We start from the raw sequence: 142,486 nt of genomic DNA, 5'->3' as shown, positions 1-142,486 counted from the left end.
GTAGAATAAATGTTATACATTTATAGCCAACTCCCTGGTACATAGACTGTCAGTTTGACTTTTTTTTTTTAAGATTATTTATTTCTTTATTTCACAGACAGAGATCACAAGTAAGCAGAGAGGCAGACAGAGAGAGAGAGGGAAGCAGGCTCCCCGCTGAGCAGAGAGCCCTATGCAGGGCTCCATCCCAGGACTCTGGGATCATGAACTGAGCCGAAGGCAGAGGCTTTAACCCACTGAGCCACCCAGGCACCCCTCAGTTTGACTTCTTTAGTGATCTTTTGGATTTTATTAAGGCTATCAGCCCTCGGCCACAGCTGCCCTAAATATTTTTCTGTTTGCTTCAGAAAAACAGAAGCAAACCTGCTTTTCTTCTACCTTCTGGAAGGTCCTACCTTCTACCTGTTTTAATTATTTTTTTCAGACTTACTTATTCTAGAGATAAGGCATGGAGTAAGAGGGGCAGAGAGAGCGGGAAAAGGACTCTCAAGCAGACGCTGATGAGCAGAGCTGACTCGGGTCTCACTCTCATGATCCTGAGATCATGACCTGAGCTGAAACCATGAGTCGGACAATTAATCAACTTCACCACCCAGGAGCCCCTGTTTTAATATTTAGAAACAAGGACGTTTTTAATTTTGATGAAGTCAAAGCCATGGATACTTTCTTTTACCTCTTTTATTTTACTTTCTTTTATCTTTTTTCTTTAAATATGACAGCGATGTAATTTTTTTAAAAAAATTTTATTTATTATTCATTTGTGGGGACATAGAAAGAGGGAGAGAGAGAATCCCAAGCAGACTCTGCACTGAGCTAGGAGCCCAGCACAGGCCTCAATCCCACAACCCTGAGATCATGACCTGAGCTGAAATCAAGAGTTAGACACATAACCTGCTGAGCCCCCCAGGTGCACTGACATTTAGGTAATCTTTATTGACCTTAACAAGGAACAAACAACAAAATGTGTCAAAGTTCGTGATGAAAGCCCTGACTGTCTCTCCTTTGCCCCCCCAACCAAGTACTCTCTTTCATCTTTAAGCTTAGAAAGCCATTTCCTATGCAGAGATAAAGGATGTATTTATTCATCACCTATCTCTTTCATCAATTTTAAAATAACATTTCTTCACAGTTTATCCTCTCTGAAATAGGGATGGGTCTTAAAAACCAGTGGCATGTTTTAATTGGCAGCATTTATTTTCTTAGTGTTACCTAAAATAATGCCTTAAAATTGGTGACATTTTAGTTTTGATGGAAACTGGTATATTCCACTTTTTAATTTTTGTGATGACACATTGTGGGCCATTAAAATTATGTTTTAGGGGTGTCTGGGTGGCTCAGCCGGTTAAGCCCTACCTTCTGCTCAGGTCATGATCCCTGGGTGGTGATCCCAGGGTCCTGGGATTGAGCCTCAAGTTGGGGTTCCTGCTCAGCAAGGAGCCTGCTTTTCCCTCTCCTCCTTCTGCTCCCCTTGCTTATGTACTCCCTCTCTCTCTCTCTCTCAAATAATACAACCTTTTAAAAAATAATAAAATTATGTTTTTATAGATTTTTTTGCTATTGTAATGTTTGTGATATAACTGTATGTGGGGAAAGCAGAAAACAGTATTAACAAGTAGTATATAGACCATGTACAACTATCCTAATGTTACAATAAAACACTATGACCACAGAAATACAAATAAAATAACAATCCAACACCTTTTGCCACTGACTTTCAAAGTAATCACTGTTAAAAAGAGTAATAAAGAGCTGGAAAGAATGCAGGCAGGTGACATACACATACTTCGCAACCCAGGGGCCCACATGCATTGCATTGCGGTTGGAATGTAAATTGGTACAGTCTTTCTGGAGGGCTATCAGCAATATATTATATATTCAAAATCTTAAAAATATACATCCCTTTTGGGACACTTGGGTGGCTCGGTGGGTTAAACCTCTGCCTTCAGTTGAGGCCATGATCTCAGGGTCCTGGGATCAAGCCCACATCAGGCTCCCTGCTCAGCAGAGGACCTGCTTCCCTCTCCCCCTCTGCTTGCCTCTTTGCCTACTTGTGTTCTCTCTCTCTCTCTCTGTCAAATAAATAAAATCTTTTTTAAAAATATATATACGTCCCTTTTGAGGGACACATGGCTGGCTCAGTCAGTAGAGCATGGGACCCTTGATCTTGGCGTGGTGAGTTTGAGCCCAGTGTTGGGCCTAGAGCTTGCTTTTTTTTTTTTTTTAAGATTTTATTTATCTGTCAGCATGATCACACAAGCAGGGTGAGCAGGGGGCAGAGGGAGAAAGACACTCCCCATGCTGCAAGGAGCCTGGAATCATGACCTGAGAGAAAGGCAGACGCTCAACGAAATGAGCCACCCAGGCGTCCCCAAAGAGCTTCCTTAAAAAAAAATTACAAAAATGTTCATTGCAGCATGAAATAGGGAAATCTTGGGAAACAATTTAAATGGCTATTGTAGCAAATAAATTGTGGTACAGCTTTACTATGCATTCTTGCCTGGGGTGATGTTTCCTCTGCATGGGGCAAAAACTGGTTCTGGAGTTTGTGGAGGGGAGGCTAATAACATTTTCGCTATTACAATGGTTTATGGCCACCTAAAAAGAGATCTATGCTATTAATATTTTATATGGGGAAGCATTAGGGGAAAAACTGTCCAAAAAGTCTCCCTTGGGTGGCAACCATGAAAAAATTTTTTTTCAGAAAAACTGATCTATATAATGGAATACTCCATAGTTATTAAAAAATGGTGGGGGCGCTGGGTGACTCAGTTGGTTAAGCCTCCAACTGTGACTGTTGATTTCTGCTCAGGTCATGCTCTCAGGTCATGATCTTTTGGTTGTGGGATCTAGCACCAGCCCACCCCGCCAAATCCGGCTGGGTGCTCAGCGGGAAGTCGGCTTGAGGTTCTCTCCCTCCCTCTGCCTCTGCCTCTGCCTCTGGCTGCTGCTCGCAAACTCTCTCTTTCTCAAAATAAGTAAAATGTTTAAAAATTTAACAGTAATAATAATATGATGGTGATGTAGGGGTATATTTTTGAAAAGCCGTTTACAGTATTCGTTGAGTGAAACACAATTCATGGAACAATAATCGTATGGCTCAGTTTTTCTGGAATATGCACAATCACACACGTGTAAATCCGAAACACTCACAGGGTCTTTAGATGGCGCGGGCCTGGGTGAAGGGCCCCGTTTTGTTTTGTTTCTCGGTATTTCCCACCGTTTTAATGCTCAACACCTGTTCCTTGTGACTAGAGCACGTCACAGGTCCTCTGCGTGGGAAGACAGAACGTCGGGGCAGGAGCTTCTCCCGGTCCTCGCAGCAGCTCAGCACCAGCAGCTTCCCGAACGGGCCCGGGGGCGGGCACCCCGTTTCGGAGATGGAGACTGAACGCCGCGGCGGCCCAGTGGTTGGAGCCCGGGACTGGGCACCCAAGCGCATCCCGCTCCCACGCCTCGTGGGGCTGCCCTTGCAGCCGCAGGGTCACGGTTGTGTTAAGCGAGTCCGCTCCCCCCACGCCTCGTGCGGACTCGGAAACCACTCCACCAGCTCTGAATCCGGGGTATCTGGTGCGGCCGAAACAAAGGCGGAGGCGGAGCGTCCCCGGGGAGGGGGCTGGCTCTCCGGGAGGAGCTGGGTGCCCCGAAGGCCGCCCCTAGGAAAAGGGGATCCTAACACGCCCCCTCCGGTGCGCTTAGCGCATCTCCTGTTGCGCTGAAGGCGACCACGTGCGTTTGGAACTTTCTCCCTCTTGACGGTGGTCTCCAGGGCTTTCACCCAGGCCCCCACTGCGGTTGCATCCAGAAGCCAGATGTTCAGAACCCCTGAGGGCTAACGCCACTCCTTACATTGAAGGATGGTTTACAGTGGGGGCGCCTGGGTGGCTCTGTGGGTTGAGCTTCCCAGCTCGGTTCGGGCCCAGGTCACGATCTCAGGGTATAAGATCCAGCCCTGCGAAGGCTCCGGGAGGAGCCTGCCTGTCCCTCTCCCTCCAAAAATGTAAAAAAAAAAAAAAAAAAAAAAAAAAAAAATTTAGAAAAAAATTTTTTTCTAGGGGCGCCTGGGTGGCTCAGTGGGTTAAAGCCTTTGCCTTCGGCTCAGGTCATGATCTCAGGGTCTTGGGATCGAGCCCCACATGGGGGGGGGGGTCTCTGCTCCGCGGGGAGCCTGCTTCTTTCTCTCTCTCTGCCTGCCTCTCTCCCTATTTGTGATCTCTCTCTGTCAAATAAACAAAATAAAAATCTTTTAAAAACTTTTTAAAAATGTGGTAAAATATACATCACAAAAAAAGTGACCATGTTAACCACTTGTAAGCATAGGATTGGGTGGAATTAAACGCATTCACGGTGTGGTGCAGCTGTCACCACCGTCCATCTCCAGACGGTCTTCATCTTCTCAAGCCGAAAGGCTACCCTTTAAGCACTAACTTCCCATTCTCCCTCTCCAGTCCCCGGTGACCTTTATGCTACCTGGTACCCAGTGTAAGTGGGATGGCAGGACATTTGCCCTTGGTGTGTGGTTCATTTCACCCCATGCAATGTTTTCAAGGTCGACCCTCCTGGTAGCATATGTAAGTTTCCTTTCTTTTTCAAACTGAATAATATCATTATGTGTATATACTACATTTTATTTATTCATTCATCCACGAGTGGACATTGGAGTTGGGTTCCAGCTTTTTAGCTATTGTGAATAATGCTGCTTTGAACCTTGGGGTACAAATATCTGTGAGATTCTCAGCTTTCCCTTCTTTCAGGCATCTACCTATGAGCGGGAATTGCTAGATCATATGTAATTCTATGTTTTCCTTTTCGAAGAACCACTGTTCTTTTCTTTCCCTAGAGGCTGAGCCACTTCAACATTCCCACCAGCAACGCACAAGGCTCCCAGTTTGCCTACAGCCTCAGCAACACTAGTTCTTTTCTGGCTTTTGTGTTTGTTTCTGTATTTTTAGAGTAGCTGTCCAAAGGAGTATCTCACAGTGGTTTCCATTTGCATTTCCCTAAGGAATAGTGGTGATGAGCATCTTTTCATGTGCTTAGTGGCCATGCCTCTGTCTCCTTTGGAGAAATGTCTATTTGAGTTCCTTGCCCACTTTTAATTTGGTTGTTTGTTGTTGCTGTTTGTCAATAAGTTTTAGGGGTTCTTTATGTATTGTGGATATTAATTCCTTATCAGATATATGATTTGCAAATATTTTCTCTTTCTGTGGATGATCTCTTACATTTTTTTCGAGAGATTTTATTTATTTGAGAGAAAGAGAGAGAGAGAACTTGAGGACGGGTAAGGGCAGAGGGAGAAGCAGACTCCCTGCTGAGCAGGGAGCTGGACAGGGAACTCAATCGCAGGACCCCATGATCATGACCTAAACTGAAGGCAGCCACTTAACCGACTGAGCCACCCCAGGTGCCCCTGTCGCTGACACTTTTGAATCTTTGTAAGTTCATTCTCTTTTCAGAAGGTTCTTTGACCCGTTGCCCACTGGCTTCTCACATATACATTCATTTCACACACTCATTCACCCAAAAAATGTTCCAGTGCATTCCATACACCATGCTCTGGGCTGAGCACTGGAGGCATAATCCCAGGAGAAAAGTTCCCTGCCCCCAGAGGAGCTCACAGTTGAGTGGGGGAGGTGAACAAAAAAAGAAACAATTCTGCATTTCACTCCATGACAATAACATAATTTGGAGTTGGGGAAAGTGGCTGAGAAAGTGGCACCTAAACTGGGGTTTGACAGGTGAGAGGGCCTGCTTCAGGGCAGAGTGATCTGGCAGAGGCAACCCAGCTTTGAGGCTGGGAGGCCTGAGGCCAGATGTGGTTCAAGGCTCACACTGCACAGCGATCCAAAGAAAAGTCCAAAGATTTTTCTTGCTGCGGGGCTGCCAATAGATAAAGGACTCCTTCTTCCTCCCCCACCCAATGTTCACCACATCCTGCCTTCCACCCACAGACAGGCACCCTCTGGCCCAGTCTCTGTCATCCCTCTGTCATCTGATGAGGACAGTTGATCTCCTGGGCTATCCTCTTGTCCTTTGCCTGGTCACTCTCAACACAGAGTGATTTTCTTTTTCCCTAACAGCTTTACTGAGATATAATTCAATACTATACAATTTTTTGGTGTAGTCACAGACTTCTGCCCCCGTCACCACCTTCTTAGTTTAGAACATTGTCCTCGCCCACAAAAAGAAACCCCTTACCCATTATCAGTCCAGAGTGATCTTTCAAAACTGCAAATCAGATCACAAAACTCCCCTGCTTTGAATTCTTTGGGGGCTCTCACTGCAGTTTGAGCTAAGTCATTTCTTTGCCATCATGGGACTCCTGTGTACTTCCCATCTTCTCAGGATCTCTTCACCCATTTCCCTACGCTCCAGCCGCTCCAGCAGCACTGACCTCCTTTCTGCTCTTTTCCATCACAGGCCTTTGCAAATGGGGATTCCTCTGCCCAGAGCATTCTTTCCCAGATGCCATCAGCAGCAGCTCCTTCTTTGGGTGTCTCTCCGTCAAATTCCTCTCCTTGAATCAGTCATACCTTTTCTACACCCTGTGATCATCTTGTTTATTTACGTGATGACTTTTTCTTGGCTGCTCCCCACACTAGAATGTTGGTTCCCTTGCTAGCACTGGGACAGAGTGCCTGGCACGTAATAGGCATCAACAAATGAGTGTTGGACAAGAGAAGGATTAAGGAGAAGAGGGAGAAGGACATGTGAAGATCAGTGCCCGGGAGTGGATGAAGGCGCCATTCACTGAGATGGCGAGGGCTGGAGGCAGACAGAAAGGAGGGGGCATGTCAGTAACTCCATTTTGAACACGCTCAATTCGAGATCCTCCAAGATAGCCAAGTGGAGATGTCGTACGAGCAGCTGGAGTTTTATGAGTTTGAAGCCAACAAGAGTCGTCGAGGCTGGATATAAAAATCTGGATGTCACTGGATACAGATGGCATTTAAAACCTTAGGGATGAATAAAGGCACTTACCCTTGAGAATGGTATTCCATTCCAACATCAGGCATCGCACGAGCTAAAGATTGGGACATTGCGTCAATGAAAGAAAAGGAAGAAAGAAAAAGGAGGGAAGGGAGGGAGGGAGGAAAGTAGGAAGGAGGGAAAGGAAAGGAAGACAGCAAAGGAGACTGAAAATGAATGGCTGGAGAGATGGGGAAAGCCTGGGAAGTACAGGGTTCTGCGTGGAAAAGTGCAGCCCACAGCATCGAATTCTAGCGAGAAGACTCAGGTGATAGAGAAACAGAGACCCTGGAATTTGGCAACACAGAAGTCACTGATGCCTTTAGCAAGAGCAGGTTAGGTTGAGCAGAAGGGGCAGAAAACAGAGCAGGGTGCAGAGGAGAGTAAGGGAGGGCACACGCAACACCCACATACTCTTCTTCGAACACAAGAGCCACTAGTTTGTGGTAATTTTACTGCTTGTGGTTATAGCAGTAACAGGAAAACAATACAGGAAGGTATTCCAGGAAATGAAAAGGGTAATTCATTTTCTTGCAAATCAAGGAGAAAAATCTTGTGATTCTATCTATGGATGTGCAGAAAGGCACTTGATAAAGAAAAGGAAAGGAAAGGAAAGGAAGGAAGGCACATGATAGAACCCTTTATCTTTTCTTTTTTTAAGATTTTATATATCTATTTAACAGAGAGAGACAGCGAACACAAGCAGGAGGAGTGGGAGAGGGAGAAGCAGACTTTCTGCTATGCAGGGAGCCCGACACAGGGCTCCATCCCAGGATCATGACCCGAGCCAAAGGCAGAGTCTTTAACCCACTGAGCCACCCAGGCGCCCCAGAACCCAAAATTATAAAACAAATTAAAGGGATATATCCAATTTGTTTCTGCTGAAATTTGGGATCAAGACAGGGGTTCCCCCTCCTCTTTAAGATTGCTTTGGGGAGGGACACCTAGATGGCTCAGTGGGTTAAAGCCTCTGCCTTCAGCTGAGGTCATGATCCCAGGGTCCTAGGATCGAGCCCCACATCAGGCTCTCTGCTCAGTGGGGAGCCTGCTTTCTCCTCTCTCTCTCTGCCTCCCTCTCTGCCTACTTGTGATCTCTGTCTGTCAAATAAATAAAGAAAATATTTTTAAAAAATGTTTGTATTGGGGGGCGCCTGGGTGGCTCAGTCGTTAAGCGTCTGCCCTCAGCTCAGGTCATGATCCCAGGGTCCTGGGATTGAGCCCTGCATCAAGCTACTACTCAGTGGGGAGTCTCCCTCTCCCCCTCCTCCTCCCCCTGCTTGTGTGCATGTGTGCTCTCTCTCTCTCTGTGTGTCAAATAAATAAATAATCTAAATCTAAAATCTAAAAATCTGAAATCTAAAATAAATAAAAAATGCATAAATAAAAATCTTCAAAATAACACAAAACACCAAAATACTTCTCTGATGCCTTGAAAATTTCATAACAAATATTTAAATAAAAAACAATATATTAGAAGGAAAAAAAAGAATAATATTTATATAACTTTGGAGTGGAAAAAACCTGCTAAGTAAGTCTGGAAACCAGAAAGTCAAAAGGGAAAGATATGTTTGACTGCACACAAATTTTATTTTATTTTATTTTATTATTTTTCTTAAAGATTTTATTTATTTATCTGACAGAGACACAGCAAGAAAGGGAAACGCTGAGCAGGGAGCCCAATGCAGGACTTGATCCCAGGACCCCAGGATCATGACCTGAGCCAAAGGCAGACGCTTAAGGACTGAGCCACCCAGGTGCCCCTCTGCACAAATTTTAAAGTTTCCTAGAAAAAGTCTGAAAAATATATAAAGCAAATGATAACCTGAGAAAATAGTTACAAAATATGTGAAAGACAAAGAGTCAACAACCTTAATATGCAACTGAGGCCTGAAACCATACAATTCCTACAAGAAAACATAGGCGATCATATCTTTGACATCGGCCAGAGAAACATTTTTCGAGATATATCTCCTCAGGCAAGGGAAACAAAAGTAAAACGAAATGATTGGAACTACACCCAAACAAAAAGCTTTTGCAGGGGGTTGTCTGGCTGGCTCAATTGGCAATACATTCGACTCTTCATCTTGGGGCTATGAGATCAAGCACCATGTTGGGTGTAGAGTTTTCTTTTAAAAAAAATAAAAAAATAGGGGCGCCTGGGTGGCTCAGTGGGTTAAAGCCTCTGCCTTCGGCTCAGGTCACAATCCCAGGGTCCTGGGATCGAGCCCCGCATCGGGCTCTCTGCTCAGCAGGGAGCCTGCTTCCTCCCTTCTCTCTCTGCCTGCCTTTCTGCCTACTTGTGATCTGTCAAATAAATAAATAAAATCTTTAAAAAAAAATACAGTAAAAAAAAAATAAATAAAAAAATAAAATCTGGGGGCCCAGGTGGCTCAGTCGTTAAGCCTCTGCCTTAGGCTCAGGTCATGATCTCAGGGTCCTGGGATCGAGCCCCACACCGGGCTCTCTGCTCAGCACAAAACCTGCTTCTCCCTCTCCCATTCCGCCTGCTTGTGTTCCCTCTCTCGCTGTGTCTCTCTCTGTCAGATAAATAAATAAAACTTTAAAAAAAAAAAAAGTAAAATCTTAAAATAAATAAATAAAGGAAAATCTTTTAAAAAAAGAAAAAAAGCTTCTGCACAGGAAGAGAAACCATCAACAAAATACCAGTATGTAATCTACTCAATGAAAGAATATATTTGCAAATGATATAACCACTAAAGGGATAATAGCCAAAATTTATAAAGAACTTATACAACTCAACACCAGCAATAATAATCATCATCATCATCCCATTAAAAGATGGGCAGTGGACCTGAATAGACATTTTTCCAAAGAGGACATATAAATGGGCAACAGACACATGAAAAGAACTCAGTATCACTTATCATCTGGGAAATGCAAATCTTAACCACAGTGAGCTATCGTCTCACACCCGTCAGAATAAAAAGACAAGAAATAAGTGCTGGTGAGGATGTAGAGAAAAAGAAACCCTCATGCACTGTTGGGGAGAATGCAAACTGGTGTAGCCACTGTGGAAAACAATATGGAGTTTCCTCAAAAAGTTAAAAATAGAAGTGCCATATGAACCAGTAATTCCACTACTTGGTATTATCCCAAAGAAAACAAAAATACCAGTTCAACAAGATATGTGCGCCTCTATGTTTTTTGCAGCTTTGCTTGTCATAGCTAAGATATGGAAGCCACCCAATTATCAGTAGATAAATGGATAGAGAAGAGTGATTGATCTATCTATCTATCTAATGGAATATCACTCAGCCACACGAAATGATGAAATCTTGCCATTTGTGAAATATGGCTGGACCTAAAGGGTACAACGCTGAGTGAAATAAACCAGAGAGAGGAAGACAAACACCATATGATTTCACTCATATGCGGAATTGAAGAAACAAGTGAACAAAGAAAAAAAAAGAGATGAACAATAAAGATTCTTTTTTTTTTTTTTTAATTTATTTGAGAGAGAGAGAGAGCACAAGCAGGGAGCCTGATGTGGGGCTCCATCCCAGGACTCTGGGATCATGACCTGAGCTGAAGGCAGATGCTTAACAAATCAGCCACCCAGGCACCCAGATTCTTTTTTCTTTTAAGATTTTATTTATTTATTTGAGAGAGAGAGAGAAAGAGAGAGCATGAGAGTGTAGAAGGTCAGAGGGAGAAGCAGACTCCCCATGGAGTTGGGAGCCCGATGCAGGACTCGATCGCGGGACTCTGGGATCATGACCTGAGCAGAAGGCAGTCACTCACTCAACCTAGCCACCCAGGCGCCCCAGCACCCAGATTCTTAAATACAGAGAACAAAATGGTGGTTTCCAGAGGGCAGGTAGATGGAGGATAGGAGAAATTAGATAAAGATTAAGAGCATACTTATCACAATGAGCTCTAATGTATAGAATTATTGAATCATAAAAAAAAGAAAGAAATGTGGGGTGACTGGGTGGCTCAGTCAGTTACACGTCTGACTCTTGGTCTCAGCTCAAGTCTTAATCTCAGGGTTGTGAGCTCAAGCCCCACATTGGGCTGCGTGCTGGGCATGGAGCTTACTTAAAAAAAATTAAAAAATTGTGAAAGACAAAGAGTTAAAAGCCCTAATATGCAATTTTTAACAGACAAGTAAGAAAAACAAGACACATAAATGGCCCAAAGTTCTCACAAGTAGTCAGAGAAATTCAAATTAAAGTAGCAAAAGGGTTGGCCAAAATTAAAGAGCAGTTCATATCCAAAATCCCTGATCTTCAACCCCAACTTCACAAAGTCTTGAAAACTAGAAAGATATTTTGGCTTTGCTAAGTCTGAGGCCAATTCATTCAGCAGCAGGACTTTAACTTGAGCTAATACGAGGATATTTGCAGTCTTTTTTTCTTTTTAAGATCTTATTTATTTATTTGATAGAGCTAGAGAGCACAAGTAGGGGGAACAGTAGAGGGAGAAGGAGAAGCAGGCTCTCCACCGAGCTGGGAGCCCGATGCGGGACTCGATCCCAGGACCCTGAGATCATGACCCAAGCCACAGGCAGATGCTTAACTGACTGAGCCACCCAGGCGCCCTGAGACTATTTGCAGTCTTGACTCATCTTGTTTGATGAGAATATTTTTTATATTCTGCTGCAGAAGCATTAACAAAAGCATCTGATTAGGATGGGCTGCCTCACAGCCTGCTTGGCAGGGAGGGGAGGGGGTGTCATATAATTTCCTAAAGTCAGAAAGGTACTGTGTTGTGAAACCCATGTAAGGATTTTGATTAAGTGCTTACACCTTTGTAATCTGCAGGGAAACAGAGTGACAGAAGCGTGCACTGGCCAATTTTCAAATATTAAAACAACCTTGCATTCCTGAAATAAATCCTGCTTTGTCATGACATGTTACCCTTTCATATAACATTGGGTTCAATTTGCTAATACCTGACAGGGATGTTTAAGTCCATATTCACCTGGCCTAGTGGTCTCCGACTTTCTTTTGTAAGTTCTTTGCCAGCTTTCTGTCCCGGGCTATGCTGGCCTCAGAAAAAGAACTGAACGGTCAGTGTTCCTCCCTCTCCTCTACTCTCTGTGTTCATGAGACACCATCTGGGCCTAGATTTTTCTTCCCAGAAAGGTTTGGATAACAAATTCCATTTCTTTGCCTGTGTTTCTTTTTTACAGCATACCACAAGGCGACGTAGATATCCTCCCATCTGACCCTGGGTCAGAATTTGTGTCCCATGCTCTGCCCCAGCCAACCAAGGGCGGGGAGATGGCTCTGCTGGGATTGAGTTAGACAAGTCAGGATTGATCCCTGAACTTGGGCAGGGGCTCCCTCTGCAAGGGTGGGAGAAGCCAGGGACAGGGATGACGCGGGATGACGCAGGGGAAAGGAAGGACATTTGAAAGATGGAAGACCCAGAAGAGACTAAAATAAATTCAGAGAGATTGTCACCATTACAGAATAAGTTTGCTATTCACCATTAGTAGAAATAGGGCTCACGGCGCCTGGGTGGCTCAGGTCATGATCTCAGGGTCCTGAGATCGAGTCCTGCATTGGGCTCCCCACTCAGCGGGAAGCCTGTTTCTCCCTCTCCCTCTCCCGCTCTCTCTCTGTCAAATAAATTAATTGAATGTTTAAAAAAAAATAGAAATAGGGCTCAGAGCAGGGGGTGCTCACAAGTCGAAAACCAAGTCACTTTTTTCCCATTGGAGTTGTACTAACCCCACTTGAGCTCACTCTCTCCCCTTACACACATGCTGGGGCGGATGGCAGTGTTTGTGAAGGCTGCGACCACTATTGACCATCAACTTGGGAATATGAGACAGAAGACCATACAGGATAGGGATGAGGCTTGACTAATGGAGCTGGAGGTAGGGAGGAGCAGGCTCTCCCTGGGGTGGTGTGGAAAGGCCTGAAGGCTCAGAGAGTCCCAGGCATGTGGTGCAGATGAGTACAATGAACCCACCAGTCCTAACTGAAGGACTGTGACCTTGGCCTCCAGGCCAGAGCAGATAAGCTCACACCGTAGTACGGAGTGCCAGCCTTGATTTGAAGACACCTTGACCTGCCATTCATTGTTCAAGAATAAATTCTAGATTCTCAGGGCTTATGGTCTCAAAGGAAACAATAATCTGCCTGCCTGCTTGCTAGTTTGCCTATATTCTGTTTTGTGCCAGAAAGGAGTTAGGATGCATTAGTCAGGATGGGCTAGGAAATGCTGCAGTAACGTCCCTACATCTCAGGAGTTTTACACGACAAACTTGATTTCTCACAGCTCAGACCACACAGCTCATTCATTAAGTAAGTCACATGGCCAAACCTTTCTTCAAGAGGCCAGGAAATGAAACTTCCCCATGGTCCTAGAAAAAGAACCGGAAATCTCCATGAAGGATAGGAATGACCATCCTAGGTGGGGGGGTCTGTGTTTATACACACACCTGGAAGAGGCAATGCCTCTTGCTGTAAAAACAGAGCACCTGCTTGGTAGAATCGACAAGTTTCATTTAGCCTTTGCAGGCTTCACCTCTGCCAGGATCTGCCCAGTCAATGAATCAATCAATCAGTCAACCAGGGGAGGGGCAGCAGCATCCCCAGAAAGACTGGCCCCTCCGTAACACTGCACCAAAGCCCTTCCCTTCCCCCCTTCCACATCCTTCCTCTGGGTTTTCCCCAGTCAGGGCTGACTCTGCCAACTGATAAGATGGAGTTGTTGGGGGGGGGGGGGTCCGCCTGGGTGGCTCATTCTGTTAAGCGATTGAGAGACTGCCTCTGGCTCAGGTCATGATCTCAGGGTCGTGGGATTGAGCCCTGGGTCAGGCATCCTGCTCATCGGGAAGTCTGCTTCTCCCTCCGCCTGCTGCTGCCCCAGCTTGCATTCTCTCTCTCTCTCTCTCTCTCTCTCTCTCTCTCTCTCTCTCACACACACACACACACACACACACACACACACACAAACACGTAGTTGTTGGGTCCTGGCATTTGGCAGATAATTGTGCGATTACAGAGTCAAATGCGTCTGAGTTAGGTAAGACATCGCTTGACGCTGGGCTAGAAGGAAAGACACAGGCAGTCGGTGGTCAAGTCCAAGGGCAGGACAGAGTCACTCTCAGTGCGAGGGAGGGCGGTGGGGAACTTCCCAGCTGAGCAGAAAGCAGCACTGCGGGGAGTGACAGTCAGGAGCTGGGGGCCTGGGTTCCGGGAGGAGAATGGGGAGCGCACAAAGTTCAGGCAGCTGGATTCAAGGGCTCTTTCCGAGTCAGCACCCCCCTTCCTGGGTGCTTCGCATCTCTGTCCCTTGGGGCCTCTCAGCAGTCCCAAATCTCCAAGGAACAGGCTCAGAGAGATGCGCAGAGATCCAGCAAGTGGGCAGAGCGGACCTGGACTCCAGGCCGGATCCAAATCCTGCGTCAAGCGCTTCCACCACTCCAGCCTGTCGGAGAGCTGGGGGCCCCCGGCCCCTGAAAGCTCCAGGGAAAGCAGTGGGAGGCGCACTTCGGGGGCATCGCGGGGAGAGGACTTGGGCTCCTGCCTGGTGAGAGTGAGCCACCCTGGGGAGGCGGCTGCCGGGCATCTCGAGGCAGCCTTGCGAGCGGGAGCGTGCAGAGCATGCCCAGCCCCAGCGGCGCCGAGGAAGGTGTCGCCCTCCGGGAGGGACCAACGGCTCCGGCCTCGCGTGACCAGCAGGGGGCGCGCGGTCCCCTCCCGAAACCCGGGAAGGCGGACGGGAGGGCGGCGCCTGGGGAGGTGAGTTCAGCCCGAGGGCCTCCGCTGGCTGGCTTGCTGACTCCTGCATTGCAAAAAGGGCTTGGAAACTGTTCTCACCTGTTCCTTCTCCGGCATTGCACCGGGGCGCGGGGAGGACTCGGGATTTTCGTTTTTGTTTTTTTAAAGATTTTATTTATTTGACAGAGAGAGAGATCACAAGTGGGCAGAGAAGCAGGCAGAGAGAGAGAGAAAGGGGAGGGGGGGAAGCAGGCTCCCCGCTGAGCAGAGAGCCAGATGCGGGGCTCGATCCCAGGACCCCGAGATCATGACCCGGGCGGAAGGCAGAGGCTTAACCCACTGAGCCACCCAGGGGGCCCCACGGGATTTTCATTTTAAACCCTGCTCTTTAAACACTAAACACACTGTTTGACACATGGGCAAGCTCGTACTCATTTGACGGGGAGTGCCTGTTCTGTAGAGGATTTGGCCTGGGTCCCCCAGAAAGCAGAGCCTGGGAGGAGTTGCTTTGGGAGATAACACGGTAAGGAGCGCGACCGGGAGAGGAGAGAGAGCTAACGCAACTCCGCATTGCCGAGGTGGTCCTTCCCCGCTCCGCCTCCCAGGACATTCCGGGCCACTTTACAGAATGTCTCAGAACTACCCTCCTGAGGAGGAGAGAAGGATTTATCCATTGCCTACCAAGACCCCCTCCTCTAGCACAGGCCTGCGGGAGAGTCTGTCCAGTTCATGGGTGCAAAGCCTGGTCAGGACACTCTCCCAGCAGGGCCTGGATTCAGGATAAGAGGGCTGAAGAGGGGCACGTGACCTCAGAACCCCACCCGAGAAAGGGACACAAAGGGGACAAGGGGACCCTAAGGAAGTTATCCACAGGAACTACCCAGACTCTTCATCTCAGGGCTGTTTATACTAAGGTGTGTGTCTAAGATTCTGGGAAGCGGGATTGCTTGGAGAAAGGGGAAAGGCACCTGCAATTTTGCTACATGTTGTCAGATCTTGATATGATGGGGTTGTACCATTTGGCATTTCCCAACAACCTAGTGAGCTCCTGCTTCCCCACAGCCTTGCCAACAGAGTATGTGGCAGACCTTTGTGTGTTTGCTGATCTGACAGGTGAGACATCACATCTTAGTGCATTTTTATTTAGTATTTCTATTATCATGAGCAACACTGAGCATCCCACCTTATACACAAGTCTTTTCATTGCAGTATTAGTTGTAATAGAAGACAGGGAACACAAAAGCACAATGAGATATCACGGCCTCATGACCATCAGAACGACTATTAAAAAACAAAACAGGGCACCTGGGTGGCTCTATCGGTTAAGGGTCTGCCTTTAGCCCGGGTCATGATTCAGGGTCCTGGGATCGAGCCCCACATCGGGCTCCCTGCTCAGCAGGAAGCCTGCTTCTCCCTCTGCCTGGTGCCATCCCCTGCTTGTTCTCCATCAGATAAATAAATAAAATATCTTTTAAAAAATGGTAATTTGCATGAAAGCTGGATTTTTTTTAATGTGGTGTAGCATATGGGAAATATAATGCAGACATAAAAAGCATTCTGACATTCTGACACATGCTACAGTATGTAGGAACCTTCAAAAGGACAAATACTGTATGATTCCTCTTCTGTGAGACACCTGGAGTAGTCAAAATCATAGACAGAAAGTAGAGCGGTGGTTGCCAGGGGCTGGGGAGAGGGTGGTGGACTGGGAAGTTGATGCTGAATGGGGACAGAATTTCAGTTTTGCAAGATGAAAAGTGTTCTGGGATGGGCAGTGGGGATGGTTGCCAAAGAATGTGAAAGGACCCCATGCCACTGAGTAGTACACTGAAAAATGGTTAAGATGGTAAATTCTGTTATGTGAACTTCACAATGTTTTAAAAAGAAACCAAAAACAGACAAGAAACTTTGAATTCATAGAGGAATAGATCAAGCTACATTCACCCAGGGTACAATACTGCTATAAAAATAAAAGATAAAAAAAAGGAAAAGAAAGAATGAGGAGTGGGCACCTGGTGGCTCAGTCCATTAAGCGTCTGCCTTTTGCTCAGGTTATGATCCCAGGGTCCTGGGATGGAGCCCTGCATCAGGCTCCCTGCTCAGCAGAAAGCCTGCTCTCCCTCTCCTTCTGCTGCTCTCCCTGTCTGTGCTCTGTCAAATGAATAAATAAAATCTTTTAAAAAAATACGTTTACCTAGTGGGTATCCTATACAGCCTAGATGGCACAGAGGTGCAGCTGGACTTCTCCATACTTGGTTTTTTGTTTTTTTTTTTAAACGTTTTATTTATTTGAGAGAGAGTACATAAGCTGGGGGGAGGGGGGAGGGGGGAGGTGGAGAGGCAGACAGGGAGGGAGAAGCAGACTCCCTGCTGACCAGGAAGCCCAATGTGGGGCTCAATCCCAGGACCCTGAGATCATGACCTGAGCCAAAGGCAGATGCTTAACCGCCTGAGCCCCATCCTCATACCTATCCTGTTTTATACATCTGCATTCAGAAACACGTAAATGTGCACACAATTTTTTTAAAACCTTAATTAGTATAGTTTGTTGGATTTTCTCTGCAATCTCCATAAGCATAGCCTTAGAGGGTCTAGTGATTTTTTTTTTAAATATTTATTTGAGAGAGAGGTTGCAGGGGGGAGGGGCAGAGGGGCAGAGGGAGTAAGAATCTCAAGCAGACTCCACGCTGACCGCAGAGCCTGACACAGGACTTGACCTCACCACCCTGATCATGACCTAAGCTGAAACCAAGAGTCAGACGCTTAACCAACTGCACCACCCAGGTACCCCTCTAAGATTTTATGATTTTATTTTTAAGTAATCTTTACACCCAACATGGGGCCCAAACTCACAACCCCTGAGATCAGGAGTTGCAGCTCTACTGACTGAGCCAGCCAGGTGCCCCCAAAGAGAGTTGGTGATCTTTGAGATTTCTTGTACATTAGAAAAACAAAACAAGCACCCCCCCCCCATAAAGTAACGAGTATGAACTTAGCTTTGAAAAAAACGGAACACTCACACATTGCTAGTGAGAATGTAAATGGTGTGGTCGCCTCTGAAAACAATTTGAAGCATTGCCTCTCAAAAATGGAAACAGAGTTAACATACCCAAGAGAAATGAAAACACATGTCCACACAAGGGCTTTAACACAAATGTTCATAGCAGCTTTATTTAGATTAACCCCAAACTGGGAACAACCCAAATTTCCACAAGCAGAGGAATGGATACATTGTGCTATTTCCACAGGACGGAATACTACTCCCTGGTAGAAAGGCTAGCCAATGTGTCTAACGACATAGATAAATCTCCAAATACTTTGGAAGAGTAAAAGAAATTAGACTTTCAAAAGTACATCCTGTATGATTCCATTTGCAGAAAATTCTAGAAACTGAAAAGTCATCTATAATGATAAAAAGGAGATCAGTGGTGCCTTGGGGCAGGGGGAGGAGGGCAGGGGTGCCCCTTAAGGGGCATGAGGAAACTTTGGGGGTGTGATGAATACGTTCATTGTCTTGATTGTGGATGGTCTCATGGGTATAGAGATACATAAGAACTTGTTAAATTATACACTTTGGGTTTTTTTAAAATATTTATTTATATTTTTAGAGCACAGGTGCAGGAGGAAGGGCAGAGGGAGAGAGGGAGGGATAGATTCTTAGGCAGACTTCCCACTGAGCGTGGAGCCCGGCGTTGGGCTCGATCTCACAATCCTGACACAGTAAGCTGAGCAGAAATCAAGACTCAGACATTCAACTGACTGAGCCAGCCAGGCGTCCCTAAATTATACGCTTTGAGTATTTGCAGTTAATTGTTCACAAAATAGGATGAGATAATAAACAGTACTTAAAAATTTTAAAACAATGTAAGTTCTTGGACGATCTCTCTTTTTTCAAGATTTTATTAAGTAATCTCTACACCCAGCGTGGGGCTCGAACCCCAAGGTCCAGAGTCACATGCCTCACCAGCTATGCCAGCCAGGCGTCCCAATATCTTCTATATAGTCAGAAATTCCTTTCTATTTCTCGGTTTTTGTTAAGAATTTTTTTCAGGTGGAATATCAAATACTTTTTGGGCATCTATTATATGGTTTTTCCTCATTTAATCTGTTTACATGGCTTATTTATAGATTCTCTAGCACTAATTCATCTCTGTATTCCTGGGATAGATGCAACTTGATCATGATACACCGTCCTTATAATATGCTGCTGAAACTGATTTGCTAATAATTTGCAGGGTTTTTTTTTTTTTTTTTTTTTGCAGTTACTTTTTTATTACTAGCTAATTTAATTGCTTCCGTTGTCCTGGTGAGAATGGCCTGTGGCTTTCTTTGGGACACAGTCTGCTCTCAGCTATACTGGCATGTGCTGAGGAATGTTCTCTCCTCCCGTTCTCTGGAAAAGTTTGTTCTTTTACAGTTGAGATGATGGGTTCCTTACCAGTTTGGTGGAGCCCGCCTAGGAAGCCAGCTGGGCTTGGTATTTTCTTTTCGGGGAGATTTGTAAGACTAATCAGATCTCTTTAACGGTTCCAGGGAAAATTCAGGCTTCTCTTTTTTTCCTTTTGAAAATATTTTATTACAGAAAATATCCCCCATACACAAGTAGAAAGAATGGTATGGTGAGCCCTCAACCAGCTTCGAAAATCAAGCTTATAACCCTATCTTTTCATCTGTACCCCCACCCACTTCCCCTGCCCACATCCTAGATCACCTGGAAACAAATTCCAGACATCTTATCATTTCATCTGAGGGTATTCCACTAATTTTCTCCAAGAGATAAGGATTTTATTATTTTACTGTTTTTAAAAAAGATTTTTAACACAAGCAAGGGGGAGGGGAAATGGGAGAGGCAAGCTCCCCAATGAGCAGGGAGCCTGATGTGGGGCTCGATCCCAGCACCCTGAGATCATGAACTGAGCCGAAGGCAGACAGAGCCACCCAGGTGCCCCAAAAGATAAGGATTTCAAAAACACAAAATGTAACCCTTATATATCATGCCTACACAAATTGAACAATTCTGTGATATCATCAGTCTGTTTTCATCTATTCCCAGTTGTCTCATGTGTTGGGGGTTGGGGTTGGTGTTTTTGTTCGTTTCAGTTAGTTTATTTGAAAACCTGGAGCCAATTAATGCCCATACATTGTGACCAGTTAATGTGTGTCTTCAGAGGCCTGCCCAGCATGTGAGGGTTCATGCTCCCCAGGCCCATGTTTTCACTTCTCCGGCCATGCACAGGCCCCCCTCCACGGTCATCCACACCACCAAGGCACTGACTGGCCTTGCACTTTCCCCAGGAGAGTTGTGCACCCGCTGACATAGCCCCAGGACATGGGTGTCAAAGGTCCACCCCGAGCCCACCCCCAGTGATCCCACAGAATCCCCGAGACATTGCTTTGTCCCTGGACTTCAATTCAGCCCTGGCTGATCAGAACTAGGACACGGACCAGTTGAAAACGGACTGAGTAGGTGATATTACGGTATCGCTAAATATATTAGGAGGGGACAGAAAGCAACAGACAGGCCATTGGTGGTGGCTCCCAAGGGGGAAGGGGCCAAGGCTCCTGCTCTGTGGCTCCAGGGACAGCAGTGCCAGGGGCAGCCCTAGCCCACTCTGGTCCACAAGGTCCCCTGCGAGGCCTCCTCTCTCCCTCACAGCGCTGTTCCTGGTGACCATGCGAGTTCTGTGGGCCTTTGCTCCCTCCCTAGTCCCCTCTGGTTGCCACAGGCTTCTGTGGTATCCTGTCCCACGGTGTGCAGATGCACAAGGGACATCCTGGGCACAGGCTTCTGAGAGTGTTCCTTCTTATTCTGGACATGCCTGAGGGCGGACAGCAGGCCAGGTGCTGCTGGCGGGTGGCCTCCCAGACTGCTTGGGGGAGGGGGAGTGGCCCCCAGAGCAGCAGAGGCCACTGCTAGGAGTGGTCCCCGGAGCAGCAGAGGAGACACGCCTGTGTCAGAACTGACGGGTGAGGCAAGAGCTAGGGTAAAATGACCAGGGACAGCTGTGGGGCACAGAGCCAGATGGAAGCAGGACAAGTAGAAATTTCGCTGGTGTGAGGCTGTGGCCACTTCACTCCCAGACACCAGGCAAGCAGCTGGTTGTGTGGGAAACACCCAGCCCAGGCTGGGTCCCCTTTGGAAGGTGGGGTGGGGTGGGGTGGTGTACAGTCCTGTCCTAGCCAGCATGAGGCCAGTGCACCGGCCCCCCTGGACACAGGACTGCTATCTGTGCTCGTGCAGTGGTCATGTCTGCTCCTCTCCCCTGTGATCCTACACGTGTTCTCGAAAGCACATCTGTCTGGGAATTGCAGGCTGTCTTTTGGACAGACACTATTTTTCAGATAGGCTGTTTCTCCTCTTCGAGGTTGTGCTGCTGTTCATGATCCTCTGGCTAATATTCCATTCTGGACCCCAATCTCTACACACCACGTGTTCTTCCTTTTTCTGGCCGTAAGATACACGGGACAAAAAACTGACCGTCTCCAGAACTTTTCCACGTACCGTCCAGTGGTGTTAACTACATTTACACTGTTGTGCAACCATTGTCACGATCCATGCCCAGATCTCTCCTCTTCTGGTTCAGATGGAACGGCCGGGCGTTCTTACCGACTGCTGTTACAGCCCGGCTGCCCTCTGTCGCCTGGACTGGTGGCGTGGGTTGAGGGGCAGGGCCCGGGGCTCCTCACTGCCGCCTGCTGATTCTGCTTCTGATTCTGGCATTTGCCTCCTGTTATGGACTGTGTACCCCCAACTCCCCCAAATTCATATGGCGAAACCCCACCCCCCAACGTGGTGGCATTGAGAGGTGGGGCCTCGGGAGTTCAGGGTTTGAGCAGGTCCTGACATGGAGCCCTTGTGATGGGATTAGGAGTCGTGAGAGAGCTTGCTTCCCTCCTCCGCCAGGTAAGGACACAAGGGGAAGAGGTTCGTCTGCAAGAGAGCCCTCACCCGGTCACACTGGCACCCTGATCGTGAACTTCTCGCCTATTTTGGTCTCATAAAAGCCACCCAGTCTGTGGAATTTTGACAGTGGCCTGAACAGAGACACACCCAAAGGGGCTGAATTTGTTCCCTCACAGTCACACTTCTCAGCGTCTCATACTGGCCGGTCTCCTTGTTAGCCTGTGTAGGCAGGACGTGTCTCACTCCACATATTCAGGGGTGCACGGACTGCAGATTTAAATGTTTCTCTGTAACTTACTCTGCTGTCAAACCTGCCGCTCTACTGCAGTGGTGGAAACTTCACTTCAGTGTGGGGCTCTCCCTGCCTTACCCTAGAATGCGTCTAAATCCTGACCTGTAACGAAGGCACAGCAAGCCAGTCAGATCTCTGCAGGTGCGTCTCTCTCGTCCTTATTCCCCAACCCCTTCTACTGCTCACTCTCTGCCTCCTTCGGCTGCCCGTTTATTTTGCCCCTATGGACACCAAGGCATTGCCAGAGAGCTCTGAGAAGCAAGACCCCCCCAGCGGCAGCCCCAATCTTGCTGCGAAGTATGGTTAAGAATGCCCTTCTAGGGGCGCCTGGGTGGCTCAGTGGGTTAAGCCTCTGCCTTTGGCTCAGGTCATGATCTCAGGGTCCTGGGATCGAGCCCCATATCAGGCTCTCTGCTCAGCGGGGAGCCTGCTTCCCCTTCTCTCTCTCTGCCTGTCTCTCTGCCTATTCGTGATCTCTGTCAAATAAATAAATAAAATATTAAAAAAAAAAAAAAAGAATGCCCTTCTAGGGCGCCTTGGTGGCTCAGTGGGTTCAACCTCTGCCTTTGGCTCGGGTCATGATCTCAGGGTCCTGGGATTGAGTCCCACATCGGGCTCTCTGCTCGGCGGGGAGCCTGCTTCCCCACTTTCTGCCTGCCTCTCTGCCTACTTGTGATCTCTGTCTGTCAAATAAATAAATAAAATCTGTTAATAAAAAAAAAATTAAAAAAAAAAAAAAGAATGCCCTTCTAGGGTGCCTGGGTGGCTCAGTGGGTTAAGCCTCTGCCTTTGGCTCAGGTCATGATCACAGGGTCCTGGGCTTGAGTCCCGCATTGGGCTCTCTGTTCGGCAGGAAGCCTGCTTCCTCCTCTCTCTCTGCCTGCCTCTCTACCTACTTGTGATTTCTGTCAAACAAATAAATAAACTCTTTAAAAAAAAAAAAATGAAAATCTGCTTAAAAAAAAAAAAAATGCCCTTCTATCTTCTGTTAAGCATCACGTCACCATCATCCAAACAGTTAAATGCCATTTGAGGGGCACCTGGGTGCCTCAGTCAATTGGGCATCGCCTTCGGCTCGGGTCATGATCCTGGAGTCCTGAGATCAAATCCCACATGGGGCTCCCTGCTCAAGTCCCAGTCTGCTTCTCCCTCTGCCTGCCGCTCCCCATGCTTGTGCACTTTCTCTCCATAAATAAATAAATAAATAAAAAGAAAGGAAGGAAGGAAGCCATTCGAGAATCTCACCATTTCTGGGGGAGGAGTCAAGATGGCAGAGAAGTAGCAGGCTGAGACGACATCGGGTAGCAGGAGATCAGCTAGATAGCTTATCTAACCATTGTGAACACCTACAAATCCAATGGGAAATTGAAGAGAAGAAGAGGAACAGTTCTAGAAACAGAAAATCGATCACTTTCTGAAAGGTAGGACTGAGGAGAAGAGAATCTCACCATTTCCAATGACATTAGGAAACCTCATTCCATGGCTGCATCTCCTTCTGTCAACTCTGGCCCACAGGGGTCTGCCACCAACAGCTTCTAGATGACTCAATGGCCCCCTCTCTGTCTCATCCCCTACTGCCTTAGCAGAGAGAGCATCCTCTGGGCAGCTTCCGAAGAACAAAAGGTATGACTTCAGCTCAGGTCATGATCTCAGGGTCCTGGGATCAAGCCCTGCATCGGGCTCCCTGCTCAGCAGACAGCCTGCTTCTCCCTCTCCCTCTGCCCCTCCCCACTGCTAGTGCTCATGCTCTCAAATAAATTTTCAAAATCTTTTTTTTTAAAGAATTTTTTAAAAAAGATTTTCTTTATTTATTTGTCAGAAAGAGCATGCACAAGAAGGGGGAGAGGCAGGCAGAGGGAGGAGCGGGCTGGGACTTGATCCCAGGACTCTGGGATCATGACCTGAGCTGAGGGCAGACACTTAACCGACTGAGCCACTCGGGCGTCCCAAATTTTAAAAATCTTAAAAAAAAAAAAAAGGAACAAATGGTGAATCTTTCGGTTTTATGTAACAAACCCATTCTCAGATCCCCACTCCCTTGAGGCTTCAGGCTCCTTCTTCAAAACTCGCCCAAGACAATCCTGGCATCTCCAGCTCATTGACTGTGGCCACCATCGTGTCCAAACTTCCGGAGTCATTAGAATAAGCTCCGGTGTTCTTGGCAGGACTTTAGGTCTCGAGTCATGGGAAATGCTTCCATATCAATCAACTCGCTGCCCAGTATTAGATATCCCACCCCCATCAGTAGCCTTAAGATCCACTCCTGTGCTCCCCTAGGTCCTGTGGTTAGACCTGTCCTGCAACTTTTTGGGGGACTGAACTATTTCCTCGTAGATCACGGACTGTGCTTCACTGCTGAGGCTAGGCTGAGACCCAATTCTAGTTGCTGGTCCGGAGGCAATTAGCGGAGGTGATCTCGAGAGTGATTAGCATCATTTCATAAGACACTGAGTCCAGGTGAGATCTCTGCATGGCCTCCAGGCAAAACGAGGCTACTCTTCTTTATCAAGGGGGAAGGGAGCAGCAGCTGCTGGCCAGGAGGATTCAGGGGCTCTGGAGGCCCAGATTCTTAGGTATGTCCACCCAAACATCCCCATGCCAGCCCTCAGGATCCTATCCTCCCTCACTACCCCTCCAACCCCTGGTTCGATGCCCTGACTTTACAGCACAGGAGAATTGTTGAGGAAGATGGGTCTTGTCTGCAACTCTGCTGCCCTTATGATTCCATCGTGGGCCTCACTGTCAGCACGCTCTGCTTCCTCGCTGCAAAAGTGAGCATTTCCTTATGTTGCTTCAGGAGACTTTCTGGCTTTCATGGGCTCCGTCGACGGGGCTCACCTGAGCCTGACGTTCTTTCTGGGAAGTTTCTAAAGCAGGTATAGAAAAATAGCCACCTCCATAATCCTTGTAGCTGCAGCTGCCTTCCTTTCGAGTGCCAAAGCCACTTCATAAGCCCAACTCTCCCCTCAACTTCTATCTCGTTCCAATCTACCAAAGGTAAGAGTCTTACACTCCAGGACCAGAGGGGATAACACCAGTCCACTGGCCAATGGTGGTGAGAGGTCACGGTTGCCTTCTGAATGGTGGACGAGCCACAGTTCTAGACTCCTATCCCCACAGTCTCCCTTCTGGGGCTACTCCCTACTGTTTAAGCTTGCATTCCCATAAAAGCAGAGCCTGAGCCTAGAACGTGGGTGCAGCTCATTTTGGTAGATGAACCCAGGAAATGGGAGACAGGGAGTGAGGAGAATGACACAGGGCAGAAGGAAAATTTGACACTGTGTATTTTGGCTCCTGTCCTTTATGGGCTGAAGGCACTCACTCACCTGCACTCCAGCCTAGGCCTGCTGGGTTGAGAGAGCTCCTGAGGCTGAGGAGAAAGCCATGGTAGATGCTGGAAATGAGGCAATGCCAGTGCCCACGGAGCCATCTACCCTAGCTGTGGCTGGTGTCAGAGGTGGGCTGATCGGGGAGAACAAAAAGTTCCAAAACATCTAGTATACCTTTCTTGCCTTAGAGGGGATCAGAAATCTGGGACAATGCCAAAGGCCAAACATCACTGGCTCCCTGGGACTCAGGTGCCTGCCTCTGTAGACGTTTGTGCATTCTAGAAATATGTGGAGCGGGCCTACTCAGTGTTCTACACTGATACAGGAAAAAACAGAATGAAAAGCCCTACAGAGCATACGTCCTAGTGGTGCGAGATGGGGGTGTGGAGGAGACTGACAATAAAACAGACAGCATGCCAAGTGGTTACAGATCTTAGAAAACAAAACAGGAAAGGAGGATCCATTGTCCTGCTTTGGTTGGGATGGGGGAGAAGACGCACTCCTTTAAACAGAGTCATTAAGGAAACCCTCATTGAAAAGGTGACACTGAAGCAGACACCTGAAGGAAGTGAAGAGTGAGTAAAATCAGCCAGACACTGAGGAATGGGGAGGGAGGAGGGAAATGGTGCCCAGGAGCTCGCAGTGCCTTGGAAGCCAGGTGAAGACAGTGTTTCCAGGAGGAGGAGCAAGAAATGCGGCTGATGGACCAAGACGGAGGATGGAGAATTGGCCAAAGTCACTAACACTGGAGGATGATGGCATCTGTGAAGAGAGCAGGCTGGGGGGAGTGGAGGGTGAGACACCCAAGCTAGAGAGGGATTAAGAGTGAAGAGGGAGGGGAGGAATTGAGGACAGTGAATACAAGTAACTTTTTGGAGGTTAGTTACAAAGGGAAGCAGAGAAATGGGGCAGTAGCTGCAAAGTCCTGTCGGGTCAAGAAAGGACAGGTTTTCCAAGATGGAAGATCTACCAGGTTCTCTACTCCCATTTCCCTTCATCTTCCCTCTGGCTGTCGACAAATCTGTGGCCTTTTTGACCTCCCTCTTCAAGCCCCAAAATATTTTTGCAAAGCTCTGATCCCCAGAGAGTTCTGAGCTGTAGGAGGGGAAAGCCACAAAGAGTCCTTTGTTCCTGCTTTCTGCTCTGTCACATCCCTCCCTGGGGCAATGAGCTTGGCTGCCTTCCTCAGGGGGTGAAATTCCACAGCAGAAAGAACAAAGTCAGATATCTCAAAATATCATCCTGCTCCATTTATTTCGGGCCCTTTAGCCACTTGGATGCCTTTCGCTAAACATGGGGCTGCCTGCCTGCCTGCTGCTGGTCTAGCATGCCTGATACTCTAAACTACTTATTTTCAAGGAGTCTGGCCAAAGCAATATTCCGTAAACTTTAGGCATTCTTGGATCGCTGTTATGATTTTGGCTATTTTCCCATACCTCATACAGTTTTTACTCCATGTTTTTATATAAAGCACTTTCCTTGAAATTTCTTTGTTGTGGTGGTAAAATTCGCCTAACATAAAACTCACTAAAGCATACAATTCGGGGGCACCTGGGTGGCTCAGTGGGTTAAAGCCTCTGCCTTCAGCTCAGGTCACAATCTCAGGGTCCTGGGATTGAGCCCCGCATTGGGCTCCCTCCTCAGTGGGGAGTCTGCTTCTCCCTCTCCCTCTGCCCCTCCCCATGCCCTGCTCATGTAATCTTTAAGAAAGATAAAAATAAACAGAAACATGAAATTCATGATCCTTTGTGTCTAGCTTCTTTCACTTGTCTGGTTTCTCCATTAGTCCCTTCTCTTGGGTTTGATTTTTTTTTTTTTTTCTGGTCTATCATTTTGATTCCCTTCTCATTTCCTTTTCTGTGTATATTTTTTCTTATTTTATTTTAAAGATTTTATTTATTTTTTATGATTTAGGTGAAATAGAGAGAAAGCAGAAGGGGGGAGGGGCAGAGGAGAGGGAGAAGCAGACTCCCTGCTTGAGGGTGGTGGGAGGCTCGATCCCAGGACCCTGAGATCATGATCTGAGCTAAAGGCAGCTGCTTAGCTGACTGAACCACTCAGATGCCCCAAGATTTTATTTTTAAGTAGTCTCTACTCCCAATGCAGGGCTCAAACTCCCCACCCTGAGATCAAGAGTCACTCGCTCTTCCAACTAAGCCTGCCAGGCACCCCTGCTTTCCTAGTTGTTTTAAAAGGGAAATTTATTTCATCCTTATAACTATTTTAAGTACTTTAATCTATGTTAATGTAAATATATAATTATTAAAATACAAAAAAGCACTGCGCAGAAGAAATGTTTCTCAACTTTGTGTCTAATGACATGTTTTGTGTTGTTTCGCTGCTTGAATAAGGCCACAATTTCATACAGAGTAGTTGTTTAGTAATCCCTAGTTTACTCCTGGAACAAAATTGGGCTGAGGCAGGACACCCACTTCTCTCACAACTGCCGTATGGCTGTCGTATGGCCCTCGGGAGATGGGTCCCCCCAACCCCGGCTCCCGCCTCAAGTTTCAGTGGATGCAGAAATGCACTGTCTCTATTCCAGGGAAGAGGTTAGATATTGCAAGGACAAGTGTCATCACAAGTACAATACACTCCCCAAAGCACCTTATGTAATACCTCGTGTGTATGGAGGTTGGGGAAATGGGCTCCCCACCTCCTGGGAAAGAACACTGATCCAGAAGGGATCTAGGAGGATAATCAAAATCAGACACCTGCAACAAGGAAGGAGTGAAGCAACCAGCAGGTGACAGCCAAACTTCAGCTCAGGAAACTGCTGGCTGGACAGAATGGAGGTCCAGGTGGTGGCCAAGTCTGTTTTTCAGAACACAGAATATCTGGATATTTAATGTGAAATCTCCGAATTCTTAAGTGTTGGCAACGAATGCAAAATTTTTAAGCAACGTGGGTGGAGCAAACCCTATCTGTGTACAGGCTTTGCCCTGGAGAGTGCTTGTTTGTACTCTGGGGGAGACTACGGAGGAGAAAAAGACAGGCCTGTAATAGAGAAGCGACTCCCCAAATACCAGACAGCCAGGTGGGAGCGGCTGCGCTCACGTTCGAGAAAGTCGAGTCAAACACACTGACTCTGGACTGAGGCTGAAACCCCTCCGGCCCGCGCCGCGCCTCTAAGCCAGGGGGGAGCCAGGAGCAAGGTCCCCGACCCCGTCCGCCTGCCCGCCTCACCGAACCCTCCATCACCGAGCGCCCAAGCTTTCGTGGCCTCCCGACTTGGTCCTCGGTCGCTTGGGACAAGAATGCCACCGCCTGCCCCTGCTAGCCTTCCTCGCGCCCCTTCCCCTCTCCGCGGCAAGTCCGGCTCCCACCCCGCGTTCCCAGCGAACGGGCCGCGCACACACCTTCCGCCAAGGCCCTATCGCGCCCTGCCGGACCTGGCTGCTGGCTGAGTCACCCGTCCACACTGGTCACTAAGTGACGGTCCCTACCCGCAAGTCGGGAGCCCTGGACAGGCCCACTCCACCGCCCACGAACGCGCCCCGACAAGGAGCGAAGTGCGCGTGCGCCGCCCGGGCTTTATTGCGTCACCGCGACTCCAGAGCGCGCGGCCGGATCATGAGCACGCCGCTCGCGCCTTCGCGTTTGCGCATCTTCCTCTGCCAGGCGCGCGCCGCCGCCGTCGGGCTGGCCTCGGTGTCCAGCTTCTTCTCCAGCAGGTGCATGCGCGCCGTGGTCTCAGTCAGCATGTCCATAAGCAGTTCCTGCTGCAGCTTCAAGTAGTTGTTCTCCTCCAGCAGCACCTGGCTCTTGACCCGCTGCACCGGCGGCTCCCAGCCCGAGATGGTCGGCGGGCACAGCGGCGGCCCCGACCGCAGGGGGAGCCCCTCGGCGGTCCAGCGGCCGCCGCGGAACACGAAGTCCTCGTCGCTCAGGCGCGTGCGCGGCGCGCCGTAGCTGAGGCCCAGCTCGGCCTGGCGCGTCCGGTGGTCCAGCAGGTAGAAGGTGGACATGGAGGAGATGCGGCGCAGCGGCGGGCGCCGCGGCGAAAAGCGCCGCGAGAAGTGGTCGACCCAGAACTGCCGCAACTGCTCCCATAGGCGGCCGGCGTGGCCCGATGCCGGGCACCTGAAGGCCTCCAGGGCGAGGGCCGAGTGGGCCTTGTCGGGCGTGCGGGTGCCCGGTGCCGGACCTCGAGGACGTGGGCGACCGGGGCTGCGCCCTTGCCTCCGGAGCCCCGGTGTCCAGAATGATGAAGGCGAGCCAGGGGCACTGCTGGGGAGCAAGAGTCCGGGTGAGCAGCCTGCTTGGACAGGCTGTCCCGTCAAACCGCGAGGACCGGTGGACAGAGCTTAGCTTTGAGGCTGGCACCAGGGCTAACCAGCTGCTGGTCGCCGAGGAGCCCATCCCTGCACGCTGCCGCTGACAGTAGTCTCTGAAACGACCTTCCCCAAAGACCGCTCTGGGTCAGGCGCAGGGGATGGATGCATTTGCGGATGAATGACCGCATCCCTGCCTTTCTGAGCCTTGGGCGGGCTGCTGGAAAGGATCATGGGCCCGGGAGACGGGAACGGTGGAGCCGCTACTTAAAAGTTGAGCAGGGCTTTGCTGGTTGAATTGGGGGTAGATAAGAGAGAGAGCCTCTAGGCAGAGTTAAGAGCCAGGCACAGCCTGAATGTCCCAGATGTGTGGAAGAGCTAGGAGTAGGGCTGGTGTGTGGGACTCGGCTGGGAATACAGGAGGAAGCCAGAAGGGAGACCAGGGCCTAAACTTCATCCTGGCACTGCTGCATTACAAAGCCAGGGCTAGCTCTGGATTCAGAAAAGTATTCAGTAGGATGTGTAAAATAGCTGGTGGCATAACGGGCTGTGGGCCAGGCCTGGTCTGGGCAGGGGTTCTTAGTCTGTGCCCACCCTCAAGATGCTACTGGTCCGGCTTGGAACGCAGATGTGTGTGTAGATGACAGTAGTTCAGTATATTCAGTGACATCCTAGGGGCACGTGCCACGGACTAGGACCTATGCTTAGGATTCAAGGTCATAGCGGTTAGGTAGACTACTTGTGACTTTTCTCCCAAGCAGACTACATCCTCAAGGAAGCTGAAGGACAGATAACAAGTCTCATTCTCTGTCTCCCCCAAAACCTGAAAGTGCTGACTCTATTCTATGGGAAGACTATATGTTCTCTCTTAAATTCCTCTTCTCCCCCATGGAAGGTGAAAAGGGAAAGAACACTCTGTCATGCCTATATCAATCCAGTACATGCGTATTCCTCTTGCGCATAGCTAGGCTGAGCGGATGGTACTATCCCCTAGATCTGACTCAGGGCGACATCTCTGAAAGCCCAAAGAGGGCCCAAGAGGGGGTGCAGCCAGGCCCACCCTTAATGCTGCATCTTCCTAGAGGGCCTTTTCCCAGGAAACCTCACTGCAAGTTGTGCCTCACCTGGAGGGTGTGCTGGAGGTGCTGAGCTGCTGTCCCAGGCCTGGCCTCATCTCTGAACCCCTCAGCTGCTGTCCACCAGCTATGACTCACAATGCCTCCAGGCTGGACTAGCCCAGGACAGAAGGGGTGCCCAGAGTCTAGCTATATAACAGACTCTGGGCTCTCGGCTCTCCCCATATTCATTCAACACATGTATTGAGTGTTTGCTGTGTTCCAGGTACACCTCTGCAGAGCCGGAGATAGGAATTTGATGTAAGGGAACGAACAAGGTAGTCCCTCCTAAAGCTTACCTAGGGTGTCATGGGTCAGTTCCCAGAAGCAGAGCCAGAGATGAGAATTCTTGTTTGAGTGATTTACTGAGGAAGTGCTCTCAGGAGAAGGGTGTGAGGGAAACAGGACAGGGCAGGGCAGGGAAGCAAACGAAAACAAGCAGGAGAGTGGCCTCAAGTGGAAACTAGCTTCAGACCCGTCCCACAGGTAACTGCATAAATTACACCACAGAGTTAGGCCCCCTTGCCACAGGAATGCCAGTCTTTCTCACCCTCTCCCTTCTCTCCCACCCCTCATTTCCCATCAGTTATTGGCAGGGCAGCTGTGAGCTGTCAGCCAACACTTAAGGCACATATGGGGTGGGTGCATCACCAGGAAAAGGGATCTGGGGCCCCAACTGCATAGAGGAGGGAGGAAGAGAATAAATAATAAAAATAAATAGAAAGGGCCCCCGGGTGGCTCAGTAGGTTACGTTTCTGCCTTCGGCTCAGGTCGTGATCTCTGGGTTCTGGTATCAAGCCCTGTATCTTGGGCTCTCTGCTCAGCAGGAAGTCTGCTTCTCTCTGCCTCTGCCCCCCCCACCATGCTCGCTCTCTCTCAAATGAATAAATGAAGTCTTTAAGAAATGAAAATAAATAAATGAATAAGAGTTTCACTTTGATATGCACAATAAAAAAAATAGAGAAATACAGAAAGTGGCGTTAGCACGAGGTATTCAGTGAAGGTGCCCGACATTCATACTAAGACCTAAGTGATGAGGGGACTACAGGAAGATTGGGGGCTGGAGGCAGAAATGAAATGGGCCTGTTGGAGGGACAAGCATCTTATGTTGAGAAAATGGGAGGTAACGAAGTCAACCGTACCTGCCAAGCACATCAGGTTGACTGCCGTCACCTCAACTTGGCATTCCAGACCCCAAAGTCCTTCCCAGTTAATTCAGCATGGCCCTCCAAGGAGTCAGAGCCACCTCCAGAGGAGCTCATATCCCAGAGTAGAGCGAGGTGTATATGTAGCACTGCCTCCTGGGAAATTTTTTTCTTGAACAGTCTTTGAAGGTATCACTGACGGGGCCACCTGGCTGGCTCAGTCAGAAGAGCATGCAGCTCAGTTTTGGAGTTGTGAGTTCAAGCCCCATGTTGGGTGTAAAGATTACTTGAAAAAATAAAATCTTCTTTTTAAGAGTTTATTTATTTGAGAGAAAGGGAGAGCTCAAGTGATCTAGCAATGGGGAGGGGCTAGGACAAGCAGACTCTGCTCTGAACACGGAGTCCAACACAGGGCTCGATCCCATGACCTTGAGATGACAACCTGAGCTGAAACCAAGAGTCGGAAGCCCAACCAACTGAGCCACACAGGCACCCCCCAAAAGTAAAATCTTTAAAAAAAAAAAACACTTTTTTTTTGGAAATTTAATTGACAATAAATAACCTTTATTTCAAAGAAATTTTAAGTAACGGGTGTCTGGGTGGCTCAGTTGGTTGGGTGGCTGTCTTTGACTCAGATCATGATCTCAGGGTCCTGGGATCAAGCACTATGTCAGGCTCCTTGCTCAGTGGGGAGCCTGTTTCTTCCTCTCACTCTTCCTGCCACTCTGCCTACTTGTGCTCTCTCTGTCTCTCAAATAAATTAAAAAAAAATTTTTTAAGATTTTTTATTATTTATTTATTTGACATACAGAGATCACAAGTAGGCAGAGAGGCAGGCAGAGAGAGAAGGGGGGAAGCAGGCTCCCTGCTGAGCAGAAAGCCCGATGCGGGGCTCAATGCCAGGACCCTGAGATCGTGACCTGAGCCGAAGGCAGAGGCTTAACCCACTGAGCCAATCAGGTGCCCCTAAAAAATTTTTTTTTAAGTAAGCTGTATGCCCAGTGTGGGGCTTGAACTCATGACCTTGAGATCAAGAGTCACAAGCTGTACCATGCTTTACCAATTGAGCCAGCCAGGCACCCCATAAACGACGTATTTATAATGTACAATTTGGTATGTCTTTAAACTTTATGTATGAAATCATCACCCAAATCAAGATAATGAAGACATCCATTACCTTCAGAGGTTTTCTCAGCTCTCATCACTACATAATTGTTTGCATTTTCTAGAATTTTATATAAATAGAATAGTATGTCCTTTTGGGGGCACCAACATCTTGCAGCATAATTGAGATTTATCCATGGGGTCGCATTCATCAACAATTTCTTATTGATGAGTATTTCCCATTGTATGGAAATACCACAGTTTGTTTTCACATCTATTTGATGGAAAATTGGGTTGTTTCCAGTTTAGGGGCTTTTACGAATAAAGCTATTATGAATATATGTGTAGAAGTCTTGGTGCAGCCATATGCTTTCATTTCTCTTGAATAAACACCTAGGATTGGAATGGCTGGGTCATATGGTAGGTGTGTGTTTACCTCTTTACGAAGCTACTGGACTTTTTCTAGAATGGTTGCACCCCATTCCCAACAGCCATGAAAGAGTTTCTGTTCTTCCCCATACCTGTCAACACTTTGTATGGTAAACCTTTTTAATTCTTGTCATTCTGGTGGGTATGTCTAAATTGTGGTTTTAATATCATTTCCGTAATGTCTAATGATGTTGACCGTGTTGTCATATGCTTCTTTGTTACCCTCTTTGGTAAATTAAGGTCTTTTGCCATTCTTTCTTCTTTTTTTAACTGCATTGTTTGTCTTTTTGAGTATAAGAAGTTCTGTAATGCTAGATAAGAGTGGATATGTGGATATGGTGGATATGTTTTGCAAATACTTTCTCCCACTCTGTGGGTTTGCCTTTCAAAGTGAAAGTTCTTAATTTTGATAAAGTCCAGCTTATCAATTTTCTTTCCTGTAGTTCCTGCTTTTTGTTTCATATCTAGGAAGTCTTTGCCAAACCTAAGGTCACTAAGATTTTCTCCTCTGTTTTCTTCTAGAAGTTACATGCTTTTAGCTTTACATTTAGGTGTGTGCTACATTTTGAGTTGATTTTTTAAAAATATTTTATTTATGAGAGAGAGAGAGAGAGGGCATGAGTGGGTGGGTGGGGGGGCGGGTCAGAGGCAGAGGGAGAAGCAGACTCCCCAGTGAGCAAGGAGACTGACATGGGGATGGATCCTAGGACCCTGAGATCATGACCGGAGCTGAAGGCAGACACTTAACCAACTGAGCCACCCCAGCGCCCCTTGAGTTAATTTTTTGAAGATTAATTTCTTAATCTTCAAGTGGGAGGGGCAGAGGGAAAGGGAGAGAGAATCTCAAGCATACTCCTCATTGAACTCGGAGCCTGACATGGGACTTGATCTCATGGCCCTGAGATCATGACCTGAGCTGAAACCAAGAGTTGGATGCTTAACTGACTACACTAACCAGGTGCCCCTTTTTGAGTTAATTTTTGTTTATAGTGTGAGGAGAGAGTTGATTTTTTTTTTCATACAGATATCCATTTGACCTCACACCAATTATAATAAAGACTAGACTTTCTCCCGATTTGCAGTCATTCTCCCTCTGACTGTCTGAATGTTTCCGGGCTCTCTGTTCCTTTCCATTGATCTCTTTATCTATTCTTGCACCACATCACATTTTCTTAATTATTGTAGCTTACAGAAAGTCTTAATATCTGGTAGTAAGTATCTTCCAGCAATATTCTTTTTTTTTAAGATTTTTAAAAATTTATTTGACAGACAGAGATCACAAGTAGGCAGAGAGGCAGGCAGAGAGAGAGAGAAAGAGAGAGAGAGAGAGAGGAGGAAGCAGGATCTCCGTTCAGAGAGCCTGATGTGGGGCTCGATCCCAGAACCCTGGGACCATGACCTGAGCAGAAGGCAGAGGCTTTAATCCACTGAGCCACCCAGGTGCCCCCCAGCAATATTCTTTAAAGATTGCTTTGGTTTTCTAGGTCCTTTGCAATTCCATATAATTGAATTTCCATCCTAATTTTAGAATTTGAATGTCAGTTTCCACAAATAAACTCTCATGTTCACTGTTCAAAGCTCTCTCTTCCTATCACGAGGACACTTGAAAGCTCTGATCAGCCTTCAGAAGGTTGTCTGATGGACGTGGAATCAGAGCCCAGGAATATTTTAATCGAGCCAGTGATTCATTCTCTCTGTCTCTCTCTCCAAATTGTGTCCTGTTATTAAGGCTCATTTTCATTAACAATCTCAGTATTTCAGATGGGTAATGCGTGGCCATAGTCTACAGTAACTTTCAATTTCCCTTACTTCCTTATGAAAAAGGAAAAGCTATAAAACCCAAGGAGGTCTTTGTTTGATTATTTTAATAGGAGAAATTTAGAGAGATGAAGAACAATTAACACCTTAACCCCTTTTACAAGAAGACCTTGGTTCTGAGGAATTAAGAAACTTTGTGTCGATGTCAACACTGAAAAGGCCAGACCTCTAGCCCTTTAGGAAAGGAGTGCCAGGTACTGACAGGTCTGAGTTTAAGGACATAAAGTTCATTCTAAGGGGACAGAGGAAAGAAGAGGATGTAAAAATGAATTTTCACTTCCTCACACCACAGGCAAATTCCATGGGAACTGTGAATGTCAGTGATCCCTTCTCCTGGCAACCAAGATGAATACTGCCAAAACCAAGGAAGCAAACTTGTTTTGCCCCATGGCTATTTCACTTGGTTTCTGAGTCACTGTTGGTGACATTTACCCTTCCCTGAAACAAAGAGATGTTCTCTGTGCTAAGAGAGTGAATTAAAAAAAAAAAAGAATTCTGCATATATATAAAACATGGCAGAAGCTATTTATATAGTACAGGTGTGCCTGGAGTGGCTAGGTAGGTTAAGAGTTGAACTCTTGGTTTCAGCTCAAGTTGTGATCTCAGGGTTGTGGAATTGAGCCCCACATTGGGCTCCGCACTGGATGGGGAGTCTACTTGAGATTCTCTCTCTCTCCCTCTGCCTCTGTCCCTCCCCTCCTCACAGGTGCTCTCTCTCTCTTAAATTTTTTTAAATTAACATATGACGTTTTATTTGTTTCAGGGGTACAGGTCTGTGATTCATCAGTCTTACACAATTCACAGCACTCACCATACCACATATGCTCCCCAGTGTCCATCACCCAACCATCCCATCCCTCCCACCCCCTCCCCTCCAGCAACCCTCAGTCTGTTTCCTGAGATTAAGAGTCTCTTATGGTTTGCCTCCCTCCCTGGTCCCATCTTGTTTCATTTTTCCCTCCCTTCCCCCCATAACCCCCTGCCCTGCCTCTCAAATTCCTCATATCAGAGAGATCGTATGATAATTGTCCTTCTCTGATTGACTTATTTTGCTCAGCATAATACCCTCTAGTTCCATCCGCATCGTTGCAAATGGCAAGATTTCATTTCTTTTGATGGCTGCATAGTATTCCATTGTAAATATATATCACCTCTTCTTTATCCATTCATCTGTGGATGGACATCTAGGTTCTTTCCACAGTTTGGCTATTGTGGACATTGCTGCTATAAACATTCGGGTGCACATGCCCCTTTGGATCCCTACATTTGTATGTTTAGGGTAAATACCCAGTAGTGCGATTGCTGGGTCATAGGGTAGCTCTATTTTCAACTTTTTGAGGAACCTCCATACTGTTTTCCAGAGTGGCTACACCAGCTTGCATTCCCACCAACAGTGTAGGAGGGTTCCCCTCTCTCCGCATCCTCGCCAGCATCTGTCATTTCCTGACTTGTTAATTTTAGCCATTCTGACTGGTGTGAGGTGGTATCTCACTGTGGTTTTGATTTGTATTTCCCTGATACCGAGTGATGTGGAGCACTTTTTCATGTGTCTGTTGGCCATCTGGATGTCTTCTTTGCAGAAATGTCTGTTCATGTCTTCTGCCCATTTTTAAAAAGATTTTATTTTATTTATTTGTTTGAGAGAGAGACAGTGAGAGAGTATGAGAGGGGAGAAGGTCAGAGGGAGAAGCAGATTCCGCATACAGCTGGGAGCGCAATGCAGGACTTGATCGCGGGACTCCAGGATCGTGACTGAGCCACCAAGGCACCCTTCTGCCCATTTCTTGACTGGCAAATATTTTTTTTAAAGTCATTCAGATAGTACAGAGCACGGAGAACACAGTTATAAAGAAGGCACATGCTTCACTCCGCCTTTTTAGGAAGAGCAAATTAAACAGGAAAGGATGTCCACCTGTCACCCTTCCCTTGGCCTTTTTCTTCCTTAGCTTCTCCTTCAGCCATCCTCTGGCGCTTGGTGGAGACAGCCTTGGGGAGTGGGGGGCGGGGCAGTACGCATATGGACCCCCGGTAGTGGTCCAGAGGTGGCTACTCCCTTTGCCCCTCTTCCCCATGCCGCTCCAAAGCCATCGTACCTTAAAATTAGTTCCATGCATGTTCTTTGGAACCTGTGAGTACTTTATGAAATAAATGTTTAAATTTTCTGTTTTAATAAAAAAGAATCTGGAAAAAAATGTCCATGCATATTCTCTCCGCTCTAGATAACCACCTTGTAACCAGGAAGTACCACTGAACGGGAGAGTCTGCATCTGGGTTGGAGTGGTGGAGGTTAAGGAGAGGGGAAGGCGAGCAGGCAGGCGTGGGAACGCCAAGCTCCAATGGTGAGTGGAGTTCAAAGTCTTTCCTAAGAGTCAAAAGTAGACTGAGCATGCGCGTCATGTCACAGTGCACAGAGCACGTGCCTGCTGCGCCCCAAACCGCTTGCCTTGGGGCACTGGAGCCAGATGGGGCACACGGCTCTTATTTCCAGCAGAAAAAAAAAAGAATTTTTTTTTGGTTATCCTACTTAAATGTGAATTTGAGTATTTTTGGTTACTAAGCAATTTATACATTTATTATACTTTTATACTCAAAAGTTGGAAATGAATGTATGGTAAGTTTATGGGTTTTTTGTTGTTGTTGTTGAGTGATTTTATTTATCTGTCAGAGAGTGAGAGCAAGCAGAGGGAGAAGCAGGCTTCCTGCTGAGTGGGGAGCTAGAAGGGGGACTGGATCCCAAACCCTAAGATTATGACCTGAGCCACCCAGGTGTCCTGGGAAGTTTATGTTTATAGGCATTTGAACAAGATTGTGGGGTGAGTTAATATTTTGGAATTTTAGCCCTTGAATAGTTTGTCCTAAAAAGTTCCATTTTACACAGGTTCCTGTTACCACTTAAATGAAAGTGAGGCTTTCTGTGGAAAACAAAGCAACTTTCTGGGCTTTGAATTTCCAAAACAGCCTCTGAACAATTTTGTTGGATTGTGAAAGCCTGACTTTTTTTTAAGTTGTAAAGCTGAAAATTATACAAGGAGGGACACCTGGGTGGCTCAGTCGGTTAAGCGACTGACTCTTGATTTCAGCTTGGGTCCTGATCTTAGGGTTGTGAGATCAAGCCCTGCATTGGGCTCTACACCAGGCGTGGAGCCTCCTTAAGATTCTCTCTCCCTCTCCCTCTCCCCTTCCCTCCATCCACCCTCCCTCCCACGTATGCTCTTTCTTCCCCCAAAATAAAATTAAGTTAAAAGTAAAATAAATAAAAGTCGTACATGGAACACCTGTATACCCTTTATCCGGATTCCCCTACAGTCAACACTTCACACTATTTCCTTGATCATTTCTGGACTGTTTACATATGTCATGACACTTTGTCCCTAAATACTTCAATCTTGTATGACTTTGTATGGTCTTATGTGGTCTCGTATGACCACAGTACAGATATCAACCCAATGCATTCATTTCACTACAAATTACTTTAATCGACCATCCATGTTTCAATATCATCTGCCTCCTTATAATGCCCGTTAGTAGTGTTTTTCAGTACAGGAGACCAGCTAGAGACAGGTATTGCATTTAAGTATTGCGAGGGAGCCCTCTGTACTGTGGACAGACACTATAAGACCATGTAAATATCCTGTTCCTCATCAAAATTTCCTTCCACATTTAGCCTCTGGTGGCGATTCTTACCCCAGCCAATCTTTACCATTATACTTGCAAAGTGATGCTTTTCCAACGCTAGCACTAACTTCATATTTGTGACTTAGCTCTCAGCATTCTACTATAAGCAAGAGGTCTCCCTTCTCTACCAGTATCATGAGATCATAGAAAATCTATATACTCTCTCTACCACCGCCCCCCTCCCCCAATTCCTGACACAGGGCTTCTAAAACCCTTCCAATTTCCTGTGTGGTAACAGGACTAGGTGCATCTTTTGCTGTCCTATTGATCTTTGACCCTTCTTTCGGATACAGACCTTCCAAATCCCTTGGAATTTTCCTGGGTAATAGCTGTGTCTTTTGTTCTAATGAGGTAGATGTTGGTGGGCTCCTGCATGGAGGCTGGTCACCAGAAAGACCAAGCCATGATTAGAAGCTTGGAACTTTCAGCTCCATCCCCCATTCTCCAGAGGGGGCAGAGAGGCTGGAAATAGAGTTAACTCCCATACTTTAGGGGTTCAAAGAGCTTCCAGGTTGATGAGCATATCTGTGTGCAGGAAGGATGGCATATCCCCAAAACTACAGCATGGAAGTGCCTTTGCTTGGGACCCTCCCGGACCTCGTCTGATGTATCCTTTTAACTGGTTGTTCCTCTGTATCCTTGATCACATCCTTTCATAAGCTGGTAAACATAAATAAGTATCTCCCCAAGTTCTGCGAGCTGTTCTAGCAAATAAATCAAATCCAAGAGGAGGTTGTGAGAGCCTCTGATCTGGAGCCAAGTTGGACAGACGTTGTGAGTAACCTGGGGACCCACTACTTGTGATTGGCATCTGAAGTGTGGTCAGTCTCATGGACTGAGCCTTGCGCCGGGGGGATCTGACACTAGCTATCTCCAGGCAAATGGTGTCGGGACTGAGTTAAATTACAGGGCACCCAGCTGGTGTCACAGAATTGCTTAGTGTGGGAAAAATTCCCACATATCTGGTGTCAGAAGGGTTGTAAGTATGGTACTGGTGTGAGTAAAGGGGAAACACAGGAGTGTAGGGTGCTTTTTTTTTTTACGTTTATCTATTTTTAGGTTATCTCTATACCCAATGTGGGACTTGAACTCATGACCCTGAGATCAAGAGTTGCATGCTTGTCCCAACGGAGCCAGCCAAGTGCCCCCTAGGTATTTTTCTTTACATTTTATTAATGTCTGTTTTTTTCTTTTTAAAATTTTATTGACATTTTAATTTTTCACTGGCTTATAATTATTTTGAGTTCCAAATGGCTGTGCTCTCCCCCTTGAGATTCTGATGTAATGTTCTAAGGGTACAGCTTGGGCACTAGGATTTTTTTTTACAAGATTTAATTTGTTTATTTGACAGAGAGAGAGAGCACAAGCAGGGGGAGAGGCCAAGGGAGAGGGAGAAGCAGATTCCCTATAGAGCAGGAGAAGCCCGATGTGAGACTTGATCCTAGGACTGTGGGATCATGACCTAAGCTGAAGGCAGTGACTTAACCAACTGAGCCACCCAGGTGCCCAGGCACTAGGATTTTTATAAGCTTTCCCAAGTGATTCTAATGGCAGACAAGGCAAATAAATATCCCTTGCAATGTGAAACATAGAAACCAATGCAAGAAGACAGGAAAAAAGCAATGTCAAGGGAAGACATACAGAGGGAAAAAATCTTCAACTAAAAGTATATGGCAAAGTGTGGAGATCAACAATTATCTCTCCAGGAAACAATGATAAAGTTAGAGGAAAAAAATAAATCCAAAAAAACATTTAGGGGCACCTGGGTAACTCAGTTAAGCTTCTGTCTTCAGCTCATGTCATGATCCCAGGGTCCTGGGATCAAGCCCCACATCGGGCTGCCTGCTTCTCCCTCTCCCGCTCCCCCTGCTTGTGTTCCCTCTCTCAATGTGTCTCTCTCTGTCAAATAAATAAATAAAAGATTTATTTATTTTTTTAAAAGATTTTATTTATTTATTTGACAGAGAGAGAGATCACAAGTAGACAGAGAGGCAGGCAGAGAGAGAGGAGGAAGCAGGATCCACACTGAGCAGAGAACCCAATGTGGGGCTCGATCCCAAAACCCTGGGATCATGACCTGAGCCAAAGGCAGAGGCTTAACCCACTGAGCCACCCAGGCACCCAAATAAAATTTTTTAAAAAAGAAAAAAAAACTATTCAGGGTTCTGGATATAGACAAAAAGCAAAGGAGAAACTGAGGGGCATTTATTCATGAAAAACCACTGAACTCTGGGTGAGAACAGAGTCTGTGGTATTCTTGCCCCGGGCTGCTTGAATTCCCCCAGACTGGGCGGCAGCAAGGCAGCCGACCATGACTGGGCGGACTGCACCATCCAACAGCTTTGCTGCCAGAAGGGGCTCACTGCATTTGGAACAAACCACAGCGAGATGCTCCTACATACCCACTAGAAGGGCTACAACAACAAACACAGACAATAGCAAGTGTTGGCGATGCTGCAGAGAACTGAAATCTTCCGGCATGGGACTGTGAAATAGCACAACCACTTTGGAAAACAATTGGGGAATTTCTTCTAAACCTAAACACCAATCTACCACAGAGATAGGCAGTTCTACTCCTACAGAGTACCCAAGAGAAATAGAGATGTTTGTATAAAAACTCATATACAGGGGCGCCTGGGTGGTTCAGTGTTTAAGCGTCTGCCTTCAACTCCGGTCGTGATCCCAGGGTCCAGGGTCGTGATCCCAGGGTCCAGGGATTGAACCCCATGTCGGGCTCCCTGCTCAGCGGGAAGCCTGCTTCTCCCTCTCCCACTCCTCCTCCTGGTGTTCCCTCTCTTGCTGGCTCTCTCTCTGTGTCAAATAGATAAATAAAATCTTAAAAAAAAAAAAAGCTCATATACAGATGTTCATGATAACATTACCTACGATAGCCCCAAACTGAAAAGAATCTAAAGGTCAATCAGCTGTTCAATGGATAGACAAATTGTGGCATAGCCTTGCAATGGAATATTTTATTTTATTTTATTTTTTTAACATATAATGTATTATTAGCCCCAGGGGTACAGGTCTGTGAATCGTCAGGCTTACACATTTCACGGCACTCACCATAGCACATACCTTCCCCAATGTCCATAACCCAACCACCCTCTCCCTCCCCCCTCCCCCCCCCCCCCCCCCCCCCCGCAACCCTCAGTTTGTTTTGAGATTAAGAGTCTCTTATGGTTTGTTTCCCTCCTGATCCTATCTTGTTTCGTTTTTTCCCTCCTTACCCCCCACGGCACCCCGCCCTGCCTCCCAAATTCCTTATATCAGAGAGATCATATGATAATTGTCTTTCTCTGATTGACTTATTTCACTTAGCAGAACACCCTCTAGTTCCATCCGTGTTGTCTTGCAATGGAATATTATGCAGCAACAAACAGGAATGCATTCCTATACATGCTGCTAACATGTATAGAAAGAAGACTTCATATTATATGATCCCATTTATTTTTAAAATTTCTATTATTTTAATTTTTTAAATTTAAATTCAATTAGCAACACCTAGTACATCGTTAGTCTCAGATGTGGTATTCAATAATTTATCAGTTGTGTATAACACCCAGTGCTCATCACATCACATCACACACCCTCCTTAATGCCCATCACCCAATTACCCCATTCCCCTCAGTATGATTCCATTTATGTGACCTCTCTAGAAAATGGAGATCAATAGAGGGAGAAAGCCGTTCAGTAGTTGCCTGGGGTTGACTGGGAGTTGACTGCAAATATGGACAAAGGCTCACATATCCTGAACTTGGATTGTGGTAATGGCTGTAGAATTCTCTACATTTACTAAAAATTATTGAATCATTTACTGACAATAGGCAAACTTTATGGTATGTAAATTATATATCAATAAAGTTAAAAAAACCCATGTGAGGGTAGAATAAATAGATTTCTTAAAAATATTTTATTTATTTACTTGAGAGAAAGCTAGCAAGCATGAGTGGGGGGAGCAGCAGAGGGAAAGGGAGAAGCAGGGTTCCCGCTGAGCAGGGAGCCTGATGCGGGGCTTAATCCCAGGACTCTGAGATCGTGACCCAAGCAGAAGGCAGATGCCCAACAGAACAGACTGAGCCACCCAGGTGTCCCAGAAGATTTTTCTGGTGTGTAAGATTTCAACAAAACCTTACTCCATAGTCTTGGGAAGCACCAGGAAGATGAAACTACCAATCATGGTAATAAACCACAGAGAAAAATGGAAGATGTCAGGTTATTCAGAGAACATTAAAAGAGATGTTTGTATAAAGAGTCCATAGCTATTTTGTACCAGAGAGCCCCAAATTCGAAACAGCCCAGATAACTGTTACTTGGTGAATGGGTAAACAGACAGGCATCCTCATACGATAGAATACTACTCAGCAAGCAAAAGGAACAAATTTGTGATAAATGTTACCGTATAAATGAGGATCCTGGAGGACTTTGTTGAGTGAAAGAAGCCAGACACAAAACACTATATACTCTATGGTTCTATTTATATGAAGCTCTAGAAAAGAGAACTCTGTAGTAACAAATGAAATCAGCTTTTACCTGAGGCCAGCAGTAGGGATGGGCTGGGAATTGCTATGAGGGAATGGTAGTGTAATAAAAATCTGTCTTTGTTCTGGGTTCCTGGTGCACAGCAACTAAAATCCTTGCAATTTCCTGAGCGACAGGAGCATCTTTTTTATTTTTATTTTTTAAGATTTTATTTATTTATTTATTTATTTATTTGACATGGAGACAGACATCACAAGTAGGCAGAGAAGAAGGCAGAGAGGGGTTGGGGAAGCAGGCTCCCTGGTGAGCAGAGCGCCCGATGAGGGACTTGATCCCAGGACCCGGACACTATGACCTGAGCCAAAGACAGAGGCTTAACCCACTGAGCCACCCAGGCGCCCCTTATTTTTATTTTTTTAAAAGATTTTATTTATTTTGAGAGAGTGAGAGAGCAAGAGCAGGGGAGGTACAGAGGCGGAGGTAGAGAGAGACATTTTCAAGCACACGCCACACTGAATGTGGAGCCTGATGCTGGGCATGATCTCAGGACCCTGAGATCACAACCTGAACCAAAATCAAGAATCGGACATTTAACCTACTGTGCCACCCAAGTGCCCCAGGAGTGTCTTTTGTTACCCATAAGGACCCCATTTTGGCCACACCTGAGTTTATGCTAATCAGGTGATTATTGGTGAACCCCTAGAGAGCTTCCTGTTGGAGGCTGGTTACTAGCCTCACCAGTAGGAAAGAACTAAAGAGGAATGTACAGTGCTCCCTCTGGCTGTGTGTCCCCTTTCTCTTTCAAGCAAGGGAAGGAGGGGATAAGCAAGAGTGAGGGCTGCTCTGCAAATAGGTAGAGGGCAAGTTAAGTTATAAGAAGCAATTGGATAGGAAGGAGGGATTGGTCAACAGTTTTGTTTACAATGAGTTTTAAACATTTTATGAAATTTTTTTAGAATTTATTTGCCACACACACAAGAGAGAGAGAGAGAGAGAGAGAGAGCACATAGCATAGGGAGCAGCAGGCTGAGGAAAAGTGAGAAGCAGTCTCCCCACCTAGCAGGAATCCCACTGTGGGGCTCCCTCCCGGGCCCCTGGGATCCTGACCTGAGCCAAAGGCAGATGCTTAACGACTGAGCCACCTAGACATCCCTAAACATTTTATTTTTAAAAACTAAACACAAAAGCAGACATTTACGTGATTTTTAAGTAAGCTCTACACCCAGTGTTGGGGCTTGAACTCATAAGCCCGAGATCAAGAGTCACAGACTCTACCAACTGAGCCAGGCAGGCGCCCCCATTTATGTGATTCTTCATTGAAAAAATAACATACGCACATTATGAAAAAGCCTCCTTTTCACTTTTCACTTGCGGAACCCATATATTGCACAGGAGGTACCTGAACCTAAAGTCAGAAAATGAACAAATCCACAAGTGTGGTTATGGCAAAATCAGCAAGGACCAATTGCCCTGACAGATAACCCTTGGATTTCTCCATCTCTTGATAAGTATGGCATTATCTGTGTGGGGGATCTGATTGATGAGATCTTCACTGTTGGAAAACATTTCAGAGAAGCAAACAACTTCCTAGGGCCCGTCAGATGATCATTTCCACGGGCGGAATGAAGAAAAAGACCACCCATTTTGTAGAAGGTGGAGATGCTGGCAACATGGAAGACCAGACTTGCAGGCTTAGTAGAGGGATGAACTGAGCGATTATTTTTGTAATCTGGTCAGTTAATCAACAGTGACTGCTTTTAAATTGGGGGGGGGGATATATTCCATGAGGTTTGTCCTTGGCCTCCTCTTCCTCCTTCTTTTTAAGATTTTACTTATTACAGGGGCGCCTGGGTGGCTCAGTGGGTTAACGCCTCTGCCTTCGGCTCAGGTCATGATCTCAGGGTCCTGGGATCAAACCCCGCATCGGGCTCTCTGCTCAGCAGGGAGCCTGCTTCCCTTGCTCTCTCTCTGCCTGCCTCTCTGCCTACTTGTGATCTCTGTCAAATAAATAAAATCTTAAAAAAAAAAAGATTTTACTTATTACTTTGAGAAAGAGAGAGCACAAGTTGGGGGGGAGGGTGCAGACAGCGGCAGAGGGAGAGGCGGAAGCAGGTACCCTGCCGAGCAGGGAGCTCTACTTGGGTCTCTATCCCACGGTCCTGGGATCATGATCTTAACTGACTGAGCCACCCACGTGCCCCTTACTTCTTCCTCTGAAGAACATTATGCTTTAGCCAAAAAAATCCCAAGCAGGATTCTTAGCAAGATCTCCAATCTTGCTCTGTCTTTGGCCCAGAAAGGATCCCCAGGATCAGCCAAGCTTGAATTCCCTCTTTTGGGGGAGCTATACAGTTCACCTCCAGTCACCTAGGCTCACACTCCCAGTGTTGGCTTTGATTCCTCTCTTTCCCTTTCCCTATCCTCCTGAGTCCAACGGACCATTCTTCAAGCATCAACATTTAATGCTTTTGTTTCTATACATGCCGTCTTTCCCTAACCCTGCCCTTAAGTCAGCTCCAAGAAGAGGCTTCCTAACTGTCCTCATAGTCTCTCTGTCTTTTAGAACTTCCTGGAATAATACTGAAATAATCTAAAATCCAAACCATCTCCCTGCAGACTCCTTGGCTAGGCCTTCAAGGGCTAGCCCTTAACCCAATCCTAGAGCTGACATCCCATTGCTTTCTTAAACACCTTTCTCCAGCCAAGGAAATAAAATCTTTTAAAACACTCCAGCCTAGGGGCGCCTGGGTGGCTCAGTCAGTTAAAGCCTCTGCTTTTGGCTCAGGTCATGATCTCAGGGTCCTGGGATCGAGCCCCACATCAGGCTCTCTGCTCAGCAGGGAGCCTGCTTCCCCCCTCTCTCTGCTTGCCTCTCTGCCAACTTGTGATCTCTGTCAAATAAGTAAATATAAAATAAATAAATAATCTAAAAAACAAAACAAACAAACAAAAAAACCCACTCCAGCCTAAACACACACTACCCATTTTCCTGTGTTCGCATATGCTGTTGCCTCATCTAAGGAAGACTTCAACTCTCTTCCAACTCTCCATCTACAGAAATCCTGCATACCTTACCAGGTCCAGCTCAAGTCTTCTTTCCCTGTCCATTCTAGATGAAAGCAGTTCCAACTTAAAAGCTACATTACCTTCTCTTTCTTCAAAAAAAAAAATTTTTTTTTAAAGATTTTTATTTATTTGAGAGAGCAAGAGAGATCAGAGAGAGAGAGGGAGAAGCAGACTCACTGCTGAGCAGCGAGTGAGATCATGACCTGAGCGGAAGGCAAACTCTTAACAACTGAGCCACCCTTCCCTTCTCTTTACTTTTTAGCTCCTTTACTGGAGTAGCTCTTTTGCTCACATACAGTTCCTATAACTACATTTTAAGCTCATTGTTTGGAACACGTGTCATAAGGAATATCGTAAGTAAAATTCTCTTACATAGATCTGGGGGTTGAACTGGAGAATACTAAACTCAGGCAAACATCAAACTCTGCCTCCTCTTTTGTCCTCACAAGAGCCAGGAGGGAATAATACTGGTTCCTAGGATAGGATATTCCGTTTCCTAAATCAGAGGTAAAGAGACTTAACCGTGGCTGATTCTTAACCTGCTGATTCTAGTTTTTCCATCTTAAGATTCAGCCTTTGGGTCTCCAAACAAACGGAAGACCAAGACCAGGACCTATAAAGGCGGAGAGAAACCATTTTCTGAGGTTCTCAGCATATTAAAACTGAAGATGTGTCTGACATCTTCCCATCCTTTTCCCCGAACGCCGTCAGTCTGTCTCCAGGCCCTTACGTGTAATCCTATTCAAGGAGACAAACCAAACTGAAAAAGGAAATAACCTTGGGTTATAGCATTCTGGACTCTGTGCTGGGTAAGGCGGCGGCAGGCTGCTGCGCCCAGAGAGATGACTCTGCAGGAACGGTGGCGCCCGGTTACATACACAGCGCTGCGCAGTCAACTCCAGGCCAGGCCAGGGGAGCCCGCGCCGGGTTCCGTCCCGGGCCCGCACATGCCGCCTCGGGGAACCGGCCCCTCCCGATGGCCCAGAGGAGCTCCCACCCCGTCTGCCGGCTGCCATTTGCCCCTAAGACAAGGGAGCGGGATGCCCATCCCGGGGGCCAGGTCCAGGCCCCGGCGGCGTAAGAACCGAACAGCTGGGGATGAAAGGCCGGGCAGCGGGCCCACTAAGGCACCAGGGCAACCGGGCGCCGGAACGCCGGCCGGGCCAGCCCCGCCCCAGGGCGCGCGCGCCCGAGGTTCCCGATTCCGGGGCGGCCCACCTCCTTCCCTCCCGCCCAATCAACAGCCACTTCCTGCCTCATTCCCAGCCAATCCTCACACTCCACGAAGAATAGCCCTAGGGGGCGTATGGGAAGGTGCATAGAGCGATGACCACACCGGCCAACCAAAGACCGGAGCTTGTGCGGGGGGGCGGGACTTGGCGCCGGCCCTAGCTACTGAGGAGCGAGGGGCGGACGCAGGGCTGGGCTTCGTGCGGTGGGGCTCGCTCGCGCGGCAGCGGCGGTAGCCGAGGCCTCTTGGTTCTGCGGCACGTGACGATCGGGCCGCCTCTGCCGCTGTCTCCACTGCAGCGCGGGGCCAGGTGTGCGGGCGGGTGGAGGCGCTGGCACCGCCGGCGGTCCCCGTAAAACTCGAGGTGAGGCAGGAGGCCCACGCGTGTCCTCGGGCCTGTGAGGACCTCGGGGGGCCTGGGTGCGGGGCGCGGCGGCCGAAGGGCCGGGCGTGGCCGGGGCCGAGGGGGTCGGGCTGGGTTTGAGGGCCCAGGCCCCAGCAGACGCGCCGGCGGTGAGGGACGAGGCCCGAACCTGGGCTGCTCGGTGTGGGGAGCCAGGCCCTGGCCGCGCCGCCGGGGGCGGGAGGCGTGGCAGGTGCCCTAGAGGCTCCCTTGACCTCTGGGTGGCTAACTTCTTCCTATGGCTTTGCTTCTAGGGCTTTCTGAGGCCTTTTACTGGCTACCTGGGAAGCCGCGAGGTGGGTCGGAGTCAGCGGGGAAAGGTCTGGAGTGGGATCGGGCCTAGTCGGTACTCCTAGCAGTGGGAGAAGGGGATCTCAGACCGGGAGGGAACGTCTGGGATTAGCCTTACAGGTTCGGTAGGGGAAGATAAACCCGCGAAGCGAAGACTGAACCCTAGCACCCCCGAAGAGCGGAGAATGTGCTAGAACACGCCTTGGTTGAAAAACTTCAGTCTTAACATTTACACCTGTTTGGGGGTGGGGAGGGATCCAGTCGAAAATTCAGGGGACGTTATTAAAAAGCAGGAAAGCACCCAAAAGCTCACCGAGGGCATGGCGCTTTATGGTGGAGGAAACGGGAGACCCAGAGCTATGAAATGACTGGCCCAAGGTCATGCCATTAATTTTATGATCACGTTTGGCATTATAGCTGAGGGCAGGGCAGTTTTGGTGGAGGGGTTGAGGGTATAACGGCCCTGGTTCGAGCCCTTTGGACCATTTGTTGTGTGAACTTAGGCAGTTCACTTACCGTTTGCGTCCTAGTTCTCCACAAGTAAGGGACGTGATAATACCTGATGAAGTTGTTGTTAGAATTAAATTGGGTGTACAGTAAGGTCGGGAAGTCTGACAGATAGTGTTAGACGAATAATGATTGCAGTGTTGCTATAATCCCAATTCATTTGGTCCACTGCACTCCCATGCTGCGTTTCAAATTAGGTCCTGTTTCCCAGTATCTGAAGTCACATTCACGTCTTTATTTTCAGTTCAAACTTTAATTAACGTACAGTGCAGTGTTGGTTTCTGGCTGAAGCTACGTTTATAGTAACGGGAGGGAGAACTGGATCTAGTGGGTCGGCTGCTGGGAATGGCACATGTGAATGCTGGTTGAGGGAAGTTAAACTGAGCTGAATATTAAAAGCTTGCGAGGACAAAGGTGAGCCACGCTTAAGTCTCTTTACCTCTGATTGAGGAAACGGAATATTTTGTTTAATTTTGTAATGAGTAGACTTCTGTCTTTAAGAGAGGAGTTGAGTTTTGAGGTCCTATTGTATCTTAGCTTTCCCCACATCGTTCGCGGGTCATGAATAGAGTCACTGCCATGTTGTACACTTGCTGTAATTATACTCAGAGCAGACTTGGAACAGAGGTAAAGCACTGTGTGGGAGTTCTTCGCACCAGCCAGAGTGCACAAGCCAGCAGGCCTGGTAAATGGATCACGAGAAGGCTGGAGTGAACGGTGTATTGGAGTGAATGAGTCCCACAACTGGCAGATTTTCTGACCTATCTGAAAATGGGTGTTAGCATCCCGCTCCACCTAACTATCTTAATTGGTCAGGCAGTTCAGCTGACATTATCTTCCAAGAACCATGAGAGGTAAACGGTTGGGCAGAAGCTTTTGCTGCCGTTTTAGCAATCATGCTGTTGCATCCTTTCACGAGAGTACACTTTGCCCTGCAAGATAGCTTCAGGCATGAAGTGACGGTTGGTAAGCAGAAGGCAGAGTCTTGAATTCCAGACTCAGCATGGTAAGTAACTAACTTAGGAACCACCTTGGTTTCCCCATCTTCAAGGTAGAAATGGGAAGTCTCCTGGCTGCCTCACCATTTGGGGGGGGGGGTGGTTTACTGGGTGGGACAAATAAGATGGTGAACAGGGAACTGCTTTGAATAGTGTGCTACACTCCTGGCAGAAGAACTGGCAGACCATAACAACTCCTAGGAAAAATAAAAGGGTCTGCACATAGTTGTAACCTATATAGCTTACTGTAGAACTTCATTGGGAAAGTGCTGCTGGTTGGTCGATTTTTTAACTGCAACAGATGTACTTGTAAATTAAGCTTAACTTTGAGCTGTGAAACCGATTTGGAGAATTTTGGGGGTTTTGTTATGTTTTGTTTTGTTTTTTAAGAATTTAGAGGCTCGGGCGCCTGGGTGGCTCAGTTGTTAGGCAGTGGTCTATGGTTTGGGTCCTGATACCAGGGTCCTGGGATCGAGGCCCCCATTGGGCTCCCTGCTTAGTGGGAAGCCTGCTTCTCCCTCTGCCTGCCGCTCCCCCTGCTTGTGCTCCCTCTCTGTGTCTCTCTCTGTCAAATAAATAAATAAAATCTTGAAAAAAAAAAAAGAATTTAGAGGATCTTCAGCAATGTGTTTTGAGTATTCACATGTTAAACCTACTTAGGTTATTAGGAAAAAAGAAAGTGGTGGTATGGAGAAACCAATTATGTTCCCATCAATGAAAAACAAAATTCAAAACTCTAAACAAGGTACATATATATGTGTGTGTGTGTGTGTGTATTTTTTTAAGATTTTATGTGAGAGTGATCACGAGCAGGGTTGAAGGGTAGAGGGAGAAGCGGACTCCCCAGGGAGCTAGATGTGGGACTCCATTCCAGGACCCTGGGATTATGACCTGAGCCAAAGGCTGACATTTAACTGACTGAACCACCCAGGCACCCCATATAGATATATTTTTAAATGGATAAGCATTCACAATAAAGATCATGTTTTATGTAGGTCCTCCCCCCATGCTTTTACTTTTTGACTAGATGCATGTGTAATACAGTCAGAAGGTATAGAGTAGTAAATTGGTTCATCAGTGACTGGAATCAAATCCCTTTTAACTGGATCCTTTCCAATCGAAGACTTAAAATTTCTTGGCTTGCCTTAAAACTTCGAGTTTTAGAACCATTAAAACTTACGTGGTATCACTAGGCCATACGTAGTAATAGTAGAAATCCCTGCTAGGGTTGTGCATATATACTGCAAGCCAGGCATGTGTGTTTTGTTTATACAACGACCCTAAGAAGTATATAGTGTTCTTATTCTCATTTAAGAGATGAAGAAACTGAGGCCCCAAAGTTAGCAGTTCACTCGCTGTACCAAGTTATTGGATAGTCCAGAAGGGATTGTGACTTCTGAGTACCTGCTCACAAACACTGCTGTGTGTCTGACTGTGACCTTGGACAGTTTCTGTAATTTTTCTTAGCTTTAGTTTTCTCCTGTGTCAGCTGAGGGTGATCAAACCTCCTGGGGTTCTTGTAGGGATTAAATTAGACAACCTGAGATATTTAAACCCCATAAGACCAGCATTTTGAAAGGGTGTATTAATAGATGAGTTGATAACCTGCATGAAAGAAAGTCTGCCTCATTTCTTATATGCTGCCTTAAAAAATCAATTTTTTTTGTTTTTTTGTTTTGTTTTTTTGAACAACCAAGAACATTAGGTAGGTCATTTCTTCTGTTCCTCTTTCTAATTTCTCATGGATTAAAGGAATTATTTCAAATAGCTTAACTTCTTTTAAGAGACAAGTCCCACAAAGAAAAGCCCAGAACCAAATGGCTTTACTGGTTAAATCTACCAAATACTTAAACAAGAATTAACATCAGTCATTCACAGACTCTTCCAAAAATAGAAGAGAGCACACTTCCCACTCATTCTATGAGGCCAGTATTATACTGATACCAAAACCAGAGACTTCACAAGAAAACTGTAGATCTGTATCTTTTTTATGAAAATAGATGCAAAAACCCTCAAAATGATAGCAAGTAGAATCCAGCAACATATAAAAAGGACTATACGCCATGACCAACTGGGATTTATCTCAGGAATGCAAGGTTGGTTCAGCATACAATAATGAATGTAACACTCTACATTAATAAAGGACAAAAACCACATCTCATAGACACAGAAAAAAGCTTTTGACAAAATGCTCCCATTCATGATAAAAATAAACTGGGGAACGTGGGTGGCTCAGTTGGTTAAGCAACTGCCTTCAGCTCAGGTCATGATCCTGGAGTCCCCGGATCGAGTCCCGCATTGGGCTCCCTGCTTAGTGGGAGTCAGCTTCTCCCTCTGGCCCTCCCCTGTCTCATGCTCTCTCTCTCTCTCTCTCATTCTCTCTCAAGTAAATAAAATCTTTATTTAAAAAAATAATAAACTGGGAATAGAAAGAACTTCTTCCGCTTGATGAAGTGACAAATAATCCCTTCCTGGGTATTTCTTCTGTTCCTCTTTCTAATTTCAGATGGATTACAGGAATTAGGGTTGAAATTTCCTAACTTCTTTTAAGAAACAAAGTCCCACAAATAAAAGCCCACAACCAAATGCCTTTATTGGTAAATTCATTCAGAAACCTAGGGAGGAATTAATACCAATCCTTCCACAAACTCCTCTGAAAAATAGGAGAGAGAGAATACTTCTCAACCCATTTAGTAAGGTCAATATTCCCTAAATACCAAAACGAGACAAAGACTTCACGAGAAAAGAAAATCATACACCTATATATATATAATTTTTTAATAATAAATTTTTTTATTAACATATAATGTATTATGAGCCCCAGGGGTACAGGTCTGTGAATCATCAGGCTTACACACTTCACAGCACTCAACCATAGCACATACCCTCCCCAATGTCCATAACCCAGCCACCCTATCCCTACTTCTTTCCCCCATACACCAAAAAAAAAAATATGTATACACACACACACACACACATATATGTATTTTTTTAAACGTAAGCTCTATGCCCAGCATGGAGCTTGAACTCATGACCCGTGATCAAGAGTCGCATGCTCTACTGACTTAGCAGCCAGGTGCCCCAGACCAATATTTCCTATGAAAAAATAGACTTTAAAAGGTAAAATACAGAAATTTTAAATTTAATAAACTCAAAAAATGAGGCTCCATTTGTTTTAAATACCTTTTTTTCTACACAGACTGTTATTGAGAATAAAGTTTTGTGCCTTACAGGGTACAAATTTACTATTTCTTTAGTTTGCCCATTCCTAAAGTTGATCTAAGTGGTTATCTGAGTTTGCTGAAATTCAATGCAGAATTGTCTGTTTCTTTTAAATCAGATATTACATGTTCAGGTGAAGTCTCCTGTGTTATTAAATGTATATAGTAAAATAGTTGGGATTGTCTTTTTTCAGAATGCTGAGAACAGAATTACAGTTAACCAAGAAATAAATTGAATTTTGGAGAATTCATGAACAGAAATAATCAGTGACAAAGCAGGAAAAAAGTCACGGATAAACATGGACATTTCTGTCTACAAATGCTGAAATTGTAGAGACACCATTGCAAGGAAGAGTTAAGAAATCATACAGTGTGGTTGGAGGAAAGCAAGTTTTTCTGGCCATGCAAAATTATTCAGCTTTGCTGAAAAACGTTGGAGGAAGAGGCAGGTGTATTAGACCTGTGGGTCTTGTATGAGAATTGAACTAATTCAATTGGTCGTACTAATTGTGCATCAAAGAACGAACTATTTGCTTATACCTACCTATAAAGTCCTGGACTCCGATAGACTTTGTATTATCTTTTTCTATTTTCACAGCAGGCCTTCCCGCCAGTAGTACTATTACCCGCAGCTGTAAAACAGGGAAAGAAGACTCCTGGGAGTTCAGTAAGCTGAGCAGGGCCATAGGGAGGAGCAGGGGAGTCTCAGGCTTCTCTGGGTTATACCAACCACATGTGCCGTACTGCCTTGGGTTATCAGGAATTACTTTTCTGAATCGTCCATTTTAAGATAGGAAATTTCCAACTCTAGAAGTCAAAATTCAGTCTTGTATAAGTTAAAAAGTGTGGACTGCAGTATTAAAAGTGAGTAGATTAGGTGCTCTTGAAGACTCCTGTCCCTGAGATTTTGAGAGCTGGACTTACCACTCTGTCCTTGGGAAATTGGGAAGCAAGCCAGAAGTCATGTATATTATAAGTGTATAGTATGAAAGTGTATGTTTGTCCATGTGAACCCAGAGGGTGGAGATACTCTGGCATGGATATAGGTAGATAATTACATTTAATTACCAAAAACAAAACCGTTAACTGGAAGGAAAAGAGAAAGACTTGACCTTTTCAAGTTCAGATTTCTAATCCAGCTCATTTTTCTGAGTCTTCCTTTATAATTTTATGCTTTACAGAAGGAGGTCAGTTTAAAGCTGGTTTCTGGACAACTTTGCTCAAGTCTGAAGTGCCATCTTTGTTGATCCAGTATACGTCATTTAAAACATTTAATTTCAGGGGCACCTGGGTGGCTCAGTCAGTTAAGTGTCTGCCTTCAGCTCGGGTCATGATCCCAGGGCCGTGGGATCAAACCCCACATCGGCCTCCCTGCTCAGTGGGGAGCCTGCTTCTCCCTCTCCCTCTCCCTCTGCCTGCTGCTCTACCTACTTCTGCTCTCTATCACTCTGTCAAATAAAGAAATAAAAATATTTTTAAAAAGACCATTTAATTTTGAGCTAATTATAGACCTGTAAGAAGTTGCAAAAATAGTACAGAGCAGTCTCTGGCAACCATCATGCAACTTCCCCCAGTGATAGCATCTTTTTTTTTTTTTTTTTGGAAGTAGGTTCCATGCCCAGGGTGGAGCCCAGTGCTGGGCTTGAACTCACAACCCTGAGATCAAGACCTGAACCAAAATCCAGGGTCAGACACCTAACTGACTGAGCCACCCAGGCATCCCCTGAGTGGTAGCTTCTTACATAACTATAGTTCAATCTCAAATCCAGGAAATTGACATTGGTACAATCTACAGACCTTACTTAGAGTTTACCAGGATTTACTTGCGCTTGTGTGTGTATGCAGTTCTATGCAGTTTTATCATGTTGGGAATTCATTTTTGAAATTGTTGCTTTTTTGGCATTGTTTTTGTAGAAAGAGAATACTAGCATGAGTCTTAAGTGGTACTAACCTGTGCATTTTTTGCAAGTTAGGTAAAGAAAAGATAAGGTTATAGTATTAGGAGTTTATTTTGATACTGACCCCAAAAACCCCCAAAATTGATTTGTAGAACTACTACTACAGTATATTCATGAAGTCTGAAAACACAGGCAAGTATACATAATGTCATCAAGGTCACTTTTAATCAGTAAAACATTTTTATGTTTCCAGATGTTTTTTTAAAAAGATTTTATTTATTAATTTGTCAGAGAGAGTGAGCACAGGCAGACAGAGAGGCAGGCAGAGGCAGAGGGAGAAGCAGGCTCCCTGCTGAGCAAGGAGCCCGATGTGGGACTCGATCCCAGGACCCTGGGATCATGACCCAAGCCGAAGGCAGCTGCCTAACCAACTGAGCCACCCAGGCGTCCCTGTTTCCAGATTTTTTAAAATCTCCTTTCCCCTTATGTTTTCAGACTTTATGGACACCATATTACAGATTGAGTTCCTGATTGACTTTTTTTTTTTTTTTTTTCATATTTGATACCTACTTGGCACTCGTGGAATTGGATACCATCAACAAACATTGGTTTAGTGTTTTACTCTAGCCAAGTTTTCTGATGGGCATCAGATGCATTTTTTCCTTTAACCCATTTTTAATATATAATTCCCAGTCTGAGCCTGTGATTGCCAGAAAACACTCTTGAACTCTGCCACCCAGCTTTTTTTTTTTTTTTTAAGGTTTTATTTATTTATTTGACAGACAGAGATCACAAGTAGGCAGAGAGGCAGGCAGAGAGAGAGAGGAAGGGAAGCAGGCTCCCTGCAGAGCAGAGAGCCCGATGTGGGGCTCGATCCCAGGACCCTGGGATCACGACCCGAGCTGAAGGCAGAGGCTTTAACCCACTGAGCCACCCAGGCGCCCCTGCCACCCAGCTTTTATCAGAAGTCCAGTTGATTGACTGGATGAGGATTTGAAGGATATGCAGTCTGTCGATTTCTCTAGAACCTAGGTATTGTAGGTTTTATTTTTATTATTTTATTTTTAAAAGATTTATTTATTTGAAAGAAAGTGTGTTCGCTTGTGAGCATGGGGAGGGGCAGAAGGAGAGGGAGAGAGTCTCAAGCAGAGTCCTGCTGAATGGGGAGCCTGGTCCCGCCCTCGATCTCACCACCCTGAGATCAGAACCCCAGCTGAAATCAAGAATCAGATGCTTAACCCTGAGCCACCCAACTGTCCTGTAGGTTTTGTTTTAGATCAAGTTCTGGATCAGTAGAAATCAGAACTCGGACCATATGGAGTTGGCCCCCACAGTTTCTGGTTTTACTGACTAAGCCTTTGCTTAAAGGATATCATAAGACAGAACCACACAAAACTCCCATTTGTATATAACTGAAGGGTATTTTTGAGACAAGTTGTCCACTTCAGTAGATTCATAGATATTGAAAGATTTTCATATTTGTGCTTTTGTTTTCTGATTGCAGGCTCTCCTGGGGGTCCATGCCTGTAGTGATTTTAATTTGGCTAAGATAGGAATTTAAACGGCCCACTGTGAGACTCTCATAGCACCGACTAGCCTAGCTACAGGTGGTTCATCCACCCAGCATTTGCGTCCTGGCTCAGAGGGGCTTTGCTGTAGAGTTTAAGGTAAGAGTCTTGTAGTGATAAAAATTATGAGAGACAGGGAGAGAAGATGGCCCCTGAAAGAAGACCAAAAAAATGAAGTGTTCTAAGAATATAATGACTTAAAGTCAGAGGTGGGGGGCTGTCATGGCGTGCAGGAATGTGGGAAGCCTTGCCGTCAAAGAGCTGATAGATCTTGGCATGAACTGTGAAATAGAAGAGAATTTTAGCAAATGTGGTCAGTGTTTCTTTATTACAGGAGAATGTTTCTCGGTTTAAAGGTAATTGCTTTATGCACTTTTACTCCTCAACCTTCCAAATCTACGAACCACTTGCTCTGTGGCTCTGGGGAAGTTGAGGGGCGTGTGTGTGCTGTTTGTTTTCTAAATTAAGCATTCTTGCTTTGTTGTTGAACTCCTTGTTATAGATTTCCTATCGATAATCTTAGAAACAAGAAAGCAAAGTGACAGTGTGCTCTCTGCTTAGGATTCTGTCAGCGTAAAGACAAATGAAGACTTTAAAAGGGAGAAAAAAAACCCTCTGAAATCTTCCTAGCTGTTAAAATATGTGAAAAATCACTTTGTGTCTTTCAGACAAAAGCATCTGTGGAATTACCAAGTAGGTTGCACTGCACCGGGCTGCAGGAGCCTTGGCTTCTGATCCTGATTCTGCCAATAACTGATTTTTGGCAAGTCGGTCTCTGGACCTCATTCCTGTGCAAAAAGGAGAGAGAGACTAGATTGCTGTGGTATATTTCAGCTCCAGGATTTTTTTGAAGGGGTGGGAGATCAACCATTTGAGGCATAATTGTGGAACATCCTTTTTTTTTTTTTTTTCCTTAATTAATTTTTAGGAAAGGTTTAGGTTTACAGAGAAATTATGAAGATGGCACAGAGGATTCCTATATGATGCACATCCAGTTTCCCCTACTGTTAACAACTTAAAATTAGTATGGAACATTTGATTATAATTAATGAACCAATCTTAATACATACATATTAACTAAACTTTTCTTTAATTCAGGTTTCCCTTGTTTTTACTCACTGTCCCTTTTCTGTTCCAGGATACATTGCATTTAGTCAGATTTCCTCAGGCTCTCCTTGGCTGCAACCGTTCTTTAGACTTTTCTTAGTTTTGATGGCTGTGACATTTTTGAGGACTATTGGTTAGGATGTGTTATAGAATGTCCTCCTGTTGTTGGGATTTTGTTGGTGCTTTTCTCATGATTAGGCTGGGGATATGGATTTTTGGGAGGAAGACTGTAGAGGTTAAAGTCCTTTTTTCATCACATTGTGTCAAAGGTACATACTATCAACATGACCTCTCACTGTTGATGTTGACCTTGGTCACCTGGGTGAGATAGCTTTTGCAAGGTTTCTCCAGTGAAACGTTTCTCTCTCTTTCTCTCTCTCTCTCTTGGTTTTCCCATACTGTGCTCTTGGGAGGACATCACTGTGTAGCCGCCTACACGTGAGGAGTGGGGGATTAGACTCTCCTTCCTTGAAGGAGGAGTAGCTGCATAGATCATTTGGAATATTTCTGCATGGGAAATTTGTCTCTCCTCCCCCATTTCTTTCTTTACCCGTATATTTGTATCAGATGTATTTATACTTGGGGTATTATCTAGTACCACTTATTTTGTTGACTCATACTGTTGCACTTTGGCCACTGGGCACTCTTGTGTTCCTTTAACATACCACCCCCCCCACCCCGATCATGATGGGTATTTTATTTTTGTTTTCTTTTTTGAACACTTCTCTGGCTCTGTGAGATGTTCCAGGCTCATCTTATTTATTTCCTACCCCAATCCTAGAGTTGGCCACTTCTCTAAAGGGCCCTGTTTCCTTTAATTGGAAGTGGTATTAAAAATCAAGATCTTGGGGTGCCTGGGTGGCTCAGTGGGTTAAGCCTCTGCCTTTGGCTCAGGTCATGATCCCAGGGTCCTGGGATCGAGCCCCACATTGGGCTCTCTGCTCAGCAGGGAGCCTGCTTCCCTCTCTCTCTCTGCCTGCCTCTCTTCCTACTTGTGATCTCTCTCTGTCATATAAATAAATAAACTCTTAAAAAAAAAAATCAAGATCTTGGTACTAGGTATATTTATTGCCACTGAGGTGTAATTTCTCCTAGGCCCTCACAGGTGACACAGCAGGGAAATGTGTGCGTACTAATGGGCATGTGTGCGCATATCTAGAAAGACTACTACATGTAACCCTCTGTGAATTAGCTGCAGCATGAGTTTACACCGATGTCTCCAGCCCTCTCCCATTACTATAGGGCTGTTCCAGCCTCTTGCCCTTGCTTATTGGTCAGTGTGCACACCCAACAGTGAAAAGGTGGCTCCCACCTTCCACCACCCATATACTCACTTGCTCAGTTCCCGTGTCTGTATACAGCAGTATCAGGATTGTCAACCTGTACACCCCTGGAAACAAACTTACCAGCTGGTAAAGTGCTTTTGCACAGTCTAGTTTACGTAGTTAACTCCGAAGTTACGTAGGTCAGCATCCTCCCTCTACCCCTTCCAGTGAGGTGGTTTAATGTATGTGTAACACAGATTGTCACATCCTACGTGCTGTCCTTGGGTCACTCGACCTCCTAAATGATTTTCTAAGATTTTCATCCAATGAGATTCACTCTCTGCGCTGTGATGTTTCATGGGTTTTGACAAATGCACAGAGTTAAGTATCCATAATTCTAGCAACCTACAGAGTAGTCCCACTGCCTGAATTATCCCCCTGTGCTGATGCGTTCATCCTGACCACCTCCCCCGAACCTCTGGTGACCACTGATTTTTTTTTACTGTATTGTAGTTTTGCTTTTTCCAGAATGTCATATAATTGCAATTATACAACATTTCTCCCTTTCGGACTGGCTTCTTTCACTTAGCAATATGCATTTAAAATTCATCCAAGTCTTTTTGTGGCTTGATAACTCATTTCTTTGAGTTGCTGAATAATATTGCATTGCAGTTTGTTTATTCATACCGCTATTGAAGGATATTTTCGGTCCTTCTAAGTTTGGGGTGGTTATGGATAAAGCTGCTAGAAACACTGGTGTGGAGGGTTTTGTGCATATGTAATCCTTCAGATCAGTTGGGCAAGTACTTAGGAACATGATTGCCGAATAAATGGTAAGACTCCGTTTAGTTTTGTAAGAAATTGCCACACTGTCTTCCAGAGGGGGTATGCTGTTTTGCATTTTCACCAGCAATAAATGAGAGCTCCTGTTGCTTCACATCTTTGCCAGTGTTTGGATCTTGGCCATTCTAATATGTGCATGGTGGTATCTTGTTTTAATTTGCAAGTAGCCAGTGGCAGATGATACTGAGCATCTTTTCATGTTTATTTTTCATCTCCGTATCTTTGGTGAGCTATCTTCAGAATTTTTTGTCCATTCTGTAACTGGATGGTTGGTTTTCTCGTCGGTGAGTGTGAGTTCTTTGTACAGTTTGGAAACCAGTCTGTTATCAGATGCGTGTTTTCCAAGTATTTTCTCCTTGTCTGATTTGTCTAATTCTCTTAAGTCTTTCACAGAGTTGAAGTTTTTAATTTAATAAAATCTGGCTTACTGATTTTTCTTTCCATATATCTTGCTTTCGATGTTGTGTGTAAAACCTTATTGTGAGACCCAAGATCACCTAAATTTTCTCCTATGTTTTCTTCTAGAAAGCATAGTATTGCACATAGTAGTGCAACATCCTGTGTAAATACCCACCCAGTCAGTGCTACCTTTTGGACTCCATTCGATGTAGGGGGGCTGAAAGAAGATGGTGGGATTCTGTGTCTTAGTAATGTTGGATTTTCATTAACAAAGCAGAGAATTAAGGTCACCTTAAAATTTATTGTTGAATTCTTTATAAATATGGACAAATCTCTAACAAAACTTGGAACATTTAAGTTGACTTACTAGTGGTTCTTGGAACTAGAATGGACCTATTGGTTGTAGCATTTGGGGGGTGGTATTGGCAAATACTGTAACAATACAGCATATGTGGAGCTGGCAGAGGGTAAGGCTTATTAAGGTAAGAGCTCTGAGAGGTGTGGTTTGGCAGGACTGATGCCTCACAGGTTCCACGGCCTTCTGGATAACGTGAAGGGAACAGGTGAATGCCTGCACACTTCTCTCACCTAAAAAACCAGGTTCTGCACCCCAGAGTGTAGAGGAAATGGCAGTGGGTGAGAAGTGTATTTTCTGAAGCTTCCTAGGGACTTCCTGGGTTGTTCCTGACAGGACAGGTAGCCAGCCTTCTGCTCTGTGAAAAGGGTTTTCCTTGTAGTGGGACCACTCTGCCTCCCCGACACAGATGCCTCCCACCCCCCCCCATCCTAGGCCCACAACCTGGGCTAGCTATTCCGCAGTCGCTCTGCCCTCACTAACCCTATCTGAACCTCCCCATTCCAGATCACTCCTAAAGGCTCCTCCTGCCTGGTCTTCTTCCTGTCTTCTGTTTCGTTATGCCTTCTCAGTATGCAACTACATAGTAGCATTCTGTCTAGTGTAATAGAAATACAGGATTTGAATTCTTTGAGTCTCACTTATTAGTTGTGATAATAAGTAGGTTATTTTGATTTCACTAAGTCTTGCTTCCTAACTCATAAAATAAAATGAGAGTAATACCTCACGGGAGATTTATGTGAACAGTGTGTATGAAAGTGCTTTATAAACTGGAAAACCAAGCCCAGATGGATTATTCATAAACCCTAAGCAGTGGTTCTCAAAGTGTGATTCCTGGAACTTGTTGGAAAAGTAAAAATCCAGGCCTGGACTGCATCAGAAACTCGGACCGATTCCCAGCAGTCTTCTTCAGCAAACCCCTGTGTGATGCTGAGAGCTGTTTAAGTTTGAGAAACACAGCTCTGCATTATACTTAAAAACTGAAGGGGAGCTGTTTTGGTCAGCCTGGGCTGCTGAATAAAATACCACGACAGGGGCTTAAATCATAGGAAATGATTTTTCTCTCAATTCTGGAGGCTGGAAGTCCCAGATCAAGGTGTTATAGGGATTGGTTTCTGGTGAGGACGTTTCTCCTGCTTGCAGAGAACTGCCCTCTGATTGTGTCCTCACACGGACTCTCCTCGGTGCATGAACGCTCCTAGTGTCCTACGTGGGTACCAGTTTCACTGGATTAGGACCCTACGGACCCTCTGACCTCTTAAGCTTAAGTCCTCTCTTAAAGGTCTTGTGTCTAGATACAGTCACATTGGGAATTAGGGCTTCAACATGTAAATTTGGGCGGGAGAATCTAATTCAGTCTATAGCAGCAACATATCAACACATTAAAACCTATTGAGAAAAAAAAAAAATCAGTCCTGTCTTTTTTAAAGGCAAGTATATCGCCCACCAGACCATCTTCCTGATTAGCTTTTTTCCTTGGACAACGGGTGTTCCAGCACCAGTACTCAGTTCTAAGTAATCCATTGCTTTTGTACTTTTAATTACTACTAGTCTTAGCACATTTTATTTACTTTCAAAAAGTCTTAGCTATATATTGTTTAAGCTGTGTTTGTGGCTAGTTTGGTTTTGTAGCTTATACCTGGGACTCTAATCACCATTTATAGCTTTGTCTCTTTTCTTTCTTTCTTTTTTTTTTTTTTAAAAGATTTTATTTATTTATTTGACAGAGATCACAAGTAGGCAGAGAGGCAGGCAGGGAGAGAGGAGGAAGCAGGCTCCCCGCTGAGCAGAGAGCCCGATGTGGGGCTCGATCCCAGGACCCTGGGACCATAACCCGAGCCGAAGGCAGAGGCTTTAACCCACTGAGCCACCCAGGCGCCCCTCTTTTTTTTTTTTTTTTTTAAGATTTTTATTTATTTAGGGGCATCTGAGCGGGTTGGTCTGACTCTGACTCTTGATCTCGGCTCAGGTCATGATCTTAGGGGTCTTGAGATAAAGCCCTGTGTGGGGCTCCATGCTTAGTGTGGAGTCTGCTTGAGATTCTCACTCTCTCTTTCAAAATGAACAAAATCTTTAAAAAGAAAAGAACCTGCACACAAGTGGGGTGGAGGGGCAGAGGGAGAGGGACATATGCAGACTCCACACTGAGCTTGGAGCCTGAGGCTGGCCTCCATTCTAGGACCCTGAGATCATGACCTGAGCCAAAGTCAGACACTTAACCGACTGAGCCACCCAGGTGCCCCTATAGCATTGTTTCTATGGGCAAGAACTTGGGAATTAGATAAAATTGATTTAGATAAAAGGGTTGAATCAGCCTGTTTAGTTTCAGAGAGCAAGTTGTAAATCAAATAGCAATATTGCTATGTCATTCCAGAAAACAGAGGTCTCTCCAGTGAATAAATGAGAGATTACTTGTGTTTTTAAAGTATATAAGAAACTGAAGCAGAATGTTGACATTAAGAATTTTTTCTGGGGCGCCTGGGTGGCTCAGTGGGTTAAGCCGCTGCCTTCGGCTCAGGTCATGATCTCAGGGTCCTGGGATCGAGTCCCACATCGGGCTCTCTGCTCAGCGGGGAGCCTGCTTCCGTCCCTCTCTCTGCCTGCCTCTCTGTCTACTTCTGATCTCTCTCTGTCAAATGGATAAATAAAAATCTTTAAAAAAAAAAAAAAAAAAAAAAAAAGAATTTTTTCTGAAGGGGCGCCTGGGTGGCTCAGTTCTAAGTGTCTGCCTTTCGCTTGGGCCGTGATCCCAGGGTACTGGGATTGAGCCCCACATTGGGCTCCCTGCTTGGCAGTAAGCCTGCTTCTCTCTCTCCCGCTTCCCTTCCTTGTATTCCCTCTCTCATTGTGTCCCTCTCTGTCAAATAAATAAATAAAATCTTTAAAAAAAAAAAAAAAGAATTTTTTCTAAAAACCAGTCCTAGAGAAGGTTGTGAATGATTTTATTTAGCACTTTTATTTTCCGCACTAAATGCTAAGCATTTAGGAATCCAGTCTCTACCTTCTTTCATTCTGTGAACACAGTCCTAAGATGCATAAATAAAGAAATACCACTAGGTGATGCATGAAAATATAGTTATTTGTGTTGAGTTACTCACTGTAAAGGATTAGAGAGTTCATAAGGAATTTGGCATTAAACTGAGCATGAGAATAAATTGATTTACATTTTTCTAGAAACTCGGTCAAAATGGCAGTGTTGGTTGTGAATTGGGGCCATTTGAAGTTTATGAAGGAGCTCCTTCAGTTTTTTTTCTTCTTTTTTTCTTTTTGGATTTTGCCTGAGAAATAAAGGTCTCCATTGTAAACAAGAGACCAAAAATGTTAAGCTCAGGTTTTTTTCCTTAAATCTTTTTTTTTGTTGTTGCCTTAAAAACACATAAGATTTACTGTCTTTTTTAAAAAATTAGTTTTTGTTGTTTGTGGTGATTTACTATCTTAACCGTCATTAAATGTACAGTTCTGTGGCATAAATTATATTCACATTCTTGTGCAGTCATCCCCTCCATCCGTCTCTAGAACCCTTATTCATCTTGCAGAACTGGAAGTGTACTACGTACTATTGAATCATGTCCATCCATGTGACTCGGCTTTTATATCTTTAGATCTGTGGTCCTTGGAAAGAGGATCCACTACCACCCATGACAGCCTAACACAATACACAAGGCACTTAAGTGTTTAAAAGAACAAGAGATAAGAGTAGCTAGTCCTTGGTTTAATATTTTTGTTCAGTCTTAAAACACCAACTTAAAACCATATCTAAACTTGGTGATCTTTGAACAATAACCATATCTATATTAAATCATTAATGTGAGGTTATTTAGCCCTTCTGTTACCATGTCATTGTAAATTGTAAATTAATATGTTAAAAAAGCTTTTGTCCATCATTGAACTTTTTAACTTTTTTTAAAGATTTATTTATTTATTTATTTATTTGACAGAGATTACAAGTAGGCAGAGGGGCAGTCGGGGGTGGGGGAAGCAGGCTCCCCGCCGAGCAGAGTCCGATGCGGGGCTCTATCCCAGGACCCTGGGATCATGACCTGAGCCGAAGGCAGAGGCTTTAACCCACTGAGCCACCCAGGCGCCCCCATCGAACTGTTGTTAAATGCAAGAAGTGAGTTGGAAATTGCATTCTGACAGCCTGGGTCTGGGTAGCCAATGTGATAATTCTATATGGGGACAATCGTTTTGAGTTTCATTTGGAAATTTTCGTGAAATTCAGTCTTTTAACTGATTTTAGGAAAACCCCCTTCATCTCTCTGGTCTCACTTTCTTTATCTGTAGAATGAAATAGCCACAGTAAAGTTTTTTTCTGATTTGAAAGCCTTAATTTTAAATAAGGGAGGGGTCAGTGATGTTTAAAAAATATTTAAAAGGAAGCAATAACATTTCCATGATTTTACTTTTTTTTAATATGTAGAACATGGAAGGAAAGTGGTTGCTGTGTATGTTACTGGTCCTTGGAACTGGCATTGTTCAGGCTCATGAAGGACACGATGATGATATGATTGATATTGAGGATGACCTCGATGATGTTATTGAAGAGGTAGAAGACTCCAAATCAAAACCAGATACCAGCGCTCCTCCATCTCCAAAGGTTTGAAGTGGTCTTTGAATCTATTTGTTTGACCTCTTGAGGTAGTCAAAGGATGAAGGTAAATTTGACTCCTTTTCCAAGGGCAAGCAAAGTTGGCTAAAATAGCAACCTTTCTTATATGTTACCAATGATAAATTATATATATTGAATCACGAGGCAGCTATAAAAGTTTGGGATAATTGAAAGCAAATCTTGCTAAGAAGGGAATTGTGCTGAAAATTGCAATTCTTGATACATTTTTAAATTTAACACAGGTTACCTATAAAGCTCCGGTTCCAACAGGGGAAGTGTATTTTGCTGATTCTTTTGACAGAGGAACCCTGTCAGGGTAAGTGTTTCTTGGGGAGAAATGTCTTGTGGGCAAGCATCATGTAATAAGATGTGATAGTGGATTCCTTTTCAGATAGCATTTTATATAGTAAAATGTCTTAACTATTTTATGTCCCCAGTGTTTGTCATTTAGACGGAATTTAGAACATGTCCATTTAGAAAAGTTTTTTAGAATATGTGGGTCTAATTTCCATTTCTCTTTTCCCCTTGATCTTAAATATTGTTCTTTTGAACTGAGAAATTTTTTTCTCTTTGAGTCTTGAAAGTGGAGGAATGCCTTGGTGACTTCAGTTAAGCGTCTGACTCTTGGTTTCAGCTCAGGTCCTGATTTCACATTCATGGGGTCGAGCCCCACATCAGGTTCTATGCTCCGTGAATAGTCTGCTTCAGATTCTCTCTCTCTCTCCCTCCCACGCATCCACATCTTTCAGTAACTAAAAATCTTTTTTTTTTTTTGAAGATTTTATTTATTTATTTGACAGAGAGAGATCACAGTAGATAGAGAGGCAGGCAGAGAGAGAGGGAGAGAGGGAAGCAGGCTCCCTGCTGAGCAGAGAGCCCGACGCGGGACTCCATCCCAGGACCCTGAGATCATGACCCGAGCCGAAGGCAGCGGCTTAACCCACTGAGCCACCCAGGCGCCCCTCAGTAACTAAAAATCTTTAAAAAAAAAAAAAAAAAAAAGGTGGAATTATTTCATGGGTTCGGTACTTTTTCTTACAGGTTTGTGAGTTGAATAGTATGTATTTCTGTGTGGCAGATTTAAAAGTTGAAAGTATTAGAGTGGGGGCACCTGGCTGGCTCAGGGGGTTAAGCCTCTGCCTTCGGCTCAGGTCATGATTTCAGGGTCCTGGGATCGAGCCCCACATCGGGCTCTCTCTCTGCTCAGCAGGAAGCCTGCTTCCCCTTCTCTCTGCCTGCTTCTCTGCCTATTTGTGATCTCTGTCTGTCAAATAAATAAACAAAATCTTAAAAAAAAAAAAAAAGGAAAGTACTAGAGTGGTTTAGTAGGCTAAGAAGACTTGGTAGCTGCTGCTTGTGTTAGTATTTACATTGTTTCTTTTCACAGGCCAGCTGGCATTTAAATCTTAATATGGGGGTTTGTCCTAATTACAGGTGGATTTTATCCAAAGCCAAGAAGGATGACACTGATGATGAAATTGCCAAATACGATGGTGAGAGTTCCATTTGATTTACATAGAGTAGCAGACTGAGGCTTCACGTGTGGTTTCTATAGTGTGTCTTAAGGCAGGTCTGAAAATAGTATGTATACATTTTAAGATTTTTCCCTTAGAAGCTTTGCTGTCTGTGTGTTCATAGGATTAGACCTGTTGACTGCTTTACACCATAAAATGGAGAGGTAATGTGTCACCTGTGCTGCTGTCTGTGTTAAATGGAAGGTCTTTCTAGGTGTAGATGAAGTGAATAAGCTACAGGTTTAAAAACCATATCCTAATACTTGTCACGTGTGTGTGGTTAATGGGCTAGCTCTCATAGGTAAATGGAATAGGTTAAAAATTTGCCAGTATGATAGATGTGCATGGCTTGGAGTTTTGCTTGTTACCATTTAAGAGATCTTCAAAGGCATGATTAGTGAGTGGATTTTTCTTTTCCTGATGTCTTGCAGGAAAGTGGGAGGTAGATGAAATGAAGGAAACGAAGCTCCCAGGTGATAAAGGGCTTGTGTTGATGTCTCGGGCCAAGCATCATGCCATATCTGCGAAACTGAACAAGCCCTTTCTGTTTGATACCAAGCCTCTCATTGTTCAGTGAGTCAAACGTTTGCTTGATAGAAACTTCCCAGATCTTAGGAAATTATAAGAATAATTACATGTCACAGTGGCAGGTTTGCAGTATATTTAAGCATCCTGTAATCCAATACTTTTTTCCTGCCCAGTAAATTCTTTTGAAACAGATTGACTTACTTTTCTCCTGATGGCAAATGATCAGGATTTTGTCAAAAGTGTATAGTGGGAATCTGCATTAAGGTTTTATTTTATTTTACTTAGGTTTTGGGGGTGATTGAACAGCCATTCAAAAGCAAAAGAAAATGAGCACTCGGTAGAGTATGAGACTGTTGATCTTGGGTGTGAATTGGTGCCCCTGTGGGGTATAAAATTTTATACCCTGTGGGGTATAAAAATTACTTTAAAAAAAGGTCTTCAATAGGATAGAATTTTTCTTAAGGATAAACATATGGCCTGTGATAAAACATGTGACCAAGGCTGGTCAAAGAAATTTGATCTTTCAAAATGCCTACGATTTTCCGGTTTTCTCTTTGAAATCAGGTATGAGGTTAATTTCCAAAATGGAATAGAATGTGGTGGTGCCTACGTGAAACTGCTTTCCAAAACCCCAGAACTCAACCTGGTACGTCCTTCCTGTTTCCTTATATGGCCACCCACAGTTGTCTTTTAAGAATCTTAGAGAAAATGAAAGAGAATCTTGTAAGACCTGAGAAAATGAAGGCCTCCTCTCCTGCTGTTGAAATATTTAGAGGATTGGTAATATTGACTTCGATGCTTCTTTTTTATTTGAGATGTGAATTTCAAAGCCATTGTGCCTTATCCCTGACTTCTGTTCTGTGTAATTTTTGGTTTTGGCAAACTTCTTTGTTTTATGAAAGAAGCAGTAACTGTCTAGATACATGCATTACTCTGTTTTGTTTTTAAGTACTTTCATATATCCTCATGTAAGTTTCCCGGGGTAATTTCTTTCTCTTCTCCCGGGGTTATTCCTTTTCAGTGGTATCTATATAAGCCTCACAAATGAATCAGCTTTTTCTTTAAGGTGCCAGAAATTTACCTGGGATTTTATTAGAGGAAATAGCATATTTTGAAAGTTTGCTTTTGAACACTTTGATTGAGTCACTTAAAAATAGTTCATTTTTGTTTCTGTAGGATCAGTTCCACGACAAGACCCCTTATACGATTATGTTTGGTCCAGATAAATGTGGAGAAGACTATAAATTGCATTTCATCTTCCGCCACAAAAACCCCAAAACGGGTATATATGAAGAAAAGCATGCTAAGAGGCCAGATGCAGATCTGAAGACCTATTTTACTGATAAGAAGACACATCTTTATACATTAAGTAAGAAAACATATTAATTTGGGGGTATTATGGCACCGTACATTTATCATCTCTTGAATTTAAAGATTACATATCTGGAGAAGACCAAAGCCTGCAAGTAAGAGTCTCTGTTGACTTAATATCGTAGTGGTGAAAAGAACTTAATTTTTCAGCAGCAAGAAAAGCTGCTTTTCCCATAGGTTGAATTGAAAAGTGGGGTTTGAGACCATCTTAAGAGTAAGCTTGTATGTTCCGTAAAGAGCTTTGCTGATTCCCCTCATGTTCTCCCATTGTGTATTTTCTTGTTGATAACATGTTAAATAATGGCACACAATAGAAATACATGTTGTTGTTTTCAAATTATCTTTCAGTTGAAGTGTGGATGCTCCAGTACCTGGATGGTTGAGGTTTGTGTGTGTGTGTGTTTTTAAGATTTTGTTTGTCAGAGAGAGAGCACAGCAGGGGAATGGTAGGGCAGAACGAGAAGCAGACTCCCTGCTGAGCAAGAAGCGCAGTATGGGACTCGATCCCAGGACCCTGGGATCAAGATGCTTAACCAGCTGAGCCACCCGGGCATCCCTAGACAGTTGGACATTGGAATGCGTTTTTTATTTTATTATTAAAGATGTATTTGTTTATTTTTGAGAGAGAGAGAAAGACCATGCAAGGGAGGGGAAGGACAGAGGGGGAGAGAGAGAGAGAGAAATCCTCTGCACTGAGCTCAGAGCCTGGAATGGACTCGAGACCAGGACCAGAGCTGAAACCAAGAGCCAGCTGCTTAACCAGCTGAGCCACCCAGGGGCCCCTGGAATGCGTTTTTTATTTTAATGAAGCTTTTCCTGCTGGTTTAAGTATATATAGACAGGCCTCTTTTCCTAAAGGATACGGTAACCTTTTTCCTTTCCTTTTTTTTTTTTTTTTTTTTTTTTTAAGATTTTTATTTATTTGACAGAGAGAGACACAGTGAGAGAGGGAGAAACAGGCTTCCCACTGAGCAGGGAGCCCAATGCGGGGCTCGATCCCAAGACTCTGAGATCATGACCTGAGCTGAAAGCAGATGTTAATGACTGAGCCATCCAGGGGCCCCACCTTTTTTTTCTTTGTAACAGAAGTAATACGTACTCCATATAGACTTCAAAAGCTAGAAATAAGCAAAATAAATTACATTTAAAATTATTTGAAATATCAACATTGTAATATGTATTTGACTGTGTCTGTATAAACATGTGTAGCGTTTTATTAAAAGTCGAATGCTGGGGTGCCTGGATGGCTCAGTTGGTTGAGCAGCTGGCTCTTGATGTCAGCTCAGGTCATGATCGGGGGTCGTGGGATTAAACCAAGTCTGACTCCATGCTCAGTGGGGAGTCTGCTTCAGAATTCTCTTTCCCTCTCCCTCTGTCCCTCTCCTTGCACACATGCATGTGCTTTCTCTCTTAAAAAAAAAAAAGTTGAACGTGCTGTAAAGGTGTAAGAATATCTCTGTGAGAGCACATATGACTGACAACGTTGCTGGCCTTCATTATCACTGAGGCCAGTGGCATAGGTGCTCCCTGCTTTCCATAGTATTCTGGATGCGCTGGGACCTAGTCAGTTGCCATTGAGACATTTAGGTGTGGGATCCAGGCTTTAGAGTAAGTCTCACTTCAGATATGTTTATGGATTTAAAGTTCCACTGGACTCAAAAGTACAACCATAAGTAGACATGTGGTTTAATAAATAAAATCAAACACTTGTGTACTTGGAAATTTTGGTAACATAGGTGGTAGTAGTACCAGTTCAAAAAATGAGGAAATGGGCTTTTTCTTGTTGGGGGGTGGTGGTTATAATAAATAAACTTATTTGCCTGTTGACTGGTGTGTAACCATTTGTGTCAGACCATTATTGCATGAGTTTATATACCTTTGGTGTTTTGATGTTTTTAATGTCCATAAGTGAAGTCTTCTGTAACTTTAAATTTTATGTGTCATTTGCTTTAGTTTTAAAATCCCGAGGAACTAGCATTTATGATTTACAGATAAGGAAGAGAGGGTTAACTATATAAGGCTCCAAGACCGTCTTCTGACTCTGACACCCTGAGGTCATTACTCTGTGCTTCCGTTTCCTATTAGAAATAGGATCTTCTGCTGTGGTAAAGAGAACTTGGGAAATGAGTGGTTGATTTATTTTTTTAAATTGCATTTAATTTTTTTCAGTCTTGAATCCAGATAATAGTTTTGAAATATTAGTGGACCAGTCTGTTGTGAATAGTGGAAATTTGCTAAATGACATGACTCCTCCTGTAAATCCTTCACGTGAGATTGAGGACCCAGAAGACCAGAAGCCTGAGGATTGGGATGAAAGACCAAAAATACCAGATCCTGATGCTGTCAAACCGGACGACTGGTGAGTTTTCACAGTGCAGCATTTCATATGTTCCACATGGCTTAAGCAACTGATGTTGGCTAAAATCTCATAATTTCAATAATCTAGGGTGCTCTCTAAATGGTAGGAAAAATGGGAGACCACTATAGCTGAAAAGGGGCAATAGTGATCATCTCGGTTGCCTAATACCATTTTACAAGCCACAAAATGCTGAAATTGATGATAGAGTTTGCCCATGGGAACATGGTGGGTTTGTAGCAGAACTTTTGTTCGCTTGGCCTTTCTAGGGCTTTTATGAATTCACATTTAAAAGTCTTGAAATTTTATGGGGTGCCTGGGTGGCTCAGTGGGTTAAGCCTCTTCCTCAGCTCAGGTCATGATCTCAGGGTCTTAGGATCGAGCCCCACATCAGGCTCTCTGCTCAGCAGGGAGCCTGCTTTCCCCTTCTTTGTCTCTCTGCCAAATGAATAAATAAATTTTAAAAAAAAATCTTTAAAAGTCTTGAAATTTTATTTAATTAATTTATTTTTTAAAAGATTTTGGGGGCACCTGGGTGGCTTAGTTAAGCATCTGCCTTTGACTCAGGTCACGATCTCAGGGTCCCAGGATCAAGCCCTGCATCGGGCTCCCTGCTTGATTTTATTTCTTTTATTTTATTTAATTAATTTATTTATTTGAGAGAGAGAGAACGCATGCATGCACATGCACAAGTGGGGAGGAGGGGTTGGGGGAGAAGGAGAGGCAGACTGCTGAGCAGGGAGTGTGAAGTAGGGCTCCATCCCAGGACCCTGAGGTCATGACCTGAGCCAAAGGCAGACGCTTAACCAACAGAGCCACGCTGGTGCCCTAAATTTTAAATTTTAATTTGTAAAATGAACTTTTTCCCATTTGAACAACACTCAAGACTTCTCTGCTCTGTATTGGGCAGTGGAAGACGAAGCCACAGGGATACCAGCTGCCCACACAGCTCCCAGTTGAGCGATGAGGCAGGCAGACAAGGTCAGTGTGTGTGTGGTGAGTGATCTGGTAGTAGGTGTTAGTGAGTGACGAGAGCACCAGCTATGCCTGGTTCAGGGCCAGTTTCTTGAGCAGGGAAGTGAGACTGAGACTTGGAAGTAGGGTAAGGAGTCAGGCAAATGGTGAAGATAGGGAATGGTATTCCCAGCTGAGGAAGAAAAACATGTGCAGTAAGTAGAGGGGTAGGAGTGAGCTTAGCATGTGTGAGTGAACTTGAGTATATGCTGTACAGTCTTTCTTGTTGGGTACGAATTGGAGAGTGATGAAAAGTGAAAACAGGCAGGGTTGTACTCTTGTGTGTGGCCATATTGGAACTACGATCCAGTGACTTTTAGAAATGTCAGAAAGTGACAAAGAGCAGTTAAATTCTAGCTGATGTTTTTCCTTCCTTAAAGTATGTGTACCTGAATTTTTATGCTGCACTAGTATAAACACTGAGTTTATTTGTATATTTGTGAGCGTAGACCTGGACTCCGCCTATTTCAGTATTGTACTCCTTAACTAGCTGTTTTAATTTGGGGGTGGGAGTGTGAATGTTCAGCTTCAGTAAAAGGGCCAGCTGAATGTTGTACAGTGTTCTGCAGTGTTCTCATGCAATTAATTTAAAACAAGCATGGGTCAAAATCATAATCTTGGCAGAGGATAGAAGATGTCTTTGCTTACCAGTTAATGTGGGCTCTGTTTCATAATGCCTGCATAAAACTTTGAAATTAGCTACTTCTTGATGAAATTTTCTTTTAAGAGTAAATGTTTGAGTTACTGTTCACATACTAAAATCCACCCTTTTTCTGTCTCCCTGGGTTAGCCTGTTCTGGACATAGCTACTAACCTATTAGATTAACCTATTCTGGATATCCATATACTGTAATATATGACTTTTTGTGTCTGGCTTCTGTACTTGGCATAATGACTTCAGGGTTCATCCATGTTGAAGTGTGTGTCAATACTTCATTCCTTTTTCTGAGCTAGTAATACTCCACCACGTGGATAGCACCGCACTTTATCCAGGCCCCAGTTGACTGACGTTTAGGTGGTTTCCCTCTTTTGGTGGTGATTAGGAATCATGCTGCTATGAACAGTCATTATAGGTGTTTGGGTGGTTCTATGTTTTCATTGTCTTGGAGCAGAATTGCTGCTGTTTTCCTTTCCCGCTGGTGACATTATGAGATCTCTGCATCCTCGCCAACACTTGTTTTTAGCAGTCATTCTTATAGCCATCCTAGTGGGTGTGAAGTGATATTTTATTGTGGCTTCAATTTGCATTTCCCCGATGGCTAACGATGTTAAACGTCGTTTCATGTGCTTATTGGCCCTTTGTGTATCTTTGGAGAAATGTCTGTTCACATCCTTTGCCCGTGTTTAAGTTGGGTTGTCTTTTTTATGGAATTGTAAGAGCTCTCTATGTATTCTGAATTCTAGACCACTGTCAGATGAATGAATTATTCTCTTCTGTTTTCTAGAAGGAGTTATTTTAAATCTTGAGAGTAAGCATGACCAAAATATTTCCAGATTGCCCCTGTTTCAGATTTATAATGTGGGATAACACTGTGACTCTTTGGCCAGTGTTGTCCTGACCAGCTTTTTCTGTTGTGTGTAAGGGATGAAGATGCCCCTGCTAAAATTCCGGATGAGGACGCTTCAAAGCCTGAAGGCTGGTTAGACGATGAGCCCGAATACGTACCTGATCCAGACGCAGAGAAGCCAGAGGACTGGTAAGAGCTTCAGTGAACTTCTTAAATTGCCTGCTCTTTTATCAACATAAAAGTTACTGATTAAAGATAGCCAGGTGTCCAATTTAAGTGTAGGGCTCAACAAATTTAATTATGTGGTTGTTTTCAAGGCATCTGTCCTGAGAAACCCTTGTTACTGGAAATGCAGGGACAAAATGATACTCTGGTGACACAGTGTGACCCTGGAAGCATTACTGCAGGACTTCAGGGGAGCCTTGGCGTGGCCGTCCTAGTCCTGCATCACAGAATCCATTTATAATTGGTTTCTACCTCCACAGGGATGAAGACATGGATGGAGAATGGGAGGCTCCTCAGATTGCCAACCCCAAGTGTGAGTCGGCCCCTGGGTGTGGTGTCTGGCAGCGACCTATGATTGACAACCCTAATTATAAGGGCAAATGGAAGCCTCCCATGATTGACAATCCTAACTACCAGGTGTGTGCCTCCTCATGGTTGAGTTGCCTCATTGATCTGTTTGTTTGGAGAGAAGTTTTGTCTATAGGGAGGTGGCGTAGTTGATCACTGTATTCAAACAATTGAATTAAAGACAAACTTCAGGGGCGCCTGGGTGGCTCAGTCAGTTGAGAGTCCGACTCTTGATTTGGGCTCAGGTCTCAAGAGTCAGGGTGGTGAGTTGAAGACCTGCATGAGGCTCCCCGCCCAGCTTAAAAAAAAACTAAATGCAAAAAAACCCAAACTTCGGAATTGAGAGAGAGCTTATATGTTAAGCGTTGAAAAAAATAAACCTAGGGACTGGAAAGAGGTTTCATGATTGCTTTGTAACTTGTGTTTAAAATCAGAAAAGAAAAACAGAAACTTGTGATTTGGGCAGCTTGCTGTCGTGTGATAGGGGCTTCGCAGCCACTGGATCCAAACTGGCGATCGGTGGGATGGCAATTGGTGGGATAAACCGTGGAGACGGGAGGGGGCTCCCTGATTGCGAGTCCGCTCAGTGCTTCGCTTCAGTATCTCAGCTGTGAAAAGACTGAGAGGTGCAAACAAAATGCTAGGCATACAGATGGTGACCACTCAGACCCTGGTCTCCTCAGTTTCTGTCTTAGATGATTTGTCATCGTTAATTTCCACTTTGTCCCCCTTTATCGTATCTTATTTTTCACAAAATATTTATTTCGGAGAGGGAGGGACCAAGTGAGCAAGCATGCAGTGGGAGGGGTAGGAGAGGGAGAGAGAGTGTTAAGCCAACTGTGCTCTGAGCATGGAGCCTGGCATCAGGCTTAATCTCAAGACCCCGAGATCACAACCTGAGCCCGAATCAAGAGTCAGATGTTCAGCCGACTGAGCCACCCAGGCATCCCTGTCCTCCGTTATAATGTAAGGTACGAGTGTGTGTCTCTGTGCCTATACTGTGTGTATACATTTCTGTTTGTAATTGTATTTTTAGTTGTGCAGTCAAGCAATAAAATAAATTAAAATAGCCCTTTAAGTAAAATGTCCCTTTAGAAATACAAATCAAAACCACAGTGAGATACCACCTCACAGCAGTCAGAATGGCTGAAATTAACAAGTCAGGAAATGACAGATGCTGGTGAGGATGTGGAGAAAGGGGAACCCTCCTACACTGTTGGTGGGAATGCAAGCTGGTGCAGCCACTCTCTAAAACAGTATGGAGGTTCCTCAAAAAGTTGAAAATAGAGCTACCCTGTGACCCAGCAATCGCACTACTGGGTATTTACCCTAAAGATAAAATGTGGGGATCCGAAGGGGCACGTGCACCCGAACGTTTGTAGCAGCAATGTCCACAATAGCCAAACTATGGAAAGAACCTAGATGTCCATCCACAGATGAATGGATAAAGAAGATGTGGCATATACGCGTGTGTGTGTGTGTGTATACACATATATATATGTGTGTGTATATATATATACACACACACACACAATGCAGCCATTGAAAGAAATGAAATCTTGCCATTTACAATGGCGTAGATGGAACTAGAGGGTATTATGCTAAGTGAAATAAGTCAATCAGAGAAAGACAATTATATGATCTCTGATATGAAGAATTTGAGAGGCAGGGCAGGGGGTTGTGGGGGGTAGGGAGGGAAAAAATGAAATGAAAAAATGAAACAGGATGGGGTCAGGAGGGAGACTAACCATAAGAGACTCTTAATCTCATGAAACAAACCGAGGGTTGCTGGAGGGGAGCGGGATGGTAGGGATAGACATTGGGGAGGATATGTGCTGTGGTGAGTGATGTGAAATGGTGAGCCTAATGATTCACAAGCCTGTACCCCTGGGGCAAATACGTTATATGTTAATTAAAACAAAAACAAAAACCCCCGGCCCTTTAGCTGTTCTGTGGATGGCCATTTGGGTGGATTGCCTTCCACCCATGTTTACTTTCAGAGTCTTTGCTGCAGTGTTCAACCCTGCGCACGTCTGGGTATGTGTGGTAACTATTCTTCTAGCTAATTATCAAGAAGTACGCTTGCTGGTTGAAGGTCATATACATTGCAAATCACCACTGAGCAAGCCTGTGCTTGTTCAAGGCTGTTCGTTGATAAGAGTCTGTTGGAATATGCCAGGCAGAGCAGGTGTTGGTTTGGGTCAAGGTCAGGGCTGAGGTTAGAAATTGAAAGTAGTTGGGAGTCCAGACATCTTCATCATTTATTCCCTGGTACTCAGTTACATTTTACAAAGTCAGCACTTACCTTCGTTGATCATGCAGAATTCATCTTAATTCTTATTTAGGTTCACCATACGTTTGTGTTGTTCATTATCTGAAATGTTTTAAAAACTGTATTTTTTTCCTCCAGGGAATCTGGAAGCCCCGGAAAATACCAAATCCAGATTTCTTTGAAGATCTGGAACCTTTCAAAATGACTCCTTTTAGTGCTATTGGTTTGGAACTGTGGTCCATGACCTCAGACATTTTTTTTGACAACTTCATTGTTTGTGGGGATCGAAGAGTAGTTGATGATTGGGCCAACGATGGATGGGGTCTGAAGAAAGCTGCTGACGGGGCTGCCGAGGTTCGTTCTCACTTGCTTCTCATGCATTTATGTCTGTTATTGCTGGTGACAAATCGTTTCTTTTATGGCAGCCTATCTTCTAAGATTTGCCTTTTCCCTTATTTGAGAATATTGTTATAAAATATGTGACCGGATGCTTGCTAAAGACAAAATACTGGGTGTTTGGACATGATTTCATTAGTCTAATGTAATGACTTTTTAGATTCCCTATTTGTGTTATGGGTAGGGTGTGTTTTGTTTTTAATTAATGTGCTAAAACGTGATTTAAAAAATTAGCCATTTAGGGTATTTTAATGCACTCTTAAATGTTGAATCTTGATTTACCAGTATACATAATTTTCCCCCAGTTTGGCCACATGACCAAGCTGTGAGTGGGAGAGCCAGAGATTACTGAGATCAAGAAATTCTTCATTCACTGGCCCTGAGGTTAAAGGGGCCTCTAGCAGGTGATTAAGAAACCTGCGTTCACATCTCTGAAAGGGAAATCACCTTGATGATAAGAGTAGGGGGGGAAATGGAGGCTTTTCTCTTACTTCCTTTTTAGGTTGTATGATTATGTTGGCTTGAACCCTTTGACAGAGGAGGAGCCTGAGTAGTGACATGCAGAAATTGAACAGTGAAACAGTGCAGCCTGTATTTGGTGTCAAAACCAAGGACCTGAAATCTGTCCTGTCCTGTTTTTCAGCCAGGTGTAGTGGGGCAGATGATTGAGGCCGCAGAGGAGCGCCCATGGCTCTGGGTGGTCTACATTTTGACTGTAGCTCTGCCCGTGTTTCTCGTTATCCTCTTCTGCTGCTCTGGAAAGGTATGAGCTTTTCTGTTAGTCACTTTTAAAAAAAGAACTCTTTTTATATTAGTTAAGATCTGTTGCCTGAGGTTTTCTCAGTAATGACTGGGCCACATCTGAAACCTTATTCACTGCTCTCACTGGGCATTTATGGTGCCCAGATGGGAGCAGGATTTATAGGCCTTCGGTTTCTACTGGTGTTTTAGCCTGCTGTAATACTCTTCCCTAATATTTGGCAGAAGTTTTCTAGAAAACAAAAATTAAAAACCCAACAACTTAGATACAAAACCAGCCATCTGGGCCCAAACCAGCTTTTCCTCCTTGGTGTAGTTGTTTGTATCCATATGCTTCATAATTCAGTCTTTGATTTTTTTTCATTATCCATTCTTCCCTCATTATCCCTACCCTTCCCCCAAAAAGACATGTGGGGATAATCCAGCCTTATTTTATTTTAAAGTTTTTCTTGTTTAGTCTTTGTTGTATGCAATCCAGAAACCAGGAGAGAATATTCTGTTTAGGCACTCTGCTTCTATTAAATGAGGATTGTGTTTCACCTTGCATTTGATATGTTTTGTAACCTGATCTCCAAAGTTCCTTTTTCAGCCTTCTTCCCCACCACGCTTCTGTCTGTGTGTCCGTGCCTCAGTCATCTTGAGTGTTTAGATCTGCATGATCCTGCCTCACCCCTTTGTTCTGACTCTTCCTTCTGCCTTTGACCCACACACACACTCACTGAAGAGAAAGCTCTCAGGGTGGGAATGTCTTAATACTTTTATTTATCTATGCTAGTATAGGGCCTCGTGCAGAACTTTGCTCATAGGCATTCAATAATTACATGATAATGTAGTACATAAAAATGTGAACAAAACTGTTGCACCTTGGGGAATATTTCAGAAACAGTCCAGTCCCGTGGAGTATAAGAAGACCGATGCTCCTCAACCAGATGTGAAGGAGGAAGAAGAAGAAAAGGAAGAGGAAAAGGACAAGGGAGATGAGGAGGAGGAGGGCGAAGAGAAGCTTGGTAAGTAGACCCCAGAATATCTGCTTTAAGCAAGACCCTAAGGTGTTTCAAACTCAGAAACAAGTGACGAAAAAGATTGCCCTAGACTCCAGAAGTGTGTTCTAAGGCTGCTGGTCTCGTCAAAAACAAGTATGAGGTTTTGCTCATTTTGTTGTTCTTTTGGTCTCTGTCTCAGAAGAGAAGCAGAAAAGTGATGCTGAAGAAGACGGGGGCACTGCCAGTCAGGAGGAGGACGACAGGAAACCTAAAGTAGAGGTAACGGCAGGGGGGAGTACGTTTTCCATCCCAAGCAGCTCGGGGAAGGTGCATTTAAGTAGGGGTTTATTTTCAGAGGATTATTTTCATGGGCTGTGGCAGTAAGAAAAGAATCTGTGAGGATTAATTTTTTAAAAGTGGAATTCTTAGCAACATAGGGAAGCATTTCCTTGGATCATTTTAAACTACATCTGAATCTCAGAAGTGTTTTTCTCTGCTATAATTGATTTTCTGGAGTAAGCAGAAGGTTTCAGGGGAAAACCAATAACGTGTTTGTGAAGATGGTAACTTCAGATTCAGGTTATTATCCAACACGTCTGTCTCCTTTCTCTCTCCTCACTGTGCCCTGAAAAAGTATTTCCTTCCCTGGTGGTGTAGTGGTTAGGAGGGGGGAAAAAGTATTTCTTGAACAATGATTTTATTGTATTCTAAAATGTTTGCCCCTGTTGTTCATGGATTTGTTCATTCAACAAGTATTTATGGAGTGCTCGTCATGGGCCTCACATTGTCCGTGAACAAGACAGAGATACCCTTCCTTTGGGGAATCTAAATTCCAGTGGGAGGAAACTGACAATAAGCAGTAGGCATTATAATGAAGTAAATAATATGTTAGGAAGTGATAGGCTGTGAAAAATAAAAATAGAACAGGAAAAGGTATTGGAAGTACTGGAGGTGGGGTGGGGTGCAGTGTTAGAGATGGTAGGCCTTGTTGGAGAGGTGACCCTGGGGCCGACTTGAAAGAGATAAAGGACTTTGCTGTAGAGATGTCCATGGGAAGAAACATTCCTACAGAGACAACAGCCAGCCCAGAGGCCTGAAGTAGTAGTCTAGAAGACCACGTGGGCCAGTAGAGTCGGGGGTGGGGAAGGCTCCAGATTAGGTGGGGCATCCTAGGTGGTGGTGTGGGTTTGGCTTCTCCTGGTGAAATGGGCAGCCATTGCAGGCTTTGGGGCACAGGAATGACAGGATCTGATTACTCTGGCTGCTGTGTTTTCTACAGACTGGGGAGACTCAATGAGACCAGTTGGGAGGCAAGATAACGGTGGCTACGAGCAGGGGTAGAGGAGAGTGTGAGAACTCACTGGGCTTCTGGGTACAGATTTTGGGTGGATTGAATAGTAGGATGTATGAGGGAGAGAATAACCTACATCTTTCTTGGGGCCCTTTTGCAAGCACTGCTCTGTTTCAGTCTGCTCCTTCCTCAAAAACCCTACCCAGTTTCCATTCCAGCTTCTACAACTGCCCCTCCATCGATAAAGGTCAATGCTGTTGATGCCTTCTGTGGCTATATTCTGTCTCAACTACAATGTAGACTTTGAACTAGATGTACTTCTTTCAGGTAGGGACCGGTCTCACACATGTATTTTATATTCCCCAATCTTCCTCACAAAATAGAAGTCGCTCTGTAGAGTACGAGGAGCCCTGGGCTTACAGTCTTGAGTGCTGTGTGGGGCCTGCTGGGACAGTCCTCCATTCCCTGAGACCCTAGCTTTCTCAGCCTCAGAATGGGGCTAATGTGCCCACAGGCCAGTAGGTTATTCAGGATTGAGCAAGATCACGTGGGAAAGCAGGGCATCTGGTCCTTTTTAAAGAAAATTTTGATGGGTTAGATTGAGGAAAGTGGATGTTTACAGAAAACAGTACAGACAAAATTAGAGCATACAGAACCCTGCTGCCTTTGAGAAAACCATTGTTGCTGGTACATTTTCTTCTAATTGTTTTTCTTCTCTTGTTTTTGCTGCAGATGGGTTACCCTCAGCCTGGCTGATCTTGAAAGCTTGGTGAAGTTTTCACTTATTTAAAGCATTGCTAATTATAGTGAATTTCTCATTTTTTCAACCAACAGGAGGATGAAATTTTGAACAGATCACCAAGAAACAGAAAGCCACGAAGAGAGTGAAACAATCTTAAGAACTTGATCTGTGATTTCCTCTCCCTCCCCTTTCCCTGCAAGCGTGGTCCTAGGAGAGGGCCTGGCACACCTTAGGTTGAAACTCAGAAAACCTCCAGACGTCACCATCGACAGGCTCCAGTCGAACACTAGCCCGTGTAATTGTAAACATCTAAGCAGTCAGTAATTGCAGTTGTGACATAAAGGACCCTGTGTCTGTAGAAAGAAAGCATATAACATTAATGGTTGTGAAATGTAACATGAAGCAACTAACTTGTATTTTGTTTTCGTTTTTGTTTTTAAACATCTTTGTTTTTTAAAATAGAGTGATAGAACTTTGCCAGTCTTTAAAATCTTGGCTTAATTTAATATATTAATCTGTCCGTGCAGAAATAACACCAACCTTTAGAAATGCTAGGGGGATGAATTGCAGTTTTTAGAACCAAATTTGTTTTTTAAGTTTGGTATTACAAAACATTCAAGTGTTCTCTGTCCCTTAAAATTGATAATCATGTTGAAAGTGCAGTCGTTGTGGTTATAATCTTGTTTTGCTTGCTTCCATCGCCCAGTTCCTCCTAAGGAAACTGAGGAGATGGACTGGATGGAAGCCCAAATTTATGTAAAGGTTCTGTTTCAGTTGTATTAAAAATAGACATACAGAAAGAAGAAATTTTTCCTCTTGATGTTGGTTAGACCATACAGTGTGTGTGTTCTGTTGCCCTTGGAACAGCTCCGTTCCCAGACAGCTTTGCAGTCAGTGGAGGAAGTGGCATAAGGTGGCACGCGGGCAGTCATGCCTCCCAAACTGGGGGAGTCTGGGCGCCAGCCGCCCGGAGCAGGGGGCTGTTTAAGGAATGCTCCCAGGGCGTGGGGGCTCCCAAGTAGACGCAGATGTTTTCATCACTTCCACTGTGTTGACACTCTTTCCTTCCCTGTTGCCCCAGATCCCCAGCTTTCTCCTCTGCTATGCATTTTCTTCACAGCGCAGCTTGCAGTCCGTCGCTGAAAATGATTATACGCTCCGCATAGTGTTAAGCTTTATTGTGATTAAGTGTGTTTCTTCTTCCTTTTTTAAGCAGACCCACACCTTTCCAGGGTCAAAGTACAGGATAGAATACTGTCTTCATCTTTATCCATTTCTTTTTACTCTGTGTAAAGACTTGAGAAGTCTAAGCCAGAGGTGAGCCAATTCAGAATTGACTGTAATTGAACACAGGCTAAAAGTATTTATGGGAGGAGTGACATACAGCATGAATTATCTTATTTTTTTTTTTTTTTAGCTGCTAAACTTTTTAAGTTTTCATTTGCAGTTCATGTAACATTTGTGTCTTAAATTACATGATAAAGCAGTCCTGTTGAAAAAAAATTTTTTTGTTTGGGTATGTGGCTTGTAGAATTCTTTAAAAAGTGATCTTAGATTTGTTTTTTTCATGTGGAATGCAGATGGGTGCTATCAGAGCCTCTCCCCCATCACTCTAGTGTAATATCATTATTACACCACACTGAAATGTATTCAGAATTGTTTTAGCTTTATTCTTTCTTCAGAGGTGTTTCAAATGTACCGATGACACTGTTTCTTGCACTGAATATATAAACACTCCAAAGTGTTTATATTGGGGAGATTTGGGGAGGAAGTATATTCGTAAAAGATGAAGGCTGTATCTGTTTATTTTGTTTATCTTCAATTTTTTACTGGTTCACTGAAATTCTTAGGAGGGTGGGATGAATTTTTCTTGCTGTTCCGTGCTTTATCCTTTTCATCTGTTGTTATGTGGTCACAGTGACCTTAGCTATGTAGCAGACTTTCCCAAATGTATTGAGTGCAAATAAACAGTTAATTAGCAAGACCTGAAAATATGTCTGCAGGTTTCTCCTTGAAGCAAATGTGTGGGATTATTGCATTTCCAGAAACCTGCCTTCCTCACTGTCTGGTGACCTTACATCTCTTGTCTCACCTAACAGTTTCTTCCAGCTGATCTGTGGAATGACAAGTACAAACTAGAAGGTTCATTGCCTTTCCGGGATTATTTAGTAGCAAAGTTTGTCAAAAAAAAAAAAAGAAAAAAAAATATTTTCTTGGTTTTCTCTTTGTTGAAGGTGCACCCTTCCGATTAAATGTCTGACACATTAATGAATGACCAGCAGTATTTAGCTCTTAAAATGCACTTAAATTAATAGTTTTCCGTGCTGGCTGTCTTGTCACAGTGTTGTAAAACTCCACTCCATCAGATGTGTTCCTCAATTTCTCTTATCCACAAAATACTCTCCATTTTTCTCAAATTGTCACGTCACTAAATGGTATTACATTAAAGCCCTGTGTTAAGTGTCTGCTTTTGACTGAACTTCTTCATGGTAACTTCCAAGTCAAGTGTTACGCTGCAGAAAATGTGGATGGTTGAGTAATTACTTCATGTCACCGTCTGGATTTGATCCAGTCAATTCAGTGTAGATTGGGCATTCTTTCTCTGCTGGATTGCGGGTCAGCATTTCCTGTTGTAGAGTAAGGATAGCAGCTCAGAAATGGGGGAGGGGCCAGTAACTTGTAGATAATTTTTTTTTCTTTAAGATTTTACTTATTTGACGGACCACAAGCAGCAGGTGGGGTGGGAGAGGGAGAAGCAGGGTCTCTGCTGAGCAAGGAGGCAGACACTGGGCTTGATCCCAGGATGCTGGGATCATGACCTGAGCTGAAGGCAGAGCTATAACTGACTGAGCCACCCAGGCATGCCCCTCTTTTTTTTTTTTTTTTTAAGATTTTATGATAACAACGGTGCCTGGGTGGTTCAGTGGGTTAAAGCCTCTGGCTTCGGCTCAGGTCATGATACCAGGGTCCTGGAATCGAGCCCCGCATCCGGCTCTCTGCTCTGCGGGGAGTCTGCTTCCTCCTCTCTCTCTGCCTGCCTCTCTGCCTACTTGTGATCTCTGTCAAATAAATAAATATTTAAAAAAAAAAGATTTTATGATAACATTCTTTGATGTATGGGAGCCATTGAACTCTTAATTTTTATTAGAGAATGTTCAGAATCAGACTCTATCTTTCACATATTAAGTATTTCACCGACGTTTTTGAAGTTAGGTCAAAACTTCTTAAGTATGTGCTAAAGGTTTTTGGATTCCTTGCTGGAAGGGAAGTACACAAGAGTGTAGTAACTCTTAGTTACTATTCTCTCCCCTATTAGAAAGTAGTTTAATTCTAATGTAAAATATATGTTTGAAGACTGGGGGGAAAAAACCCAGAACCATTGATGTGGCCTTCATGAGCTCTGGACACTTTTGCCTTGAGCCTCTTGTATTTATTTTTTTACAGCATTGATATAAAAACATACTACATGAGTAAGAATTTTTTTTCCTTCTGATTTTAAAATAAAATATTTTTGTGGGCCCTAGCAAAAAGTTACTGTAACAAATGTTTGAATTGGTGGTGGTCCTGGCACCTGTTTTAACTTTTTAGCAGTTAGGTTGCCCATGACTGTTCCTACCTCTTGGGGCAACGCAGGCTTAGTTACCTAGTTTTAGTACTGAGTCACTGCTTCTGTTTCCCCCCGCCCCACCCCACCCCCGGTCTCCCACCCCTTATGCCTACTGGTTATAATACTAAACGTAATTGTCTCTGGTTGGATTTTGTTGAGTGACTCAATTTTACCTAAGCCACCGTCCTTTAATGGCCCGCCAGGCTCCCTGTTTTTTGGCTGAAGCTTCAGCCTTTACAGTTCTAGTCCCCAGTAATGGAGCCAGAATCCTCTTCACATCTGCTGGGGTCTTTTTTTTTTTTTTTTTTTTTTTTAGTTTTTTTAAGTAGTACTTTTGAAACTTGCTCAAACTTTTATATCCAGTGGAAACTGACAGTGATTCAGAATGGTGCAAGAGGAAGCCTCTTCCAGCTCACTCATGGACAATTTCGACCAATGATGAGGCTGGACGTAAGGAATGCGGTCGAAAAACAGCTGACATTGAAAAAGGGTGGCTACTTTTGAGTTGATGGAAACAACTCAAAAAGGCTGCAGGCGAAGAAAGTGGTGAAGCGCTGTAGTGCCAGGCGGGCGTCTGGGGCAGGCAGTTAACGATACGCTGCGCGGACTGCGCCTTTCCTCCGCGGGCCCGGAAGGGCCTGCCGGCGAGGGGTGGCGTTTAAGACCGGCTCCCGTCGGTCACACTTGGCCCTGTGCCCGGCCCTCAAGCCCGCCCAGGGGCTTCCCTCCGCCCCTCACTTGAGAGTTCCTTTTAAACTCCGCTCGGGAGCCCCAACGCGCCTCTTGCGTGCTCGCCCCCACCCCTCGGGCGGCCCGCTCTGCTTACTCTGATTGGCCGCAGTGCCTGCTCATCAGCCATGACGCCGGGGTCGCCTGCTGGGGCCCCGCCCTCTTCCGAGAGCCCTGAAAACAATTTTAAGATGGCGGCGGCGGCGGCGCGGAAAACAATGGGGCCGGGGCGGCGGGGACAGGCCGAGGCCTGAGGTGGGCAGCGAGCGCCGGCCCGGGTCGGGCCGAGCGGGGCCTGAGGAAGACCCGCCGCCGCGCGCGAGCCCGCTCCGCAGCCCGCGGGGCCATGGCGCGGCCGTGAGGCGGCCGGGCCGCCGGCGGGGAGCGGAGCCCGCAGTGCCAGCCGGCCCCGAGAGGCCCGCCCCGGGCCCGGCCCGTGCAGCCCGCGGCCCATGGTGCTGCCCACCTGCCCCATGGCGGAGTTCGCGCTGCCGCGGCACAGCGCGGTCATGGAGCGCCTCCGCCGGCGCATCGAGCTGTGCCGGCGCCACCACAGCACCTGCGAGGCCCGCTACGAGGCCGTGTCGCCCGAGCGCCTGGAGCTCGAGCGCCAGCACACCTTCGCCCTGCACCAGCGCTGCATCCAGGCCAAAGCCAAGCGCGCCGGCAAGCACCGGCAGCCGCCCGCCTCGGCCGCGGCCCCGGCCCCGGCGCCCGCCGCCGCTCCGGCGTCCGCCGCGCCGGCCTCGGCCCCGCGACTCGACGCCGCCGACGGCCCAGAGCACGGCCGTCCCGTCGCGGTGAGTAGGGCGTGGGGAGCACCCTCTGTCCCCTGTCCTAGGGGAGACGCTGCCCCTGACGCCGCCCGGCCGCCTTGTGGCTTCCCTGGTGCCCGCAGCTCCTCGGGTCCGGCTCGGGAGAGGCTGACATGGCAGGGACGGAGCGGTTGTCATCTGCGGGAAATGGCACTGTGGCATTTACTTTGGGAGAACATGACCGTAAGGACCTGACTTAATTAAGGCCCCGGCTGGGGAGGCTGGGAACGGTGGCTGAAAGGTTATTCTTCCGGGCTTGATTCCGAATGTTTGGTAACTTTTGGGGGGGAGCAGGCTGGCACAGAGTTGCCTCTGATAGTGGCCTCATTTATCCTGCGAATATTTATAAGGTCCCTGCTCTTTGAAGAGCCAGGGCTTGCATATGGAAATAAGCCGATCCGCGGTTGTCCAGATTAAACGGTTCTGAACGGAAAAATCCAAAAATCTTGGGAGATCGCAGCAAAAGGCAGAATACCGCTCACCGAGTTGGGAAGAAAGTATTGCTTGTTGAGGCAGCCCCGAAATGTGTGAACTTGTAATTCCAGTAATACTGTTGACAGCTCCCGTTTTAATTGATAAACCTCTTAAAAATCTCCGATGATGTTAGAGAATTTGTTGGTTAGAGGTTCACCTCCCTGAAACTGATTTATAAAAGGAAGATTGTTTATTTATTTATTTATTTGGTGATTTAAAGTTTAAAACAAGTGTTACCGGTCTAGTTTGTTCTGTGTGTTTTTTAAATTTGTGCCTTTATTACCTCTCACTAGGCTATTGCTGTGCTGGTCCCTTACTAGTCTTTGGTCAGTTCTTCCTCTCTAAATGCTCTGCCCCCACAGGTCCTATGCTCTGGTGAGTTCTTTTCCTCATTCTTTCCTACACTGGGCTGCTGGACATTTCATTGCTTATCGTATCGACTAGTCCAGGCTTCTGAACCTCACTTTTTCCGTCTGTAAACTGTGGATGTCGTTTAGCTTCTTATCCTCCAAGACTCCAATGAGTGCGGGTGTGAAAATATTTCCTATTTCGTAAACAGAGAGGCTGCTGCCTGCAGGGCCCTTCTCCCCTTTCAGAATCCTGCCCTCATCCTTTGGCTCATCTTCCTCTTCTTTAAAGCTAGTTTCTGACCACCCTAGCCTGCCATCAGAGTCTTCTTTGTGAAAACATTCGGAAAAGGTATGGCACATAGTGGTACTGCTTTAGGTCATGTCTTGCCAAGTCGACTGTAAGCCCTGGGAGGCAGGGAGGAGTTTGGCTCAGTCCTGTGCACATCTTAGGCCTTCCGCACATGCTGAGTGATTGATACTCAGCTCTGTAGTACTTTACTCAGTCATCTATCCTTCTACGCGCTAACCTTGAAAAGTAAAATGGCTTAATTTCATGAGCCACCTTTACTTAACAACTCTTGTTTTAAGGAAAGCCTGTAAGAGTAGTGGATGGTCATTCCAATTTAAGTAAACAATGAAAGCTCATAAAAATCCTAGTTTTATACTCAAACAGTTGCCTTGAACACTCTGTAGAAGGTGTATGAGTAGTGATTCAATTTGTTTAAAGAGAGTAAGAGCTTAGACTATGTTATTTTTAGTGCTGATTTACTGGAAAGAAATGAGGCACGCTGTTTGGAGAGAAATTAATTGTGAGTGTGTTAGAACTTGAATATGGCTTGTCATTCATTCCTTCGGACGTTAGAGCCTAAGCAGGTGGACCGTGTTATGTTGATGTCTTATCACATTAAACTTTGACCCAAGGATTTCATAAGTTTAAACTTCAGAGTAGAACTGCTCTTCCATCTCCCTCTTAGAGAGAGGGACCCTTTTCACTTCAGTCTACAACTGATTCTAGCTGAGCTCTTTGGCCTTGGAATGGGGTCATAGTAACAGAGTAGGTCCGTGTCACTAAGAAAAAAAAATGGTGTTTTCCATTTTAATGGCTTACTCAGTTCGGAGAGGAGAGCGTCCTTCCCCAGATGGGACTTTGGCTTGGAGAGAGAGCACAGCTTTCCACAGAGAAGTGGAGTGGAGAAGGTGCCTCTTAGTCATTGTTATTTTGGACAGTTCTATATGTGTACTTGATCTGATTAATATCCCTTACATAGGGAATATTATTAGTTCTTTTTTTTCCCCCCAGTTGTACTATAATACTGGTAGGCAGCTGTTTCATCAGTAACCATTTGTAAAACTGAAAAGGGATCAGATTTATAGAGTTCAACCTTCAGGTTTTTTCCTTTCTTAGGGTGTCCCACCACCAGCAGTCTTAACCTTATTCTGCTTATTCTGTTAAAGATGGAACAGAAATGGTGCCTCAGACTTTTTTCTATTCTAGTTGTCAAGAAATGATCTTATTGGGTTTTCTTTATACTGTATGTGTATTAAAGACCAGATTGGTTTTTCTTTTTAAGATTTATTTATTTGAGAGAGAAAGAGAGAGAGTGAGCAGATGGAGGGGCAGAGGAAGAGAGAGAGTCCCAAGGAGACTCTGTGCCAACTGCATAGCCCAGTGCGGGGTTTGATCCCAGGACCCTGAGGTCATGACCTGAGTCAGATGCTCAACCGACTGAGCCACCCAGGTGCCCCAGTATTGCTTTCTAATGACAGTTAAGACTAACTTCTTTTGGAATACCTGGGTGGCTCATTGGTTAAGCATCTGCCTTCCGCTTAGGTCACAATCCCTGGGTCCTGGAATCAAGTGCGCTGTCGGGCTCCTTGTTTGGTGAGGACCCTGTTTCTCCCTCTGCCTGCCACTCCCCCTGCTTGTGCACTCTCTCGCTGACAAATAAAATCCTTTTTTTTAAATTAACTTTTAAAAAAAAAGATTTTATTTATTTATTTGATAGACAGAGATCACAAGTAGGCAGAGAAGCAGGTCCCCTTGCCAAGCAGAGAACCCGATGGGGGGGCTTGATCCCAGGATCCTGGGATCACTACCTGAGCCAAGGGCAGAGGCCCTAAACCACTGAGCCACCAAGGCGCCCCTCCAAAAATTGACTTTTTATTAAGAATGCTAGATTATAGAGAATTATCTAACCACTTTATACAAGCATTCTGTAATGAAAATCGTCTTATGCAATAGCTTGAGCATTTTCTTTTAGTAAAATGCCATAAAGGTTTATGCTTCATCCCTTTATCCACTATTGTTACATTTTTGCTGCTTATTCCTGAAGTAGTTGTGAAAGTCTGTGGAGAAATTTGGTAGTTGCCTGCCAACCATTCATGGAAGTTGCCTTCCCTGCTTAGTTTAGGTGTAAGAACTTTACCTTTCTCTCTCTCTCTCTTTTTAATTTTTTATTTGTACATAATTTAAAACTTAGAGAAAATCTACACAAATAACTACAAAGACCATTTGTACATCCTTCACTTAGATTCTGCCCATATCACCATTGTGTCCCATTTGCTTTATCATTTGCCCACACACTTTCTCCTGTCTACATCCATCCCTACATCTCTGTCTTTCTCTCTCTCTTAAAACACCTTTGTTCTCTGAACTACATGAGCACTGCCTGCAAATCTCACAGCTCTCTACTCGCAGGCACCCCAGTGTGTGTTTTTAAGAGTTAAGAAACATAATCAGCATTTTAGTAATGATTTTGTAGACCAAACTGTGTTAGAATTATGCAAATAACAAATTACTTCCAGGGAATAGATGTTTCTGAACGTAAAATAGACATCTTACTGTAATCATGTGGGATAGTTTTAGAGAAGAGATGACTAATGTGGCTTTAGGATCCCATTTCTTCCTATAACATCCGGGACCTTGTCCTGGCCCTCTTTCCTTTTTTATCTTTAGTCCCCTTTCCCACTGGCCCTTCCCTTCAGCTAGAAAACATAAGCAGTTATTCTCCTTTCTTTTGTCTTTTCTCACCCTCAAAATAGTATTCCATCTTTTTCCTTCCCTTTGCCCTTTCCCCTTGAACTTCCCATTTACTCATTAGCCCATTGTAATCTGCCTTTTCCCTCTTCTTCTCTTCTGAAATTGCCCCTTTAAAGGGCACCAAAGATGGAATTGCCAAATTCAGTGGCTTCTTAGTCATCATTCTTTTTGACTTCCTCCTTCTCAAGGCTCTTCTCTTAGTTTCTGCTCTCTTCTTTTTTTTTTTTTTTAAAAGATTCCATTTATCCACTTGACAGACAGAGATCACAAGCAGACGGAGAGGCAGGCGGGGATGGGGGGAAGCAGGCTCCCCGCTAAGCAGAGACCCCGATGCGGGACTCGATTCCAGGACCCTGGGATTATGACCTGAGCTGAAGGCAGCAGCTTAACCCACTGAGCCACCCAGGCGCTCCTCTGCTGTCTTCTGATTCTCTTTCCAGCTTTCTGTTTTTTTCTCAGTTTCCTGCTTTCCCTTAATAATTCATGCAACGAGTACTTGAGTGCCTACTGTGGGCCAGAGGGGATTTTAGGCACTAGGAATACAGCAGTGAACAAGACAAATTAAAACTCCGGCTTCACAGAGAAAGAGATAGATAATTTTAAAAACTAATTTTTGTAATATTATAATGCTAAGAAAAAATGAGAGGAGTATTGTGTTACTGGTTGACTTACAGTAGCAGCTTTAGATAAGATGCTGTGTCTTTATCTGGGCCTGATTGACAGGGGGTCATCAGTCAGCTGGAAGTCTCAGAAAAGAACATTCCAGTTAGAGAAAACCACCAGCACAAAGTCTCTGAGGCAGGAACCTTCTGAGAAAGGAGGTCATTGTGGCTGTAGAGATGGCAGGTAGATAGCTAGTGTGAGAGGTGGGTAAGAAGGGCCAGATCAAGTGCACTGGGAAGCAGTTAGCAGGGTTTTAAGCAGAAGCATGACTTATGTTTTAAAGGCCATTCTGGTGCTATGGAGAATGCTTGGGGTTGGTGTGCACAGGGGTGGATACAGTTAAGGCTTTCACGGTGGTCTAGACTGAGGCTGGATGTGGCAGTGGCGATGGAGAGGAGGAGTTGGGTTTTGTATAGCTCCCACAGGCAGAGGTGACAGGGCTCAGTGATGGGCCAGACGGAGTAGATTGGGGGAGGGGGGGAGGAGAAAGGGAGAATTCTGAGTTTTCTGGCTTGAGAAGCTTTCTTGGCATGCTTTTAGATACTAGTATTCCCTGGGTTACTCTGCTCTCTACTTTTTCCACACAGTCCTGTTTTCCTGGGTCATGTGATTGTTTGTTACATGGCTCCGTCTACCACCTTTCATAGTAAGAGTCTGCAGATCTCCAGATCTTTCTTCCAAGTTTCAGATCCATATTTCCAGCTGTCTACCGGACCTTTCCACTTTTATTTCCCACGTATCCAAAATGGACTCTCCCTTTTTCCTGCCAGTCTTATATTCCTTCTGAGTATTTTCCGTAGGCCAGTCATCTGAAGTAGAAACTTGTGAATTGCCCACTCCTTTCCTACAGTTGCCGCTTTCCATTGGTCTGTTCAACCATTTGAGCCGCTGCTAAGAGCCAGGAATCATGGTCATACTGGACCCAGGTCTTGTAGCCTCGGGGGGAGTAGGTGACAAGCTAGTTTTTGCACAGCTGTGTTGAGGGCTGCAAAGCCTGGGGGAATACTGGGGAAGGGCTGCCTCTTGGATGAAGCTTAGAAGGCTTTAAAGACTTGACTTTTAGGGGCGCCTGGGTGGCTCAGTGGATTAAGCCTCTGCCTTTGGCTCAGGTCATGATCCCAGGGTCCTGGGATCAAGCCCCACATCAGGCTCTCTGCTCAGCGGGGAACCTGCCTCCTCCTCCTCTCTCTGCCTGTCTCTCTGCCTACTTGTGATCTGTCTGTCAAATAAATAAATAAAATTGAAAATAAAAGTTTTAAATGTCTTAAGATTTTGCTAGATGCTTTGCCTAAAAGGTGTTCTGTGGAGCATTAATTTTACAGAATATTAAAAGAGTTCTAGAGTTGGAGAAACAAATTTAAACAGTTTCCTTTATTAGGAGTTTTCCAAGCCTTTAAATACAACTAATATACATGGGGACTTGAGCTCTTATCCCAGGGCACCTAATAGGATTTTGATCCCTTTGGGAAATTAAGCAAAAGCACAAAATTATGACAGTAAGTAGTTCTTTGAATTTGGGGCTTCAAGTGTTAGAAGCTAGAAGGTGAAGCTAGAAAGGTAGTCATATCCTGAAAAGCTGTGTATTTGATACTGGGTGTTTGGACTAAATAATTCTTTACAACACTGCGAACCACTTCAACACATTTTTTTTAAAGATCTTATTTATTTGACAAAGAGATCACAAGTAGGCAGAGAGGCAGGCAGAGAGAGAGAAGGGGGGGAAGCAGTCTCCCTGCTGAGCAGAGAGCCCCATGAGGGGCTTGATCCTAGGACCCTGGGATCATGACCTGAGCCGAAGGCAGAGGCTTTAACCCACTGAGCCACCCAGGCGCCCCTCAACACATTCATCCCAGGTTTTTAAGCTTACCAAAAATCATAACACAGGGGCGCCTGGGTGGCTCAGTGGGTTAAAGACTCTGCCTTCAGCTCAGGTCATGATCCCTGGGTCCTGGGATTGAGCCCCGCATCGGGCTCTCTGCTCAGCAGGGAGCCTGCTTCCCCCCACTCTCCCTGCCTCTCTGCCTACTTGTGATCTCTCTGTCAAATAAATAAATAAAATCTTTAAAAAATTTTTTTAAAAAATCATAATGCGTTTATTGTGTTGATCAACTGTATGCTTAATTACCGTAACTCAGTTTATTAAGTGAAATATATGAAATAAGTATATGCAACAGTCTTATAAGCGCTACATATATTCAGTATGAATCAACTGTTTTAAAAAGAGAAAAGACAGAAAATGCTATTTATAGTTTCAGGGGCTGTAGCTTTCAGAGAATTATAAATATTAACATTTAAAAATAAGGTGGTTACATCACTTTTTAAAATGTAGCCTGTGGAATCTGAATACCTTAGCAGTACACTTTTATCAGCCATTTAACAAATGCTTTTCTTTCATAGAAATTTGAAGTCCTTCCTTTTCCTCTTGCAACTTGCATTTCTTTAATACTTGCCCCACATAGTTTTGGGTTTTTTTCTTAAAGATTTTATTTATTTAAAAAAAAAAAACAAGAGAGAGAGTGAGTGCAGAAGCAGTGGGGGAAGGGCAGAGGGAGAAGGAGAAGCAGATGCTGGACTCAGTACTAGGGTCCTGGGATTATGACCTGAGCCGAAGGCAGATGCTCAACCGAGCCACGCAGGAGCCCCTGCCCTACATAGTTTTATTCTAACATAAGGGGTGTGTGTGTGTGTGTGTTTTAGGTCTTTTTATTTTATCATTCTAGCAAATTTCTCGGCAACAATAAAGGCATCAAAATTGAAACTGAAAACTTTTCAATTTACTTTGACCATAAAGCTCTATGGATATTTTTGCTCTCTTTAAGAAAGATTGATTTAAGGGCGCCTGCGTGGCTCAGTGGGTTAAAGCCTCTGCCTTCTGCTCGGGTTGTGGTCTCAGGTTTCTGGGATCGAGGCAGTCCCCCCCCCCGCCCCCCCCAGTCAGGCTCTCTGCTCAGCAGGGAGCCTGCTTCCTCCTCTCTCTGCCTGTCTCTCTGCCTACTTGTGATCTCTATCAAATAAATAAATAATTTTTTAAAAAGTTGATTTATACAAAAGAAAAATATATGTAGTATTTATAAGTTTCTGTGTGTTACATATTTTCTTATTTCAGTAAGTTGAGTTAGACTAACCTAGTGCACAACAAACAACAAATACATTATAAATTTTTGTAAATAATCATTAAGCAAAAAGAGCACAAGTTTATTAGAAATGCCTCACTTAAGGGTCCCTGGGTGGCTCAGTCAGTTGAGGGTCCTACTCCTGGATTTGGCTCAGGTCATGATCTCAGACTGAGCCCCAAGCGCTCAGTGCTGAGTCCAGTTGGGATTCTTTCCCTCTTCCTCCCCCTCTCCCACTCTGCCTTCTCAACCCTTCTCTTGCATGAAGCATCTCTCTTTTTCAAATAAGTAAATAAAATTAAAAAAAAAAAAAAAGAAAGAAATGCCTCCCTTTGTGAGATGGATGAGTCTTTCCCCTTCTGCAGTTTGTTCATGGAACCATGAGTGAATATTGTTGATAAAAAAAGATTTTCAATTCTGTCCCTATTTTTTGTTTTTATACATGTAAGCTCCAGAAATCCTTATTCACATTAATGCAAAAGCAAGGAAGAAGTTTAGTTCTAGCATTGTTACACTTTTTTTAAAAAATATTATTTATTTATTTATTTGACAGACAGAGATCACAAGTAGGCAGAGAGGCAGGCAGAGAGAAAGAAAGGGAAGCAGACTCCCCACTGAGCAGAGAGCCGATGCGGGTCTCGATCCCAGGACCCTGGGATCGTGACCTGAGCTGAAGGCAGAGGCTTTAACCCACTGAGCCACCCAGGCGCCCCTGTTACACATTTTTTTTGAAGACTGAGTTGTATACCAAAAATCACAGGGTGATCAATCATCAAGAGTTAGTTTACTAATTAACCTCAGAAATTGGTTATGTACTCTTTCAATTTTATTGAAAACAAAGAATTAGAAGCCATCTTGGATCTGGAGAGTGTAATGCGAAATAAGTGAAATAAGGCAGAGAAAGACAAATACCATATGATTTCACTCTTATGTAGAATTTATTTATTTATTTATTTTTAATTTATTTTAATAAACATATAATGTATTTTAGAATTTATTTATTTTTTAAAGATTTTCTTTATTTGAGAGAGAGAGAGAGCAGGAGAAGGGGCAGAGGGAGAAGGAGAAGCAGACTCCCCGCTGAGCCCGGAGCCCAGCACGGGGCTCAGTCCCAGGACCCTGGAATCATGACCTGAACTGAAGGCGACACTTAACCAACTGAACCACCCAGGCCCCTCATATGGGGAATTTAAGAAAGAAAACAAGCAAAGGAGAAAAAAGACAAATCAAGAAACAGACTCCTAATTATAGAGAACAAACTGATGATTACCAGAGGGGTGAATCCGGTGTCAGGGATTAAGGAGAGCACTTGCCGTGATGAGCACTGTGGGTGATGCATGGAAGTGTTGAATCACTACATTGTGCACCTGAAACTAGTATTACACTGTATGTTAACTAACTGGAATTTAAATAAAAACTTAAAATTAGAATCCATCTGCTTATGAAAGGATTAATCTCATTAGTCAGTCACTCATTTACTGAGAAATATACAAAAGGCTTTATCAAGTCTTATCAATTGATTACCAATTATACCTGTTTTTCTTTTCTTAGAGGTACCTTATTTAACCTAATATTCTCAAAATAGGTTGGGCCAATCAAAATACTGTTCATTTCTACACTTTTGTCAATACAGTGTTTTTGATAAAATACTTCTGTTGGCTTTGAATATATTTTCATCAAACTGTGACTATAGTTTGTTTAATATCTGAAAAATTTGGACAGTCTCTGCCATGTAACCTAACTGGCAAAACCAGTCTTTATTGTCAGATTTATCAGCCACATCAGGCTCAGTTTTCTATCAGAAAAGGTTTGACTTTAGTTTTCAAATACTCATCGCCATGACTTCCATCTCACTTCTGAATTCTAAGGGGGAGAGTTAAAGAGCATGGAGCCTTGTGATGAATTTTGTTACCTGCATTAAATACCACTCATTGCCTTCATATTTCTTACCCTGTTCTGTCTGCTTTCTTGTGGAGCATTCCTTCAAAGAGCTGATTTGATTACTTGAGGAGGGAGGAGTGATGTCTTTAAATGGAAAATGCCACAACTCCAGCTACCCGGTCTATGATGTGTCTGAATTTAAAGCACCCTAACTCAAAGACGAGATGTTCGCCATGTTAAGGACTCAAGGCCCTGAGACCGTGGAGAACTATTGTGTCTGTCAGAGCAGAGCAGCGGCAGAGACTTGGCACATGGTAAACATTTGGAGCAACATTGGTGCTACCAGGCCTAGTGGAGCAGCTTGTCATCGGTGTGGCATCTGGTACCATGGGAATGAAGCCCAGGTGACACCCTCCCAAGATCCCCCAGATACTTTGAATGCAGTTCTTTGAAATGGCCTAAATTCTCTTGGTATCATCACATGTATCTTTCCCCAGTCTTGTAATATCTGCAGCTTCTCCTCTTTCAGAATTCTGCTCATACATCATCTTTTCCGGGACTCCTCTCACGTCCCTCCTCAAGCTGGGCCAGGTGCTCAACCTCTGTCAGAAAAATCACGTTCAGCTTTAGTTAGTGTGTTTGCTGCTCTCCAGTAGACTCTGAGCCACCTGCGAGCAAGACCAAGAGTCTAGAACCATACCTGCCACATATTCAGCAAGTGTTTATTCAGTGGCTGACATTGCGGCTGGAACTCTGAATGGGGAGTCATAAGCTGTATGTTTTCAAGCTGGGATGATTTCAGAAGTGGAGTTGGCAGAAGTAAGACCTGTAGCCCCCAGTTTGCACTCCCATGTTCAATGCAGCGTTGTTCACAGTAACCAAGAGGTAGAAGCAACCTAAGGGTCCCATCAGGACATGAATGGATGAAGAAAATGTGGTGTGTACATACAATGAAATATTATTCAGCCTTAAAAAGGAAAGGAAGTCCTGTCATATGCCACAACATGGATGAACCTTGAGGACATTATCCTAAGTGAAATAGACCAGTCGCCAAAAAAGGCAAATACTGCACGATTCCACTTACATGAGATATCTAAAATAGTCACTCTTAGGAATAGAAAATAGGATGGTAGTTGCCAGGGGCTGAAGGGATGGGGGTTGGAGAGCTGTTCATTGGATACGGAGTTTCAGTTTTGCAAGATGAAAAAGTTCTAGAGATCAGTTGCACAGCGTGTACCATATACTTAAAAAAGGTTAAGATGGTGTATTTTATGGTGCAGTTTTTGAAAAAATTAGCTACAAGATAAAAGCTGTGATTTTACAAACTATATACCCTGGAAACTTCTTAGAAATATTAATGGATTCTTAATTAAATTTATATCAGTGAAATTAGAGAGACCAGTTTCATTCAAAAATCAATCAGAGAGGGGCACCTCAGTGGCTCAGTCTGTTAAGCGTCTGCCTTTGGCTCAGGTCGTGATCCCAGGGTCCTGGGATGAGCCCTGCCTGCATCAGGCCCCCTGCTCAGTGGGGAGTCTGCTTTTCCCTCTCCCTCTGTCCTTTCCCCCCCTTCTTGTGTGCACTCTCTCTGTCTCTCATGCTCTCAAATAGATAAAATTTTAAAAAATCAGAGAAAGATGTAATAGATTCTGTGATTCTCTGCTTAAATATAAAACAATGAAAAACTTCATGTTTTGTTTATCTGTTTTGCATCTCTATTTCTGTATAGTTATGAATAAAAATTTGTTAATCTAAACAAAACTAAAACAAACAACCCCCCCCCCCAGTATGTCTTCCCTATGTCTCAGGGAAGGAAGATGCTGTAAATGAGAAAGGTAGTTAAAGATTTGCATGCAAAAGGGATGAAGCTGGTTATGGGCCTGCATCCAAAAACCTGAATGCAGTGACACTTTTGGCCTAAAGTAATTACATGACTTTAGGTATAGTACTTTGTCTCTCTCCTCTCCAACCTCCCTCGTCTTTAAAAGATATTAAGGGGAGGGGCGCCTGGGTGGCTCAGTGGGTTAAGCCTCTGCCTTCGGCTCAGGTCATGATCTCAGGGTCCTGAGATCAAGTCCCACATCGGGCTCTCTGCTCAGCGGGGAGCCTGCTTCCTCCTCTCTCTCTGCCTGCCTCTCTGCCTACTTGTGATCTCGCTCTCTGTCAAATAAATAAATAAAATCTTTAAAAAAAATCATCTATAAAAGATATTAAGGGGACAAAAAAAACTAACAGACCAGAGATTGTAAATTAAGTGGAAACATTTACTTCTAAGCAGAGAACACAATCTAGCATGGTTTGGGCTCTGGGGCACGTGGTTCAGGGGAGGAAGAATAGGGTGGTTCTTTTAAAGCCAGAAGACCACAGACCATCTCTTCCCTTGCTAGGAAAGCAGAGACTCAGTGTTGCTGACTGGCTAATGATAATCGGCACCTTTCCGTTAAGGAAGCCCTGGGTTGCCCAGAGGTGGGCTGCTGTGTGAAGGGGCTGCCAGCCTAGGATTCAGCCTTTGGCCACCTCTGCTACTTAGATCATGTTGTGCCTGTCTTTGGATCATGGCATCCAGCCAGATCTACTTTGATCTAAGTAGTCAAGGGGCTCAGGTCAAAAGATAATTTTAAAAGGACCAGACTCTCTTGGGGCACCTGAGTGGCTCACTGGGTTAAGCCTCTGCCTTTGGCTCAGGTCATGATCTCAGAGTCCTGGAATTGAGCCCCACACCAGGCTCTCTGCTCAGCAAGGAGCCTGCTTCCCCCTCTCTCTCTCTGCCTGCCTCTCTGCCTACTTGTGATCTCTGTCTGTCAAATAAATAAATGAAATCTTTAAAAAAAAAAAATTAAAAGGACCAGACTCTCTCTCTCTTTCTTTCTTTCTTTTTTTTTTTTTAAGATTTTATTTATTTATTTGACAGAGAGAACGCAAGCAGGCAGAGGGAGAAGCAGGCTCCCTGCTGAGCAAGGAGCCGATGCGGGACTCGATCCTAGGACCCTGTGATCGTGACCTGAGCCAAAGGCACACAGACGCTTAACTGACTGAGCCACCCAGGCATCCCAAGGACCACATTCTTTCAATATTTTGTCATTCCGTCCTCACAACGGTCTCATAAGGTGGAGATTATTGTGGCCAGTTTTACTTGTAAGGAAACGAAGATTCATAGGTTAAGTTGTCGAGGTTGCCAGCTCAGTGGTAAGACAAGGATTCAAACCAGAGTCCAGCACCAGAGCTCTTTCTCTTTCCACTGTGCCATTTAGGTTCTGCAGATGCCATACATGCAGAAGAACTTTTCAAAGATCAGAAGCCTTTTTAGAAACATATTACTGATTAATACATGATTTACGATAGCACAGTTAACACATTATTTAGTATAGTAAAGACACTTTCTGTGGCAGGGGACATATGAGAATTGGGGCACTTTTAAAATATACATCTCCTTGCCTTCTGATACCCTCCTTCCTCTATCTGTCCCCTGACTTTTATCCTTAGTCACGGCTAAAATGAGTTGCTGTTATTGGGGCGCCTGGGTGGCTCAGTTGGTTGAGTGTCTGAGTCTTGGTTTCAGCTCAGGTCATGATCTCAGGGTTGTAGGATCGAGTCCGGAGTGGGGTTCTGTGATCTGCAGGGAGTCTGTTTGAGATTCTACCCTTTCTCCCTGGCACCACCACCACCACCCCCCCTCCCGCACTCTCTGTTTTTCTCTCAAGTAAATAAATCTTTACTATGAGTTGCTATTATTGATGGGAGAATGTCATATCCCTTAATTGTGTGGGGGGGGTCAGTTAAATGTTTGGTCTCAGTTATTCACTCTATAGGTCATTTTTTTTCTTAAGATTTTATTTATTTATTTGACAGAGTTCACAAGTAGGCAGAGACACAGGCAGAGAGAGGGGAGAAAGTAGGCTCCCTGCTGAGCAGAGAGCCTGATGTGGGCTCTATCCCAGGACCCTGGGATCATGACTGAGCCAAAGGCAGGGCCTTTAACCCACTGAGCCACCCAGGTGCCCCTATAGGTCATATTATACACCGACACCTTTGGCATAACTTTGTAGCAGACAGAGTATACTTCTTCATCCCTTGATTTGGGGCTTGGACATGTGAATTATTTTTGGCCAATGAGATATTATTGAGAGAGATTAAGAAGATGCATTGTATTTATGGAACAAGAATTTTAAAAATTCAGAAAGCAAAATCTTGGAGATGTTTTTAAAATATGAAGTATATGTGTGAACTATGCATATGAAATAGGAGTAATTTTCCCAAAAAGCAAAGAAGAAAAAGACAAAACAGATGGAAAATAAAAAAGAAAATTAGACAACCAGTGTAGGAGGTCCAACATCTATCTGAATAACAGAAATAACAGGAAGTGAGGAAACAAGGTGGGAAATGATTAATAAAATAACTTGAGATCTGAAGAACAGGAGTTGCCAGATTCAAAGGGCACGCTGTGTGGGGAAGCACTGGGAAGAAAGTAGCCCCATACCAGTCACTGGGTTTAAAGAAAAGATTCTACAGGTTGCCAAAGTAGGGTACTAGGTCACATATCAAGAATCAGAATTGGAGGGGGCGCCTGGGTGGCTTAGTGCTTTCGGCTTAGGTCATGATCTCAGGGTCCTGGGACCGAGCCCCACATCGGGCTCTCTGCTCAGCAGGGAGCCTGCTTCCCTCTCTCTCTCTGCCTGCCTTTCTGCCTACTTGTGATCTCTGTCAAATAAGTAAATAAAATCTTTAAAAAAAAAAGAATCAGAATGGCTTTGGATTTCATGGCAGCAACATATGAAGCCAAAAGACATTAGTACAGTGCCTTAAGAATTCTGAAGGCAAATGATTACAAGAACTCTAGACCTAGCCAAAATATACAAGAATGAGTATAGGATAGTCATTTTCAAAGATAAAGATTTTTCAAAATTTAACTGCTACACACCCTTTCTCAAGGAGCTACTGCAAGATGTACTCTACCAAATTGAAAGGTAAGTCAAGAAAGAGTAAGACGTGAGGTGCAGAAAAGACAAGACTCAACATAGAAGAAAACGAGGAGGGAATCCCTTGGAGGATGAGGGAGCACTCCTGGGACGCCAGCTCTGGGGCTGATGTGGACAGGGCTGAGCCATCCCGCAGTGCTGTGACCCCAGAGACAGCTGGGCATCATGAAGACCCCCCCCCCCCACTTCCATCGGGCCATCTTCTTAAACCAAGGACAGAACGCCCAGGAAGGCTTGGCCCAGATTCTCATGAGGATTTGGCTTGTCTTGAACATGGGCTCCTGAGGGTCTCTCCCCTGATGCTCTGCTGAGCGCATGCATGTCCCTCACGGAAGTTCTCAGCTTTTCTCTGAGAGTGGGAGGCAGCCCCTTCCCTCTGGTCGTACTTTTGCCGCGTGTCCAGTGCCCGGTCCACACCTCATTCTTGCTAAGCACTCCAGTGTGAAGAGCCCCGTGTTGCCCAAGCCTCACTTGTGACCTTGCTTGCAACTTCCCCAGAAGGGTCCTTGTCACCTCCCAGGGAAGGGGAAGTCAGACCACGACCTGACCCAGAGACTCTTCTTCTCATCTCCTCCTGGACTCTCTGTCCAGCGGGGGCAGTGCTGCCCTCTTCTTGCACAGCTGGCGTGTGCAGGAGACTAGGGCAGCAATCGTTTGGGGATAGATTACGTGAGGGTGGTAAAGGTGTAGACAAAATCAGATAGCACGAAATCAGGACATTCGTTCTCTCTTGTGGAGTGAAGAAGGAGGGTGCAGGAATTTATAAGGAGAGCTTCCGAGGCTTAATGTGTGTATGAATCACTTGGAGATGCTTTTAAAATGCAGATTTATAGGGATGCCTGGGTGGCTCAGTTAAGCGTCTGCCTTCGGCTCGGGACACGATCCTAGAGTACTGGGATCAAGTCCCACATAGGGCTCCCTGCTCAGCGGAGAGCCTGTTTCTCCCCTCCCTCTGCTTGCTGCTCTGCCTGCTTGTGCTCTCTGTCAAATGAATAAATTTAAAAAAAAATCTTTAATAAAAAAATGTAGATTTCTAAGAGGTGGCAGTGACAGAGATGTAACATTTTGTAACCTTTCAGGTGATGCCAGTTCTGTTGGTCCTGGGACCACACGTTGAGTGCCAAGGTCTGAAGTGTTTCTTAACTTGAGCAGTTGGAAAATGGTATTTGTTTTATTACTGTTCTTTGCACTATGATGTGTGCATATGTGTATGATACCCTTCATAAGAGCAAGAAAAAAGTTCGTTGCTAAAGAAAACTATGAGAAGGATGTGTTGAACAATATGCCTGGAGACATAAGCAAGTCAAATCATAAAAGCCTTACATACTGTATTAGGGTTCTCCAGAGAAACAGAACCCGTGTGTGTGTGTGTGTGTGTGTGTGTGTGTGTGTGTGTGTGTGTGAGAGAGAGAGAGAGAGAGATTGATTGGCTGGTTGATTATAGTAAGTTGGCTTGTGCAGTTATGGAGGCTAGCAAGTGCTAAGATCTGTAGTTGGCAACCTGGAGACCCGAGAGAGCCAATGGTCTAGTTCCAGTCCAGATGTTGACAGGCTTGAGACCCCACAAAGAGCTAGTGTTTCCTGTTTAGTCCAGAGGCAGGAAAATCCTCATGTCTCAGCTCCAGGCAAGCAGACAGGAAGAGTTCCCTCTTACCTCCATCTTGTTCTGGTAGGCTGAGTGGGGTCCACCCGAATCAGGGAGGGCAATCTGCTTTACTCAAGCTACTGACGCAGACATTAATTTCATCTGGAAGCCCCCTCACAGATGCGCCCAGAATTATGTTTGGCCGGATAGACATTTGGACACTTGGTGGTCCAGTCACGTTGATGCCTGGAATCAACCATTGTGTATACCATGGCAGGGAGCTTGAATGTGATTCTTTTCTGTGTACTGTGGAGAGCCAGTTAAAGAATTTAAATAACAGTGAACCGTTGAGTAAATTTGTGCCTTAGATAATCTTTGCGTTGGTGTGGAGGATGGTGTGGAGGATGAATTGAGCATAGGTAGTAGAGAAGGGCTGTTTCATTGGTCTAGGCAAGATATGATTAGGAGAAGCTAGAAAGTGGCAGTGTGGGCCAAGGAGGTGGTAAAATGAACAGGATAGGGTGATTGGTTGATGGAGGAATTGGAGGATTGGGGGATGTATCAAGAGGTTCTGATTTCGGGCACCTGGGTGGCTCAATGGGTTAAGCCTCCTGTCTTCAGGCCATGGTCTCAGGGTCCTGGGATCGAGCCCTGCATGGGGCTCTCTGCTCAGCAGGAGGCCTGCTTCCCCCTCTCTTTCTGCCTGCCTCTCTGCCTACTTGTGATCTCTCTGTCAAATAAATAAATAAAATCCTTAAAAAAAAAAAAAGGTTCTGATTTCTAAGATTCCCTTTCCTGATCCTGGATCAGGAGAGTCCCTTCCTGGGCCAGGAGTTGCTGGGAAGTTGCATTTAGCCACGGGCGCCTCATTAGTGACCTTGCCAGGGCATTTGTGGGGGCCGGGGCAGGGGCATCAGATGTGGAGCTAGTCCACAGCTCCAGATATGCAGAGGTCGTGAGCTGCAGCCCCTTTGGAGCTTTGCCTAAGGTGCACTATTAATGTTGCACTGATCCATTTATAGTTACCACCTCAACTTGCCTCAGGTTGTCTCTTTCACCTCCAAGTTTGAGAAAGTTGAGAATCTGTGTTGTAAGTTGGTTTGTGTGGTACGACGTGATCCCATGTGTGCAGCCTGTCTAAGGCGTTATGTGGAGAGTTAAGAATTTACATGTGTTCTGGGTATTGTGCCAGCCTTTCGTGTGGCAGGCCGCCAGCCACCCACAGGACTGTGAAACGGCAGGGGGATGTTTATAGCTTATACCCCGCGGTGTTCTCTGCTATGCCTTCAAGGCTTGTTAAGATGTGAGCAGCTGTCACTCCCAAGTTCTGTCCACACCGGCACACCCGCACACCCACACACACCCTCTCTCCTGCATTGCTTCTGAGCTATAGTTAACCATGATCCTCCTCCTCTTTGCTCTGCTTACTCTCTCCAAGCCTTGTTGCCCTCCTCTGGGAAATGGTGACAGCAACACCTGCTTTTCAGAGTTGCTCTGCCTGGAGCAGAATAGGTGCTTCATAAATGGTTGTTTTGGGGGTGCCCGGTGGGGCTCAGTGGGTTAAGCGTCTGCCTTCAGCTCAGGTCATGATCCCAGGGTCCTGGGATCAAGTCCTGCATCAAGCTTCCTACTCAGTGGGGAGTCTCCCTCTGCCTCTCCCCCTCCCACTGCTTGTGTGCAGGCGTGCTCTCTCGCTTGCTCTCTCTCTTTCTCTCTCTGTCAAATAAATAAATAAATTCCTTTTTAAAAAAATGGTTGCTCTTGTTGGTTTAGGAGATTTTTTCCTTTTTTAATTAATTTATTTATTTTAAGTAAAACTTGGGTCTTGAACTCACAACTCTGAGATCAAGACATGATCTTGAGGAAAAAAAATAATTAGATGCTTAACTGACTGAGCTACCCTGGGTATTTGCTTTTTTAAGTAATATACCCAACTCAAACTCAAGATCCTGAGATCAAGACTTCTCACTGAGCCAGGCAGATGCCCCAGGAGACTTCTTTTTAAATGTTTGTTGATGTGTCGTTTTTGATCTCCTGATTACCTCTGTTAATCAGGTATGAGCCTTTGCCAGAGGACCTAGCCAACCACGGACTATTCTTTCGGTTGGCAAATTAGCGGGTCCCAACTACCAGGCAGAATTTAGAGAGCTGCTGACCGAACACTGGTGGTGATGAGTCAGGTGCCATCTGGTGCTGCAGAGACAGGTGAACAAGGGAGTGGCCGTGCTCCAGGAGCTGACAGAGACATATGGAGAGGCCAGTCATCACTGTGCTGTGTCATACGTGCCACACCAGAGGATGGTATGACAAGTTAGGGCAGACTCTTCCATCACCCTTGGGAGTTGGGGAAGACTTTGAGATGCGCTGCCTGCTATCTAGTGCAGGGGGGTGCCCACAGAGCTCCCTGTGCTCCTGGAAAAGCCACTTCTCCACCTCCCTCCATCCTTAACCCCACAGACCTGTGGCCTCTCCCCCTCACCAGCCTCAGAGTCCATTGGGACCGTGCCAGGGAGCCTTAGCCCTCTGCTGCCACCTGCCCTCACTCACTGCACGCTAGTTAGGGAGCCTGCCAGGGACACTCTTCTACCAGAGACCCCTCAGGCCAAGTGCTCTCAGCAAACTCCGCCAGCTCTGCCTTCCGCACACATCCAGAACTGGCCACTTCTCACCATCTCTGCCACTACCACTTGGGTTTTCTTACCTAGAATATTGCCTCCTAATCGGTTTCCCTATCTGCCCGAACCTTCCTACAGTCTGCTGGCTGTGCAGCAGTTGGAATGAACTCGTTCCCCTGCTCGGTTTTCCGTCTCACCTGAGGGAAAAGCCCACCCTTAGCCAGGGCCACAGGCCCTGTGCAGTCTGGCATGCCAGGCCTTCAGGCCCTGTCTCGCTTTCATTCTCTTCCCTCTTCCAGGTCCCCTCTCCTGTCATCTTTTCATGCACCCCACCTGTGTCCCCTGGGCACACTCCCACTTGGCCTCTGTGCCCCCTCTTCCCTCAGCCTGGACCCTCTTCTGAAGATGTTGCCATGGCTCACTCTCTCATCTCCTGCTGACTTTGGCTCAAACTTCTCATGCTGTGTAAGGCCTTACCTGAGTATCTTTCTAAAGTTGTAAGACCCACAAACTGCCTTTCTGGGCTTTATTTACTTGGGAACACAAGCCAACTAGTAGGTTCCAGGAGAGCAAGGGGGTTGTCTGTTCTTTGCTGTAGTCCAGGACCCAGATAGTGGCTGACTGAGCTCTCAGTAACTTTTTGTAGAATACATCGAATAAGATCATGAGGGGCGGGACGCCTGGGTGGCTCAGTTGGTTGAGCGGCTGCCTTCGGCTCAGGTCATGATCCCAGCGTCCTGGGATCGAGTCCCACATCGGCCTCCTTGCTCCACGGGGAGCCTGCTTCTCCCTCTGCCACTCTGTCTGCCTGTGCTCGCGCTCTCTCTCTCTCTCTCTCTCTCTCTCTCTCTCTCTGACAAATAAATAAATAAAATCTTAAAAAAAAAAAAAAAGATCATGAGGGGCACTTGGGTGGTTCAGTCGGTTAGGCATCTGCCTTCGGCTCAGGTCATGATCCCAGGGTCCTGGGATCAAGTCCCGCATCCGGCTCCTCATCGAGGAGCCTCCTTCTCCCTCTCCCTCTGCAGCTTCCCCTGCTTGTGTTCCGTCACTCACATACACTCTTTCTGTCAAATAAATAGAAGAAAAAAAAAAAAGAATAAGATCATGAAAAGGAGTTGGGGAGAAACAGAAAGGAAGGTCAGGGTTGAGTACTTCCAGTGAAGAAACCACCTGTGCAGAGACACAAGGGGGCCTGACGTGTTGAAGTTCAGCTTTCCTGATCAGGAGGGCAGGCTGCAAGGAGGAGCAAGGAGCTCTATGTCCGGTGAGGCCCCCACTGCCTAAATCAGGCAGCAGGTTCAGGGTGCTTCCTTTTATCTTAGTACTGTCCTGAAAACTTATATTCAAGGCCTGTTTCTAGAGCCATGTCATCTGGTACAGTAGCCACCAGCCACGGGGGCCTGTTAAGTGCTTGCAAGCTGCCTAGTCCAAATTGTATTGTGCCAAAAATTGAATTTTGAAAACTTCTTATTGAAAACCACTGCTCTAAAAAGAAAGAAAGAAAGAAAGAAAACCACTGCTCTAGGGGCACCTGGTTTAGTCGTTAAGCATCTGCCTTCGGTTCAGGTCATGATCCCAGGATCCTGGGATCGAGCCCCACATCGGGCTCCTTGCTCAGCAGGAAGCCTGCTTCTCCCCCTCCCCCTGCTCGTGTCTCTCTCTGTCAAATAAATAAACCACTGCTCTGAACAAAACATTGATTTTGTTTGTTTACAAATGAAAAAATTTTTAAAGATTTTACTTTAGCATGTATGAGAGTTGGGGGAGGGGAGGGCAAAAGGGGAAGGAGAAAGAATCTGAAACAGACTCTGTGCTGAGCTCATAGCTGATCATGGGGCTCCATCCCAGGACCCTGAGATCAGGACCTGAGCTGAAACCAAGAGTCGGACACTTAGCTGACTGAGTCACCGAGGCACCTCCATGTTGAAGTTATTTTTGAGCTGGGAAGGGCATTTTTTTTTCTTTTTAAGTAAGCTCTACACCCATTGTGGGGCTTGAACTCATGACCTCCAGATCAAGAGGCACATGTTGCACTGACTGAGGCAACCAGGTGCCCTGGAGGGTGATAATTTGAAGAGAATTCTCAGATGAGGCAGGTCCAGAAGGAGTTAAGAAGGTGCACCTGAAAGCGGTTAATACTTGCAAGGAGAGATGTTTTCCTCTCAGAGAGGAGGGAGAGAAGAGAAAAGTGAAGACTTTAAGAAGTTTTGAGATGGGGGCACCTGGATGGCTCAGTGGGTTAAAGCCTCTGCCTTCCGCTCGTGTCATGATCCCAGGGTCTTGGGATCGAGCCCCGCATCGGGCTCTCTGCTCAACGGGGAGCCTGCTTCCTCCTCTCTCTCTGCCTGCCTCTCTGCCTACTTGTGATCTGTCTGTCAAATAAATAATTAAAAAAAAAAGTTTTGAGATGAAAAAGAGGTGCATTTGATGGGGCCACATAAGTTGGACTTTGGGAAATTACTTTGAATTAAATAAATCTGTTCAAATCTTGGTTTTGTGCTCACTTTTGCAAATGCTTTGACTGCTTTCAACCTCGGTGCCTTGATCTTGAAATTGGGGTAATGGTACAGCATGGACCCCAGAGGTTGTTGTGAAGATTAATCGAACTAGAACTGTCTCCAATATTGGGCACAGATAGCCCGTGAAACTGAAAGACAGATGTGCTGGCGGCCAAAGAACAGTAGAGTGTCCATGAAGGGGATCAATGGGGAGGGAGGCTTCATCTGGAAATGGTTGTTGGGCACCTGTAACTTGCTGGCGCTGGGGATGGAGAGGGCAAGTTTCTTGTCCTCCACAGATGGGGCAAGACGCAGAGAAGTAGGTCGGTGTGTATTTTCAATGTGGTTCCATGCTTTACCTTGAACGTGGAGTATACTTTTTATATAAAATCCTTTGTTAGGGCACTAAGGATGGAATAAAGAACTTGACCAGGTGTGGGGTAAGTGGTCAGGGAAAAAAATACTACAGAGGAGTTGATGTTTGTGCTAAATCCTTAAAGTTTAGTAGGAGATCACCGGGCTAGAGGTACATTCTCAGCCCTGAAAGAAGTTCACTGTAAGTTGGGGCCCAACAGGAATGGCAGGGGATTAAGCGGAAAGGCTCATTGGGATCAGATCAAACAGGCTGTTGGTGCCAGAATAAGGAATTTGACTTTGATCTGTAAGTGAGGTGGGAATAAGGGATGTAAAGTGGTTCAGATACATATTTTATAGAGATCACTCGGTAACAACATAAGGGGTGGGTTGGAACAGAGAGAGAATAGAAATAGATCAGATGAGCATGAAGTTATTTCAGTAATCTATTTTTTAAAAAACAAGGCATTCAACTAAGAGGGAGGTGTGGTGGTGATGTGGGGAGATCTCACTGGAGATTGATTTAGGAGGTAGAGTCAGGAGAGGACAAGGATTGAGGCATGCACTGAGTGAGGGAGCTTGAGAGGAAGAGCCAGGTCTGGAGGACATCCTGTTGGATATCCGTGGGGAGATTCCAGGTTACAGTTGAATACGTGAGTCTAGAGCGCAGGAGAGAGAACTGGGCACAAAGATGAAGACCCCAGGAGCACCTGGGTGGCTCAGTGTGTTAAGAATCTGCCTTCAGCTCGGGTCGTGATCTCAGGGTCCTGGGATCTCACTGGGCTCCGTGCTGAGCGGGGAGTCTGCTTGTCCCTCCCCCCACCATGCTTGTGTGCTCCCCCTCTCTCAAATAAATAAATAAACAAATAAAATGTTAAAAAAAAAAAAGATGAAGATCCAGGAAATGTTCACTCAGTAAATATTTGAGAGACCACTCTGTGCTGGGTTGTCGGGCTGTGGCCGAGGCCCTGAGTGTGGATGGGGTACCTGGGAGAAGACAGCAGTGGAAAGGGGGAAAGGGGAAGCATGAGAAGCAGCAGCCTGCAAAGAGCCTTGGAGGCAGGTCCAGAGAGCCCTCTCTTGGGCCTTAAGGGAGGAACATGTTTAGAGAAGGGAGGCGTGGTCATCAGAGTTCAAGTGCCTCAGAAGGGTCAAGCAGATATAGTTTAAAAGTGTCCCTTGGATTTAAGATCCAGGAGGTCACCTTGGCACATATGGCAAAGTAGAGACCCATCTCTGAGGAAGCTCCAAAGTGAAGGAAGGGGATTGGCTGAAGGGTGAGAATGTTATCAGCTGCCCGGTTAAGCAGTAGGGGTGTGCCTCACAGCTCCCCCAGGAAGTGATTGTCCTCCGCACACCACCCCCCGCCAGCCCCTCTTTAGATGAGGAACCAGAGCTTCTTGAGATGCTGGTAATTTGCCTGTGAGCACACAGCTGTTAAGCAACCAGAGCAGGATCTGAACCCAGTTTAGCTATCCCCATAACCCTGAGCTAAATGTAGAGTAGGATGGGGGCTAAAAGATGGGGGTACTGAGCATTGCAAATAAATGCTTAGCGGGGGTAAAGACCTGGTAAACAGGGAGATGGATGGAATGGGAATGGGATAGAGAACCCAGGTGGAAGGCGCAGCTTGGGAAGGGAAGAGTATCATCCTTACGTGCACAGCCTCATGCACAGCCCCTCAGTAAGTCAGGATCACCTTGTGCAGGAAAAGATCTTGGTATTTATGCTTTCAGTTGTTCATGGTGCATCTTTTTCATATTTATCTGTGAATGCCTGATTGCTCAGTATCACAGAGTTCCATAGGATTTTAGAGATCTGGTCTAATAGATAATTATCTGCTATTCTTTTTTTTTTTTTAAGATTTTATTTATTTATTTGTCATCGAGAGAGAGAGAGAGAGAGAGAGAGAACACACACAAGTGAGGGGGGCCGGTGGCAGGCAGAGCAGGCAGAGGGAGAAGCAGGCTTCCTGCTGAGCAAGGAGCCCAAGGTGGGGCTCAATCCCAGGACCCTGGGATCATGACCTGAGCCAAGGGCAGCTGCTGCTTAGCCAACTGAGCCACCCAGTCGCCCCTTATCTGCTGTTCTTTAAGTAAGCTCAAGTATTATTCCAAAATAACCCTTCTTTGATCCTTTCTGGCTACCCGGTCTCTCTCCCTCACTTAAAAAATAATAATTAAGTTATTTATTTATTTATTTATTATTTCCTGAGAGAAAGAAAGAGTGCATGAGCTGGGTGGGGTGGGGCAGAGGGAGAGGGAGAGAGAATCTCAAGCGGACTCCCTGCCAAGCTTGGAGCCCAATGTGGGGCTCGGTCTCATGATCCTGAGATCTGACCTGAACCAAAATCAAGAGTTGGATACAACCAACTGAGCCACCCGGGTGCCCTTCCCTCACTTTTTTTGACCTTTATTGAGATCCAGTTTCCATACTATACATTTCACCCATTTAAATTCATTTGCCATATACAGGTTCCATAGTGTAGTGCTTAGCACATCTGCCTTACATTTCCCACATACATTTCAGTGGTTTTACATTTATCCACAGAATTGTCTGACCATCAACACAGATTTTAGAACATTACCTCACCCCAGAAAGCCCCACAACCCTAGCTGTCACCCACCAATGCCTCCACCCCCCAATTCCCGTCCAAGCAATAGGTTAATCTACTGTGTCTATCTATCTCCCTTTTAAAATTAAACTTGGGGGAGGGGTCCTGGGTGGCTCCGTCATTAAGCATCTGTCTTCAACTCAGGTCATGATCCCAGGGTCCTGGGATCGAGCCCCACATTGGGCTCCCTGCTTGGTGGGAAGCCTGCTTCTTCCTCTCCCGCTTCCCCTGCTTGTGTTCCTCTCTGACTCTGTGTCAATAAATAAATAAAGTATTTTAAAAATAAATTAAACTTGGGAAAGAACAATTCATACTCTTTTTACTTGCTTCCCAGTTACTTCTGAAGTCAAGGGTTTTTACTCCAGTCAGCCATCTGTAACTGCTTTGGACAGTGGCACCAGTGAGTGACCCTTTGGACATGTTCTGACCAAGTGGACATGTTCAGCTTTTATCCTTCTGCACCTTTCAGATGTATTTAACCCAGCTTTCTCCCTTGTGCTCCGTCTTCATTATGGGCACTTTATCTGCCCCTTGGCTGGCTTGTCACTCTTCTGAGTGATTGGATCTGTGCTCATGGTTTCAGCTGCACACGTTGCTGGTGACAGTCTTCCCCCTGGACTCATCATCAGTGTTACTCTCTGCCTCTTGGACATTACCTGAATGGTCTAGTCATCTCTTCATGGCTAAAACTAAACTAACGCCTTCCCCCAGCAAAACCCTGCCTTGCCTTTGTTCTCTGTCTTACCTGTGTGCCCAAACTAGAGAAAAACTCCTTTCTTCCTCAACCGCAATATAAGATCAATCTTCAGGACCTGCTGAATTCCGCCTCCCGACTCTGAAATCCTCTCTTCTTCCTCATGCCCGCTCTCCGGCCCTCATCTCTTTCACGGACTACTTCCATAGTCTCCTCCTTGGTGATTGCTCTGGCTGTGGCCTCCCTCCCAAAAATGTATTTGCCACAGAGGCATTAGAGATAGCTTATAAAAATGCAGGTCCCCCCCCCAAAAAAAATAATCATGCAAGTCTGACTTCATCTGCTAAGTTCCTATTAAAGTGACATGCAGGGCAACATCACATTTAAGTATTTATGTAAAAAAAAAAATCTGAATCTGATCAAACTTCTTTCAGTTTACTGGAAATACAGAGGATAGAGGAACTTGTAAATGACACCTTTGGGTGGGCATACAATCAGCCAACTGTGGAAATGGAAAATTCTACAGGACGAGGGACTAAGTGTCTTGGACGAATAAATGGCAAAATTAAGAAAGGGAGAGAGAATTGTTACGTACTAGAAGTCCTAACAGCATGTCAACCAGATGCAGTGTATTGGATCCTGACTTGAATAAACCAAATTGTAGCCACAATTTGATTTTTTTTTGACATTCACTAATGATTTTGTGGTTATTTTTCGAAGAACTTTCATATTTTAGTGATGCGTGCTGAACTATATAAGGAGAAATGATGTGATTCCTAGGTTAGCCCAGGAGTAAGGTATGAATGAGACAAAATGGGCTGGGCGTTGTTTCACTTGGGCAGTAAGTGCATGGAGGGTCATCCTACTTTCTCTCTATTTTAGTGTGTGTTTGAAGTTTTCCGTAATAAAGGGGTTATTTTGTTAGTCTCCGAAAGATCTTAAGACAGGGAAACTTGAACACTGCTGGCCTACAGGATGATAATAAGGAATTTAAAATTTTTTAAATTGTACTAAAATAAAACAAGGGGTGCTTGGATGGCACAGGTGATTAAGTATCCGACTTGGTTTCAGCTCAGGTCCTGATCTCAGAGGGATGTGGGATCGAGCCCCATCCCACATGGGCTCCACACTCAGGGTGGAGCCTGCTCGGGATTCTTTCTCTCCCTCTCCCTCTTAAAAAAAAAAAAAAAAATACACACGTGTGTGTGTATATGTGTGTGTGTGTAAATTTACCAGCTTAACCATTTTTAAGTGTACACACTAATATTAAGTACATTCATATTGTTTGTGCAACCACCACTACTATCCGTCTCCATAGCTTTTTTCATCTTGCAGAACAGAAACGTTAGCTGCCTGCTTCCCTCTCCCCGAAGCCCCCAGACACCACCATTGTCCTTTCTGTCTCTGAATTCGATGACTCTAGGTACCATGCGTAAGTGGAATTCTACAGTATTTGTCTTTTTGTGACGGGTTTATATCACCTGACATAATGTCCTCATGGTTACTCCATATTGTAGCACATGTCTGAATGTCTCTGTTTTTTAAGACTGAATAATATTCCATTGTATGAAGTTTATTCATTCATCCACTGGTGAACTCTTGGGTTGCTTCTACCTTTCGGCTACAATGATTTTGCAGCTGTCAACATGGTCTACAAATTATCTGTTCAAGTCCTTGCTTTCAGTGCTTTTGGAAATGGAATTCTTTTAGAAATGATATTGCTGACTAATATGGTATATCTAGGTTTTTATTTTTTGAGGAACCACCAAACTGTTTTCCATAGCAGACACACTATTTTCATTCCCACTGGCAGTGCACAAGGGTTCCAGTTTCTCCATGTCCTTGCCAGTACTTGTTATTTTGGTTTGTTTGTTTGTTTGTTTGTTTTGGATCGTAGCCATCCTAATGTGTTTGAGGTGGTGATAATAATTATTAATGTTGGGGAGCTTGGGTGGCTGAGTTGTTAAGCATCCGCCTTCAGCTCGGGTCATGATTCCAGGGTCCTGGGATCAAGCCCTGCATCGGGCTCCCTGCTTGGTGGGAGGCCTGCTTCTCCCTCTCCCACTCCCCCTGCTTGTGTTCCCTTTCTTGCTGTCTCTCTCTGTGTCAAATAAATAAATAAAATCTTTTAAAAAATAATTATTAATCTTTTAGGTGTGATAATGGTATTGGGACATTATACACCCATCCATGTATATTTTTAAGAGTTTTTACTTTTCAGAGATACATACTGAAGTATTTGTGAGTTGAATGGTATTGTGCCCAGGATTTATTTCTTAAATAATCCAATTTGGGGGGTGGGGAATAGGGAGGTGGAAATGCAACAAAATGGCCAAATACTAAGAGTTGTTTAAGTTGGGTGAGGGGCACATGAGGGTTCAGTGTACTGTACTCTCTCGTTTTGTTTTGTTTTTTTTTAAAGATTTTATTCATTTATTTGACAGACAGATCACAAGTAGGCAGAGAGGCAGGCAGAGAGAGAAGGGAGGAAGCAGGCTCCCTGCTGAGCAGAGATGCGGGGCTCAATCCCAGGACGCTAGGATCATGACCCGAGCCCAAGGCAGCGGCTTTAACCCACTGAGCCACCCAGGCGCCCTGTTTTGTATATTTTTTGAAATTTCACATTATTAAATAACATATCGGGGCCATTGACGTCCATTCCCAGCCTGACTTTCAGCACTTCCTGTTGTGCCATTTACACTTGAGCAACATTAAACTACGACTCATTTTTTCTGCTTGCCTCCTTCTGTCCACTCCCACTCTCAGTGTTTGTTTGCATATCCTTGCCTATGCCTCTCAGCCTGGAATGCCTGCCCCCTACTTCTGGATGACTTCTTTGTTCTTTCAGTACCTAACTCGGGTGCCCCCCTCTCCTTCCGCCCGTAATACTCTGTCCTGCCTCCATCGCTCCACCATCTCATCCCAGCTAGTGGGAGCAGGAACCATGCCTTATTTGTCTTTTTTATTCCAGGGCCCAGTGCCCTGCCTAGAATATGGTAAAAACCAAGTGCTTATCTGAATTTACAATTATTTTGTGTTCAACTTGCGTAGGGCAGTGTCTGGCAAATAGTAGGATCTTGTGAATGAGCAGTGCATGGGGATACCTCTGGGAAAAGTGGTGGAAGGATACATAGGACCTCTCTGTACTCTCTTTCCAATTTCCTGTGAACCTCAATATATTTTTTTAATTTTTTGAATTTGAGTATAGTTGACACAGGAACCTATAATTCATTAAAAATAAAACATTGAATTATGGTAAAAATATCTGGACCCCAAAGTATAAAGTTTTCTGGAAAATGCATTTCTCGGAACTTGCCATTTTCAGCATGTCCTTATTGGTGGATTCAGTGGGAAAGAGTAGTGTTTACTGATCTCTGTAGTATTTACCATACTTCAAAATCACTGGTGATTCCAAACTATGAAGACAAATAATATCTTAAAAGTGGGAATCTTGGGGGTACCTGGGTGGCTCAGTGGGTTAAGCCTCTGCCTTCTGCTCAGGTCATGATCTCAGGGTCCTGGGATTGAGCCCCACATCGGGCTCTCTGCTCAGCAGGGAGCCTGCTTCCCCCTCCCCCTCTGCCTACTTGTGACATCTCTCTCTCTCTCTCTCTCTCTCTCTCTCTCTTGCAAATAAAAAGAAACCTTTAAGAAAAAATGGGAATCTTGGGGCGCCTGGTGGCTCAGTCATTGAATGTCTGCCTTCAGCTCAGGTCGTGATCTTGGCATCCTGGAATCAAGCCCTGCCATCTGGCTCCCTGCTGAGCAGGAAGCCTGCTTCTCCCTCTCCCACTCCCCCTGCTTGTATTCCCTCTTTTGCTGTGTTTCTCCCTCTGTCAAATAAATAAATAAAATCTTTAAAAAAAAAAAAAGTGGGAATCTTTAGAAGCAGGTTATATTTGGTTCTGTGATCTTTTTCTTTTTCTTTAGTATGTGTGTGTGATTTCCTCACGGCATGGCCCATTTTCTTGATGGGCTTCTTCATGCTTGGCAGAGGGGAGGTGCTCTTCTCACAGCCTGCAGTTCTGACTCACTCCCTGCTGCCTAGGTTTCATACCAGATGCCTCACTCAGCCTCACAGGTGGCAGCAGAGTTGACGCGGGCCCTTCCCGTCTGACCAGGAGGGAGGCGGGGCGGCCAGGAGGGAGGGTCGGCAGCAGACCCTTCTCTTCCTTTGAGCCCCAATGCCTCCCGCCTTGGGAAGCATCATGCAATCTGACTTTCATCTGCTGGAAGACAGGACCAGTGATCCTCCTTCACAGCATGCCTTTCAAGGTTGCGTGAGATTCTGACACCATGAGGAGTAGCTAGGGGCAGGTACTGAGCAGTCAGCAAGGCCACTGAGGAAGTAATGACTTGGCCCTGTGGCATTTGGCTCAGACTCGTGCCTTCCCAAGGTTGCTACTCGACACGGATTTCCCGCATTGTCCCTCAAATCACTGAAATCTTGAATGGTACCTGAAAGTAGGTCAACTTTACCTGGAGATGGTCTTTTCCACCAACAGTCAGGGTTCCTGAGTGTCTGTACAGGGTACAAAAAGAACAGGGGAGAAGGAAAAGTGATCATGGTATTAGGTTGAATTGCTGCCTTTAAAAGTTAAGGATTTGTGGGGCACCTGCGTGGCTTAGTCAGTTAAGCAGCTGCCTTCGGCTCGGGTCATGATCCCAGGGTTCTGGGATCGAGCCCCACATCAGGCTTGCCACTCAGCGGGAAGCCGGCTTCTCCCTCTCCCACTCCGCCTGCTTATGTTCCCTCTCTCGCTATGCCTCTCTCTGTCAAATAAATAAATAATCTTAAAAAAAAAAAAAAAGGATTTGTATGTTTCAGCCTACACTTCCACAGCACTCCAGAGAGCTGTAGCACTGGGGTGCAGCATGGGTGTGGTGGGAAAGTTGGAGAGTTAAAACTAGTGCCGGAGCCAGGAGGACAGCGGAGCTGAGCTCAGGGTGACCAAGACCTAAGGGCAACGAGGTGCCATTGAAGAGCTTTCAGGAGGAGAGGGACAGGATCAGATTTGCCCTTCGATGCAGTCACTCTGACTGTAGTGTGGAATGTAGTTAAGGGCAGAGATTGCAAGGAGCCTGGCTGTAGACGTGGCTGAAATGATTCAAGCAAGAGAAGTTAATGTGTAGATAGATCCAAGAATGCTGAGGAGGTGATCTCAGCAGGACAAGGGTGTTGATTGGATGCAAGGAGTGGAGAAGAAGGGGCTAGAGCTGTTCTCTGGTTCTGGCTTATATGACTAGGTGGATGGTAGTGACACTGTTGGGGACAGGAACAGAGAAAGGAAAATGGGACTGGGGAGAGGCTGCTTCAGGTTGGGACAGATTAAGTCTGGATTATCTGTGATACACCCTGCACATCAGGTGGGTGGTTGGACAGGCGGGGGTCTGGAGCTCTCTTGACATGGTGGGTAGGAGCGCATTCATTCACAAATACTTACTGAGTGCCAGGCACTGTTCTAGGTACTGGGTCTCTGCTTTTCATTCTAATGGGGGAAGCTCGGCTTATTCACGTGAGTGCCTCCATGGGGGAGTTAACAAGGAGATAGGTTGGAGAGATGGAGAATAGTCGTTCTATGACTTTTAGGAGATGAGGGGCCCAAATTATGTGCTCCTAGGAAGATGGGGAAGAAGTGTTTTGGGCAAAGAGAACAAGTGCAAAGGCCCTGAGGCAGACAGCACATTTGAGGAACTGTAAGAAGGCTGGTGTGACTCAGTGTGCTATACCAAGGGGAGCATGGAAAAGGAGGTTGGATGGAGGGTGAGGGCTGATAGAACAGCACTTGATCCCTGGCAGTTGGGTCTATTCTGAGTATGATGTTCAGTCATAGGAATTTGAAGCCATGGGAGTAGATAAGATCAGAGTGTGTATAGAATAAAAGAGGGGGGCAGTTGGGTCGCTCATTTGGGTGTCCGACCCTTGGCTTTGGCTCAGGTCATGATCTCATGAGTCATGGAAGTGAGCCCCTTGTTGGACTCTGTGCTCAGTGAAGAGTCTGCTTGGGCTTTTCTCTCTCTCTCTCCACTTGCCCCTCCCCCCTGCTCATACACTCGCATGCACACTCTCTCTCTCAAATGAATCAATAAATCTTTTTTTAAAAATTTAAAAAAAAAAAGAGGACTCCCATCCTCATTTGAAGGGGAGACCTATCTCAAAGGAATCTAGAAGAAACAACCAGAAAAGTAGAAGAGAAAGCAAGATAGTGTGGTAAAGAAATAGGAGGATAGAGAACTTTAAAATGCAGGGAATTATTAAAAGGCCGTTGATGGAGGGAAAGACTGAAATTGTGGACTGCATTTAACAGCACCAAGGTCTTTGCTGGCCTCAGGGAAAGCAGCCCTAAAGTCTCCCTTCTACTCATCCCTGCCCAGCATCCCCAGAGGATGGAACCCATATTGCAGTGGGTCAGGGTACTGACTCTCCAGGCGGGGGTCGGGGGGAGGTGTTTGGCTGCTAGGAGGATGACTGAGGAAAAGAGGACCTGAGAAGGAACAGGAAGCACTGGTGCTGCCCCAGGTGACTGCCCACATGTAAGGAATATGGAGGAGAGAGCCACCCCTGTCTTATGCAGCCACATGTGTTTGTTGGCTCAGTGCAAGAGTACAGGTGTTAGCCTGTGGTTAGTCTGACTAGAAAGTGCACTGGAACTTCAGTGGTGGGTGGCAGAGGCCTGCAGGGTCCTTTGGTGGAAGACTGGGTGAGCATGCAGGGCCTCCAGCTTAGCATCAGGCACTTGGCACCCTTTAACAAAACCCCCTTGCAAAGGAAATGAACACCAGATCATGTTGTCCAGAACCAGATCCTCCTGGAACCCTGATGGTTAGGACGGGAGCCTCTGCACTGAGCACCCACAAGTACCAAATCTGCTGAGAGCAAGCCTGTGTGTTTATCCATGGCAGCCAGTTTTGGATGCTTTATGTCTCTTACTGTGTTTATTCTTATATAATTTATAATCCGTTCAGGCTGTCTGCCCACTCTGTTGTAAATTCCTGGAGGTTAGTCTCCATGGTTTACCCATCTTCTTCTTCCTCTCCAGTGCCCTGCACATATCAGGCATTCCTGCAAATGCCCCAGATTGAAAAAATCTGCCAGGGCCACCACATTCCACTCCTCACCTCCCCCCCTCACATCCCAGGTACACTTTGTGAGCAGTTGAGAAAATGACCCACTGTTTCCTTTGGCCGAAAGTAATGGGATTGCAAAATTGAGTTGTTCCTTTGGAACTTGTCTGCAGCTGTTTGCATGCAGATATTGAAAGAGGGAGTGGTGGCTTTTATAATTGTTCAGGCAAAGAAAGATTCTGTTTCTAATCTGGGACAGCCAGCTGACTCATCAAGTGTCCTGACCTCCTAGGTTTCCATCTTCCCCCTTAGGGGAGTGGAAAACTGAGCTCCCAGGTTCACAGACGACCCCAAGCTGATACTGAGGAACGAATGATTTTCCAAAAAGAAATAATAGAAAGATTAAAAAATCCAAGGAAAATGAACTCATTTTGATTTCCTTGTGACAGATTAAATGGCTATGAATTGACTTCCCAACAGTAGATCTTAGAAAGGTCCGTTATCAAGAGCATGGGTCCCTTCCCCGCTCCCACCCCTAGGTGGCAGCAGGAAGCAGAAGAACCCACGTGAAAGGAAGGCGGCTGTCTTCTTGTAGGGTCCTAGGATCACCTTACACCTCTGCCCTACTGTTCTGCCTATTGAGTATCCCTAAGTGTTTCTGAGCTAACTTAGGTACCCAGACACGGATTTAGAGAAATACAAACTCAGCCAGGATTTACAGAGCCCTGTGCAGTGGGCTTTAACAGTAAAGAAAGCGGAAAATCTTGAAGTGGGGATAAACAAAGGCAAGGGAGCAATGGAATTGGAACTCCAGATTAAGAAAATTGCCCTCCTTGTTTCCTTGCTCGTTGTGCATCTGTATCTAGGAGGTGGTTTGCTGCTGAGAGCTGGTGCCCGAGGAGTCGCCTTGGGCAGGAGTCCCGGTCAGAGCGCTCACGCACGCAGGCTCCTCGGGCTGCTGCGCTGGGTCTGTGTAGCCCTTCTCTGTAACCAGAGGACAGCGGTCTGGAGTTCTAGGTGCTACCGACTCCTCTGGTGGCTATTTAAAGATACAATGACATCTACCATTCGGAACTATGTAAATAGCGTAGTGTAGATGCTTAGGGTCAGTGGGAGGGAGGGTGAAGGACAAAAATGTAACTAAAGTAAGCCTGGAAAGGAGCAACAGCCTGTTAGGAGCTGAGTGTAGGCACCTCCACTTGGAGGAGTCCTGTCTCAGGAGCTGAAAACGAGGCTGGGGAAAGAGTAGAACGATACCACCTTCTCTCCTCCCCACTCTCGTTGTCGCATTCTCTTCACGAAACCCTGCATCTGGAGCCCCGTCTCAGGGCGTGGTTGCTCAGCTGCTTCTGGAGGGCCTCTGTCTTCTCCTGTAGCCGTGTCTGCGTGGGTCCCGTGGCGCATGAATTCCACAGCAACCAATTCTTTTGTCTTGATCTGCACACAGCCCTTGCTTCCGATAAGAAGTGGGGTTTGCCAGGGCTCGTGACTGGGCACAGGGGATTGGAAGCTGCTTGGCCTGCCGCAGGGAGGAGGGTGGGCACATGGGAGCAGCCCTGCCTGGGGAGAAGGGATGGGGCCAGGCAATGGCTCCTCGAGAGGCTGCACAGGGCGGGAAGCGTGGCCTGGTGCTGGTGAGCTGCCCCCACTGAGGCCTGAGAAGGAGCCCCTAGCAACCAGGGCTCCTTCCTGCGGAAAGCGATAGAAATCCGCATTAAATCAGCTTAAACACGGGAGGAATTCTTTGGTTCCCCGAAGTGAGAAGTCCAGGGGCAGTGGTCTCCTGGACAACCCGGACTTAGCGCCCTCGAGAACGGATCTGTATCTTCTGGTTCTTTCTCATCGGCTCCATTCTTGGGCACACTCTCCAACTAGACGACTATGGGCAGCATCAGGCTTGCGTCCTGTGGGAAGAGAGGGCCCCGGAAGCCAGGAACCCATGCGCTGACTGACGAGGGCTCGCTTTCCTGGAGCGCAGGTAGTGGTCGGGAGTCAGGCCCAGCCATGGGACCTGGGAGAAGGGAAGTGGGGGTGGAGGGAGCATGAGCTGGACAAGCACAGTCATTAGAGTGCTGTGGGGTGTGGGCCCCGACTGACGTCAGCAGCAGCCGCGGAGGGGCCTCCTACACGATGCTGTGTCGTAAATCCCTCTTGTACGTGTTTTGCAGCATCTCCATGATACGGTGAAGAGGAACCTCGATAGCACCACCTCTCCTCAGAATGGCGAGCAGCAGAATGGCTATGGAGACCTCTTTCCTGGACACAAGAAGACCCGGCGTGAGGCCCCTCTGGGTGTAGCCGTTGCTTCCAATGGCCTGCCCCCGGCCTCCCCCCTGGGGCAGCCTGACAAGCCCAGCACCGAGGCACTGCAGGCCAGCAGCAAGCACTCCCTGGGGCTGGACTCCCTCAGCAAGAAGTGTCTGGCAGATGCGAGCCTCCACTTGAACGGGGGCAGCAACCCCGGGGAACCCTTTTCTCTGAGCCTGAGTAAAGAGCTGAAGCAAGAGCCCGTCGATGACCTGCCTTGCATGATCACAGGGGCCGGGGGCTCCATATCTCAGAGCAACCTCATGCCTGACCTCAACCTTAATGAGCAGGAGTGGAAGGAGCTTATCGAGGAGCTGAACAGGTCAGTGCCCGATGAAGACATGAAGGATCTGTTTAATGAGGACTTTGAAGAGAAGAAAGACCCAGAGTCGTCTGGGTCGGCCACACAGACCCCATTGGCACAGGACATTAATATTAAGACAGAATTCTCTCCGGCAGCCTTCGAACAAGAACAGTTAGGCTCTCCACAAGTGAGGGCTGGGTCTGCAGGACAGACCTTTATGGGGCCTTCAGCCGGCCCTGGCAGCACAGAGTCACCCAATCTGGGGGGCGCTCAACCTCTGTTCCACGCCTCTGGTCAGCCCGGGGCCGACAACCCCAGTCCCACCCTGATGCCGGCATCAGTGCAGGCCCCGAATGCCCCAAGAGCCCTCTCCGGTGTGGTGTTGCCCAGCCAGGGCCCGGGAGGGGCCTCGGAGCTGTCCTCTGCCCACCAGCTGCAGCAGATCGCTGCCAAGCAGAAGCGCGAGCAGATGCTCCAAAACCCACAGCCGGCCACCTCCGCACCAGCCCCAGGCCAGATGTCCCCATGGCAGCAGACAGGCCCCTCCCACAGCCCCCTGAACGTCCCTTATCCCTTGGAGAAGCCTGCCAGCCCTCCCGGCTACAAGCAAGACTTTACCAGCCCCAAACTGCTCATGATGCCCGGAGTGAACAAGAGCTCCCCGCGGCCCGGAGGCCCCTACCTCCAGGCTGGCCATGTGAACCTGCTGAGTCACCCACCGTCAAGTAACCTGAATCAGAGCACCGTGCCTAGCCAGGGCTCGGTGCTGGACTACGGCAACACCAAACCCCTGTCTCATTACAAAGCCGACTGCGGGCAAGGCGGCCCCGCGTCCGGCCAGAGCAAGGCCACCCTCATGGCTTACCTTCCCCAGCAGCTGCCTCATCTGAGCAGTGAGCAGAACTCCTTGTTTCTGATGAAACCAAAGCCAGGGAACATGCCCTTCCGGTCACTGGTTCCACCTAGCCAGGTGAGCTCGCGGCTTCCCTCTCTGTCACTGTGTACCCCTGCAGTCAGTGGGAGGGAGGCAGGGAGCAGCTGCCCTTGGCCTTTGAGTCCCTGGAGGGAGAAAATCGGCTGAGCAAAGTGGGCTCGATTCTGAATAAGCAAAAATAAGGTAGAATTCCCTGGTGTAACTTGGTTTAAAGTATCCATACGTTTGAGGCATCACCGGGCACCTGGGCGGAGGCATCGAGTTCTCCTGCCTGCCATGCAGTGTAAATTCAGTCAGGTGTGGTCTGTGTTCTGCAGGTAGAGGTCACACTTGATGTGCTTCTTAGAGGCTTTGCCTTTTTAAATTTTAAACCACCTTTCAGATCTTTGCCAAGTACCTTAAGATTTAAACCCCGTGCAGCCTGGCAGAGTCACGTAGCTCTGTAGGGTGGAGAATGGTCAAGCACCAGTCTTACCATGATCACTGTTTGCATTTCTCCTCATGGTCAGATGTGTTCGAAGATGTCTCTTCCCTGGCAACCTTCTCACAGTGATGGCGTGTTCCCCCAACTTCCTCCAGGACAGAGGGGAGCGCACTTGTTTTCTCCCTCCATGGCGTGTCCCGGACTGTCCTTCGTGTCTGGACATGTAGCTCTCTTGATACTTGTTACCAGTCGTGTGGCCGCAGTTTTGAGGCATGCCCTGGTGTTGGTGTACCCCGTCGTCTCTGGGTATTCATGACTATAAGGAAGCCTGCGGCCAGTACCCTTGCAACTTCCGGTGTGGATTTATGAAATTTTAAAAATTAAAATCCTAGTGTTGGTAATGATAAAAATTGGGAAGTCGATGTCCCTCTGGTGAGGAGGGTGTATACACAGGCCTGGTGCTGGTGGGAAGTAATTTGGCATTAGATATTCTTCTTAAGCCATAAAAATGTTCGTAAGCATTGACACATTATACCCCTGCAAGAAACAATCCCTAAAAAAATAGGAAAATTAGATACAGGATATTCATTGCATCGTTATTTCTAATTGCCCCAAACTGGAAGCAGGTTGGGCATCTCCCAGCAGGAGTGCACGCATGTAAATGTTGATGCTGCTGCTGCTGCTGCCAGCCAGGGGGCTCTGCACAGCTCCTGGGAGCATCCTGAAGAGCGTGACAACTGCCAGTGCTTAGCGCCTCACAAAGCACTCGGAGACTTGAGGGGGGCAGGTGAGCAGATTACCTCGGTGCATCTGCTTGAAGATGAGACTCTTGTAAGGATGAAATGTCCAGGCTCATAAGGACTGGAAAGTTGGGATCCTTTAAATGATCATTGCTTTTTCCCTTTTTCCCTTTTCAAGTTAAATTTCCCCCTTTTTTTCTTTATTTTTTTTCCAAGATTTTATTTATTTATTTGACAGAGATCACAAGTAGGAAGAGAGGCGGGCAGGAGTGCGGGGTGCAGCAGGCTTCCCTCTGAGCAGGAGGCCTAATGCGGGGCTCGATCCCAGGACCCTGAGATCATGACCTGAACCAAAGGCAGAGAGAGGGTTAACCCACTGAGCCACCCAGGCACCCCAATATCCCCCTTTTTAAATGTAAGTCATGACGGGATAATACTGTGGAGCCTCTGACATGACTCTCACTTCTACCCCTTGTGTTAATTGAGAATATTTATTCAAGTTTTCACTGATACTCAGTATTTTGTGAGCATATCTGACAAAAGCCCAGCAGTCTGGTCCCAGGAAAATGCTCTACACAGACAGACACGTGGTACGGCTTCAGGCAGTTCAGGGACAGTCCCATGGCGGGGGACGTGAGGTTGGCCCATTTGGAACATCTTGTCTCCATCCGGCAGAGCGTTCCTCCTCTGGGGGCCAGTCTGCACTCACACATTCCAGAAAGTGAGGATTTAGAAGCTCCGGCTGCTGACGGAGAGTCATGCGTGCGAATAGACGGACTTAGATGTCAAGTCTTTACCACTGGTGACGCTGCTGCTTGCTGTGCCGGGATACGCGGGTGTTCGCGCCTCCGCCTGGCCGTGGAGGATGTGTGCCCTTGGCTCTGCGGTGACTGGGTGGGGGGCGGTGGGCAGAAGCTTATAGACTCCACTGTGTGCCCCCTGACCTGAGACCCCCCTTCTCTGCGCTCACAGGAGCAGAACCCGCCCAGCGTCCCTGTGGCTGCCCCGGCCGGTGGCGTGGGGAGCCAGCCGCCCGCTGCATCCGCGGCCAGCACGCGCAGCAGCGCCCCCTATCTCAGCAGCCAGCAGCAGGCGGCAGTCATGAAGCAGCATCACTTGCTTTTGGACCAGCAGAAACAGAGAGAGCAGCAGCAAAAGCATCTGCAGCAACAGCAGTTCTTACAAAGGCAGCAGCACCTTCTGGCAGAACAGGTAAAGCGAGAGGGGAAGAGACCCCCGCCAGCTGCATCTTCACCTGTCTCCGGTGTCGCTGCTCGGCCGTCGGCCCCACTGTGTGTGTGTGCGTGTGTGTATGGGCCTGCTGTGTGTCCTTTGCCCTTTTTAAACTTTTTTAAATTTTATTATTATTTTTTTAAGATTACTTATTTATTCATTTGGCAGAGAGCACAAGTAGGCAGAGCGGCAGGCAGAGACAGAGGGAGAAGCAGGCTCCCCGCTGAGCAGAGAGCCCGATGCGGGGCTCGATCCCAGGACCCTGGGATCATGACCCGAGCCGAAGGCAGAGGCTTAACCCACTGAGCCACCCAGGCGCCCCTAAATTTTTTTTTTAAAGATTGATTTATTTATTTTAGAGCGAAAGACTCAAGCAGACTCCCCTTGAGCGACTGAGCCACCCAGGTGCCCCCCCCTTGCCCTTTTCAGCCCCTTCTCAGGAGTGTGGCGTTTCTCAGGCAGTGGTGGCCTGTGTCAGAAGCAGCTTTCATATCACTTGGTGGGGATTCGTGAAGGCAAATCTGTGGCTTAAACTATATTTGTTAGGGGTGTTTTTCCATGTCCTGTGTCTGCAGCTGCCAGAGCACTGAGCTCCTTGGTCTCCTGGTTCAATGTGGGATCCAGCTTTGTTGTAAGCGTAGTTTGTGATGAGCCAGAATATGACACAGGGAAATGGAAATGTCCCTGCGGCCCTCGAGTTCTAGAATCAAGCCCACCAAGCCCCACCCACCCACCCCACATCCTGCAGTTCATCTGCTCGGTCCCCAAGTCTGGTGCGCAGACACCAAGGTGACAGCAGTGCTCAGGATTTCAGATTCCATCTTTAAAGTCATAAGAGAAGAAGCAGCTACCCAGAAGACAAAGGTGATTGAGAATGACTTTAAAGCCCACATCTCTGCCTCAGTTCTGCCATTTTTAAAAATAACAGCTTTATTGGGACTCGAGTCACATGACCTTGAATCCACCCATTTGAAGTGTACAATTCAGTGGTTTTTACTATATTCACACAGGAGTGCAACCATCACCACAGTCGATTTCATCCGTTTTCAGCCCCTGAAAAGAAGCCGTATGCCCATTAGAAGCTACCGCCTGTTGGGGCACCTGGGTGGCTCACTGGGTTAAGCCTCTGCCTTTGGCTCAGGTCATGATCTCAGAGTCCTGGGATTGAGCCCCACACCAGGCTCTCTGCTCAGCAGGGAGCCTGCTTCCCCCTCTGTCTCTGCCTGCCTCTCTGCCTACTAGTGATCTCTCTCTCTGTCAAATAAATAAATAAAATCTTAAAAAAAAAAAAAAAAAAAGCTACCGCCTGTGTTGTGGTGCACACCAGTGTTTCCTTCCTTCCCATGGCTGAGCAGTACTCTCTTGTGTGGATAAGCTTCATTTGATTTATCCATTCACTGGTTGTTCCCCCTTCTTATGGTTGGAGGTTTTCAGCTCTGTTGAGTGTATTCCAGGGGTGGAATCGCGGGGTCCTTTGGTAGTTCTTACGTGGTGCGCTGCAAGGAGCTGCCAGACTGTTCTCCCAAGTGGCCATGCCATTTTACATGCCCACAGTGGCGTGAGAGCGCCAGTCTCTCTTCAGCTTTCCCGTACTTGTCTTTTTGGTTCTCGCCATCCTGGTGGGCGTGAAGTGGTATGGCACTGTGGCTTTGATTCGCGTTTGGCTGATCTGCCCTTTGGGAGGGGGCAGCGGGAGAGAGAGAATCTTAAGGAGGCCCCATGCCCAGCTCCAAGCCCGATATAGGGCTCCATCTCACGGTCTTGAGACCGTAACCTGAGCCGAAACCAAGAGTGGGATGCCCAACCGACTGAGCCACCCAGGTGCTCCCCGCCCAACTTTTTTTAAACCAATACACCGCCGTTGTTTTTGTTTTCTTTTTTAAATCATTGCTCCTTAGATCTGCGCCATTGTTCTGTTTCACTCAGTTTATTAAAAATCCCCCAAATGAAACCACAAGCATTGTGTCCACAGGAATGCATCCGTGAGTAACAAACATAGGGGTGTGCTTTTATCTGCTCTGACTCTGTTGTTTTTGTTTTATGTGGGTCTTGTTGTTTTGTTCTTCGATCCTCGGCATTTTCTAGGAGAAGCAGCAGTTTCAGCGGCACCTGACACGCCCGCCTCCCCAGTACCAGGACCCAACCCAGAGCACCTTCCCCCAGCAGGTCGGACAGTTCCCAGGTGAGGGGACCGCAGAGGCGGTGCAGGCAGCACGGGACGGAGTGGGTGGCTCTTGCTGTCTGCATGGCTTCCTGCAAGGGGCTAACTAGATCAACTGGGTTGTGTAAACATCAGTGTGCCGGTGGAGCCTGCAGGCCTGGGGTCAGGGAGAAAGGGTCGCAGGGGCAGACCACTTTGGCGGGCACTCTGGCCACGCCGTCTTTTGAAGTAAAATCATTTCTGGCTGGAGGATAGCTAATCAACAGGAAATGGGTTCTGTAATTCTTATTTTTTTTTTTAAGACTTTATTTATTTGACAGAGAGAGAGATCACAAGTAGGCAGAGCAGCAGGCAGAGAGAGAAGGGGAAGCAGGATGCCTGCTGAGCAGAGAGCCCGATGCGGGGCTCGATCCCAGGACCCCGAGATCATGGCCTGAGCTGAAAGCAGAGGCTTAACCTACTGAGCCACCCAGGCGCCCCGGCTTCTGTAATTCTTAAGAAAGTTCTTTGTTTCTGCTGTGATGTGCCTTCAAAAAGTGACCCTCTTATTTTCCAGTTAAGGAGAGACTTTGGGTAGTTTGTGTGGCCTTTTTGCTGCTTCTCTTTCTTCCTGTCGGCTTACTTTGGTGTCACAAGCGGATAGCCCTCTGAGGTCTCAGCTGTCACATCTCAGATGTGCATGGGAACCTGACTGCCCTTGCTCGGGCCATCCCTCCAGGAATATGAGAGGACCTCACACCCTCCCTCTTTCACCCCGATGGTGCCAGCACCTCGTGTACCCCTCACCTGAGTGATCTGAGTAACCGCTCCCTGGGCCTGGAACCACTGTTGCCTTCTACTTGCCCTGTTGCCCTGCATTCCTGCCCTTGACATGGCCCCCCAACTTCTCTGAGTCTGGCCACAGCTCTCTGTTCAGTTGTATCCCCAGCCTGTGGGGACACCCTCCCCGTACCCCAGCCACAGAGCTCCCCACACAGACCACCTCTCGTAACTCTGGCATTTTCACACTCTCTCCTCTGTCTAGAATACTCCGTTTCTCCAAACTGTTAAAATCAGTTTTTCAATTCAACCCTTTGAAAACCCGGTATCTTTGTCACCATTTTTCTGAAGCCATCCCCAGATCTTCCAAGGCACTGAGCCTCTGGTCCCCTGCCCTGCCAGCTGTTGTTACCACCCTGTCATACCACAGAGCCTTTGCCTCCCCAAGGCAGACCCTGGGCCATATCCGTCTTGGAGTCCGCCGTGCTGGCATGGGGCTCCCATGGAGCAGAAACAGAGTGGGCCTTTGATGGGTGAATCATTGAGTCTCCTGGCTTCCCCCGCCCTGGGCTTTGGCCCCCTCCTCTGAGCTGGTCTTAAATTCATCACTGCTCCAGACTGGCCTCCATTCCACCCTGTGGGAAACCTGCTCCCCTTTGGCCCACAGGGCCGTCTTCTTTGAGGGTCCACTGATACCTGGTGTTCTGATTTGGCCTTTCACGCCAGAGAACAGTGCCTGCAGCTGGGGTCCTAGAGCCTCTCGGTGGCAGCGGGCCCAGAAATGCCAGCTCGATTGACTGGCTCTTCTCTGCCTTCTAGGGTCCTCTGGTGCTGTGCCTGGCATGAACAACTTGGGGCCGTCTAACTCCAGCTGTCCTCGAGGGTTCCCTCAGGCTGGGAATCTGATGCCAATGGGCCCTGGACACACTTCGGTTTCCTCTCTCCCTTCAAACTCAGGCCCGCAGGACCGGGGTGTGGCTCAGTTCACTGGTTCCCAAAGCCTGCCGCAGGGCGGTCTCTACGGCATGGCCTCTGGCATCACCCAGATCGTTGCCCAGCCGCCGCCACAGGCCACCAACGGACATGCCCACATCGCACGGCAGACCGGCATGGGCCAGAACACCTCGGTCTCCGCTGCCTACGGGCAGAACTCTCTGGGGAACTCCAGCCTCTCCCAGCAGCACAATAAGGGGACTCTGAACTCTGGCTTAACCAAGCCACAGGTCCCAAGGGTGTCAGCCACTGTGGGAGGCCAGAACGCCTCGTGGCCACATCAGGGTCTGCCAAACTTGAGCGGCCAGACCCCGGGGAGCAGCACCGTGAGCCCTTTCACGGCAGCCTCCAGTTTCCACATGCAGCAGGCCCACCTGAAAATGTCCAGCCCCCAGTTCTCCCAGGCGATGCCCAGCAGGCCCATGGCCCCCATGAGCTCGGCAGCTGCGGCGGGGTCCATGCTGCCCCCAGTGAGCGCGCAGCAGAGGACCAGTGCCCCCGCCCCAGCACCTCCCCAGGGAGCCCCACAACCAGGCTTGCCGGGCCTGAGCCCCAGTGGGCCTGAGCTGGGGGCCTTCAGCCAGAGCCCGGCACCACCCATGGGAGGCCGGGCGGGACTGCACTGCACTCAGGCATACCCTGTGCGGACCGCGGGCCAGGAGCTGCCCTTTGCCTACAGCGGGCAGCCGGGGGCCGGTGGGCTGGCCAGCATGGCCGGAGATGCCGACCTGATCGACTCCCTGCTGAAGAACAGGACTTCGGAAGAGTGGATGAATGATTTGGACGACCTTTTAGGGCCTCAGTAACTGGAGGGTTTGCGGTGTTCTCAGTGTTTGTACAGCCTGTATTTTTGTTCCCAGATTCAAGAAATATCAACTACTTTGGACCAAAAGCTCGTGGCCCAGAGAACAGGGCTGAGGGGTAGGATTGGAGCCCCAGGGCCGAGGCGGGCCCTGGCCAGGGTCTGCGGGGACCCCCCCCCCCCACCTCCAGCTCCCAGCCAGCAGTTGCGGTCCGTCGGGCTGGCCCCAGCCCCTCTGCTGGCATCCACTGCCTGGTGTCGGGACAGCAGGACAGGGTTCTGCAGGTGGTTTTCTATCTAAATGACCAAAAAAACCCAAGAATAATGACGGTGAAACCCCACGATGTGTGCCATCGTGTTGACTTAATCCAAGATTTCTCCACTTGCCCTAAGGCTGGGGACAGGTTTCGTTGCAACTTTGTATAGCAGAACCATTTGCAATTTGTAGCATAGAAAAGATGTTTAAAAATGTTTTTAAAGATTTGAAGACCGATTAGGATAGGTGGTGGTTTAAACTGATTGGCATTGGGAACTGAGGGTTTCCTTGTGGTCAAGAGCCTTTCTTATTCCTGCTCTTTGTCTGCTTTTCAGGGGATAGGGAGGGTCCCTGGGAGATCCTTTCTGTCAGCGCAGCCTGTGACTGTATGTGCCAAAAAGGAACAGGATGCCGCGAGGTGGCAGCGCTGGGAACACAGATGTGGCCTCTCCAGCCACTCACCTTCTTCCTCCTCCCACAGTGCTGCACCCCCTGGGTCGGCACTCATGACTTGCCAGCCCACAGGCTACGTGCTGAAATGGAATGTTTGGGGTGCCTGTGTCTGTGTCTTTCCCCACCTTCTGCAGTTTCTCTGAAAACTGGGATTTGCTGTATCAGGAAGGTGATCCTAGCTGAGCTGCGCACAGAGGTCCTCACCTCCTCTCCAGTTCCCGTGACCTTCCTGCCTCCCCTCTTTGTCTCTCCAGCCCAAATGGAAAACCTCTTGAAGACAGTGTACCAGATTGGTGGGGAGTCACTAAAATCCCTTAGGGAGCCCCAGCGTTGTAGGTTGGAGGGCGTCCCCTCCCCAGAAGGCAAGGGTGTGGGGGAAGGAGGGAAAGCAGGGAGCGTGGGGGCCCCGAAGGGGGAGGGGTGCAGGCCAGGCTGGAGGAGAGAATTCCACTTGGTTTCACCACTTTGGCCACTCTCCCATGCCAGATGACTTGCACTTTTTGAAGAGAATGGCTTTATAACACTAATACATCCTTCTCAGATTTGAGTGGATGTCTCTCTGAAGGTCTGTGGACTTGACTAAGCTAAAAGTCCACAAAACAGGATTCCCTGTGGGCTGTTTCTGGACAACACAGATGGAGAGAGCACTTGGGTTAGAATGAAAGCAGAGTGGTAAGTGCAGGGTGAGACCCTTTTAAACAGTGTCGGAGAGCAGAGAGGACACTGAGAAGAGTGGCTTCCATGCAGAGTGGTCTGGGGACAAACTGAAATCCCGTGTTTATTTCCCTGGAGTCTCAAAGTAGATGATTCAAGGAGTGTCCTATGTAAAGAATTGAGCCAGGGAAGATAATCCGCGTGGGCAGCCTGAGTGGCTTTTGAGGGGACGAAGGGTTGTGCACACAGGGGTAATTATTCTGCACCAGCAGTGCCTTTGCTGGGGGTTCTTGGACCCTCAGATCCTCTTCTCTATAATAGCCATTTGCCACCTTGGGTGGTGTCTGGGCCATTTCCCCTTTAAATGCCCTCCCTTGCCCTCCCAGATGCTGAATTTAGCTTTCAAAGAAGGGAATGAATCATAAAGCCAGTGAAGACTCCACCCTCTGCGTGAGTTCCCCAATCTGAAGGGGAAGAGGGTGACTTCAGCGGGTTTTCTACCAAAAATAGCGGGCTGAAGGCTGGTGATGGGTCCTGTTCCTCTCCTGGTCTGCCTCTGGCTGCTCACCTCTGTCCCCTCCTGGGGAGGGCTGCCCCTGCCTTAGTCCTCGGGCCGCCGGACAGACAGCAGGCTTCTCGCTGCAGTGTCAGAGCAATAAAATGTGATGCTTGGGTCCCCCCCAGGGAGCTGCCCGTGGCTTTATTTATGAATCTGGTTTTTGGGGAGTCAGGGGAGGAGACGCCTCCGCTTCAGTGCAAATCCCCTCTTCCAGGAGCCATGACTCAAAAGAAGGGTGCTCGGACTTTGTTATACACATTTGCTTTGTGTAAATAAATGTTTACAATTTTATATTAAAGAGGAAATAAGCGTTAGAGTTTCTGACTGTATATTTTTTACTTTTATAGATTTTAAAACTATGATCCTTTATATATGTGTTTTGGGGGAGTATGATAAGTTTTATGGCAAACAGTTGGTATTGTTAACTTTTTATTGTCATCAAAGTACATAAAAATCCCATTAATTCCCTTATTCTTCTACTGCCCTTAACTCTGGTATACACCAAAAAGAAATCTTTACTTTCCTTCTTTTATCATTATAAAATAATAAAAGTATTTTGCTAGTATGGAAACCGCCTGTGTCTTGGACCTCACATGGCTGCGCCGGCAGGGTGGGTGGGGGACCGCGTGTGACTTCTTGGGTAGTTGGTGTCCATCCGGGATGGAGCTGCTTGCCCGCTGCGTGGTGGTGGAAGGAGAGACATTTGGTCTGGTTTACCTCAGAGTGACTTTTATTACCTGATGACGGGTAGGAGGGTGGAACTCGGGGCCACCAGCCTCTCCCCTCTTGCGGACCCCCCACCCCGTCCTTATGTCTAATGGGAGGGAGGAAGTTGGATCTGGTGACTTGGATGTAGGTCCTCAACAGTTGAGATGTTTTACTGGAAGCCCTGAGACTTACCCTCCAAGCACCCCCCCCCTTTTTTTTAGAAGAACATATGCTCCAGCCCACCCACCCACTGTTGTCACTATCCACTGTGGGGGTCATCACATGATGGACCCACCCTTCCCCTTTTGTCTTCACACTGGTAATGCACCTGCCCCTCTTCCCTCTTTCCTCTTGGCTGTGCTTGTGTTTCAAAGAGAACTGGCTGGCTGAGTGGCTGCCCTAAGCCCAGCCCCAGAGGCTAGCCAGTGCCTACAGACCTTCTGGGGAGGCTGGGAAAGATGATCTTTGGACCCTCACCCAGAGCAGAAACTGACATAGGAAAGGCGATAGGGTTCCAAGCTGTCGGTCAAGAAAGAACTCCTGAGACCTCCCTGGTGCAAAAAGGTGATTTTATTAAAGCACAGGGACAGGACCCATGGGGAGAAAGAGCTGCACTGGGGTTGTGAGGAGCAGCCCATTATACACTTTCAGGTTGGGAGGGGGTTAGGGGGTAGTGTTAAGTGACTAAGGAATTTTGGAAGCAAGGTATCCAGGACCTTGAGAGGGCTAGCTGTTGTTGGGACAAGGTCATTGATTACTGTCTCACAAAACCTGAGTCACGAGACCCTTCAAATGTTTATCAGTGGGCTGTATGTTTGGGGGATGATTGCCAACACGTATTTTGGGGTGTTTAGAAATAAAGGAAGTTTCCAAAGGAATTTTTATATGTTAAAGTAGACTCACAGGGTCCTGGGGGTTGGGGTAAGATTGCCTTTTGCCCTTAGCAAAGTATTAACATAGAGGCCCTTGAGTCCCTAGAAGAATGTCACTCTGCCTGTTTCAAGGACTTGTCAATGGGCTGTAGCTAATAAGGACATTTAATAATTTTTCTTCCACCTTTGTTTCCCACATTAGAAACCGCAGGACAAGGTCAGAACTCACCCATCCGCCTTCATATCTGTGTCCTGGAATGCAGTCTCTGAGGGAGCTGGCCTGCGTGAGGGGAAGGGAAGGGTACGCTGTGTGCTGTAAAACCGTAATGACAACAGCTAGAGCCAGAGCTGTTGGCCCCGGGGGCGGGAGAGGGCGGTCCAGTGTCTTCCCTGCTCCAGGCCACAGGTCCCGGCCAGCCTGCGGGCATGGAAGGAGCAGAAGCCACAAGGCAACAGCCCGGGGACTAGTAGCTCGTCAAGGCCTGCGCAGGAGGCTCCATTTGTTCCTGTCCCTGGAAAGCAGAACTTTTCAAGATTGCCAAAGGAAAAGCTGGCATTCTATACTCAAGTCACGGAGGTGGTAGCTTCCCTGGACGCAGCCAAGGTGAGTGCTTGCTGAACTATCTTTGGATCTCTCCCTCCTGACACACCATCACCGGCTGTCTTGTCTTGAATGTCAAGGTTTCAGATGGGTTCTATATTTTCTTAAATACCTAGCTGCTTCTCCGCACTGTGGGGGGCAGAGCCCAACCACTTACGGTCATCTTCAAGGTCAAGAGCTTCAGCTAGCCCATCACTGTGTCATGTTACTCTCGGTGATGGAAAATCGGGGCGGGGGGTGGGTGGCTAGACCCTGAGCAGTGAAAAAAATTTTTTAAAAACCCCATCTATTAGTTATATCTGCCACCCCCATGCATTTCTTCTTTTTGATACTTGCTTATGCAGTAAAAGAGACTTTGCTTAAATCCTGCACGCTGGAGTGCATGTACCTTTGTATTTGTGATGGCCAGATAGGCCCCCCAGCCAAGTATGTTCCACAAAGGGAGCACGAGGACATCCATAGGCCAGAAAAGGGGCACCCTGAGGGACACCACCCCTTGAGCAAAGGAGAGACCAAGTCCCAAACTGCAGCTACAGGGAACATCAGCCAGCCTCCGCCATCCCACTCCGCCCTTCCCTGTCCTGGAAAAGGGGGCTTATGAACGGACTAGCTAGGGGCCGGGGGGGCGTCTCTGCAGGATCCCGGCAGCATGCCTCTGACTCACCCAGGAGCTCGAGCACCATCACTGCTCAGTGTCCACCCTGCTAGCGACAGAGACCAATGCCCAGCCTCTGAGTCAGCCCACGTCTGGAGACCAGCTAGCCACTTGGTACTACATTTGTCCCTCCCACGCCAGGAAAGGATGGTGAGTCATCTTTTTTTTTCCCTTTTTTTTTTTTTTTGTTTTTTTTTTTGTTTTCTGGCTCTTGGTTTAGCTAGAACCTCAGATGTACCAAACAAACAAACAAACAAAAAACCTACAAAAAACTCTGAAAAGAGGACAAAGGTCACAAAAGTGTGCTGAGTCACAATGGACACAAAAACCACGTGTCACAGGAATGAATGAATCCCTTTATGTGAAATGTCCAGAAAAGGCAAACCAGTAAAGACAGAAAAGATTCAGGTGGCCTGGGGCTGGGCTTGCTGGGATGATGAATTTGCTATAACACCAAATCATGGTGATCCTTCGCACAGCTGGGCGAATATACTAAAAGTCGTTGAGTTGGACATTTAAGATGGGTGAATTTTATGGTATATAAATTCTATACCTCAGCAAAGTTGCCATTCTCAATACTTAGATATGGTTCCCCCAGCTTCCCCATCCTTTATAGCAACAGTATAATAGTTTTTTAAAAGATTTATTTATTTATTCATGAGAGAGAGAGAGAGCATAGAGGGAGAGGCAGAGGGAGAAGCAGGCTCTCCACTGAGCAAGGAGCCTGATGCGGAACTCAGTCCCAGGACCCTGGGATCATGACCTGAGCTGAAGGCAGACACTTAACTGACAGCCACCCAGAGGCCCCAACTGTATAATTTTTAAGTACAGGAAATTAGGGGCACCTGGATGGCTCAGTTGGTTAAGCATCTGACTCTCGATCTCAGCTCAGGTCTTGATCTCAGGGACATGAGTTCAGAACCCCCCCGCCCAAATATAAAATAAAACAAAAATTAAAAATAGGAACTTAATACAAACAAAGACTGTCAACTAATCCACAGATTTTATTCAGATGTCGAGAGTTGTCCTGTAATGCCTGTTTTTCTAGTCTGGGATCCCATCTAGGATCACACTGCATTTGAGCTGTCCAACCTCCTTCGTCTCCCATGATCTGTGCAGCTTCCTCAGTCTTTGTCACTGCGGTCCTTGGCAGCAGCCATTTATTCACATGTCCCGGAACAGACGCTGCCTCTGGGTGTGGCTCTGGCTGTCCTGCCCCGGAGGGTCAAGAGTGTTTGACCCACCACTACAGAGTCTGTCCTATGTCACCTTGGAGGGAGCATCTCTGCACAGCAGTGCCGTCACGGGGAGCACGGCATAGGATCCACTGTGCCGTCACCTCCAGACACCCGGGAGCCGCTGTCCAGGAGCACAGTACAGGTCAGGGGTCAGCTCAGTGAGAGGGCCTTGCAAGGAGAAGGCGCCATCATCTAGGAAGGGGTATGTACCCCAGATCAGTGACTGGGCGACATGGGGCTCCACTAGGTAAGAGACACGGAGGGGGAACCGGGAGCGGAGGTGGAGGAGACCTTGCTTGCTCTCACTCCGGAGAGCCCCCTGGGAGAGCCTGTGCTTCCGGTCCTGCGACTTCAGACTGTGTGGGACCAGGGACCCTGGCTCCTGAAGGGACAACATAGCCACCAGAAGACACAGCAGGACTCCTGTTAGGCTCGAAGCTACCTGCCTCCTGGGCCTTGGAGCTCCTTGAGCCCAGAAATCTGGCAGGAGGAGAGGACCCTGACCATCAAGGGAGGAGGGTGAAGTTCCATACTGGGGAGAGACAATGCATGCTGCCCCGCTGGTGCGCCTCTTGGTACAGTTTTGGTGGCGAGGGGACAGGGGCAGCCACCAAGCATCGCCAGTGCTGAGTGACCAGGGGCTTGGCCCCCCCCCTGGGGAATGGGTTTGGGTGGCCCCTCCAGGTCTGCTGACGTGTAATCGGACTTACACTTACCGGATGAAGAGGACCCGAGTGGTGCAAGGTGCGGACTCTAGGCGATGCTGTGGCGCCGCCCAGCGCTGCCCCGTGGGGGGCCGCGGGATTCTCTCTGGGAATGGACTGGGCCCGGGGCTGCGCAAGCGGCTGCCCTTGACGTGCGCTACTCCCCCACGCAAGGCCGCCCGCGTTCAACGCCGCCCCAGCCCCGGACCGCCCCGAAGGCCAGCGCAGCTGCAGGGCCCTCTCGGCGGGGCGACGGGCTGGGGCTCGGCCGCGCCCTGCCCCGGTTCAGCGGGCCCCTGCCCCGCTCGCCTCCCTCACCTCTGTTACAAGCCTGCACGTTCCGGGACCCAGTCCCCAAATCCGGGACGCAGTCCCCACGCGCTCGGTTTCTGAGCAGCCTGCTCAGTGCGAACCCGAGGCTTTGCGTTTAAGTGTTTAGCTCATCAGCATTTCAAAGGCTTTTTTTCCCTGTCCCCCAAACTGGGGGTCCCGCCCTCTTTCAGTTTCTCGGCAGAGCCTGTGGGGATGAAAAGGTGTCCTTTCTCACCCCCGGGCCTATCTCACTGCATGGGGCATCTGGAATATAAGCAATTTCAGTGTCGTGAGGCCTTTCTTTCTGATTTTAAGCTCTTCTAAAATTGTCAGGAAGAGGGGGCGCCTGGCTGGCTCAGTGGGTAGAGCATGCAACTCTCGATCTTGGGATCCTGAGTTCAGGTCCCACTTTATGGGTGCAGACAGCACTTAAAAAGTAAGTACAGGGCGCCTGGGTGGCTCAGTTGGTTGAGCTACTGCCTTCAGCTCAGGTCATGATCCCGGACTCCCGGGGCGGAGTCCCCCATCCCGGCTCCTTGCTTAGTGGACAGTCTGCTTCTCCCTCTCCTTCTGCCCCTCCCCCCTGTTCATTCTCTCCCTCTCCCCCTCCATTTCATAAATAAATAAATAAAATCTTTAAAAGAAAATAAGTAAATACAGAGGTAGAGAATTTCAGTGAATGTCACCAAAAAGTCTCATTGGCCATGATATTTAAATCAATATGTATATCATATTGTTACTGGACAGAGAACCCGACCTGAAGTCAGATTTCGCTGCTCGCCCCCTGAAAATCAATGTGGGAGAGGAAAGGCTTTATTCAGGAAGCGGGCAACCTGGGAAGATGGTGGACTAATGTCTCAAAGACCATTCCCCACACCCAACCCCGCCCAAGGGAAGCTGGAGGGTTTTAAAGGGGGAAGGATAGAAAAAGGGGATGGAGGGTGTTGCACAGGGGAAGCAGGTGATCGGGAAGTTAGTCATAGGTTAGGTAGGTTTGTTAAGTCCTGCCTTTAAAAACCTTTCCTTTTCTAGGGCGCTTTGGGGCTCCCCTCTACTTGCTAGATGGGGATGCTGCCCGATTCATGAATCATTTAATATTAAAGCCAGTGAGATCTTCACATTTCCTTGCTTGAATTTTGTTTTCTTTTTTTAAACAACATTTTTTTTTAAGATTTTATTTATTTATTTGAGAGAGAGAGAGCATGAGGTAGGGGGAGGGTCAGAAGGAGAAGCTGACTCCTGGCTGGGCGGGGAGCCCAATGCCGGGCTCATTCCTGAGACTCTGGGATCATGACCTAAGCTGAAGGCAATGCTTAACGGACTGAGCCACCCAGGAGCCCCTCAACATATGTGTATACACACACACACACACACACACACACACACACACACACACACACCTGTTTCCCAGTTCTCTCCATCAGGAGGGTGTAGATGCAGTAAATGACACCCTGGCCAACCATGGACAACATGGACATCCCAATAAATAACAACAAAGAAGTATAACCCTTGAGTAAAATATGAATTTTTTAATTTAAGAATTTATGAATTCATAATGATTCAAATACATACTCAAGTGGACAAGAAGGGGACACTCTTTTTCACCAATGTAGAAAGAACGGGATTAGAAAATGACCATTGGGCTAGTAAGTGACTCAGGCAAGGATCCCTAATGGTTGTTAAAATCAGTCGGGGAAAGTTTGAGGAATGACAGGATTTTTTTCCCTCAGAGCCTCAAGGTGCGACCCGACAAAGAGAAGTTTCAATGGGAAAAAGAGTTATGTTTTGTCAAAGATCAACAAAGCCAGGGTTGAGGTGCAGGAGGTAAACACAGACCGGGGACTCCCACAGAGTCAGGGACTGAGAAACCGCAAGAAGCAGCTAAGAAGGTTGGTCATTGTCATTGTCAAAGTCATGAGGTGTTTCCTGAAGTCAGGCTTCTCCCTCCCTCCGAGACAGGGAGACAGAGGCCCCAGCCTTCCTGAGGATGCCATTTCGGAGGGACATTTCAGAGAAGGGACTTAGACAGTGGTAAGGTTCTTCTGTAAAGGCTCTAAGAACGGGAGGTCAGGAGCCCATCTTCTGGGGCTGGCTGGAACAGTCAATTCTTTCGTCAGCCTTTAACTTTGCCAGACTGGCACTCAAGGGGGCTGGGTCATCCCTGTGGCCCTAGGCTTAGGTCTTGGGCTGCCAGAAGCCGCAGCAGAATTTGGGCAAAGTCCATTAGTGCAAGGGATGTGGACAGAGTCGGCGTGCGGAGAGTTCTTGGAGATCTCGCTTCACAGCAGAAAAGCCAGTTCAAACATTTCCAGGAACAAGCCTTACTTGGTGGAGCGTGCGACTCTTGATCTCTGGGGTGTAGAAATTACTTAAAGTCTTCAGGGGAAGAAGAAAAAAAAAACAAAACACGAAACCTATCTTCAGGAACAGGACAGACTGACATCACGTATCTCCCTGACAGTTCCTCGAGAGGAACACAGCGCCTTTCCCCTGACTCTCTTGCTCAAAGCGCATGATCGATCGTCGTCAGCGGAAACCTCAGATAAACCCAAATCAGTGGATTTCTGCAAAATAACTGGTCTCACGAAAGATAAACATCTGTGAACTGATGAACTCTTCCAGACTAAAGGGAACTGAACACCCTTGACAGTGAAACACAGCGCCGAATCCTGGCATTTCTTTTGCCATAAGGACAGGCTTATCTCATGGAAGTCTGTTGATTCAATAATGATAGTGTCTTTTTTTAGTTTTAGTTTTAGTTTTTAAAAAAGATTTTATTTCTTTGAGAGAGAGAGAGAGCATGATCGGGGAGAAGAGGGACAAGCAGACTCCCTGCGGAGCAGGGAGCCCGATGTGGGGCTCAATCCCAGGACCCTGGGATCATGACCTGAGCTGAAGGCAGACGCTTAACCGACTGAGCTACCCAGGGGTCCTCATGGATAAACGTCTTACAGTAAAGTTCAGAGCTTGCATGCACTGCAAGCCACTGTAAGGACTCTGAAGACACCAGCCTCTGTTCAAAGGGAGCCCCTCCCCGGGCCAGTTCTGGCCAGCGGCTGAAGGAGGTGCTAGGGCTGCTGCGGTAGATGACCCGGGCACTCCCATGTGCCCAGGACCCCATTCAGCCAATACCAAGCCTCTCTTCCCTTGTCTGTTTGTCCTCTGTTTTGACTTGTTCGGTCCCATAGAACCAGCTGAGATGACAGGCTGCTCTGGCCACATTCTCACTTGGTGCCCCAGTTTCCTGTGGCCCCATGGTCAAGTTTTGCTTCGTTGTCGGAATGATGTACATTTCCTGGGGCCTCACTCCAGGGCCCTGGGGGTGGGCGCCAGTCTCCAGCTGGGGCTTGCTAGAGATATAGAGCATCTTTTTCTCTATCGCAGATACTTCTAGCCCCAGGGGATATACTGAGCCTGGCGACCAAACAGGAGGGTGCTTGCTCCTTAGTCCTTGCTGTAGAGCCTCATCCTTACCTTAGGTCCTGCTCACAGCTGGCAGCCTTCTGTGACATCCAGTAAATGTGTCCCAGTGGGGTCCCCCAGTGTGGAATATACTGCATCCCAAACCCAGAGAGACCTACCACGTCTCTGTTCCTTTTCCCATTGGTGGGAATAATAGCCTGTACTTACGGAATGCCCAACAGGTCACTGAGGGGACGAGTCCCTGACACCCCTGCCCCCAGTGTGTGTGTCTCACCAAGGCCACCCATGTCCTCGGCACTTCCGGCTCCTCTGATCAATCACATGACATCAGTCGTATACTGGATGCACGTGGTTTGGGGGGAATGCCCAGAGCATCGAGGTCCCTCCGAACTGTGTTAGGGCAAAGAGAGTGGGACAGTTCCAATAGTCCTGGGGTGAGAGAACACATTGTCCATCCCTTGCAAATGCAAACTGCTTCCGATCCTCCTTCCCCATGGGAATGGAAATGAATGCAGCCAGCGGCTGCACATCAGCTACTCCAGCCTGCTGATACACTCTGATAAGTATGTCTCATCTGCCACCGCTGCTGCCAGAGGCCAGCCTGGTGAATAACCTGGGGATGTGATGAGAGCCACCGACCTCCAACTGTTAAAGGCTTTCAGCATGGCAATTTCCTCCCAGAGCCAATTTCCTCGTTCTTGGTTTTTCCTCCTCCAATACCTCCTACTCTATAGATCAAGGAACCAGTGTATGAATCTGCCTGTGTCAGAGGCTCCCCAAGGCCAGCCTGGGTCCCATGATGTGCCGGGAGAACCCCCAGGACTCAGCAGTAATGTTGCTCATAGTACAACTTCCTGCACTCAGTAGAAGGCCATGCTGGATTCCGGCCAATGGGCGCAGGGCAAAATCAGCAAAGGGGAGAAGGCACATGGGGTGAGGACTAGGGAAGCAGACACTAGCTTCTGGAGTCATGCAGGACATGCTTCATTCCTCCAGCAATAAGAGGTGATGACACGTGTGAATTATGGCCAACTGGGAAAGCTCATCAGAGACTCAGCACCCCAAGGTTTTTACTAGGGGGCTGGTCATGTAGGTCTCATCCATCTAGCATGAACCACAGTGCCAGACTCCCCAAAGGAGAGTGGATGCTCCCCATAAACCCAAACAGGTTAGGCGCGGTTGAGCCATTAATCTCAGTTAATGGTGGGAACTCTCAACATCTTAAGTTAGCAGACATCAGCCAAGGGTCAGCCCCACAAGGACAACAGTGACAGCCACGTTGTGCAAACTCTGTTTTTGCACAATGCCAACCGCCCAGTACAACCGGCTAATGATACAGCTAGGAACCAGGGAAATGACCCAGGGCCCTCAAGCCCGGCTCATTCCCTGTGAAAGGGAACTTGGCTAAAACTCCTTTTGGAAGGCCCAGAACACACTTGAATTTGTTACCTGACTCTCCTTGGCCGCTGTGGTCTGGGATGGGTGATAAGAGATGCCATGATAGAACAGGGTGCCTGGGGAACAAATGGAAATGATAGAGGCAGAAACACTAGAGCACAACACACACCTGGCAAAGGCCATGTGTCAATGACTGCCATGATGGTTCGCAGGATCAAAATGGCAGGGTCTAGGGCACCCGGGTAGGTCATCGGTTAAATATCTGCCTTCGGCTCAGGTCATGATCTCAGGGTCCTGGGATTGAGTCCAGCATCAGGTTCCCTACTCGGCGGGAGTCTGCTTCTCCCTCTCCCTCTGCCTCTGCCTCTCTCTCTCAAATAGAATCTTCAAAAAAAAAAAAAAAAAGAGGGGCGCCTGGGTGGCTCAGTGGTTTAATGCCTCTGCCTTCGGCTCAGGTCATGATCCCAGGGTCCTGGGATCGAGCCCCACATCGGGCTCTCTGCTCATTGGGGAGCCTGCTTCTTCCTCTCTCTCTGCCTGCCTCTCTGCCTACTTGTGATCTCTGTCTGTCAAATAAATAAATAAAATCTTTAAAAAAAAAAAAAAAGAGTCTAGAGCAATCGCTCACAGAAAGTGCAGTACCTAGTAACAAGAGTAACAGGCAGCTGATGGGGATACACTGCTTAACAGATATCATAACCAAAGGAGATCCAGAACAGACAAGCAGAAAAGCCAAGTTAGCCGAGCCAGTGGGAACACATGATCCCTTGCCCGTTTCCAAACCTAAATCAGTTCTCAGACCCAGAACCCCACTGACTGAAGCAGAGGCCAGGTGTCCTTGTGAAAACCTTGCAATACTCTGGCCAGTGCCCCCCCACAACCCTCCCCTAAAGGGAACTGCCCTGTGTACTCCGGCCACCATGGGCTCACTATCAGTTCAGTGGTTTCTTGGGGGCAGGGGCGGGGAACGGAAGCACAGCCAGGCCAGCTGGGCAGCCCTCTGTTTCCTCATTCGTGGCTCCGTTTCTTTGAGCACCCACTCCACACCGAGCCTGGGGGCCAGGCAGAGCGCAGGTGTCTCCTCTCAGGCCCTTCCGGAAGGGTGCAGAGATAGAAAACCCAACTAGGAAAATGGAGAGGGACAAGGGAAGCCAGGGAAGGGTCTCGGGAGTCCTGGCGGGTGCCTAAGGGACCCCAGCGCCCAAAGGGCATCAGGCTGAGGAAGACCAGTTCAGAGCCACGAATCAGTGAGGGACTCTGCTGGTGGAGTGTGGGCTGGGGGCAGGCTGGGCTGAAAGTCAGCATCAGAGGTCTGTCCTTCCTGCCTGCCTTCCAAAGCTTACAGTGGTGACCTATGGAATTCATGTCCCTTCTGATATGAAGGGCACACGGCACTTCCGTGGCATTCTTGTCAAAACTGAGTCTGAACTCAGTCTCACACGTGACAACATCAGACAAACCAAACATGGCCTGGCAGTCCTCAACAGTGCCGAGATCGCGAAAAGACGGAGACAGGCTGAGGGACCGTCCAGTTGTCCCAGCCTGGAGTAAGCTAAGGACACATGATCCTCCATCGGATCCTGGACCAGTAAAAGGACATGATGGGACAACTATTGAAATCTGAATAAGGTCTATTGATTAAGAGTCCTGGATCAATATTACAAAATTACCTGGTTGTAATCATTATGCCGTTGTTACATAACATGCTAGCATTTGAGGAAGCTCAGTCAAGCACATACACACATTCTTTGTATTATGCATAAAAACAACTGCATGGGCGGGACGCCTGGGTGGCTCAGTTGGTTAAGCGGCTGCCTTCGGCTCAGGTCATGATCCCGGGGTCTTGGGATCGAGTCCCACATCGGGCTCCTTGCTCAAGCGGGGAGCCTACTTCTCCCTTTGCCTCTGCCTGCCTCTCTGTCTGCCTGTGCTCACTCTGACAAATGAATAAATAAAATCTTTAAAAAAAAAAAAACTGCATGGGGGTATATAGCTGGCACTTGAAAAACACAGGTTTGAACTGCACAGGTCCACTTAGACGCAGATTTTTTTTGATAAATACAGTACAGTTCTGTAAATGTATTTTCTCTTTCTTATGATTTTCTCTCTCTCTCTCTCTCTCTTTTTTAAAAGATTTTATTTATTTGACAGAGATCACAAGTAGGCAGAGAGGCAGGCAGAGAGAGAGGAAGGGAAGCAGGCTTCCTGCTGAGCAGAGAGCCCGATGCGGGGCTGGATCCCAGGACCCTGAGATCATGACCTGAGCTGAAAGCAGAGGCTTTAACCCACTGAGCCACCCAGGTGCCCCTCTCTTTTTTTTTTAAGATTTTATTTTTAGGGGTGCCTGGGTGGCTCAGTCGTTAAGCGTCTGCCTTCGGCTCAGGTCATGATCCCAGGGTCCTGGGATCGAGCCCCGCATTGGTCTCCCTGCTCGGAGGGAAGCCTGCTTCTCCCTCTCCGACTCCCCCTGCTTGTGTTCACTCTTCTATTGTGTTTCTCTCTGTCAAATAAATAAAATCTTCAAGAAAAAAAAAAGATTTTATTTTTAAGTAATCTCTACACCCAACGTAGGGCTTGAACTCACATCCCTGAAATCCCAACTCACACGCTCTATGGCGT

General features: G+C 46.4%; 3 protein-coding genes across 7 annotated transcripts; 2 read left to right on the top strand and 1 right to left on the bottom strand.

Moving 5' to 3' along the window:
• Window positions 1-28,733: 28,733 nt before the first annotated feature.
• CBY3 (chibby family member 3) lies at window positions 28,734-30,639 on the bottom strand (the record flags this gene model as incomplete). The annotated part of the gene is made up of 2 exons (XM_080804902.1): window positions 28,734-29,418; window positions 30,590-30,639. The coding sequence occupies 2 exons, from the start codon at window positions 30,637-30,639 to the stop codon at window positions 28,734-28,736; spliced, it is 735 nt and encodes a 244-aa protein (XP_080661028.1).
• A 17,075-nt stretch (window positions 30,640-47,714) lies between these two features.
• On the top strand, window positions 47,715-82,766 carry CANX (calnexin). Of its 5 annotated transcripts, XM_080804311.1 has the most exons (17): window positions 47,773-47,894; window positions 48,188-48,229; window positions 56,353-56,515; window positions 64,806-64,982; window positions 65,237-65,310; window positions 66,429-66,487; window positions 66,940-67,081; window positions 67,601-67,682; window positions 68,213-68,405; window positions 70,577-70,766; window positions 73,361-73,474; window positions 73,771-73,927; window positions 76,269-76,484; window positions 77,170-77,289; window positions 78,166-78,292; window positions 78,468-78,547; window positions 80,394-82,766. In XM_080804311.1, exons 4-17 carry the CDS (start codon window positions 64,809-64,811, stop codon window positions 80,445-80,447), a joined length of 1,782 nt encoding a protein of 593 aa, XP_080660437.1. In that variant the 5' UTR covers window positions 47,773-47,894; window positions 48,188-48,229; window positions 56,353-56,515; window positions 64,806-64,808; the 3' UTR covers window positions 80,448-82,766. The 5 variants fall into 5 exon arrangements, with proteins under 5 accessions (XP_080660435.1, XP_080660436.1, XP_080660437.1 ...); XM_080804310.1 differs by lacking the exon at window positions 48,188-48,229 and having other exon boundaries at window positions 47,723-47,894; XM_080804312.1 differs by lacking the exon at window positions 56,353-56,515.
• Window positions 82,767-84,851: 2,085 nt separating this feature from the next.
• Window positions 84,852-130,518, top strand: MAML1 (mastermind like transcriptional coactivator 1). Its single transcript, XM_080803455.1, has 5 exons — window positions 84,852-85,437; window positions 119,546-120,958; window positions 123,059-123,298; window positions 125,405-125,501; window positions 127,059-130,518. Exons 1-5 carry the CDS (start codon window positions 85,090-85,092, stop codon window positions 128,036-128,038), a joined length of 3,078 nt encoding a protein of 1,025 aa, XP_080659581.1. The 5' UTR covers window positions 84,852-85,089; the 3' UTR covers window positions 128,039-130,518.
• The last annotated feature ends 11,968 nt before the right edge of the window (window positions 130,519-142,486 follow it).

The sequence above is a fragment of the Martes martes genome, assembly GCF_963455335.1.
Source record: "Martes martes genome assembly, chromosome: 5".
Lineage (NCBI taxonomy): Eukaryota > Metazoa > Chordata > Mammalia > Carnivora > Mustelidae > Martes > Martes martes.
The sequence above is the reverse complement of the archived record's forward strand: the minus strand, read 5'-3'. Positions and strand labels throughout refer to the sequence as shown.

Bases quoted from the DNA above. Each gene is read 5' to 3' on its own strand.
- CANX (XM_080804308.1), top strand. The intron at 68,406-70,576 runs GTAAGAAAACAT...AATTTTTTTCAG, and splicing joins GACACATCTTTATACATTAA to TCTTGAATCCAGATAATAGT. The intron at 77,290-78,165 runs GTATGAGCTTTT...GGAATATTTCAG, and splicing joins TCTTCTGCTGCTCTGGAAAG to AAACAGTCCAGTCCCGTGGA.
- MAML1 (XM_080803455.1), top strand. From the start codon at position 85,090: ATGGTGCTGCCCACCTGCCCCATGGCGGAGTTCGCGCTGCCGCGGCAC. The intron at 120,959-123,058 runs GTGAGCTCGCGG...CTGCGCTCACAG, and splicing joins CACTGGTTCCACCTAGCCAG to GAGCAGAACCCGCCCAGCGT. The intron at 123,299-125,404 runs GTAAAGCGAGAG...GGCATTTTCTAG, and splicing joins AGCACCTTCTGGCAGAACAG to GAGAAGCAGCAGTTTCAGCG.